The sequence below is a fragment of the Simochromis diagramma genome, unplaced genomic scaffold (genome assembly GCF_900408965.1).
Source record: "Simochromis diagramma unplaced genomic scaffold, fSimDia1.1 OVJJ01000501.1, whole genome shotgun sequence".
NCBI classification, from domain to species: domain Eukaryota; kingdom Metazoa; phylum Chordata; class Actinopteri; order Cichliformes; family Cichlidae; genus Simochromis; species Simochromis diagramma.
Genome location: NW_024387320.1, coordinates 2,178,669 through 2,294,337, shown reverse-complemented (window position 1 = coordinate 2,294,337; position 115,669 = coordinate 2,178,669). Strand labels below are relative to the sequence as shown.

General features: G+C 39.9%; 6 protein-coding genes across 14 annotated transcripts; 2 read left to right on the top strand and 4 right to left on the bottom strand.

The window, feature by feature from the left end:
• Positions 1-6,083: 6,083 nt before the first annotated feature.
• Positions 6,084-19,683, bottom strand: si:ch211-214p13.8 (B- and T-lymphocyte attenuator). 3 transcript variants are annotated; one of them, XM_040005751.1, is made up of 6 exons: positions 17,770-18,769; positions 15,966-16,295; positions 15,820-15,867; positions 15,603-15,731; positions 15,477-15,508; positions 11,839-14,697 (listed from the first exon to the last, which is right to left on the bottom strand). In XM_040005751.1, exons 1-6 carry the CDS (start codon positions 17,849-17,851, stop codon positions 14,221-14,223), a joined length of 1,098 nt encoding a protein of 365 aa, XP_039861685.1. In that variant the 5' UTR covers positions 17,852-18,769; the 3' UTR covers positions 11,839-14,220. The 3 variants fall into 3 exon arrangements, with proteins under 3 accessions (XP_039861686.1, XP_039861687.1, XP_039861685.1); XM_040005752.1 differs by lacking the exons at positions 11,839-14,697; positions 15,477-15,508; positions 15,603-15,731; positions 15,820-15,867; positions 15,966-16,295 and adding exons at positions 6,084-6,849; positions 6,947-7,069; positions 7,158-7,205; positions 7,304-7,633 and having other exon boundaries at positions 17,770-19,683; XM_040005753.1 differs by lacking the exons at positions 11,839-14,697; positions 15,477-15,508; positions 15,603-15,731; ... (1 more) ...; positions 15,966-16,295; positions 17,770-18,769 and adding exons at positions 6,084-6,849; positions 6,947-7,069; positions 7,158-7,205; positions 7,304-7,633; positions 8,667-8,796.
• Positions 19,684-27,528: 7,845 nt separating this feature from the next.
• si:ch211-214p13.9 (cell surface glycoprotein CD200 receptor 1-A) lies at positions 27,529-32,274 on the bottom strand. Of its 2 annotated transcripts, XM_040005667.1 has the most exons (7): positions 31,775-32,274; positions 30,702-30,749; positions 29,834-30,142; positions 28,640-28,903; positions 28,466-28,553; positions 28,328-28,370; positions 27,529-28,203 (listed from the first exon to the last, which is right to left on the bottom strand). In XM_040005667.1, exons 1-7 carry the CDS (start codon positions 31,839-31,841, stop codon positions 28,135-28,137), a joined length of 888 nt encoding a protein of 295 aa, XP_039861601.1. In that variant the 5' UTR covers positions 31,842-32,274; the 3' UTR covers positions 27,529-28,134. The 2 variants fall into 2 exon arrangements, with proteins under 2 accessions (XP_039861601.1, XP_039861602.1); XM_040005668.1 differs by lacking the exon at positions 30,702-30,749 and having other exon boundaries at positions 31,775-32,270.
• A 3,089-nt stretch (positions 32,275-35,363) lies between these two features.
• On the top strand, positions 35,364-44,493 carry cfap91 (cilia and flagella associated protein 91). Its single transcript, XM_040005666.1, has 17 exons — positions 35,364-35,550; positions 35,660-35,736; positions 36,003-36,151; positions 36,327-36,407; positions 36,546-36,602; positions 36,690-36,859; positions 41,137-41,314; positions 41,530-41,687; positions 41,787-41,948; positions 42,062-42,195; positions 42,662-42,775; positions 42,857-42,928; positions 43,020-43,166; positions 43,249-43,470; positions 43,701-43,849; positions 43,933-44,024; positions 44,195-44,493. Exons 1-17 carry the CDS (start codon positions 35,463-35,465, stop codon positions 44,398-44,400), a joined length of 2,256 nt encoding a protein of 751 aa, XP_039861600.1. The 5' UTR covers positions 35,364-35,462; the 3' UTR covers positions 44,401-44,493.
• Positions 44,494-45,158: 665 nt separating this feature from the next.
• nr1i2 (nuclear receptor subfamily 1, group I, member 2) lies at positions 45,159-53,843 on the top strand. 3 transcript variants are annotated; one of them, XM_040005837.1, is made up of 9 exons: positions 45,314-45,518; positions 46,356-46,587; positions 48,934-49,064; positions 49,309-49,478; positions 49,562-49,878; positions 49,956-50,101; positions 52,979-53,095; positions 53,291-53,396; positions 53,486-53,843. In XM_040005837.1, the coding sequence occupies exons 2-9, from the start codon at positions 46,409-46,411 to the stop codon at positions 53,640-53,642; spliced, it is 1,323 nt and encodes a 440-aa protein (XP_039861771.1). In that variant the 5' UTR covers positions 45,314-45,518; positions 46,356-46,408; the 3' UTR covers positions 53,643-53,843. The 3 variants fall into 3 exon arrangements, with proteins under 3 accessions (XP_039861773.1, XP_039861771.1, XP_039861770.1); XM_040005836.1 differs by having other exon boundaries at positions 45,317-45,518; positions 46,361-46,587; XM_040005839.1 differs by lacking the exon at positions 53,486-53,843 and having other exon boundaries at positions 45,159-45,518; positions 46,361-46,587; positions 52,979-53,162.
• A 2,290-nt stretch (positions 53,844-56,133) lies between these two features.
• Positions 56,134-92,725, bottom strand: gsk3ba (glycogen synthase kinase 3 beta, genome duplicate a). Of its 4 annotated transcripts, none has more exons than XM_040005460.1 (11): positions 91,800-92,725; positions 84,520-84,713; positions 74,888-74,971; positions 67,664-67,774; positions 65,967-66,097; positions 64,431-64,537; positions 62,557-62,654; positions 62,345-62,452; positions 60,590-60,776; positions 60,087-60,185; positions 56,134-59,430 (listed from the first exon to the last, which is right to left on the bottom strand). In XM_040005460.1, exons 1-11 carry the CDS (start codon positions 91,885-91,887, stop codon positions 59,201-59,203), a joined length of 1,437 nt encoding a protein of 478 aa, XP_039861394.1. In that variant the 5' UTR covers positions 91,888-92,725; the 3' UTR covers positions 56,134-59,200. The 4 variants fall into 4 exon arrangements, with proteins under 4 accessions (XP_039861394.1, XP_039861395.1, XP_039861396.1 ...); XM_040005461.1 differs by having other exon boundaries at positions 62,357-62,452; XM_040005463.1 differs by having other exon boundaries at positions 59,310-59,465.
• Positions 92,726-95,880: 3,155 nt separating this feature from the next.
• gpr156 (G protein-coupled receptor 156) lies at positions 95,881-112,102 on the bottom strand. The gene is made up of 10 exons (XM_040005588.1): positions 111,783-112,102; positions 107,681-107,833; positions 104,196-104,323; positions 103,994-104,114; positions 103,801-103,911; positions 101,485-101,610; positions 101,131-101,226; positions 100,470-100,706; positions 99,607-99,765; positions 95,881-98,159 (listed from the first exon to the last, which is right to left on the bottom strand). The coding sequence occupies exons 2-10, from the start codon at positions 107,819-107,821 to the stop codon at positions 96,846-96,848; spliced, it is 2,433 nt and encodes an 810-aa protein (XP_039861522.1). The 5' UTR covers positions 107,822-107,833; positions 111,783-112,102; the 3' UTR covers positions 95,881-96,845.
• Between the last annotated feature and the right edge of the window lie 3,567 nt (positions 112,103-115,669).

Below are 115,669 nucleotides of genomic sequence, written 5' to 3'. Positions count from 1 at the left end.
GAACATAATAATCCATAAATTTGGGAGTTTTTCTCGTGTGACATGTGTGTGTGTTGAGCAAGATCATGAGTGATCAGTAATTTAAGGTTTCATAGTTATCACTTCACAACAGCAGTGAATTCGCTTTAAAGGGTGGGGAAGCAGTTTCCTGTTTCCAGTCCTTCAACTGAAAAGTGGTGACCTTAGAGAAACTTGCTCTACAAATTGGGATTTTCTTCTTGATTTGTTGGTCAGAACCTGTTTTTCCATGTAAAATGTGACAGCAATGACAGTGTCGTTACACACTTTGATCAGTGTTCCAAAATGTAGGTTTTTGTTTTGAAGAAGTCTCCGCACATGTCACCAATTTTAGCAGACTTGTTTATTAGCACGTTAATAGCCTAAGTTTTAATTATAGAAGAAAACAGCTTCATATATCACACTTCTAACCAGGCTTAAGAAAATAAAAATATGAAGGCCTCTGTGAAAGAAAAAAAGAAACTATTTTATTGCAGGCTTTTTTTTTTAAAATATTTCTGTAAAAATTGATATATTGTTTTTTGGGTTTCTTTAAGAATTTTCCTTTTTTAGTAAAATGCTTCAACCTCACACACCCTCATAAAATGATCCCAAGTGGCAAAACCCCTCTTATGTGGAATTACTCCCGGTTAATGTCTTAAGAAAAGCCAAACCTGTGACAAAAGGAGATGAGTCACAATAGATGAGTCTACTATTACATATAATTGACATTCCTTAAATCTTAAGTTGGTTTCCTCTAATTTCTGAACTCTTTGTTGCTCTAAATAGCTAACTTTTATTTCACAATTTATAAGGCAAACGCCCAAACTGCTGTATTACGTAAACAATGTGATGTTGAGGTGGAGCAACTGTTACCACGAGGTGTCATTGTCAGAAATCTTTCTATCTTTGACTTCCTGCACACTTAAACTAAACCACACTGATGCGGTTGGCAGACAAAGTGCCCCGTTTCTGACGGTGGCAGTGACAAAAAGAATGAGCCCTGTGTGTGGGACAGATGTGAGATGACCTGGTAAAGGTGCTTGCTCATATCTCTCTTCACACTCACACCATGTCTGTCTGGTAGTTCTGTTTCACAACAAGTAATGAATGGACAGGTAAGTAAGTCAAATGATAAGCTCAAGTAAGAGGAATGCAAAAACGTGCAATAAAATCACTGCATTCATTAATGTTGCAAACAACATAATGGTTCCAAAGTCACAGATGAGCCAGTGATTACAGTGAAAAGCTGATTTCTCTTTTTCACATGATTGCTAGCCTTGACAAATCAACCCAATGACTGAACAACACATTTTCACTGAGTCTGTGCAGAACAAATCTATTTACCCACTGGATTTTCTACGAAATTATTGTTTTTAGTATGTTTTCCGTATTGCTCACTGCAAATGAAGAATATAAAGAAAGTAATATTAAAACATAATAAAAAGCAACATTGGAACGAATCTGAGCGTGAGAGTTGCTGCTTCTGGTCTACTCAGAATAACTTCAGATGTCCGAAAGCACACCTACACAACCACAAGCTTCCTCTGTTCACCTCTTCTGCAGCATGGTTGATCGCTTATCATCTGCTCAACAGCACAACACAGCCACACGCCAGTGCACTTTTTTTCATTTAACTTGTGCATTTTAAATTAAAAACATTTAGGAAATGTTATTTTGACAGCATATGCTGGGTTTTTAACTTGGTTAATAAACCTGCTGTTTTCCAGCAGGTTTACTGCAGTCTTGATGGTTGATGAAGTCATTCACAGCAGTCTTGATTTTTTTTTTTTTTTGTTTGTTTCTTTTTCAGTTTGGAGCAGAAGGCTGGTAACCACAGGGCAGGAAAGCTTGTGGCTTTGGTGATTATGCAGTTCCTTCCCATTCTTTTTGCTATACTAAACGATATTTGTTACCCAACTAAAAATAAAGCCAGTATGGAAGTGCAAAATACTTCCCTTTCTTTAATGGCTGCTACAGGCTCCTGTGTTAAAATACCCAGATTTACAGCATAAATACAACCAGACACAACAAATGGGATTTTGTTCTCTGGCTTCTTCTACCTCTGAGACAAAAGCACGTTTCGGGGTTTTTTTTCACTAAATTATTTTAAAATATTTAATTTAATTTTTTGTGTGTGCCTTTGTGATCTTGGGCAGATGCTCTTTGTTTTTGCTAGTAAAACTTGGCAACCCATTTATGATCAGAGTGAATTACAGATTTCCATTGCCAAGCTGGTATCCAGTGCCAATGTTGGCTGAGAGCTCTCTCCTCCAAATATGGTTGCATCAGGTGACAATAGAGGTAATTTTTGCTTTGGAGTTCTTTGATATTTAAGAATCCTTGTTTTGTGCCTGAAATAACCCACAATGCAAAATGCAAAATTATGTCATGAATTTTGAATTTTGCATATTTTGATATTGTGGGAGAATAAAATACCTGAAAATAAAGGAAAGCTTACCTGATACTGAGATCTTGATGGCATGGGCAATTATGCTATGATGGTATTCTATTAAACCAAATCTGTGCAGCTCATCATTATTAATGGAAATCTGCTTAAAACTTAAATATGAGATCAACTGGTCTTTAACATGTTTCTCTGTTATATCCACATTTTCTCTTTTACTAATCTGTTCACAGTTGTTTGAGTAGAAGATTTTAGACCAGATGACATCTAGTGATTCTCAATAGTGCCTGGGTGGTTTTCAATGACTTGCCTCTCCAGACCATAATCACATCTTCACATTAGGCATTTTCTAACAGTAGATTCCTTTACTATGTGCTGTGCCCTGATATTTTACAATCTTTCATAACAGATGTACGTTTTTTTAGTAGCCTTTACATCTCATTTTAAGTTTTCCAGGTACAACAACATGTATAATACTGAGAAAAATGCCATTTTTAAATGTATTGTTTTCATTGGGGCGATTGTGGATCAAGTGTTGGGACTTACCAATAAGTTTGATGTGTCACATGGCCCTCTTCCTATTGAAAAAACAAAAGTTGTATCCAAGATGGCTGACTTCTAAATGGCCACCATGGTCACCACCCATCTTGAGGAGTTTGCCCCCTCACATATAGTAATGTGCCACAAACAGGACTTTAATATTACCAACCATTCCCATTTTATTACAGTGTATCCATATAAATGGCCCACCCTGTATTTTAGAAAAGGGAATTAATCATGTTTTTGTGATATACTACTGGCCAACAGGCCAAACAGATTGCAGTTTTGGCTGTGGCTGAAGCTTCAAGGGGATTCTGTTCAACTCTCATGAGACTCAGTCGAGGATAGCATTTCCCTGCCCACAATATATATGTTGGGGATGGGGCACTGCTGACTTCAAGTGAGGGTATAGACAGGCAGACTTCCTGTCTGCCTTTCTATGCAGGCAGACTTCCTGCCTGCATAGAAAGGCAGGTCTATCACTTCATGACTGAACTGCTGGGGCTTCTAAGCATTTTCACTTTGCATTAATACTGTGGAATATCTGATTGTGGAAAATAGGAGGGAAGAAATTTCACAGACTTCGCTTATAGTGAGCTCTTTAGAGCGCCCCATTCTTTCATAAATGTTTATTTAAAGGCTACATTGTTGGTACTTGATTTTGTAGACCTATAATGGAACTAAAAACACCTGAATTCAAAAATTAAAAGGTGTGGCCCAATACTTTTGTCTATCTCAAACTCTTCTTCAAAGGTGAGGGAAGGTGGAGCAGGAGAGCGGCTGATGGATTAGTGGCAGCATCTGCATCTGTTTGGTAGAGCAGGTGGATATTGGTCAGTCTGTGTTCCTACTCTGAATTATGGCTAATCTGTGGGTGACACTTTCACACAATTGTTTGCAGTTGCAATTGTTTACAGAACTTAAATGTGTTTTTCACTGCTTAAAGTTTCATGTGGCACCATTAAAAAAAATTAACTTTTATCTGTTCTGAAAATTGGGTTAAATAATGTCTTTGTTTTGCTTTGTTTGCTTCTTTGTGAATGCCTCCAGCTTCAGACCCACACATACAATGACTCAGAGAAATCTGAGATACAAGGGAAAGAAGTCCATGATGTTAAGGACTTCAACCTCCAGCAGTTTTAAAACATGGAGTTTACGCTGGCAAATAATGGTATTTGTTTGTATCATAAGCTGGCGTTCTCTAATTCTTCCATTCTCATTTGCTTGTAGTTTCTGGTACCTTTAAATAGCTAATCATTGCTACCCTTACTTGAAAAGTGGCACCAACAGTAAGGTCATCACCCAAACTGCAGCACTAAGTATATAAACATGTGGTTGAGGTGGAGCACCACTTGCCACATGATCTCATTGAAACCTTAAATCTGTCCATCTTTAATTTCCTGCACATTTAAGTTAAACCCCACTGCTGCGGTCAACAGACAAGGCGTTGTATTTCTGACACTAGTGGCGACAAAAAAGAGGCCTGTTTGTAGGACAGAAAAAGGTATGAGATGAAATCATGGGCTTTTACAAATATTTGTTCATATCTTCAAGCATCTCTGGTGTTGTTACTGTATTCTACAACATGCCATGAGTGGACATGATCATTTTTTATCTGTTTAATCTCCTTAATATATGAACAATAACGAGCTCAATTAAGAGAAATATAAAAATCTGTAATTCAGTAAGTACAATCATTAACATTTCAAACAAAATCATCTTTCAAAAGTTGTACATGAGTCACTTATTAGTTTACATTACAGAACTTTTTTTTCACGTTTGGCATCCTGTAACAAATCAGAAGACTGCATTACAAATATCAGTAAGTCTGTACAGAACAAATCTATTCCATTAATGAAGTTTATGGCATTGTCAAAGTTTTGGCCATCAGAGTTGAATACGTTTATTTTATTTTTAAAAATTCCAACTCAATTACATGGATTTGAATGGGGGAACAAAGTCATATCAGAAAATAAAAAGAAATTCAAAATAAAATAAAAGCATTGTCTGGATTAAACCTGAGCGTGAGAGAATAAAGTTGCTGCTGCTTTTGGTCTGTTCATGATAGCTTAATAGGACACACAGTGCATCTACACAACCACAAGCTTCCTCCATTCACCTCGTTTGCAGTCTTTCTCATCACATTATGCCACTTCATACAGTCATGTGAAAGATAAAGTTTTCAAACACACCCATCAATTCATCAGACTGTGGAATCATAAATAGTAGCAATATTTTTTCAGTCCTTTGAGTTTTGAAGCTTTTGTTTTTGCACAGCTGTCTTGAGATTCAGCATTTATCAAATCTGGGTTGAAGTCTGTACTTCGACTAGGTTGTGGAAACACCCTGATTCTTTTCTCTTTCAGCCATTCTGTCATACATTTGCTATTGTAGCTGTGCTTGGGATCATTGTAGTGTTGCATGCCCCAGTTTTGGCCAAGTTTTAGCTATTGGACAGATGGCCTCACATTTTACCTCGAGAATATTTTGGTATACTGAGGAATTTGTGGTCGACTCGATGACTGTAAGGTCCCCAGCTGCATCACAAACCAAAAAGCATCCCCCTTCCACCACCTTGACTGGAAGTTGGTTTGAGCTGTTTGTGCTGATACACTTTGTTTGGTTTTTGCGAACATTTCAACTTTGGTCTCATCTGTCTAAAATATATTATTGCAGAAGTTTTGTTGTTGTTGTTTTTTCAGATGCAACTTTGCAAACTTAAACTATGGTAGAACACTTTGTTGGTTGGTTTTTTCTCCTGGAGTCTTTGTCCTGGTAACTCTTCCAAACAAGCCATATTGTCTAATGTTTTTTTAATTGTTCTGTCACAAACTTTAAAAGGCCTATATAACCTAATCTAGCCTCTGATCATTGCACTGTCAGACCTTAGAGTGAATATATGGTGTTTTGTTGCTCTAGATTGTTGCTCTAGATTGAAATAGCAATAACACTAAGTGCAATACTCTCTCTGGCATCATTGTATTATACTCATATTGTATATAGCATTTGTACTCTACTTTATTCTATTTTATTCAGTTGTTGATAGTATTTTATTTTATTCTATTCTATTGTGTACTGTATCTTATTGATATCTTATTCCAGTGTTTTTTCTTTAATTTTTCTATGCAACTTTGCACTGTCCACTGCTGTAACAAAACAAATTTCCCACATGTGGGACTAATAAAGGTTATCTTATCTTATCTTATCTTATCTTAGATCAGCCAACTTGGTGAAGATCTATTTAGATTTACTTAGTTTTTCACAGAATTATATAGTCAAACTTTTTTCTTTACATGACTGTACTGATTTACACTTTTACACAATTTCATCAACAAGTAGCCATTTCAAATGAAAAAAAGTGAGGGAATGCTGATGACAGCATATTCTGGATTTTTAACTTGATTGTGCCATGGTGTGCTGTTCTCCAGCAGGTTTTCTAGGTTGTCTGTGGTTGATGACAGCATGCGTTGCATGATCTACATTTCTTACTGCAGGATTTTAAGCTGAAATCTGGTACTCATGCGGCTGGTGAGCTGGTGATTCTGGTTTTTCAGCAGTAAAAGAAAACTCTGGGTTTTTAACTTGATTAGTCACTGCGTGATATTTTAAACCTTGTTTAGTAGTATGTCTGTGGTTGATGATACCATATACTGCACATTGTTGATATTTAAGTGCTGGATTTGAAGCTGAAATCTGATGCTCATGGGGCTGGCAAGTTAGTGATTCTGGTCTTTCAGCAGTAAAAGAAGACTCTGGGTTAGTCATGTTGTGATATTTTCCACCCTGTTTGGTAGCATGTCTATGGTTGATGATACCATATACTGCACATTGTTGATATTTAAGTGCTGGATTTGAAGCTGAAATCTGGTTTGAACAGGGCTGGGCTGCTGAGGAGGGCAGTGCTCCTGTAGAAAAAGTCAATAAATAAATTACCCATTTTTAGATGGTAAATTCAATAAATTTAGTTTCAACTATCCCCCAAAAAATAAATAATGCTCTTACGTTTCCAGTCATAAGAACTCCGGAAGATGAGGGTAGTCAGTATGAGAATCAGAAGCACTATGCCAAAATAAATGTAGAAGTATGGCCTCCAGTTTTCATTGTGATCAGGGCTCGGTGTTGTTCCTACAAAAGCAGAATCACCAGATCAGTCGTGCTAAACTGCATCCATGAAAATGTTGGCAGTGATTTTTTGACAAATAAAGCTTCTCACCTGCATTTTTATCATTATTATCGGGGGTTTCAATCCCCTGGTACATGTCTTTAGGGAATGATACATAGTAGACAGAATTAACACTTCATATTTTATTATTTTATATTTTAATGCCAAAGAAGAATAAAATATATCTGAAAGCATACCTGATACTGAGATGCTGATGGAATGGCTGATTGCGCTGACATTATATCCTAGTAAACCACATCTGTACATGCCATCATCATGAATGGAAATCTCCTTAAAATTTAAATATGAGATCAGCTTATCCTTATCAGGATCCTGTGTTATCTTCACATTTTTTGTTTCATGAATCCGTTCACAGTTGTTTGAGTCAAAGAGTTTACACCAGGTGACCTCCAGCGTTTCTCCACAGTGTATAACCGGACAGCTGACTGTCAGACTTCGTCGTGGAGGAGTCTTCCGAGTGCTGTCTCTTCGGACCATAATCGCAACATCACACGAAGCATGTAAACCTAAAAATAAGTAAAGAAGAGAGATTTAGAGGTGATAATGGTTTAAAACTGTTTTTCTGTGTTTTTTTTAATTGTTTTGAACATTATCTTATTTCTATCTGATTGTTGTATAATTAAATTATTGAGTTGATTAAAACAGTCACTGTATAGGAACTATTGCATTTTTTTGACACTACTCACAGTTCTTAGCTTGACTATGATGCTTGTTTTACAAGCTTAAGCATCAAAGTGTTATTGCTATCTTACACTACTGTTGTAACTACTAATAGCAAAACATATATTATTGGCATCAAATTCAAAATAAGCTAATACCATTTATAAATTACATTATTAATTTCAAGCATTTTACATGTTTTCTTTGTTCTACTGCGAATAAAATATGATTTCATAATATATGCAGATTTCTTGCATTGTATTTTCATTTACATTTTACAAAGCATCCCAATTACACAAATTGTCATTTTCATACTAAAATTGTCAACCTTTGTATGTTGAAGATTAAAGCTTAATTTATGTGGTTAACATATCATTTTGTGATTTAATATCAGTATCACACATCAAATTTGTATCAATTCTACATGCTATGTTTAAGCTCAGGATTCAGCAACACACATGAAAAAACAATAGAATAAAATAAAAAATTAAAGATCAAAACAAGATAGGAACCAAACGTATAGGGAATTTTTGGAAAGCACTCATTCTATGGCCGTGTTCATTTTGTGCACTCCTTGGAAGGAATACAAAGATTAAACTTAAACTTACTTAAGAGCTTTCGCTTTTTAAAATATATTTCAATACTTTTACTATCATGACACGGTGTCATGTTTCAGTGTACCCAATTATTATATCTATGTCTCTTATGTTCTACATTCCAGTCTTGTGCTCTCAGTCTTTACTTTTCAGTCTCAGCAAACAAATATCTCATTTGTTTAAGTTGTTCTTCCATCCATCCTTCCATTTTTACAATTAGTTTATATTAAATAACTTCTCATTAATAGAAGAGCTTTCAGAAAAAGCATTAATAAAGGTTTACCTTTACCGCTTCCATCTACAGAGACAAACACAAAGCAGCAAAAAATCATCAGAGAGTTAAATCTGTCCATCAGGCTCATCATACTCACAACCTTAAATTTTCAAATAATCTGTTGAAGGTACTGCAGAGGCTTCTTGTACTCACCACTTCCTTACTCCCTGCATGTGTGCTGCACACACATGTGCATTTCATGTTGTAACATGATAAAGTTTTTTAGTTTCAGTATTAAGGAAGAATGAAGTTACTCCATTTCCTCCTCGGTTTGTTTGTTGTTTATATTTGATTTTTATATTCCTTCTTAGCATCAAGGGCCTTTTGAAATTAGTTCTACGTCCTTTTTATTTCCATTAGCAGTCTGGTTAGGGTTTGAAGAGTTTAGTTCCTTGTGTTATTTTCCTTAGCCTTTACCTGTGTGCCTCTGTGTTAGGTTATATAGTGTTAGGGTCTTATCTCTGTTTTTGTGACTTCTTGTTTTACTTTGTTTTACTGTCATGTCTCTCTTGTGTCATGCCTCTGCTTTTATTTCCTGTCTGTCTTCATCTTCATTTTGTTCAGCTGGGTTTATTTTCCTTTCGGTTTTCACTTTACACATTAGTAAAGACAATTTAACATTATTAATAAGGTATTGGAAAATTTACCTTTAAACCATGAATGAACCAGTAGACTTGCTGCAGAGTGAGAGTCCCTGTCCTTCGTGGAGTCCATGCTGGGATGCTAGATAGTGCCCTATTTAGAGACTCCATTCTTCCTGCTGGGCAACATCAGCGCTTATGTGAACAATGACAGTGAACTCTGAAAGGCTTATGTAACGGACACCTAGTTCAAATATAGGGGTGTTCATGAGCGCACTAGGCGCCAGGACACCTTAAGTGCCAAGTCTAGGATTGATTTTCTAATAAGGCCATCAGACCTATGGCTCTATGTCTTGGACACTCGGGTGAACAGAGATGTTGAACCGTTAATAGATCACCACATGTAGTGAGGTTGGGCTGGGAATGTCTGGTGGAGGGCCCTGTCTGGGATATCTTCACTGTGGACACTGAGTCCACGTGGAGCATATTCCACTTTCCTGTCTGTCTTTACTGCTCCACTATCTAATAAAGGTAAAATGCCATAAATCTGTCTTTAAAAACAAATAAATAAAAGAGCAGCATCAGGGGAGAAGTAGGACAACTGATCCACCACTGTAGCTGAGGTCATAGGGTTAAAAAAATTCCACCCTTGGGAGGTGGATGAAAATTCCTCATGTCTTTATTGTTGTAGGGCTGTCTTCATTAAACTGGGATAGTGTTTTCCCTCTTTAACAAGGGAGCTCTCTGGGAAGGTTAGTGTCATCAGTCCACCCTTTAGTCAAACCTCAGATTGAAGAGGAACAGTGTAGCTTTCATTCTAGTTGTGGTTCAGGTGGATCAACTCTTTATTGTCTGAAGAATAATAAAGATTGTGTGAGTTTTTGTCCAATCTCACACAACTTTCTCTTTTAGAACAGCTTAAATTATGCTCTCCAATGGCCAGGCCACTTGGGCATGGGAATTGCTCCAAGTCTGGATACTTCTGGGTTTTCTTGGTTGACCTGCAATATCATGTGGAAGTGAACAGTAATTTTGAATTGGCAAACTGGGGTGAAAGTCCTCAGTAAGTTTTTGAAAAGGGGACTCTCTGGGAAGCTTTGTCCCAGCTCTATATAGTTTTTGTCCTATCCTACAAATCAGCATATGTTCTGTAGTCACAAAGGAGTCATTCATTGCTTTCCTTGATGTGTCCTTTGGAGGTTTGCCTCAGGAATATGGTGTATTAGGCCAAAGGTTACAGGCCATTTAGTCCCAGTAAAACTATAGAAAGAGATTGGTTCACATTGTAAGTGGATTGGACTCCACCAGTACTGAGCTTCTGTTCAGAACTTTTATGGATGGGTGGGTGGTGTAAGGTCAAAATCAGTTGATTTGTGGGCCTTACCATCTCATTTCTGATTTTTTTTTTTAACATAATGTAGTGTAAGTTTAAGGTGATCAGAGTGATAATCTCCAGGTTGTACTGGCCAAGTGTGAAACAACTGTGGACAACAATTAGCACCAAGTCTATGACCATGATTCTCAGTCGCAAAAAGTTAAAAGTACCCATTTCAGGTTGGGGATGAGCTGCTGCCCTTTGCTCATGCTTGAGGGACATACTAAGCAAGAAACTGACACATGGAGTTGTGCAGCATCTGCAGAGAATGTCTGAAAGACTGAAATTAGACAAGCAGGTGTTGGAAATGTGCTTGATCCGAAGGTTGTCTGATTTCTCCCTTAGAGATATGGTGAGGAACATGAAATGGGCTCACAGCAGAGTCACTCTTTCAAACTGAAAGGAGCCAGGTGTCAGGTTAAGGCTGTGTGCAGGCAGAAGTGGAAGTAGAAGGACCCAAAGTGCAGACACTCTGAGGCGGAAAGTAACTCAAAACTCAGCTTTTATTGCTGGATGGCAAAAAGTGGCAAAACGTAACAAAAATCCAAATAAACTTACATGACCAGGCAGACAGAACACACAGCATAAATGAGAGTAAATCACAACACAGACAAAGAAGAAACACAGGGCTTAAATACACAGAGGGAGCAATCAGGGAATGGGTAACAGGAGGGAAACACAGCTGGGGCAAATCAGGCCTAACGAGACAAGGGGAAGCAAAACCAGACACATTAACATCAGACATGGACTTTCAAAGTAAAACAGGAAACATTACACAGACTCACAGGCAGGCACTATAACAAAGGGAACAGAGACGTGGGACCAGGGCAGACACAGACACTGACTGGACGTGGGGATACAGCAGACAGGGGAGACAGCAACTATGGAACACAGACAGAAAACCAGAACACTAAAACTCTAACCAAACCCCACCCAGAGAACCTAAACTAAGAATAATCCTAAAACCCATAAAGCAAAGCTAGAATATAATGAAATAACAAAATCAAAGAACCAAAAACACAAAACACTGGGTCAACGACCCAGGGACCCTAACACCAGGTTGTTTCAGGTCTATTCAAGAGGCCCAAGAAACAGACATAATACACCTCTTCTTACCTCTGAAAACCTCCATAGACACTGTTATGGCCCGTCTAGGCGCGGCCAGACCACAACATAAAGGGTGATCCATCCCCGTCCAACCCCAAGCAGCACGTCACACACTTAATATTTTGTGACAGTGATTTATTTACAATAAGTGCAGTTAAACAAAGGAAGGGAGCATATCATAACTTCAGGGTGAACCCAAGGCCAAAACAACAAACAAAAAGTAACCTATCTCAGGAATAAACACAACTTACCTACTCAAAAGAACTAAACCAAACGACAATCACTTTCCTCCCTGCCTAACAAAAACAGGAGAAAACTGATCAAACAAAAAGGCGGTCCACCCCTACATGCTCTTACATTAACATAATATATTGACACAGTGAACGGTCTGCCGGTTGGGTCGGGCCGAGGATGAATGAATTGGCAGTCCCAGGCGGTCTCTTCTTATCCGCTGCCTCCCAGTCCTCAGCCAATCGGTGTGAGCCATCCACCAATCCCAGAGGAGCACCTGGACACTCAAATTCACACATGATTACGATCACAGTCGTAACAGACACAGATAGGCAGCATATAGCTATCTAAAAGACATATATATCCCATTATATTGATGCTCAAAGTTATGGGAAAAAAGCATATTGTAAATAAAGAAAGAATCTTGGCTGGAGTAGGTGAAAATTAGATTTGATTGGCCGTTTTTATAAGAGCTTAAATGTGTGTTTCTGTGTTTAAGATTTCATGTGGCTATTGTATTTCAGAAGTAATGAAGGTTAAAAAAAAACTTGAAATATTAAATAATAAACATATTAAAAGCACTCATTATTCCATGGTATGAGCCTGGGCACACTGCTCACCAGCTTATAAATCACAGCAAACCTTTCCACAAGCATAATGTAGTAAATGAGTGTTATTTTCTGCCGATTTCTGTTTGTGAGACTTGACAAGAAAATTATGATCATGCATTACTGCTTTATTGACCTGTTAGCTGATATCACACACTGCACATACAGTAAAAGATGGCCACAGCTCGAAATTATTAAAAGCGAAGGCAGTTCACAACTACCTTAAATCTGAATTCTTTCTAAGAACGAGGGGCAACTTCTGTGATTTCAAAAAGAAAAGTGTTTGGTCGTATAGATATGAAAAAACTTTCCCTGGTCCCCCCGCCATATATGCCTCAGTAAAAACATATGGGCAGAGTCAATGGTTTGAACTTATACTGAATGCAACATTTAAAAAAAATCATACGGTCTGTAGTCTATTGTCTATGTTTTTATTTTAAAAAACAAAACAAAAAATCAAACATGTATATATACAAATACATATATACTAATGTAGATAAACTGAGTGTAAGTATTAGAGAGCCAGGATTAAATACCCATTTATACTGACATTTTAAATTATACTAAACAGTTAAATTGCAGCTTTACCATAATTGGTTTAATATTTTTGATAAATGCCTCTTTTTTCCAGGAAGATGCTCTAACTTCAGACTCACTTATAAAATGATTCAGAGAAATTTTAAAGGTGAAAATCCCCCTTAAACAGAATTGCACACAGTGTATGTCCACAAAAAGGCCATAACATTTTACAAGGGGAGATTTCTTTAAGGTTTCCAACCTCAAATGGTTAACAAACATAGAGTCTACTATGACAACTACTGTGTTGTCTTTATTTAATATTTCCTCTAATTCCCCCATTCTCTGTTGCTTGTAGTTTCTGGTACCTTTTAAAAGCTAACCAATACTACTCTTTCTTGTTTTTCTTTTAGTTTAAGTATAGAATATGTGAAAAACAGGACCAATAATAAGGCCATCGCCCAAAGTGCAATATTAACAATGTGTACATGTGGTTGAAGCTGAGCGTCCCCTGTTCACAAAATGTCATTGTCAGAAATGTTTCCATCTTTAACTTCCTGCACATTTGAGCTAAACCACACTTCTGTGGTCAATAGGCAAGGTGTTGTCTCTGACAGTAGTGGTGACAAAAACAACAAGCGCTGTATGAGGCACAGGTATGAGAAACTGTTCATATCTCTTAAATCTCTCTAGTGCTGATTAACATGTCTTTTTTTAATGACTGCCATCTTTCTATAACAAATCAGTCAGAAAACTGCATTTAAGTGTTATTTGTCTGTCAAGAAGAAATCTGTTTATGACCTTTTTATGAAAGTACGACAGTTACTGCAGTCAAGTCAATGCAAGGACTGGAATCAGATGACATCAGAAGCACAATACAAAGTACAATAAATTATTAGTTGAAAAAGAAGTGCTGCTGCTGGGAACAAACCTGAGGGCTAGAGAATGAAGTCACTGCTGCTTCCGGTTTAGTCACGATAACTCTAGAAGACATGCAGTTCACTTAGAGAACCACAAGCTTCCTCCATTCATCTGTTCTGCAGTATGGCTGTACAGCTGTACGTTTCATCACATGACTCCACCACATATTGCAAAACATTTTTCGGTTTTTTCATCTGCAAGTGTCCATTTAAAATCAACAACACTCAGGAAAATTTGATGACAGCATACTCTGGGTTTTTAACTTGGTTAGTCTCGGTGTGCCGTTTTCCAGCAGGTTTGCCGTGGTTGATGACAGCATAAGTTGCATAGTCTTCATTTCTGACTGCTGGATTTGAAGCTGAAATCTGGTACTCATGCTGCTCGTGAGCTGGTGATCCTGGTCTTTCAGCAGTGAAAGAAGACTCTGGGTTTTTAACTTGGTTAGTCATGGTGTGATATTTTCCACCCTGTTTGGTAGCGTGTCTATGTTTGATGATACCATATACTTCACAGTCTTGATATTTAAGTGCTGGATTTGAAGCTGAAATCTGGTTCGAACTGGGCTGGGAAGCTGGTGATACTGATCTTTCTGGAGTATATGATGAATAGATGTCATTTAAAACAGACAAGTTGGTCAGTGGGACAGGAGTGGAAGGAGGGCTCCATTTAGGGAGGTCTGGTATCATAAGAGTCGGCATTTCCTATGGCACAAAACACCAAAATGAGAATATATTAAACATATATTAGAATATATTAGTAAAAAAAAATTCTCGACACTCCCATCCTACGTTAGTTGGAAGACCATTAGCTTAGAAAAAAAAAGTAAAATCAGCCTGCTAGGTTGTCAGAGGCTCATGTAATGTTCTATTAATAATAATAATAGATTGCATTTTATATAGCGCTTTGCAAGACCCTTAAAGCACTTTACAATTCCACTAGTCATTCACTCTCACATTCACACACTAGTGGAGGCAAGTTACAGTTGTAGCCACAGCTGCCCTGGGGCAGATTGACATCGGCCCCTCACTACAGGTGAAGTGTCTTGCCCAAGGACACAACGACTGAGACAGACAGAGTGGGGGCTCAAACCGGCAACCTTCCAGTTACAAGATGAGCTTCCCAACTCCCTGAACCACGGTGGCCCCTATTCTAAATTACTTGTTTTTTTCAGTAGCCTATAAAACATTCAAACTGAAACAAAAAGAAAGAAATTGTTCATCAGTGAGTTAAACTACGGGTTCTCCTATTTTCAAGCCTGTTGTTAGACCAAAAGTACCCTGAAAAAAAAGTCAAAAATTATACTACTTCAAGGTGCCATTAGATGCTGGCTCCAAAAGTGAATAAGTAAAATTTTACTTATGTAGCACCTTTCAAGACAAGGATAAAAAAAAAGTGCTTCACAACAAAATAACAGTGCATAAATAATACTTTTTGTCCCCCCAAATATCCCAAAAATATATTTTGATATGACCAACATTACCTCTCCCTTTACGTAGTTTAAGGTCAGCACTCCTGTAGAAAAGCCAATAAATAAATTACCCATTTTGAGATGGTAAATTCAATGAAATCAGTTTCAACCATCCAAAATAAAAATTAGTGTTCTTACGTTTCCGGTCACAAGAACTCAAGAAGATGAGCGCAGTCAGTATGAGAATCAGAAGCACTATGCCAAAACAAATGTAGAAGTATGGCCTCCAGTTCTTATCCTCATTGTGATCAGGGCTCGGTGTTGTTCCTACAAAAGCACAATAACCAGATCAGTCGTGCTAAACTGCATCCACGAAAATGTTGGCAGTGATTTTCTGACAAATAAAGCTTCTCACCTGCATTTTTATCATTATTATCGGGGTTTTCAATCCCCTGGTACATTTCTTCAGGGAATGATACATAGTAGACAGATTTATCACTTCACATTTTATTATTTTATATTTTAATGCTGATGAAGAATAAAATATATCTGAAAGCATACCTGATACTGAGATGTTGATGGAATGGCTGATTGCGCTGACATTATATCTTAGTAAACCACATCTGTACATGCCATCATCATGAATGGAAATCTCCTTGAAATTTAAATATGAGATCAGCTTATCCTTATAAGGATTCTGTGTTATCTTCACATTTTTTGTTTCATGAATCCGTTCACAGTTGACTGAGTCAAAGAGTTTACACCAGGTGACCTCCAGCGTTTCTCCACAGTGTTTGACCGGACAGCTGACTGTCAGACTTTGTCGTGGAGGAGTCTTCCAAGTGCTGTTTCTTCGGACCATAATCGCAACATCACACGATGCATGTAAACCTGCAATATTTATTTTTTTTAAGTAATGCGTAATTCTTATCATAAAAGAATTAAAGCCTGTTTACATGAAGCATATTTTCTTCTTTTGTGATTGCAGCAATGAAGTACATTTTTTATCTTAATACTGTGTAAATTGTTCCCATCCCACACATGTCTTCCATCTTATTTATTTGTCTATCTGTCATTTTACTAGTGGTTTTATTAGTCTAATTAAGTCCCCAAACTCTCTGGAGTGTTAATATTTCAAAGTTGGAGAGAATAAAGACATAATAGTAATTAGATGCTGTGTATTGAAAAACAACATGTTTTATGTTCATATGTATGTTTATACATAAGACAAATGATTTTATAATGTCTGTTTTTCATTCTATCAGTATTGTTTCCTCAGTAACTGGAGGACTTACTGGCCATTTACTTGTGCAAGATAAGATTAATATTCATGTTTGTAAAGATTTGTTTTAAGTTTTATCTTATCTGGTATGAATGTAATGTTTACATGATTGAATTAATGTTTAATTAATGTTTTTACAATAAACTTTATGATAAAATACATTGTATAAAGGAACTGTATTGTATTGTGTGGCTTCTGTGTGGCATGGTTGAGATTTAGTGCCGTGAGGCTGCATGCCACAGAGGGAAATGTATTTGCAGATTTTACCTTTACTCTGGTTTATGTTGACCGAGAACGCACCTCCTGATCTGAAGCAAAAGCCCTTTAGTCTTACTCACACATAATTCAGTAATCAGTCAAATAATAGACACCTCAGAAACCTAATATTAATGATGAGAGGTGTAACAAATCTACAGATAGACAAGAAGCCAATAATCCTTTGAGGGAGTGCCCATATGCCCTAGTCATAAAAGGTAATAAAAATATTCAAATATTTTCTACGATTTTCCCTCATCATCTATAATATTGACATGTAATTTCCATCATAGTGGCTGTAACACACAAATATGCCCAAATTTGTCATGCCATGTTCAAATAATTCATATCAGCACATTTTTCCAAGAACAACATCTGATTATTTGGTTAATTAGGTGTGCCTTTATGATTTGACGTTACATAAAATATCATCTCTCTATTTTTTTTAAACTCCATAGCGTGCCCAGAAGTATATCACTATTATAAAATGTATGTATTGTTAAATGGCTGTACATGCTCTTTTTATTTAGTCCAGCAACAACGCCATGTATACAACAGTAACAATAAAGTGCGCTACATTGTTTGTTTTTGGTACAACTTTAAAGAAAGTTGAATTAAGCATTTTAATCTCTGTTGTGTTTTTTTCACACTCATTATGTTAAATATTAAATAAATAGTTTTAAACTTCTATCTTTGTTCCTCAGTAATGATTACTCTATAGCTCTCTAGTCTATGTTCTAGCAGTGTGCTCTAAAGTGTTCCTACCCTCAAACAACCATGGCACATCTATAACAGCTAGTCCATCAATAAAATAAAATCTATGTTTACCTTTGCCGCTTCCATGGACAGAGACAAACACACAGCAGCAAAATATTATCAGATAATTCAGTTTATCCTTTAGGCTCAACATGCTCACAGCCTGAAAGTTTTCAAATAGTTGACTGTAGGTACGTCAGGGGCTTTTTTTCACATGTGACAGGCTCACCACTTCCTGACATCCCACACGCATGCCACGACCATTCGGCACATTTTGTGTAATTCAGTATGCTGTTACTTAACAAAGTTTCCAGCAATGTTAAGGAGGAGTGGACTTTATGTAATCAAAGAAGTACTTTTCCAGTATCTCGCTGGTAGTTCGGTACTTCGACTCAAGTAGTTCCATTAACTTTTTGGCTTGTTTGGTTTATGACTGGAGATTTATCAGCGGGGCTTTAGGGGACTAGGAAATGTTTTGTCATTGCTTCTCAACTATAATTAAACCCCTATTTTTAAAACCCCCATTGTGATCCTTAGTGCTGGAAGCATTATCCACAGTTGTTTAGTTATTTTACAGAAGTTGTTTCATTCACCTTTATATGGACCCTGAGTTTCTAAAGGTGGCTATTGGACCTGCTTGAAATTGTACACTTAACTAAAGCTAGCTTTCCAGTGCAGAGTAGAGACTGTTAGGGCCCTATGCAGAAATTCAACGGGGCCCCTCTAACCAGCGTTCTTCACCATTATCTCATAATTAATCTGGAACCAGTCGAACAACTGCTTGTCTGACTGGTGTACTTGTATTAGGCGTCTCTCCTCCACAGTTAAGATTATATTAACTGTGAATTATATTTAATGTGAGGATAGCTCCTTTTTATATTCATGAAGTAGCTTTCATTGTTGTCCATAGCTTTGTTTAAACAGGAGTTAGAGGAGGAAGGCTGGGCCCCCTTAGGGAGGTCAGGTGTCTTCTACTATTATGGTAAGCTTTAAGCATTGATTAAGAGTTTCAACGTTTTTCAGCCCACAGGGCACTCCACTTGCCTGCGGCCTGTTACGCCTCGAGGCAAGCAGCACTTCTGTGTAATTCTTTTTTTGTTTGCTAATTAATTTCTTGTTTGGTCGTTTTGTCATTTGTCAGTTTGGAAAATAAGTTATGTTAAAATTTGTTTTCCTTTATGGGTATGTAAAAACAAACCAAAAAAATCTAAAAAGTAGTATTAAATTTGTAAGAACATTCCACAATACAGTCCTAGAGCATTGCAATTTTTTTTAAATGAAGATGCAGCAGTTTTTTTTTAAACAAAACTTAAACATGCTGTTATTTTGTTTTATTTTGTTTTATTAACTGAGGGTCAAAGTGTTAACATGCACAAATTCACTATCTAAAAAAGAACACTTTAGCTTTGCCCCAGAAAATGAGGAATTTCTGATAGTTTTCTTCAGACTTAAACAGGAAAATTGGATCAATTATTACACAAAAAATAATCTTTTCTTCACATTCGGGTTACCAGTATACTTATATGAACAACTTATAATACCGATCATGCTTCAGGCTTCATTATGCTGCAACTTGTGTACATACATGTGCGTTAGAAATCTGAAGTATACACCAAGAATGACTTTTGTTTTTACTCTTTTTTGCTCTGTCTGTGCAGCCAGCAGGTGGTGTAAGTTCACATTCACCTTTCTATGTAGTTTGTAGACAATGCTTCTCAGGGTCATGTGAATCAGAGCATACTTTTCCAACAGCATCATCTGGTGGAAAATTGTGTGTTACTTCATGTGGATATGCCATTATGTGTGTGTCTCTGTACAAAAATAATATAATTATTTATTTCTCTTTTAGCTTTTGGTAGTTATCTATAGATAAACATTTTGGACCACAGTGACATGAGAGTATCACACAGCTTCCAGATATGTCAGTTGCACACCCATGATTAGTGATGTGACGTTCTGTATCGAGGCTTCGAGTAATGGAGGGGGCGTTTCCGCGATGCGCGTAACGAGGCGTGCTTCATTTATGGGAGGAGCTGAAAATGATGACGTCCGAAGCCTCGCTGACCGGCTGTACCACGTGACTGGTTCAGGAAGTGGTTCGAACTTTGCCGCGAGCTATGACAGCGATATAAACCCCTCAGACTTTATTCAAAATGTGGGTGTTTGATGGAGAGTTGCGGTTAGTGAGAGTTTGGAGACAGTTTGGAGGTTTATGAGAGTGAGGAGAGAAAGTCAGGAGAGAATGGAGCCAGCTAAGAAGAGGAGGATGTCCTCCCCTGTGTGGGAACATTTTGATCTTATTCCTCCCAACAAGGTATGTTAATTTCTACAGAAGATGTATTTTCATAATACTGATGGTGCAATACAATTTATGTTAAGCTGTCTTTACTTTTGTACAAGGTGAAGTGTTTGCTATGTGCCAGGGAGCTGGGATATAACAACAACACCTCATCTAGGCACTGCTGTAATGTTACTAAATGATATAACAATATTATACAACTGCAATAAGTTACGTGTGTGATATTTATATTTATGCTTTGTCTTTATTGTCTTTCCTCAGGAGAACAATCTCAAATAGATGAAGACCTGGTTAGCATGGTGATTGAGGACTCCCAGCCATTTAGCATTGTGGAGGACAAAGGATTTAAAAGATTTGTTAAATCATTAAATCCTAGCTATGTTCTCCCCACTAAAAAGGCCATAAAAGCAGTGAAAATTTAGTTTTTACTGAATAAAATGTGAACAGGCAGGACTGAGGCCTCAGTCTGTAGCTGTCCATACCTCAACGTTAAAAAAGCACAACCACTGTCCATACCCCAACCACACCTCACCTCACAGTAAATGATCATTTCCATTTTAAGCACTTCCAAATAATCATTTTCCATACTGCCAGTATAAATATACACAGTATACTGCCATCACTACAATATACATGTTTTACACACTCCTTTTGTTGTTGACATTTACAGGCTGTGTGCAAAATGCCACACTCTTCAAATTCATGCCAACTAATATTTTTACGTCCAGTAGATGTCCTACTAGAGCAAATGAAACTTCAAGACGCTTTGCACTGGGGTGAACCAATTGGATGAAAAGCTTCAGTGCTTCTTGAAGCTTCATCTGTCCATCACTACCCATGATACAAATCTCATGTTCCACCACATCCTAAAGCTCCTCTACTGGGTTGAGATCTGCTGTGGAGGTCATTTGAGTACAGTGAACTCACTGTCATGGTCAAAAACTGGCTGCAGATCCTTTTTAGATTTGTAACATTTTCTTATCGTGTTCAAAATGGCCTTCAAAATGTCATCATAATGGGATGGACATGGTCAGCAACATAATTCAGGTAGGCTGTGGTATTTAAAATATGCTACTAAAGGACCCAAAGTGTGCCATGAAAATATATCCTACACCATTCAACGGACAGAAGTAGTGTGAATCACTGATACAAAGTAGGATGGAGCCTTGCTTTTATTTTGTTTACACTGAATTCTGAATTTGCCATTTGAATCTTGCAGCAGAAGTTGAGACCGGGAAACATTTTCCAGTGTCCTAATGTGAACTGTAGATTCTGTTTTTTGTTCCGAGATGACAGGAGTGGCACCCAGTGTGCTCTTCTGTTGCTGTAGCCCATCTGCTTCAAGGTTCAATGCGTTGTGCATTCAGAGATGCTCTTCAGCATACACTGGTGCAAACAATTGGTTTTTTGAACTATTTGTTTTTTTACTATTATCATAAGAAGACTGAACATTCTCTTCTGACTTCTGGAATTAGCAAGACATTTTCAACCAGAGAACTGCTGCTCACTGGCTGTTTTCCCTTTTTCGGTTCATTCTCAGCAAACTCTGGAGATGAATATGGGGGAGGCAGTTCTTAAAATGCTCAGGCCACGTTCAAAGTTGTTTAAATCACCATCTTCCTCAGTCTGATGTTAGTTTGAAATTCAACAGGGTGTCTTGACCTTGCCTATCTATGTAGCTGGCTAGCTATCAAGCTAGCTATCTCGCTAACAATAGCTAGCTAGCTTGTATTTTGTTAAATACACAAACGTTCATAAGGCTGGCATTGTGAAGTGTACCGTTGTTGCAAACTAAGAAGTTAATGTTCAAACCCATCAGTATGGATTCTGTCCGGCTACTCCTGCTTCATCCCAACGACATGTTAGGTTCACTGTTTCTGCTAAATTGGTTTTAGGTGTGGATGTGAATGGTTGTCTGTCTCTCTCTGTGTCTGTTCAGGGAGAAACCACCTCACACCTGATGGAAACTAGTGTTCAGTGCGACCCATGGATAAGGTATATGACCCCTTTTAAGCAAACAGTATTGTGTAATTCAATAATAATTCTGAATACATTATCATACCATAAAAGATAAAGAATACTCACTATAGGATTTGTTCCTAAAAAGAACATATTGATGCGTCAGTATACCAGGGATTTTCTTAATATAAGAATGGTAAATGGCCTGTATTTGTACAGCGCTTTACTAGTCCCTAAGGACCCCAAAGCGCTTTACACATCCAGTCATCCACCCATTGGTGATGGCAAGCTACATTGTAGCCACAGCCATCCTGGGGCGCACTGACAGAGGCTAACCACCACGAGTAGGCAAAGGGTGAAGGGTCTTGCTGAAGGACACAACGACCAAGACTGTCCAAGCCGGGACTCGAACCGGCAATCTTCGGATTACAAGGTGAGCTCCCAACTCTTGAGCTACGAAGAAGGATTTCTTATCCTTTACGATCTACGGAGGGGGGCTAGAGCCTGTTCCAGCTGTCACAGGGCAAAAGGGTACAGCCTGGACTGGTTGCCAGTGTATTATAAGGCTGACACATAGAGCATTCACACTCAGATTCACAGTTAAAGTCAGTTTAGAATAATCAGTTAATCTAAACCCATGAATATATTTGAACTGTGGGGAAAAGCTGAAGCAGTGGATCCATGCAGGCACAGACAGAACATGCAAACATCATCCAGGCCCCAGACTGGATTCAAACCCAGGATCTTCTCAGTGTATAACAACAGTTCTAACTATCGTACTGTCACTAAATATATTTCGAGCAAAAGTAAAGTCAATCAAACACAAAATTTGCAATGTTTTTATTATATTTGAAAACATATCAGTAAAGATGATTATCTGGTGTGATTATCTGATCATTTATTTCATCATTAGAGAAAAGAAAATGATGTGATAAGTCTTCAGTTTGTCCACTCTGAACTCATTCTTTGAGCCTTTCCTGTACAGAGTGTTACTAGGTGGTGCATATCCAGACATTTCTCTGAATGAATATGAAGGTGTGGTTCTTTTTCCTGCTGACAATAAATAGTTTGTGAACCAAACCTGGACTTTCCATGTAGCAAAGATCACTGACTTCCTGTTGTTGCACATCAAAAATATTTACACAGACATGCAAATGACACCATACACTGACAACAAAATACATTACAGTAACTACTCACTTCTGTGTTATCTTGCGATGCAGATATTTCATGTTTGCTCAATGGCAAATATTTTAAACTACAGCAAATACAGTAGGTGATGATGATGATGATGATGATGATGACCTTTTATTTCTGACATAAAAAAACCCCAACAAACCAATATATCCACATACATACAAGTACATGCATATAGATATACACAATTTTATATGAATAGAGCGCTCAAAAAATTGAGTATTTTGTGTCAACAAAGTGTTACAGCATTTCCGTATTAATATCAATGTGTCACATTATATTTTGTATGCTGTTTGTTAGTACTGACCATTTTCCTCTACATCAGTACTGTTATTTTCCTATTGGTGTGATAGCACATTTGCTTCTCTCTCTCTCACTTGCTCTCTCTCTCTCCCTGATTCTCGCTCTGCCTCTCTTTTCTACCACTTCCTCACTACTGTGGCCTATATGCAGTTTGATGCAAGGAAGCGATCAGCTCATATCTACTACTACAGTGTCAGGCCGAGGGGCCCTTCTCCAGCAACCGGGCACTCTGTGGGATCGTCATGGGAAACTGTGCTTCAGGGTAAGTCATCATACACACTCATACATTCATTCACACATTCTTATAAGTGGGGACTTTCATATATTACAAAGTTATTCATCAGAATGTGATGTATTCTAAAACACTCCTTTAACTGCTGTAAATGCAGAAAATATATTTAAGGTATTTGTGAATTAACTACAGCGAAAATATTTATAAAAAAAAAAGACAAAGTTTAAATGAAATGATTGTGCAGTTTTTTTACAAGAAGTTTCTACATTTCCTCTAGCAAGGAAACCGTGGTTACGAGATAAAAATAGCCCTGGGTTCTGGTTGTCTTCTTACAAGAACTAAGTCAAATACAAAGAACATATTTTGCTGTTGCGTTACATATTCAATATATTACCGTCTAAAATGGCAAGTCTAGAAATATGCAAAGCGTGATGCCCTCGTTGGTTATTCACTGCCATATTCAGTTGGTTATAAACAGGTGTTGATTGTAGGTCTATGTAAAGTGTTTCCTGTTGCACCACAAGCGCTTATTTGTTAAAGATGTCAAGGAAACACTGCTGTTGGCTAAAGCCCACACCTGCTGCCACAGATAATATTTTATATGATTTATTGAGGTGAAAGACATATGACTCAATAAGCAGTATTATCCAAAGGCGTTATTCTCCTGTGTGTGCTAACATTGTGGTCCTTGGTAGCTTATCGTTTCAATTTGCTTTATTTTCAGAAAGAAGAAAGAGAAAGGTAAAAACTATTTTGTATTACTAATTTCTTATTGCTTTTGTGTTACTTTCCCCAGTATAAATGTGATAAATATCATAAACAAAAGAAAAAACTATTATAATTTTATGATTTTTCCACATTTCCTCTTTCAGGGGATTCTGAACCAGATGATAAGACCGCGAATGACAAGGTAGACATCCCCGCATTAATCTTGGTTCTATTTCTGTTGACCATAAATCTTCACCGTTATCAGCTCATGATTTTCATAAGACATGGGTGTGTTCCACTTTGGATTTACATACTTGGAGAAGATTAACATGAGGCTTCTGCCGTAAAACAAACTACACAGGAACCCGCGGCATGTAGGCACATTTCAAAATATGCCAGCTGCAGAAACACAGTGTAAAAAGTAGAATAAATTATTTGATGGGCACAATACGGGTAGATGATCACCCATCTCACTCTCTCTCTTCCAGCAACCCAACGAAGATGTAACGTATGCTTCTATTAACCACGACAAAGCCAAAGGAGCAAGACATAACAGACCACCGACAAACCAGATCACCGACGACGACTGCGACTATGCTACAGTGAATATTCCTGCAGCACTTCAACCTCAGTCTGAATCTGAGTGCTCATCTAAAGACGAATGTCCAGATGATTATGTACTTATGGGGTAAACAAACGGAAGTGGAAGCATTTGTTCGGTCAAGTGAGTTGCAGAAAATATCTGATGCCGGGTAAAGGCATGCAAGAACTTGTTTGCACTTGAATTGTCACTTTATTTTTTATATTCTTAGCTTAATCAAGAGCAGATCTTGATTATCAAAGAAACTGCAGAAATGAGAAGATTAACAGCCAACAGCAGCTGATTGCGGAAGTATGTACAGTAACCAGAAAGAAGTTTCTCTCCACAATTGAAGAAACGTTTTAACCAGAACATGGTGGTGGTGTTCCTTCCTCAAGAAGACTAACTCGCATTGCAGACGAACCTGCGAGAGACGACACGATGCTCGAGACATTGGGACTTTACTAAAAGATGTGAAAAATCAGAAGAAAGCCAACAAGCTTTCATCAATTCTGGACCTCTCTGAGAAGGGCAATGCATCCAAATCAGGAAATACAGAAGTTTGTGGCATGCAATTACTACTTACAAGTGAATCGATGAAGTCTGAAAGCCACCATGTGTGACATTTTAATGTGAATTTGAAAATGTTCTAAATAGAAGTTTTATTTTGTTGTGTTTCTTTAGCTCTGTGTGTGGTTATGTGATTTATGTTTTGGCCCCAAGTTCCTAAAACATCACAGCACAAATTCAAAACTTGCTCCTCTTTAAAGAGAAGTTTCCCTGAAGAAACTCAGACTTTTTGAGACTGTTTGACCTTTTTGAGACTGTTGCCACACCACAACTGAAAGTCAGAGAATGTCCACCACATTCTCAGACATACCTAACATTTTGTTTGCATAGGAAAGTCTAGAACTGGTATTTTGTGGTTTCATAGCGTGCATGTGCAACAATAATGGCAGAACTGTTTGGGGGTTTTTGAGAGACAAATTTGTTGATATGAATGCATCTGCTGTAAGGTGCTGTGCAGGAAGGTTTGATCATTATCTAGAGTCTGTTGCTGGTGGTTGGTGCTGAAACAATGCCAACTCTTGCTCCACCATTAATCAGTTTCACAACGCCCCATATTGAGTTCCCTCACAAACTTAATACTGCCCAAACCTAAAATGCAATCCAAATGTGCAACCAAATATGAAAACAGTTTGTGTAATTTGATCTGTTGCCACATTATAAAACGATAGTCCAGACCACACATAGTCAGAAGCATTTCACAGCATGTAAGAAGCACTCCACAGGCCCCAATATACTACAAACACACTGAAAGGCTGAGAAGTTGTTTGTTTTTTTAGTTGTTTGTTTGTTTTTTCTTTGAGAGATGATTTTTTTGTGCCTTTTAGTTTGAATCTGTCTAATCAACAGAATTATTTATACATTTAACTTCATGGCAGAGTACTGTTATTTACCCTATCTGTTCTTATTCTGCTGTATGAATAAACTGCATGTCTGAAAAACTGAAAGAAGAAGAAAAAAATCTTTTCAATTTAAAACGAAAACCAGTTTTGCTATTTGCTTCTGCTTTTAAGAGGAAATCATGTTAATGTGCTAAGTCACTGTAAGAGTTCAAATAGTCAGGCAGTGAAAACAGGGATATATTTGTGAGGCAAATTTTTAGTTCTCTCATTATAACGGAAATACAATTATAGTCACTGCAGCTCTTGCCTCTGATCTACCCTCTATTACTTACTAAAGCTACTGAAAAGAACAAGTGTGAAGCCACCGACATACATGTGTATATATATATATTTATGTATATGGAGAGAGAGAGACTTTGACTTTTGGTTTAGATCATTATTAGTGAGTATAGTGTCGGTGATCATGTCAGAATTGATGAATGAATGCAGAAATGTGCCATCAGCTTTTCAACCGCCATGCAAAAACATTTGGAATGAGGCTGAATGGGAACAGCTTCATTTTTCAGAATGACAATGATCCCAAACACACTGCCAATGGAAAACAGTCGTGGCTTGGCCTCGCCAGAGCCTGGACCTCAACAATATTGATAAATGTGTGGGATCATCTTGAAAGAGAACAGGCAGCCAACATCCAAATAAGGGCTTTCAATGTCCTTCAAGAAGTCCGGAGAACTATTCCCAAAGACCAAATAATGGCTTTCAAACTCGGAGGAATAGATTGACTTCTATCAGTGAAATTATTCAGACGCCTTGCATCATTTAATCCTGTAGCAACATTAATTCTATTATTCACCAGTAGAGGGCAGAATAGTTCCTTTTTCTAGTTTCTTTTCTCGGAACTGCATTAGTCACTGTTACTGTACTGAGGTGAGTCTTTACACATTCACTATGAAAAAAGTGACAATTAGTATTGATTGTATTTTTAGTGCATGCCCTCAAACAATGAAAAAGTCACCTTGGCAGATATCACTGTTAAAATGTTGAGAACAACTGTTTTGACTCTTTTTGGTGTATCTTGCTGAGTTGCTCTGATGCAGCGTTACTAATGTTGTTCCTAAGTCTGAAGAATGTAGCTAAAATGAAGTCAGCATTTATACATGTACTTTAATACAAAGAATCATATCATCTCACATTCATACATAACATAAATACTTCACATGGCATTGTCCACATTACCTTGAGACAGCTATGTGATTAAAATGCATGTTTTCGTTGCTTGGTGCTTGTACTGTAGCCACTACAGCATGATTCTATGTAAGAAATGATCATCTATTTAACTGTTAATGTTTAAATAAGTGTATTTGTACATAATTGTAGCCAATATATTTCATCAGCATTATCAAAAGTCTGTAGTTCTGTAGTCTTACATGCTGCATGTGGCTCAAGAGCCTCCTCGTTTCAGCAGTTCAGTGCATTTTTTAGTTAATGTTCTCCTTGAGACCCACACAAAGTGGTGGGCAGACATCAGGTACATCCCCCGTTCCATTAGTTAAGTGTTTATTAGGATACATTTAAAGCGAGAAACTTTCCTCTTTCAGAGAAAATCTTTGATCCCTCCCTCTCTTTACTATTTCACCCTTTCTCAGTTTCACAGCCCTCAGTTTCTCACAAAGACTTGTTGCATTTAGGCTGTGATGCATGTGCACGCTCTTTTTTCTTTTTCTTTTGTCATTGTGAACATATCTGCAGATCAGTTATAGATAGAGTTCACACGTTGAACATAGCTAGCATAGGGCTCCACTTCCTCCACATCCTCTATCTACAAAAAAAAAAGAAAAAAAAAGAAAAGACAAAAGAGATAGAACAGAGGGAGGTGTCTTTAACAAAACATGACAAAGTGCAGTCAACAACCAGAACTATAAAATACAGGCAGTTTTACCTACCGGTGGGGATTTGGAGGAGGAGGTATCTGACTGTTGGTGTTGCCTGGCAAAAGTTACACAAACATGTTCAGTAACCTGGACACTCTCAGAACACAAGTTATTATTTTGATTCAATTTCTGTTAAATTAAACCTGTTACCTCAGCTTCGTGACCACAAAAAATAAGACTCCCGCCATAAATGCAATTATTATCCCAGCTATGAGTGCATATAGCCAGATATAATAAACTGTAGGAAGACAAATTAAATGTTTGTTAATACCTTAAATGCACATGGTTGTGTAACTTTTGTGCCTCAGTTTGTAGAAGCCTGACCTTTAACTTTTTGAAATTCTGGAAACAGAATCTCAGTCAAGTTCTGGTGACTGATGGTGCAGCTCAGGTTTTTTGGCATGCCTTCAGGAAGCTCCAGACGACTTACTACTGTAAAACATCCATTTTTCCCAGGCAGTTGTTCCACAGAAGAATTTCGTGCATGACTCCAGCTGATGTTGGCTGCAGGATTTCCATTTTCAGCTATACATATTGCTACAGTTATGTTGTCTTTGTGCTCCAACCAGGCTTTCATTACAGGAGTAACTAAATCAGGAGAGACAAAAAAAGAAACAACAACAAAAACAAAACATTTAAGCTTGCTTTAAGCTTAACCACATCACAAAATGGGATTTGCATGACCTGGTGTGCTCTGTTTTTATTTTTATTTGTTTTTCTTTTTCAAATTAAATATCTAAACATGCTAAATGAAGAATGTTAACAATGACGTCAATGATCCATCTAGAGCAGAGTTGTCAAAGATGAGGCCTGTGAGCCAGAATCGGATGAGCAAATACTCGATTCCAGCCCACTAAACAGATGTTAGACTTGTTCATTCAAGTGTATTTTCATTCAATGCATTTTACAGTTTTTCCTACTGATAAGAGACCTCCTCTATTGTATTTCATACTACGCCAAAGTAATTAAGTGACAAGTAAACAATGAAAATTAAAAAGCAGAAAATCTACTATAGAAAGTTCTGTTTTTTACAATTGGTACATGGGTGGAGTTGAGCTCTTTCTGCAATTTTAGACATGCTGATAGATGTCTTTTATCTGCTGCAGCACCATTTGAATGTATCATGATGTGCTGCTGAAAGTGCACTTCTGTTTCTTAGATTAAATGGGATTAAATGTGCACTTAAAATTTTTTACACTGACAGAAAGAGGAATTTTCCTGGTTCAGATGACTTCAGATCAAAGTGGGCTGTATGTTGACTGCGATGTTAAATGAGCTTAACATCTCAGCTCTAGAGGAGGAGGAGTGTGTTTGTGTCTAAAAAAGCAAATTGGATTAAGGTTTTTAAAATGTGTCCTTTAAAAGACTTTGCAGAGCAACACAAATGCATATCCATTTTACTCCCTTATGAGGTATAAGCTGAATGGTAGAAGGCTGATACTTCAACTGTTTACATTCGTATATATCAGTGGAGGTACCATAAGTGATATGTGACTAATGTGACAACAGAAGTCTTACCTGTGATATTCACGTAGATTTTACAATTAGTAGCTCCTCCTCTGTAAGCAAACTCACACGTGTAGATTCCCACATCATTTTTTGAGAACTTTGGGATGTGTAGATATGGCTGAGCACTGGATGTGTTTCGGAGTGATTTTCCATCATTGCAGGTGTCTGTGTTTTGACCGTCGCTGTTAAATTTGATCGTGCAACGGTCTTTGTTAATCAATTCTATGGTCCAGATAACATAAAATGTCTCATTCCACATCTTATCGCTGCAAGTCAGATTAACATCTCTCCCATTATTGAAAATTGCATCTCTGCGTTCTGAAGAAAAAAAGGAAGTGTGAATGCATCTTACATATTGTTCAAATAAATTTCTTTGTGTTTTTTTTTCTTTCACAATACAACAGGCGTGCTAGTATACAAAGAAAAAATGCAAAGTATTTAACAAATATGTTTACTCAAAGCTTTAAACACTATAAAATAAATTGTAACATTGTTTATTTTTTTGTAATAATTCATGAGATTTGTCCAATTAGCAGAAAATTATTTTATATATTACTACAAAAAAATTTACTAAAAAAGAAAATGTAAAAAAAAAGGAAAAGGGGGTCTAGAAAACAAAAAGGAATAAAGAATCAGCTTGATAAATAAAACCTTTCTTTTTTTTTTAAGTATTGAAGTGCTTTAAAGCACTATTTCTTTCACTTTATTGTATTTCAAGTAAAGAAGATTGTGGAATGGCTGAAACACAATAAGCAGTAGAAAAGGAATTAAACATAATGTACTGACATTTTCACATTTTGCTAGTCACATTTTCTCACTTAATATTTTACTCATAGTGAACAGAAGCAGTATAGAAACACGGGGGAAAGACTGTTACCAGTGATAGGAGGAAAAGTGGTGTTCGCAGGGGTGCTTTCAGTAGTTCCTGAGAGAGACGAAGGTGAATTAAGGAAAAAGTTAGTAGAATGTTTCAGTAATTAAGTAGCAACAAAATATTCATTCTGAAGTGCTCAGTCAGCAGAGCAGCAGTGATGGTCGTCTGTTAGTTGAAGTTTAATCGGTTAAGATGTAACATGAATTGAATGGCCATGCAGGAGAGTTAAACAACAAAGAGCTGTGAGACAAACTGCACTTTTTTAAGCTTTTGAAAAAAACAAACAAACATGACAATCACCGAATGTGGGGCGATAAAATGTCACCATTAAAGTTCAGCTCCTTATAAAGCCGACAAAGGTTAATCACAATCTTCCACGTTACCCAGAAGCCAGAGACACAGTCGGTATTTCATATAAGTGAAACGGAAAATTCAAGGTGGATGTGTTCAGTGAGTTGTTTACATCTGACAGGTGTAAAACCAAGACCACGCAGAAAGTGAGTGAACAAAACCACAACTCTAAAACAGAGACCCCCTTACAATGCAGAAAGAGCTGCATCATAGTGTTACCCAGATGTGAAATCAAGATTTCCACTGCAGCTACAGGGTAGTACCAGGCAGTTTGATCATTCAGAAAAGACGGGGCTGACTTCTGTTATGGAACACCTTTTCCCCCTGCCAGTTTCTGCTCTGGCCCACTGTCATGCATAGTCTTTCCACACACTGTCTACGCTGTGAATCAGAATACAATCTCAGGAGGCCCACAACCACTTACAGTTTACAAACTCACCCACTTCATAGTAATGAGCCACAAATCTAACACTAATTACCTCTGTTATTATGCATGCTACACATATTTAACACTGAAATACATTCGCAGAGTATAATGACACAAAAAAGGTAAAAAAAAATACATTTTCAAGGTTTAAAAATGTCTCACTTGTGTCGTAAACCACATGAATCCGCATGGAGTTTGTCATTATGTATTACATTTGTGAAGGTTGCTCACTCTTAAGAAAATGTAAGTAGTGAAAGCTGAAAAACAAATGCAAGAAAAATGAGTTAACATGTCAAACCTGATTCCACGCTCTGTGTTTCAGACAAGAACAGGATCACGACATAAATCCACATAGTCTCTCTCATCGTTGCGTGTCTTCGAGTGCTCCTCTGTAAACTTGCTGCTCACACCGTAAAACCTCAAGTATGGCCTGACATAAACCGTCAGTGCTAGACTCTCTAAAGTAACATCAAACCAAGATGCATTTTCTTTCTCCTCCGTTATCTTGCCATTTCATTTCCTTACTATTCCCAACAAGCTCTGGATTTAAGTGAAGCATGTCCTCCAACAAAGACTTCAGACAAACCTGAAGTCTTTTGTGACACAGTAATATATACATCGTGTGACTAACAAATCCCTCCCTTCTTCTTTCTCATCCCCTCTCTCCAAACCGCTTTCCACTGAGACATCTTGCCTTTTTCTCCCACACAGGATGACGTTTGATAAGTCAAGACACCCATTTCCTCTCTTGCCAGACACATAGCTGTGCTCTCTAAAGTAGTATGTAGTAAAGCAGTGTGCGTGAAAACACACATAAAAAATAGAGCAACGTTATGAAATTCTTTCAACGTTCGTCTCCACGTTCGTAGTCACAGGTGATGATTCATCACGAGCTTACTGGTACTTTGTATGGTACACTCACATTTATCCTTTCTTGTGACATAAATGAAGCATTCTATGTATTTCTGCTTAGTTCAGCTTAGTTTAATCAGTATTTCGAAAGATTTGATGAGAGAAATGATTTCTGCTGAGTAGGACAAATGTTAGTCTTGCTGTGGTCTCATATTTGCTGGTGTAAGAACATTTTGCTGTATAAGACTCGTGCTATGCATGCTTGCCTACATGCAGCATTAATGTGGGTGCAGGTGTTATTACTGACTCCATCTCCAGTTTGCACATTGCACACATTAACTGAAAACAAATGGTGCAATCATTCTGCTTGTATGCGGTTAAGGTCTCCAAGCCGTATGCGGAGTTTGTGGTTCACAAATACATCTTGCAATGAAAAATCTTGATATTAGCTGTCCCATATAAGTTCAGATAGGGCAGATGAGCAACGATAGCTCGGCTTATCCTTCTCTTGTGGGTATTCTAAGTGTGACAAAAGGCAAAAACGGTGAAAAAAATGTCCTAGTATAAACTCATACATCGCATACCTTAACCAGCCAGAGTTTGATTCATCCTTTCCTAATTTCATCTTGGGCTGGGACCTTGAAAAAAGAGGGGTATTTAAATGAATAACTGCCGTTCTCCTTTTTCTTGGATCTAATATTAGACCATGTTTATTTCATGTATAGACAGAAATTCAGCTGACTATGAGTTGGCACACATGGGACAAGGAACTAGTTCTTCCAAAAAATAGCAATTCCTTCATCTGTGAACTATTGTTGCTTCGGTCAGCAGTACTGCACACATATCCCAAAAAAGGAGCGAAAAAAACAACAAGAGCTTATGTTTTGGGCTTTAACAATAAGAAGCACAGACTGTGCATGTGTCTATGCATGCGTGCATACACTGCTTCCCTTTGATAAGTGACTTCCTGTTGATGTCAAAATCATGCTTTTTGGCTACCCAAAAATATAACTCGGAGGGTAAGAAAAAAACACAGAAGTTGTCAGACAATTTTGGTCTGCTCCATGTAATTCTTTTTGTTTTGTTTTTTTCTTCTTCTTCAGTTATTTTTCTGAGGTTTCAGTTTAAGAAGTTTACGTCAGTATTAGCAAAATTGCCTGGAAAGTTTAGGGGTTCAGAAAAAAATAATTTTATATACAATGCCATGCTGTGTCATCCCTGAGAGCCTGAAGCCTTGTATCTACCCTAATAACGAAACCTTAGTGCAGTAACACGTGCCACTTGCTTGTTGTGAAGTCCCCCTGCCTTTAGTTTGGTCAGCTGAAAAGCTGCTGGTTGCTTTTATTACATTTTTCAGTTCAGTATGACACAAAGTAAAGAGATTTGAAACATTAAATTTAATAGAAGAGTACGGCATGCTGCTGATACTTCTGTGTTCACTGAATGGTCCAGTAAAATCCTGAGTGAAGGTCAGTGTGCCAGTGCCTCGTTCATATTTAAAAAGAAAGGCAACATGCTTCAAATTCCAGCATTTTTTAATTGTTTTTTTCTTCTTTTTACATGAAGTGAATCCTCTTGATCGCTGATACAGTACATGTGGTATCATAGAGCTTTTTCGATTTGCTGTGACTGTGTAGTCATACAGAGAATTTTCATCAGCATGGAAATAATATTCTGGTCATCCGGTATATGTAGATGGGGATCAGATCACTCTTGTTTTTCATTTTCTTGTGTGCTACTACTTCTTGCTACAAACACAGCTATTAAATCAGCTAAGTATTAACTATGTTGTTTATCTGACAGAACATAGAGGGTGTTTTTCTTTGGGTTTGTTTTAGCTATATTATTTCCACTTCTTGTAGGGTCACCTTTTTCAGTCTTCACACTGTCAGACAACTCCACCCTAGTCTAAATGGAAACTTTTATCATCTCTGACTCATACGTGAGGTCGTTTGTGCATGTAGATGTTAAAATGTCCTAAGTAACAAGCTGACACGTTACTTTTGAATTCTTGCATTTTTGCCGTTATGGAATAAAACCAGTTACATTTCATGACCAGTTATATTCTATATTCCTTTCACATTGATGTAACTCTGGCGCCGTACATATATATTTTTCTCTATGTTGTAGATATATTTTTATTAGATTACTAGGCTTTTGTGGTAGTTACATTTTTAGGAACTACGTTTTCACTCCTCCTTCCTTCTACTAATTCTTAAAGACTGTTGTCCTAAATTTTACAGTTGTTGCTGTCTTACTTAGGTTTTTTTTTTTTTTTTAATAAAAAGAGGTCAAATTCGTAACCTTTTATATCCTGCATTGTTTGTATATTGATGTACTGTTTGTGTATATGTATTTTTGCTTTATTGTATATTTTGATTATATTACTGCATTTTGTAGCATTTTTTTTTACTTTGTTTCTTTCTTTCTTTTAAAAATAGAATACAATTATTAATGTGCACACTTACTTGAATTTGATGATAAAGTTGATTCTTAAAGTCTTAAAGTATTTGCTGTCTTATATGAACTGATACTAGGAGGAAAAAATCCTGACCTACTTAAGGAGTTTAACTTCTGTGATGTGCCCACGGCCTAAGGCATAATCATTTTAGCAGATGCAGCAGATTTTGTATGTAGGTAGTTTATATGTAGGTTGTGACGTTTGTGGTACTGTAGGCTGGTAAAAAGTACAAAAATTCATTGTAGCAATTTTGAAAGTTATTCAACTATCCTGCTAATTAAAAATAATGATATAACCCTTCATCATTTATTATTACTAGGGATGAAAAAGAAGAGACATAAAAAACGATCACCGGTGGAAAAGTAGACCCTGAATCCTCTCCTAGATGAAATCACGAAGGAAGAAACGTCCTTTAAATCTTAAATGATGACATGTGGAGTTAAATTAATATTATACTATCACATTTTGATAAAAACCCAAAGTATGTTGTCCAAGAATTACTTCCAACTTCCACCCGGTGAGAGTAAACAGAAAGCTCGAGATTAATCCTCCCACTTCCGGACGGTCAGTTTATTGTCTCCATGACTACAGTGTCAAAACGACGTCGTTGAAGCGGCCGTCCGCATGTAAAATTAGCTGTAAAAATACTCAATTGTTTGACTAAATACAGAAAATGTGCGCATCTGTGACTAACACGTTTACCAAGAAGAATGATGCTGGTACAGCTGTTTTGCGTGAACGGGCTTATGACTACTTGTACGGTGAGTAAGCTTTGAACTAACTAGCACAGCTAACGAACACACCAATGAGCACGGCTAATAGCTGAACTTAGCTGCCTCGGTTGCCATCACCTGAACTGTTCCTTCACAGATCCGGTTCACACAGTGTCATCGGAGGCAGACCACACCAAGGCCAATTTCAAGGCCTTTGCGTCCAGGTCTCGAATAGTAAGTCGTATCTATACTTTATTTCAAATTTATTACATTTTAAATAAAAGATAAGTTGATTTAAAATGCTGTCATTATTATATAATAGTTTATTTTAATTTTAATTTAAACCTGTAGTATACAGAGCATTTATCTTGTATTGTAATAATGTATATTTTCTTCCACCTTTTGAATGTAATATAGAGGGGCTTTTTTGTCTCTTTTGTTTAACTAAAAATTAAATGTGAAATGCACTCTTTAACATTGTTTCTGTCTTCTTCGCTCAGAGGAGAATACCAGAGTTTGCATCCATGTTTAGTGACAACCCACGCTATACTGTTAAAGTAGACCCTGCAGTCCCGCAGCCGGCCTTTACTGATCTTCAGTGGCGAGGCCACACAGAACAGCGCAAAGAGGCCCTGCAGCAGCTGGCTGGGTAACACAACATGCACATGAAGCCTTAGTTACTAAGTTGCTTCATTTTAAGATGTAGTCTTTCTCTCATTACAGACAAAATAAATAAAACAAATAAAGTAATTTTTTAATGTCTCTATTATATATTATAAATGATAAAATATGTATATATTACATCTTGATTATCTTCTTGACAGGATTTCTCCAAACGCTCAAACATGGCTGAAAACCGAGGAGTGCCGTGTAACCGGAGCAGATTTCTGCAAATACTTTAAACGGTTTGACTAGCCAGTTGAGAATCTGATTGTTTGTTCTGTTTTTCCTAACACAACAAACTAAAGATAACTGCCATACTGCCCCACTTATGTAGATGTCAGTATAGTCTATGACATAGTATTTCACTTTGTTCCCTTTAGCCCTCTCATTCCCTTTGGGCAGCAGATACCTCCTAGTGTGATTTATGCTTTGCTGAGGTGAGGTTCTTTGCATTACTTTGTTGTGCAGCTGTTTATGCTGTGCTATTTTTTCTGGAAGTATGTCTGTTTTTTGTGTCACCTTAGAGAAGACTTTATAACGTCTGATGCTGAGCAACAACCCACCCACTTCACTGTTGGGGTCCAGACAGACTACAGGGAAAGTGAAACACAGACAGACCCATACAGCCCCGAGTATGTGATTCAGCCCGGGACTACTCCCTCAGAGCTCCTGCAGATGGCAGCTTTGACTTGGGGTATAGGCGTGTTTATTGTGTTCTTTATCTGTTATATGAACCGTGATGGTACACTCATAAGCAACTTTATTAGATCTTGGCAGTATAATTATCTTGCTCTCTTCTCTCCATCCTATTTTTTTTTTTTTTACTTACTAAACATAATTTATAATGCATCTGTGCTGGCTAACCTGTGCATAAGAAACTCACTGAGAAACAAATAGTTGCAAAAACAAATAGTTGACATCAACAGGTTCATCATCCACAAGTCACAGTTAGTACAGGAAGAAAGTACAAGTAAAATACATACAACCCACGCTGATCTTGAGTGGGAGGGATAACTGAAACTCCACTTTCTATTAGTGTAAAGATGTTTAACTGCACATTTAATCACTGAGATGTCTTAATATAAGATGAAGAAGTTCAATTTCAACAGCATGTCTCAGTTTTTCTAAATGATAAATGTGGAAATTACAGAAAGGAAAATTCTGGAAGCTCACTTCCCACACTGCCCTGTATTTATAAAACAAGATAAAGATTTTGTTCATTGATTAAAATCTATTTTTAAACTAAAATTTATATAGTGGACAGTAAAAAAAGAAACTTTTCTGTTATTTAATTGTTAATTTGATAGATTACTTGGTTACTTAATTACTTGGTTACTTGAATACTTAGGTGTAGTATAAATGGCTGTGAGGGAGGTATTTATCAGCAGGAAAAGCTCTAAAACATGAATGAAAATACCCTTAAAAGTCCCAAAATTGATGCACTCCTTCATATTTTCCAAAGCGGGCTGGATTGGATCTTTGCCAGGCCAATATCGGCCCCCGGGCCTTATATTTGACACCCCTATCATAAGGCAAATGCATAAATAAAGTTGAGCTTTGCTTCACAAGATAGAACCATGTCTTAAACATATTCGTGGAACCTTTTGTAGTCTGTCTGCTTTACCATAACACTGCTAACATTTGTCACTGCACAATTGATCAATATGCCTATAAGTGACTATATCATATTTTAAAACTGAGAAATTTTATTGTCTCAGTTCTCAAGTTTGTGCCTTGGGTCCAGAGTGCCTTATCCCCACAAATTCCCCCGACAAGTGTAATTGGTGCAGTTTGTTTGTCTGTCTGCTGTAAATGTTTGTTATCAAGCATCCACAGTTCATCACTGCTAGTGCCCAAGGTCAAAGCTGAGCTTGGAAAAAAATTATAGAAGCCGTATCTAGTAATATATCATGTAAAAGGGTTTGGAGAGAACTGTACAATGCACTTCTTCATTTTTCAATACGATGGCCTACGACATCACAACTAGTTTCACAAGATCTCACACTGCATGAATATATCTTAAATCTTAAGACATTTCTGCTACAATCATATGGGTAAAGATAATAAAATACACAAGTTTTGCATATAATGCTTCAAGGTCAAAGGTCAGGGTCACATAAATTAGATTATAAACATGCTCTTTAAAACATTATTTTTTCATTACATTATATGACTTCCCAATGTCACAAAAAGATGAACGTCCTACACTAGATTTCCATATTAACAATATTGACATCAGCATAAAGTATCAGTGTTAGTATAGCCCAGGGGTCGGCAACCTGTGGCAGAGGTTCGGGACCATAAGTCTTATTGTAAACATATCACGGCAGACCCGACGATGTTTCCATGAACATGCTTTTCAGCATCTCTTTATTGACCACTTTTCACACACAGTTGCTGTACGCATACAGCCGGCTGTAGCTTTTCAGCTCACAGCCCAACAACACAACAGCAGAGAGAGCACAGACTTTAAGGCGGCGAGGCGTGATTGCGGGTGCCGCTCAGGTGTGTCCGACTCCCCTGCAGCGGCGCTGCAGACCACGCCCCACCACACACATTAACCAGGTAAAATACATATTTAGGCAGAATTTTGCAAATATCTATTTTTTTTTTTAGCAGCATAGTGCGTATTTTTCCAATTACTTTTTAAAAGTCAGGTCAAGGCTTCAAAAGCCCAAGGGCGATATAACGGTGGCGGATCACAACAGTTTTTGTTTGCTACATGGATCATTTTAGTTCAGCTGGGTGTCTTTCCTTTTGTTATATTTCTTTAAGAGTTCAAAATGTGTTAATTACATAAATAAAATGTAACTTTCTCTGTAGCACTTCATGGATTTCATAAGCAACACACCTTAGTTGCTCTGTGGATTCTTTTAAAAAGCAGTTAAAAACTTTTCTGTTCAAACAAGCCTTTTGTTGATCTACGTATTTTATATTCTTTACATTATTTACATTTGATCTTTTACATTGTGTATAATGTCTATTGATTGTATTGTTTATTTTAATATTGTGTACAGCGCTTTGTGACTGCCTGTCTGTGAAAAGCGCTTAATAAATAAACTTTACTTACTAACTTTAGTTGTTCACACAAAGCATAAAGGTAAAAAAAAACAATATATACAGTGTTATCTTCATTTTAGATTTCAAAAAGTATTTGCGGCTCCCAGTGTTTTCTTTTGCGTGGAAACCGGGTCCAAGTGGCTCTTTGGGTGTAAAAGGTTGCTGACCCCTGGTATAGCCCTTGCCATGTTGGGGACGTTGCACTCTCTGACTCCTCTTATTCTTAAATTGTTGCTCGCACTGTTTATATAACCTGTCACGTTACTGATTAGCTCAGTTGTGTGATGGTACTAAAGGGATTTTTTAAATAATTTAAATCCTTTTTAAGTGTGTTAGTTGTCCCAGCTATTTTAAAATGTTTTTCTAGTATCAAGTTATAAAGTAAGATACTTTTTTTAAGTATGAAGCGTCTCAGTGTCAATGCTTGATATTTTATCTTTTACTACACTTAGCACAAATAGTACAAGTAGTTTGGTTGATTATTTCTTAGTTGTGGCAATGCTTCATGGCAATACCTCTTACACAGTTAAAGCCTGTTTATTTCCCTTAAATGTTGCCACGTTTGTAAGGAAAATGGATTTCTAGGTTAAGTAGCAGATTTGACTATGTGGGTTGCTCGCTTGAAAAACTTTCCAAATTGACTCTGCCTATGGCGAGCAGCTTATTCTGCTACTGACTCAGTAGCACATGGAAAAATGTGTCTGTGTGGGCTCTCAGGTCATGGTACTCCAAGGAGCTTGAAAGGAAAGCGACTAGACATCTTTCATGAAGACGTTTCACCTCTCATCCAAGAGGCTTCTTCAGTTCTAAAACTAAAAGGTTTCGTATTGTGTCACTTTGTACGTTCCTCACAATTTCCCATCATTACCCCCTCCCCTTCGCTGCACCCCTGCACTGTTCTGTTTTTAATGGCCCCCGTATGGCCACCCTTGTGAAAAAAATTCTTGAGGTGCCCCTGGTCACAGGTACTGAAAGCCTAGTGGGGATTGTCCCTTAAGAGCATAATGTGTGTCATCACATGAGCCCGAGGTGTGATAAAAGGCATGTGATGTTACCCCCAGAGGTTTCTGATGAAAACACCGTAAGAACTTGTCTCACCCTATCATGTGACCTATTGAGGTCAGCTGACGCAATATATGAGTGGGGGTTGAGGCGTCTGGGAAGCCACTCCCTCTGTTCAATGATGGTTGTTCACAGTAGATGGCCTCTTTTACTCCTCTTTCAAACAATCTATGTTCTCAGTCCAAAATGTGAACATTGGCATCCTTGAAAGAGTGACCTTTAACTTTTAGGTGCAGATGTACAGCCCAGTGTTGTCCTTTCGAGGTGGCTCTTCTATGTTGTTTCTTGCTTTTATTTATTGAGTAGCCTCCTAAGAACAGCTTTAACTTTTTTTTTGTCATTTCCTGCATCTTTGGCACTAGAAGAAGCCACCCAAACACATGAGATATCATGAGATATCATTGGAAAGACCAGGATGTCCTCTACTGAGCACATGAGGACTTCGTAGGGTAGCTCAAATTAGTCAAAAGACACAGACCACAAACAAATGTCGTGACAGAGAACATAAATGAATAGGGTGGGTCTCAGGAGACTAGAGGTCCACCTATTCCTCACTGCATTGCACAGCATACACTTTATTGCTTAGCTTGTGTTTACGAGTTTTGTCCTTGGGATGAACCAGTTTTTGTCTGAGGGTGTGTCTGGGTTTGCAGTTCACTGGGATGTCATGCTTGGAGAAGATTCTTCTTTGTTACAAAAAATGCAAATTTTCCTTACTTTTGCGTCAAGTTTATTTTTAGGCAAATATAGGCTATGATTGCAATCTGTATATATTTACATTTTAAGCTGTGTTGCTTTTTTGTGACAGGGTTGCATAATTAGTTTTTTTTCTGAATGAAAATTCCTCAGGTCACGGTCTGCCTGCAGGCCTTGCAGAAGTGGAAATGATACAGCGTGCCCGTGCCAAGCGAGCTTGGGAGGCCAGTCTTCCTCCACTGAGTGACCTGAGCCAGCTCGACAAGAGGAGGCGTTTAATGGAAGAGATGGAGGCCAAAGAGTGGGCTTTCAGAGAAGGCGAAATCGAGAAGTGAGTGATAGTGCACCTGAAATGCTAATCTAACTGGAAAACACACTAATAGGGATGCAACCTACTGCTTAAAGTGATGGTGATGCACTGTTTGGCACAGATTTAAACTTCATCATGTATTGATTGCTTCACACCTTCATTGTTTCAGTTCACTCCTGTCACTCTGATAAGGAGCAGTTGTGTTTTGTGTTTTTATCGTACATTTTCTCTGCTAGGTTGCAAGAGGCTCGTTTAGAGGTGCTAAAGGACCTTCTGAGGCAGAGAGATGAGGCTCAGAAAGATGTCACAAATGACAGACTGAACCAGATATATTCTAAGCACCAGGAAGACAGGGAGACCAAGCTAAACAAAATACACGCTGACTACAACAGGTGTAAGACGTCCAGCCCTCAAATGTTAAGTATATTATTTAATATCTTGTCTCACTCCTTGGCAACTGCCTCTGTTTTTCTTTTCTTATTTTTGTCTGCAGCACTGAGAAAATTAGAAGCTAAGAGGAAAAATGTGGAGGGGAAGCTAGAACGGTGTGTCATAGCCTCTCAGACGTATGTCCCCAGGATCCACATTGGCATTTTTCCCAACAGGAACATCAACAGCATGCTGTCAACAAGACGCTACTTAGACACATATGAAGGTTTGAACCTGAATGCTGTTGCAGAAGTAAAAATTTTGTATGTAATTTCCAGTATAACACACACAGATAATTTCATAAATTCATTGTTAAGATCATTTTTAATTCTTTGTTAGGTTTAGAAGAACTAGAGGCGCAACTCAGTGCTTCAGTACTGAAGTCAAAGAGAGAAAGAACAAAACCCAAAGTCTCCGAGGATGTGATGAAGCCTCCTGAGAGCAGAGCTGTGCAGTTGCTGAAGAAATACAAGGTAAGGCAGAACAGAAAGTATAGATGTTCATTAAAGTGGATCTACGTTGCTCAGGTCCAATGCAATATTTATTACTACTGGAGTAGTTTTGCATAATTGACAGTTTAAAATAACTCTTACTTATCATAAGCTGGGCTCTGGCGATTCACCCACTGAAACAAGCTTAAGTCAACACTTCTGATTGGCTATCTCATGGAGACACAAGGTTTGAACTGCAGGTCAATGGTGCTTCTGTGCACCTGTTATGACCACAGTAAAGATCTCTGCTCTCATTAACATCAGGCAGAGCCAAGAGCAGAAGAAATTGTGAGAAACCAGGCAGGAATCTGAAGCCTGAGCTTTTGGCTCATGTATATACAGCAACGTCATTATTTGACATTTTAGCCATTTTGTTTGATGCAAGATCCACTTGAAGTATATCTTTGAAGTTTTAGATGCATACATACTGGCACTTCTGGCTCCACAGAATCTGAAGCAGAAGCAGGATGACCACGCATCTTTGAGGACTTTACGTTTTCTTCTCAGAAAGGAGACGCCTGTTCCTCATCCTGTCACTCCCACAGTGGAAACACCACCTGAAGTCAGTTAATTATTCTGACTGTTACTGAGACTTCCTTTGTAAATATTACATTTATTGTATTAATATTTCTCTATTTTTTAGGGGGAAGAAGAGAAAGAACTTGCTGTAATCTTCTTGCAGAAACTATTGCGAGGACGAAGGATCCAGTATGAGGTCCACCTGTGTTTCATTCCTACATAAATGTTTCAGTCTTGCTCAGTTTTTGAGCACTTATCTTTTTACTTTTATCTCCGCTGTTCTAAAGATGTTTAAGGGCAAGGAGAAACATCAGGATCTCATCCAGGAACTGAGGACTGTCCATGCCCTGAAGAGGGAAGAGCAGGAGCTACAGAAGGCAGACAAAGAGCACGTCATGATGCTGAATAAACAAAGAGACAAACGCAGACTTGAGGTGAAACACACGGACCTGACCACGTGGACAAAAATGTACTAAATCCAAACAACCTTTATACCCGTTCTCTCCATCTTTTCAGATTTTTCAACAGGAAGCGCATCAAGCCGGAGTAGTAGGAGCGGAACTAGAACAAGTGTTTGACACATTGTCCAAGGAGCTGATTCGTCTCCAGGATGAGCGAAGGATCCACGCCTTTACACTGCTGGCTGAGAGAGACCGTCGGATGCGAGAGGCCGAGGAGAGTGGAAGGAGGCAGGTAGAGGAGCGAAGACGCAAAGAGGAAGACGAGATCTTCAGAGAAGTATGTGCACATGTCATTGTTCTGTTGTAAAAGGGTAACAGAGATCAGTAACAATGAGGTAACAAAGCATTTGCAGTCAGAGCACCAACTCTTTGGAACAAGCTGAGTCACTGAGCTCTAAATCGCTTCTTAAAACATACTTATTTTTCTATTTTTCAGTCAATTATTGTACTTATTATTACCATTTTAAGGTGTGTGAGTTTGTGGGTTCCCTTCACTTCTTGTCACAGGTGGTACAGGTACATCAGGAGACTGTGGACATGTATTTAGAAGACATCATCTTGGGGACCATTGAGCACATAGCCGACCAGCAGGCGCGGGAGGAGATCCACAAGAGAGCAAAGGAGGTCAACGACATCGCATATGCCGTTGAGGAAAGGTAACAAGCACCTTCGAATATCTGTCGCTGCTTGGTGTTAAGGAATTGTAACACTAACAAACATCGCTTTTGTGTGCGAGTAGCCAGGATAATCTTCAGTCGGAGGAGATTGTGTCTGAGCTGGTGTACAGCTTCCTTATCCCGGAGGTAAAGAAGATCGGTGTCAGGGAAAGAGGTTTGTAGCAAGAATTAGAAACACACGAAAATGCATTAAATGACTTAGTAGTAAAAGATAAATGCCCTTTGTTTTTAAAATAGAAATTAAAATGACTTATTGGAGTGTTGATGGAGTGATTAAGTTAAAGGTAAATCCTTTCCTAATTTTTTCTGACCTTGCATTTTCAGTGCACCAGAAGCAGCATAGACACTTACAGGCAGCTCGGAACATCATTCAAGGGACTTCAAATGCTCCTGAGCTCCTGAACAGTACTCTGGAAGCGTCAAAATTTACCTGTCCTGGTATAAAAGCGTCCTGTCAAGTCCTGGAAGAGACAATGAGCCAGCCGCTGCAGGGGAAGGAAGCAGAGCAGCACGATGCTCAAACTGAGTAAAAGAGAGGACTAGAATATTAAAAGTGTTCTGCATTGCAATCTATAATGTCTAAAAGTTGTTGTGATATTATTAAAGTGATGGTTTAATAATCATTCTGGGTTGTTGTTTTTTTTTACTCTAAGCAGTAATTAATTTAATTTAATTTGACATGAAATATTTGAAGAAGTCTTTCTGCTTTTACTCCACCACGTTTTGGGAACAAATGTTGTGTTTTATGCGGTAGATGATGTATTTGAACCCTTTGAAGCATAGGCATGAATTAATTGCCAGAAATTATATATTTTATTTATTTATTTTGAAAAAGGGAATTATTGAACCTTGTGATGAATTTTAAAAAAATCTTTATTATTGTAGGTGTTTTAATTTATGTCATATTTGCTGCATCTGTTTTTTAATTTATTTATATTTAGCTATGTATTTCTTTAAAATGCATTGTGCAATTTTTTTCAGGTTTTGATGGGAAAATCACTCTGATGATGATGAAGCCTCAAAAACGAATTCAAACGTGATAATCCAGGGTTTGTTTTTTGTTTGTTTTTGATTGATTGGATTATTACAGATTAAGATACCCAGCAACACACAAGCAATTAAAATAATCGCAGCTCAACATTAAATGGTGCCATTTTCCATAATGACTTTTGGTACTTATTATATATTTTGATTTTACAACGTGCAGCATGAAGACTCTTAAACAGGATTATAACTTGCATTAAAAGTTAATTTTTTTCACGTCTCCACAATTATTCAACGAAAAATTATGTTTCATCACTTTTGCAAGAAAATCGTGTCCTTTTTTTCTGTGCTGATTCCATTTCCGATTAAATATTTGGATTCGTCCTGTGCCACTCCATCCTGGAAACGCCCCTGCGTCCGTGATCCGCGTCTACGAAGTACGACATCAGTAGGCGGTGCTGGATTTTACACAGTTTCTTCGGCTGCAGCCGTTGTAGTTGTGGCAAACTGCCAGTATTAAACATTAAGCTGGTTGAAAGCTTGCACGACGACCTGTTAACGATTCTCTCCCCTGTTGGTCATGCTCAAAATTCCCCCTGATTAAGCGAAGTGAGGCGGGCACCTGTGGACCACGCACAGCTGTTTTGACATCTGGAATCATCAGGTGAGTGATTTGAATGACCTAAGTCAGACATTTAACCAGGTAAAGGAAGGAAAAGAGTTTACTTTATGACAACCTGTGTGGACATGTGCACACCTGTTAGACAGGTCAGGCTGCAGTTACAAATCTGCCTGCCTGCAGGGTGGGAGTAAAGTAGGAGCACTCCCAAACAAGCATGTTTTACACGCTGCTTCAGTGGAGTGTGTGGAGTTGTGTATGCTTTAAAGAAGCACAACCACTTACATTAAAGTTGTGATTTCAGTGTGTCAGTAATTCGGAGGGATTTGAGTGTTAAAATTAAAAAAGTTGCATTAAGCATTGTTTACTGGCAGAAAATACCTGAAATGTATGTTGCTAAATCATTAATCAACAGTAGCCTGAGAACCTTCACAGACAGTAGCCTGTGCTTGTTTTTTTTGTGCAACTTACCGTTTTTCCACTGGAAAGTATTTAAAAAAAATTGAAGAGTCCACATTGTTCATTGCACTTGAACATTGTGAGCTGTTCTGTGCACTTCAGAAAATTGCTCTTGCTCTTTGATGAAAATCAAGGTGATCTCCTACTGTGACCATTTAGCCACAATGAATAGGGGGTTGTAATAGACGTAAATGACTCCACAAGGAGCCTTTAGTCATATCCAGGTATGCGTCACTGCTGGAAGAAAATGGTTCAGCCACAGTATTGTGGTCATATCCTTTCATTTAAGAGTATCATAGCAGAATAGAATATACAGTGTGTATCCTGTACATTAACTGTGACGTAGTAGTGCTGATAGTAGTTAAACCTAAGCCTGATCTCACAGGGAACCTTTCCATTTCTTACTGAATCAATCTTGCCCAGAACAGATGTGAAGGCAGTGACGCCAGACTAATCTGATTATCTCTCTGGTGAGAATGAGCGAGAAGGAGAGAGTGCAGATCATCAGTGAAGTGCTCGCAAGGCAGAATAAAGAGGATGAGGAGGAGAAGCTGACAGATGATGAGGAGCCCAGAGTGTGTGGTGTCTGTGGAGATCTGGCTAATGGTTACCACTTCAATGCCTTGACCTGTGAAGGCTGCAAGGGCTTCTTCAGGTAAAGCTCTTCAACATTTAATAACATCATGAATCAAGCAATACATGGCTGTTTAAGGGCTTTTAGAAAACAAATAGTCCAGCTTTTATGTTTGCGGTATCTAGAGTTTCTCTCATGTTTTTAATTATATTTAGAAAATGTTTTGTCATGAAAAGAATCCCTTGTGAATGTCAAATGACAAATTAGTGATTTTCCTTCCGAGGAGCCAGACTTTCTTGTAATCTTTTAAAGTGGTCTTGAGTAATAGTTCTCCAGTCTTCCAGAAGGTCTTCCAAAAATTTTCTTTTGACATTTGCTGCTTTCTCAGTCATTTTCACTCACTCAGTTTTTGTACCTGATGAGCATAAAAGGCTCCTGGTTGAACTCAAACCAGTGTTTTGTCCATACATAGCTAATAACTTAGTTCATCTAATAAGAAATATTAGATGAAAATTTGGCATATCTCAGCAGTGTGTCAATGTTCACGTCATTTTGTTGGCTGCTTATATTGTACATTTTTAATATCATATAAAGTGAAACCACATTTCGGATCTTTTTTTTCATGCCCAAAAAGTACTTTTTAAGTAGTATTTATAAATTAATTTGAATTCAGTTCACCTGAATTCAGCACCTCTGTACTTTTAGCACCTTGTCAGCCAAATAAACAGACACGCGATAGTGAGGACCGGATATACACACATACACACAAGCACATTCTCTATACTACATTTATACATATACAACATCTTGCATAGTATCTATATACATAGATATATACATAGATACAGTGACTATCTTGCTTTCATAGGCTCAAAATGTGAAATAAGCTCGACACCGTCTGCTCTGCAATCTGAAGGCCACCTCAGTTCACTGTGATCTGAGTAACCATGAAGTTGTAGGAGGTTGTAGGATGTTGAATTGTATTCTTTCTGTGGCACATGCAGGTTTCAGAAGACTAGATTGTGACTTGTTGACCTAGTTAGGACTGGTGTAGTTGTGTTCTGAAAAAGTTGAACTCTTTTACTAGGAAGGCTCACAAACAGGAAATGACAGTGGTCTAGTCCGCTCGTGATAAATGAAAACATGATTTACTCTGAGTCAGAAGCTTGTTATGTTTGAAATGTGTTGTAACTACGTAACAGATATGACTATTAACTTTAACACTAATCACATTTTCAGTTTTCCTCACATTCAGCTGTAAAACGTTTAAAATTATCTGACCTTTTGATTAGAGAGTTTATACAACGAGAAGCTCAAGATGTCTGTCAGATAGGAAGCTGTGTGTCATCAATGTGTTATCATCATCATCAATCACTGGGAGCCCAAATACTAGAGTTTTGTAGTATTGAAGTTAACCATTTATTTTAATGGCTTTTATTTTGATTTTTAATTGAACATTATTATACTGTTCACCATATATGCTCTCTGAACTTTCTCATTTAGAAGTGTGCTCAGTTTTGTTTATTATTTGACTTCTTTAGGCCAAAGTATTCTTTATTTAAACCTCACTTTGCTGCCACCAAAGCTCTCTCTGTCCCTGTTATTCAGATGTGCTGCTGTCGGTGAGCTGAGTGGTCAGATAACATTCAATTTCTGGCATAAAAGGTGGTGTCAGTGTGATATTCTCATCTACTTTGGTTCTTAATTTGACCTTCTCTAATTTCAACACCTTCACAAATTAAATCCACACAGTGCACACAGTACAGACAGTTCATTAGGTACAGGTTGCTAGTACCAGGGTGGTCTCCTTTTGCCTTCAGAACTGATTTATTTCTTGGTGGTATAGATTTAACAAGGTGCTGGAAAAATTCCCCAGATATTTTGGTCCATTTTGACATGATAGCATCACACAGTTACTGCACATCCATGATCTCCCAGACCAGCTCATCCCAAAGGTGCTCTATTTTACTGAGAGCTTTTTATTGAGGGCATTTGATTACAGGGAACTTGTTGTCATGTTTAGGAAACCAGGTTGAGATGATTTGAGTTTTATGATATGGTGCATTGTCCTGTTGGAAGCAGCCATCAGAAGATGGGTGCACTGTGGACATGGTCAGGCACATTACTCAGGTAGGCTGTCATGTTTAAATGATGCTCAGTTGGTACTAAGGGCCCCAAAGTGTGCCAAGAATATATCTTCCACCCCATTACACCACCACTACCAGCCTAAATGGAGTGGAGATCCATGCATTCATGTTGTTTACACCAAATTCTGACCCTATCAAACAAATGTTGCGGCAGAACTTGAGACTGCACATGTGTTGTGCAATTTCAGTAAACTTGTGACTCATTAGATATTTGCATTAACAAGCAGTTAAACCTAAGGCATGAAGCTGTTATTTTGTGAGTGGATGTTTTTCATTTCAGACGTAACATAAAGAGGTCAAACCAGCTCCGCTGTCTATTCCTGAATAAATGTGTTATAACGAAAAACAGCCGCCGGTCTTGTCAAGCCTGCCGCATGCGCAAATGTCAGGCCATTGGCATGTGCAAAGACAGTAAGTAACATCTAAAGGCTTTTATACTTAATGTTTAAGTCACTGTAGAAAGTGTGTGGTATTATAAAAGGTGCACCCATCAGTTTCTAGAATGCTTGTTATCATTTTGCATGTTTACATCATGTCATACAATAAATTGATGCACATAATTTTCATGCCTTGAGAAGAAATTATGAATCAGATCAGGTTGTTTTATGCTGACATGCTTGACATAGTAAATGCTTGTATTTTTGTGCTTGTTCAGTGGTCATGTCTGATGAAAAGGTGCAGGAGAGGAGGGTCCAAATCAAGAAGAATAAGATGCTTAACTCCCCAGTGGAGCTTTCATTCCAACAAGAAAAACGTATTCAGGAACTGCTCTTTGGTCACCGCAGCACATTCGACTCAGCATTTTCCCGCTTCAGCAGCTTCAGGGTGTGTGAGTGAATGCATGCAGTTTCAGCTCTTCATCATCATCTTTGTTTTAACTTGTGTAATTGATCTTTGATTTTTTTCAGCCTATGGACCGAAACATCCTTCCTGTGAATACGCACAAGCAGACGGCAAGCAAGCTCTTTAACCCTCTGACCGAGTGCCCTAGAAACGGCTGCAGCACTGCGAGTAAATCTACCACCGAGCCCACATCATCGCCATCTGCCACCTCATGCTCTTCATCCTCCTCCTGTTTCCACAGTTCCATTAAAAAACAAGAACACCACATACGGAATGACGCTGAAAACAGATGTGTTTTCACTGCTCTTCCGCATGTGGCCGACCTCACGACTTACATGATCCAGAACGTCATTAGCTTTTCCAAAAGTCTCCAAGACTTCCGGTAAATGTGTACATTAACGAATATTTATATTCAGTCGGCACGTTTTCGACACTTGATGTCAAACTGGTTTCTTACAGGTCTCTTACCATGGGAGACCAAATATCTCTGCTGAAGGGAGCTACGTTTGAAATAATGCAGATCCGCTTCAACATGGTGTTCAACTCAAAAACGAGCACATGGGAATGTGGCCATATTACATACTGCATAGATGACGCTGTACGAGGTAAGACTTCTTACAGTTGGATGGATTAGATTAGATTAGATTAGATTAGATTAGATTAGATTAGATTAGATTAGATTAAATTAGATTAGATTAGATTAGGTGAAGTCAGACTGTCACTTAGAGTGGCCACTTTCCTGAACACTTGTGACAAAGCATCATTTAAAGAGAGATTTAAATTTTTTTTCTGAACAGCTCTTAAAACATGGATATTTTAACAAGTCAGTCAGTGGGACTTGACCTCCAGACCTGAAAAATGAGACCCATGCACAAGTGGCAAAAACTGCAGTTCCTCTAGGTGCCACTTGAGGCTGGCTCAAAAAGCAAGTCAGTTTCCAGACTCCCACGTTAAAACTGCCAACCAGTTTAGCAAGTTTACAACCTGGTACAAAAAAAGTTTTGGCTTCTGTGGATAGTTTCCTGCTTCATGTGTTCTGAGGTGAGAGGTTTTAACCACTCACTCACCTTAATAGTTGAGTTTGTTGAGTTGATTGATACCTGTCCTGGCAGTGGTAGGTGTCTGCTAGGCTTGATACTACTTGCAGTAGCTAATTGTGATGTTGTATCATCTGGAGCATTTTTAATAGTTTATCTGACAATTATTATGGCTTGCTGTGTGTTTCAAACCATCCCAGAAGAGAAGAGCATGTCCTGGATAATCCTCCTTTCTGACATGTAAATTAGAAAAGTTGAACTTCATGTTTTATACAATATGGCCTAAAATGAGCAACTGACTCTACACACTCAGGAAAATCCAATGTTAGGCTTATTGGTGAATCTAAATAGGTGTGAATGGTTGTTGCTCTCTGTCTGTTAGCCTTGCGATGTTTGGTGTAACCGTCCACTATTTCATTGGCACCTGGTATAGGCTGCAGCCCCGGGGTGAGCCTGAGTTGGATAAGCATGATGAATGAATGAAGCCTCAAGTGGTCATTAGAGGAACTGCAGTTTAGTTTTTGACACTTGTTTTCTTCATTTGTCTCTACATTTGACGCTGCTTACCAGAGGATAGTGGAGGATTAGGCCTAATTAGCTCCTTAATCATCCGCTGTGTTAGCAATCTCGAGGTGCTCTTTGGTGCTGGCAAAGACTGCAGCGCTGTATGAAAGCTTTTGCTGAAAAAAGTGTGACAGTGAGTGGCTGTGCAGTTTAAAATGCTGACGTACTCCAAAGAGTGTGAGAAACTGCAAATGTAGGTGCAAATTCTTAGAGTTCTCACTGTTCATAGAGATGGACTTAGTGCTTATAACCAAGTCAATATCCAAAAATACAAAGTGCATTCAGTAATGGAGACAATTATGGTCTGTTGTTGATTGAATTGGAGTAACTCTGAGGTGTGTGTTGTCTGAGGACTCAAAGTAACGTCCCTGATCACAAATTCTGCACACCTGATTAAATAACATGTAACGTGTACTGAATGACCTTTGCCCCCGCAAAATGTTTTTTCACTTGATGAACACGTTGAGTCATTATTCTCTGATCTCGCTAGTTTTTTTGCTTTTAAACTATATGTAACGTTGCAAACTGTTATTAAACAGGAGTAAAATGAACAAAGAGAAATTTGACGCTCCTAACCTGCATACACATGTTGCACTTTTATTTTTGAAGCAGTCAGACAACAGTCAGTCAGTAACATGTCCAGTCTGTTATCACTCTTGTCACATGTTCTCACACGGTGGTGTAATATGACTCCTTAAGAAACACTCACTGCAATGCTGTCAAACTGGTTTTTACTTCTTTCGATCCAAAGTGCTTCACAAACGCGCTGTCTGAAGGTTTCCTTTTACTATTAGACAAACAGCTCTTAGGAATAAGGAATTCACACTGAGCACTAGGTGAAAGTTGAGATTACAGGGAATACAGCTCTGTTTAATTTTCAAGGTGCTGACCTGCAGTTTTCACACTGGATAAGGTGTGCAGCTACAAATATCCATCACAAAGGTGTTTGCTCTTCATGCTACTTTACTTGCGAGTTAACTGCTTAGACTGACCTATAAGTAGGTCACACAGAGAACAAACACTAAAAATAGCACTTCCTTGTTTGTTTTTTTTTTGTTTTTTTTTAAAGGAATGAAAATACACATAAACCATAAATGACATTTGAACTACAGGGGTCTTTGGTATAAATGCTTTTATAAATACTTTGTATTTTGTTTATAATCTGTTAGATATTATTTTTTTGGGACTGGTGCAATCTGTCTGGCAAAGCCAAGTGGAATAATTGTACCTTTATTTCATCCACAACAACAGAAATCAGTATAAAATGATGTCTGACTCATTCCAGTCAACACACCAAGGATATCCCGACTATTCCGCTGGCTTTTAGTTGTCTTTATTGGTGCAAATTCCTTTCACCGTTTCAGTGCTCCTAGGCTAACAGCATGTCAGTTACATTTATAAGCCTTGTGTGTTGGAAAAACTGTAGGGAAGTTGTGGCAAATCACCACCCCTGCTTTTTTTAGAACTTGTGCAAAAATAGTTTTGCAAGAATGTCTGGAAAATCCTGCAGCATGTTCTTGGAGCGCATATCTGACTGGCATACGTGTTTTGTGTATTTGCTGAATATTTACTGTGTAGCTGGTAGTTTTGAGCTCATCATTCTCCCTGATTTTTTTTCCTTCCTAATTGTGGATAATTCTGCATGAATGAGCTTTTAGATTGTGGTTTGCCTGTACATGTGTTGCACATTTTCACACATAAATCCCTGCCAGAATCACCTTGATGGTAGCTCACTCGAAAGTGGGAACTAAACATATCCATTTGAATCCGTGTCTGGGAGTGTGGAGAAAAGTGGGAACAGATCAGACCTCAGTGGCCCTCAGACCGTCACTGTCCTTCCGTATCTGTCCTGCTCCTGACCCGTTTTCCTGTGTTTTCCAGCGGGATTTCAGCCATGTCTGCTGGAGCCTCTGTTCAGATTTCACCACACCCTGCGCACACTGGGCCTACAGGAGGAAGAATACGTTCTCATGCAAGCCATGTCTCTGTTTTCTCCAGGTGATGGTCGTTCTTCAGCAGTTCATCCCAGTCCTTGCCAGGACCAAATCAGTAATTAACCAACCCTGTAAATATTTAAACCCTACAAACAGTGTGCATTTGTACCCAGCCCAAAATAAAAATGCATTCTCAGATTTCCCTCAGGGCGAAGTGGCTTCAAATTAAAAGAAATTTGTTTTTTACTTGATTTGCCAGACCGTCCAGGCGTGCAGCAGCACAGCTTGATTGACAAAGTTCATGAAAACTTGGCGCTGACACTAAAAACCTGGATTGACTGCAAGAGAACAGGTCCAGAGAAACAGTGAGTGAAATGTCAAATTCTCGCCCCTTTCCAGTCAGTGTGAAATGTTTTTACATACTGCAGTTATTGACTTTTCTATTGTATTTCAGCCTGCTGTATCCCAAAGTGATAGCCTGCTTTACAGAGATGAGAACAATGACTGAGGAATACAGCAAACAGATTCTACAGATCCAGGACATCCAGCCTGACACCATCAGTCCTCTCATAATGGAGATGGTCAGTAAAGGCTCCTGTAATGACTTATGAAGAGTGTGCTGTACATGAGCAGCACAAGCACTGTTAATGGGGACGCTTAAATGAAAGTATCCTATTGTTATTTTACATGTGTCAAAAGAGTGAAGACTGGACTCGGGAGACAGACACTATCTCTACTTTTAAGATTAGGCTTAAAACTTTTGGTTTATATAGTTAGGGCTGGACCAGGTGACCCTGAATCCTCCCTTAGTTATGCTGCAATAGACGTAGGCTGCCAGGGATTCCCATGATGCATTGAGTTTTTCCTTTCCAGTCACCTTTCTCACTCACTATGTGTTAATAGACCTCTCTGCATCGAATCATATCTGTTATTAATCTCTGTCTCTCTTCCACATCATGTCTTTTATACTGTTTTCCTTCTCTCACCCCAACCGGTCGCAGCAGATGGCCCCGCCCCTCCCAGAGCCTGGTTCTGCCGGAGGTTTCTTCCTGTTAAAAGGGAGTTTTTCCTTCCCACTGTCGCCAAAGTGCTTGCTCATAGGGGGTCATATGATTGTTGGGTTTTTCTCTGTATCTATTATTGTGCGATCTACTGTACAATATAAAGTGCCTTGAGGCGATTTTTGTTGTGATTATATAAATAAAATTGAATGGAATTGAATTGAATTGTCTTAAATATTGACAGGACAAAAATATATAGGTGAGAGGGAGTGAACGAGTGTTGTCAGTGTTGTGACTCCGAAAAAGCTGCTTTTTAAATGTAGAATTTTGTTGTTGGTCTAGTTTTGTGCTTTTGGTGCCTTAATGTTCATTTATTGTAAACCGTGATGAATGTAGCGTTTCTGTTGGCATATAAAGACAAACACTGCCCCCCTCTGGCCACACACAGAAAAACAGATTCTCTTTGAGGCTGATCTGCACTGCAAACATCTGGACTGTCCTGAAGTTTTGTTGATCACTTTTGATCTAATGGATTAAATAAACACGCCCCAAGGGAGGAACTTTTTATTTTGTCAGTTCTTTGTCCACCTTAATTTGTGATGGCAGACTCGAGTCTTCTCTTTGCACTAAGGAGAACTTTTTTCATTATGTGACTTTGAGAGTTGAGTTTTGTTCTTCAAGATTTCTGTGTACAGTACCCGGCAGTTGTTCCATTTGATTCAGATTAAGCAAAAGGACACAGTTTTTTACTATTTTTCTTTCAAGAACTAAGAACATCCAAAGCGATTTTCAGCTATTGCCTTCAGATCATCATTAAAGGGCAACTTTTAATGGGTTTGGGTTGAACTTGAAACTGGCACTAACTGAAATCCTTGGATTTACCTGGCACAGAATACCTCCACATTTGTTTACTTTTATTTACTATAGACTTTGTGATTCACTGTTGACTGTTCACTGCTTCTGTTATCTCTGTGCATCATGTTGTAATAAAGATATTCTTTTTTCAAACACATTTATTTTAAGCCAGTGCATCATTGAACCATTAGCAAGGTTTCAGACTCTTAATATGTAAACATAAATCTGTGTGAATCTATATGATCATATGAGTTTTGCCATGCTGGTTTTGTAATATACACAAAAAGACACTCACTAAACACTTTAAGAGATATGTTGTGAAAGTATCAGGCTGGTCATGGTTTGTTCTTCAGAGTTGACCTAATTCTTTGTGGCACAGGCTGAAGTGCTGGAGACTTGATTGACATGACAGCATTACACATCTGGTGACTGTGGAGGCCAATTAGCTACAGTGACTTCATTGTCATGTTCAAAAAACCAGTTCGCAAAGAAAATATCCCTGAAAACTTTACACCACCAACAACCTGCACTGTTGATACAACGCAGGAGGGATCCACGCTTTTAAGTTGTTCACAAAAATTTTTAACCCTACAGTCCGAACACAGCAGCAGAACTTGAGACGTCAGGGCAGATGTGTTTTTCCAGTCCACTTTTGATAAGCCTGTGTAAACTGTAGCCTCAGTTTTCTGTTCTTAGCTGAAAGGAGTGACATCCAGTGTGGTCTTCTGTTGCAAGGTTCGATGCGCGTGCATTCAGAGATGGTCTTATGTATCCTGGTTATACCCACTGGATGTTTTCTCTCTCTCTTAATAATTCTAAGATAATTCTCTGTGAACTCTAGAGATGGTTGTGTGGTAGAAATCAGTTTCTGTAATATTCAGATAATCCAGTCTGGCACCAACAACCACACCACATTCAGAGTCCCCTTTTTGCCCCCATTCTGATGCTCTGTTTGAAGTTCATCAGGTCTCTCGACCATGTCTACACACCTAAATGCACTGAGTTAGAGCCATGTGATCAGCCGAATACACATTTGCATTAATGATTAGTTGAGCAGGTCTACCTAATAAATTGCCATTTACAATATATAATGTATGTCCCTGCCACTTCAGCAATGTACATAAATGTCAGATATATTTAAGCTGCCACTACTTTGGTTTGAATTTTCTTTAACAAAATCGATCCGATGTCTACAAAGTGACGGGAACAAACACAGTAAAAGAATCTCAAACAGACAAATTTCATGATCATTTCCAGGCTATCCTACTCTTTATTTAATGCAAATTACAGTACCAGGGAACTATTCCTCGGAGCACGCAGAGGGAATATTTACAGAGGCGCACATTTAGCATACCTTCACAGAACAAAAGGGAAAAAAAAAACAAAAAAAAAACAAACAAACAAAAAAAGAAATCGAAATTTCAGTCACAAACAGAGGCATTCAAGTAGTAGTACTGTTATACAGGATGTTTTTGTAGTATTTTCTTAAGATTCTTCTTTTCTATTACCCCAGTTTAACCCAGTCAGCATATGACACTAGTGTATATGTCAGTATAAGATATTATACTAGCTTATACACTTTTATTCTTTTTTTGGTAGCCATTGTGGTGCTTTAATTGAACTGGAGTAAGAGGGCAGGGGTGAAGTGGTCCAACCTTCTGGTGGAGGGTAGCAACACGTTCATGAATGCAAAATTACAGCAAGCGGAAGAGACAGGAGAAAGGCTACATGACTTGACCCCTTAGGTGCTACTGAATTTCACCCCCCTGAATACTCAAGAGCAGGAGGAGAAACAACGAAACATCCAAAGAGAAGAGAAGAAGAAGAGTTATTGCCTCTGAGGATGGCTCATCACAACATGATGGTTTGGCTTTGGTAACAGAACCAACACTGCGAGTAATACAGAAACTGCACTGTATCGTATATAATATGAGGCCTTTTTTTTGTTTGATTTTTTTTTTGTTTAAAACCCTGCTGCCGTCCACAGCACACCACCCACCCACTTCATACCCCAAATCTGTGCCAGGACTGCAGTACACGTGTATGTGTGCGTGTGTGTGTGTGTGTGTGCCCCCCAAGATAAAACATCTATTAAAATAAACACCTGTCTACTATATCTTCAGTTAAAGAAAAAAATATCCTTACAATTAACAATGTCTGTATATTACATTTAGTGTGCAATGAAAAGAGCAGGAGGGAGAGGATGTGCATCGGGTGGAAGAGGGGGCGCGTGAGTGAGCACGCGGACAGCAGGACATTCAACAGCACCAAAAGGGAGAGTCACAATATCAGAGGGGGGGCGGTGACAGTGGGGGTGGGGGGGTTGATGGCGTGGGCTGGGTGAGGGTGGAAACAAGGCGAAGGTGTATGAAAGCAAAGGCACTCCAAACTATAGTTACACTATACATGACTAGTTCTTGTTACAATAATACAGCTGTAATCTACTGTACTGTACAGGTAAGATTGAACATATGGCTGGATAAAGCTGATCATCGTCGTCGCCATCTACAATATCCATACACAACATCAGTTTTGCCCTGATTCTGTTTTGTTTTTTGTTTTTTGTTTCATTTTTTGTTTGTTTTTGAATCTTTTTCATCCGTTCCCTCACCCTTTGTCATCTTTGTTTTTGCTCATAAACAGTACATGGGTCTGCATATATACATACCTTGAACACAACATGGAAGAAAAAAAAAAAAAAATCAACATAACAACATAAAAAAAACAACATACAAGTCATACAAGTCAGAATTTTGGTGAGGAGCATTTATACTGTATGTACAAATTCAGTTTTTCTTTCTTGTGTGTGTGTGTGTGTGATTTTTTTTTTTTGTTTTCTGAATTTTTTTTGTTGGTTTTATCTTTTTAATTTTTTTGTTTAATTGTAGTGAGTATTCTCCGTAAATAAGACGATTCGTCAGACTGTACCGAGTGGCTCTATGTGCTGCGGGGGTGGAGGGGGACAGAAAGAAAGGGGCGCTCCGGTCGGTGGTCGCAGCGCACGAGGCAGCCGGTGGTGCGCCGAAGACCGCGGGCCGAGAGTTGAGCGTGAAAACGAATCTCGAATTCTTCACAGAAACGGCGAGAGAAAGAGAGAGGGAGAGAGGGAAAAGGGTGGGGGACACGTTTGTCTAGACGCTGCACTGTCACAGAAACACTGTTACAGACAGAGCCGGTACAAAGACGGGGAATAGAGCGATGCCCTAAATCCATCTACAGCCTTAATACAGACGACACAGGGAAGTGGCTGCTGGAATCTAACCACACTCCAGCAAAGAAGAGAACAACAACAAAAACAGAAATAAAATAATAACAAAACACCACCTTATCTAAATCTATTGTCTTTAGGCAGCGGCAAATATTGCCACTGCTCTGCCAGATATGAGCTCACCATAAATGATTTCTGAACCATTGTAGTTAATATACATATATCTATATATACTTTTTATACATAAGGAAAAGTAATATATAAACTGTGTGTGTATGCATGTTTGTTTTGTATTGTATGTATATATTATACAAGCACACAGGACCAGATACATGTCACATCCATCGCACATGGCAATCCAAAAGACGTCTGCCCAGGAGTACAAAAAAAAAAAAACAACAAAAAAGAAAATAATTAAAAACAAAGTTGAATAAAACAGATCGCTAACCATTTTTAAAAATAACCCCGGGCAAAGAAAAAAAACAAAAAAACAACACTGTCCAAACATGTCCTCCCAAAGAGGACTGTTTCTTCCCACATACACCAGGATCATCATGCATCCATGTGTGTGAGGATGTGTGTGTTTGAGGGTGTAGGTGTGTGTCTGTGTGTGTGTGTATACGCGTGCGTGAGCCTCATGCCTTGTCTGCGGAAGTGGATGTGAGAGGGCTTGGTGGCCCCCAGGTGATCCTACCATACTCAGGCCATGCACTACAGAAAGAACCAAAAGGGGGGTGGGGCTCGTTTTTGTTTTTTTCGAGGAGGAGGGGTTGGCCAGGGGACGGAGGGGTCAGAGGTCAAACGATGCAGAAAAATGGAACAATGGAGAGGGAGGCCAGATAGAGACAGGGCAAAAAAGGGGGAGAGCTCAGGACTTTTCTACAGATTGTCCTCTTAGCAGGCTAGCATTGTGTATACGTGTACAGTGTACTTTTTAAATCAACAGTACAGTCGATAACATCTTCGGCCCTGCACTTCACTTCCCTGTCGAGAGGGTACGGAGAGGCATCTTTGACGGAGGATGGAGAAGAGTTCAAACAGCTTTATGTTGAGGCCGGGTTTGGGGGTAAGAGAGGCAGACTGGGGATGCTAGGTTTGTGGTCAGTTAGCTGTCGAACCCGGCCTGCTTCAGCATCGCTCCGCTGCTGCCGGGGAAGAGGAGCAGGGCAGAGCTGAGCTGAGCAGAGCTCACCCCCTGGCCAGGGCAATGGAGAGGCTGAGGGCTGGGGCTGAGACTGGGGCGGGGCAGGTGCTCTGTGGGCTCAGGAGGTGGAGTTGGAAGCTGAGGCAGAGGCGGTGGTGGTGGTGGGACCCCTCGCTCTGTGCTGCTGCCATCTATGAACAGGAAGAGGAAGTGCTCAGTTGAACAGCTGGTTTAGAGATAAAGGTAGAAAAAGAGTTACAGAGACACAATGACAGCGAAGGATACAAATCTGTGTATACAAACTACACTGAACAATATAAGCAGCAAATGTGAATCGATAATGCTACGCAGGTTAAACATAAGCATACATGAGAAGAAAGGAATTTTAAATTCTGGAAAAACACACAATTTAAAAACAATTAGAAACCCCATGGATTGATGGGAAAAAACACTAAACTTTTTTTTAGCAGTTCTTTGAAGTGGAAACGCAATAATTAATAAATGTGAAGTAAGCTAAGCATGTCACATGACTGGGAGTGAGTTTGGGCTTATGGTGTCGGGCAAACATACTGCCAAACTGAGGTGGCATGTTAAGTAAAGTCAACCCTTCGACGAAAACAGCATGTGTTGTTGTTTGCAGCGTTTAGTGCTCGGAGACATGAGTGCAAAACAACTTCTGGCTTAAGTTAAATTGAACTTAAATTGAACTAAAGAGGCTGACCTTTAGGGGCTGAAATTGTTTTTCAAATTAGCAGTAAGCAAAGCCACAACCAGTACTTCAAAGTAATAAATATAGAGCAGCTAACCACATAAAACAAGGGTCTGACGGAGGTAGCGTGGCTCTAACCTGTGGTGGCAGATGCATTGGTTGGGGTAGAGGCGGCAGCCTGGCTGCGGGCGTGGGCAGGGATGAGTATGGAGGCCAAAGAAGGATTACTAGATAGTTCTAAAAGAAGAAGAACACACAATGCATTACCACATTATGCTGTTACAAAGTTACCTGCAGACCAGCGATAACATAAAAGTGGCGTTTTAAGATGTGCTTAGATTTCCTTACGGATAAATGCTACTGTGAATACGAGATAACCGATATGTCCCAGACAAAAAAATTATTTAAATGTACTTTATATTCTTCTAAAAAATCTGTTAGATTGGAGTATCTAAATAAAGTAAAGTGAATTATTCAAAACAGAAAAACTTTAAACCCTCAGGGCTTCGGATCCCCCTGAATTTGTTATTTTAATATTCGTGTTTAAACCGTATTTACAATGCAAATGGGACTTTGGGAGAGGTGTTAGTTTTTTAAATGAATGGTTTCTCTTCCGAGGAACGCTTTGTGAGTGTGCCTACCCTGGGTAGTGAAGTTGAAGAGCGAGGGCTTCTCTCGCCCGTTGGGCAGTTTGATGCTGGGGTCGCGCAGCTCGTCAAAGAATGAGTGTGCGCATGCCTCTAGGGGTGTTAGGCGGGCCGTGGGCGTGTACTCCAGCAGGCGGGAGCACAAGGCGATGGCCTCCGGAGGCGTACGTGGTCGGAACACCTGAACGTCAATTCGAATCAACAATGAGAACATCACGAGTTTCCAAAGAAAAGAGACATTTCAGTATTTTTAGCACAAACGCATATACAACACATACAACACACACACACACACACACACAGAGCATATGACCGGATGAAAAATGAATCTTTACTAATATCCTATGAAAGCTAATGCACTTTGACCAATGCATTTTTTATGGCGTGCTATGAATGAATCAGTGGAAGCATATGAATGCTGTAGCAGTGAGTAGCAAATGAAATGCAGCTGCAGAGAGCGACCACAGCGAGGCACGTCGGAGGTGAACAGGAGGGCCTGATAGCCCTGCTCCCTCCTGATTGGCTAATTGCTTTTTCAAATAGAAGAGCTGTGCTTAGCTAAGAAAGAGAGACTGTCCTTTAGATTTTAAAACCTGTTTAGTTCTCAAGATGAGTTAAAACAAGCAACGAGGCAACATCGTGATGTTGGGAGGTAGGGTGGCAGTTGATGAAGAAACTGACTGAAGTAGGATAGCGCAGGTTTAACATCAGTCCACTCTAAAACATCAGGCAGATCTTATATTTGCTTTGAGCCTGTGCCAAAGCTCTGATGCTGCTGATAATAGGCCCAGACGTTGTGCTACAGGTGGTCAAGAACAAAGAAAGTGGTTGTTTTCAGCTCGATGAACCAGTGCGTCATTATCAAACTCCTCCCTGAAGCAAGTCTTGCAACTCAGAAGTCGTGGTTAAATGCTTCAGTTGTTTTGAAGCATCAGGTAAGTCAACTTTCATTTCAGAGTTAACTGCTACTTTAAAACGGCATGTTCTGAATCACCAGTCAGATCCGGTAACAAGTGCTTAAAATGTAGAGTTCTACCAGCGATGGTGTTGCATCCTTCTCCCTTATTGCTCTTATAAAGTCTGATATTTTGTTCTTTGTTCAAATAATTATTGGGACTGAAAAAACTTAAAAATAAATAAAATATATAAATTTAATATAAAATTCAGGACTGACTTATTCAAAATTGGAGAAATAAAAAAAACCCCTTACTCTCAGTTAAGGATGCCAGTTGTCTGGCTGATGTGATTTGGTCAAGACTCTCACTTAACATTAAAACAAAAGCATCTTTGGCAGCATCAACACCAAGAAATCACACAACTGCATGGCACGTTCAGGAACACTGAGAAGGATTTCAAGGCCTTCATTCCACCCCCGAGTTTGAAACAGTTGATGCAAAAAAGTACACGGCGCCTCAGATTCATTGCCTGGTGCTCAATATTTGATTTGCACATCCGCACATTGCTGCTAGCTACCAGTCAGCACATCTGCTCTGAGCACGAGTGCTGCTGATTCCATAATCTCGATCTGAGGGAGATAAGTGTGAGCTGAGTTCAGTAAATTTTCAGTAAATGCAAATTCTTTGCATCTTTTATTTTTTAGAACTCTGTGCATTTATGGCATTAATTATTTCACATGCAGGTCTGTTAGATGAAGATGATGATGTTGGATGGTTGCGAAGCATGCAGGCAAAACAGGAATGGCAGAATGCTTTTGCGGTGGATCTTAAAGAAGTAAAAGGGCTCCTGTACCTGTTGACTCACCTTAGTCCATGGATGTGCCTTGATCTGGGGGAATTTGAATTCAGTGTAGTTGGGGTTCATCTCACGGATCTGCTCTCGGGTCGGGGTGCCGAGAACCTGAAACACACGGGTGGAACCATTAGCCCGAGTAATTTTACATCCAACTTGAAGCTGTATTTGTTTGGGAATATTGGAATACTCTCGGTTAGTACGGTCATTACCTTGATGATTTCCACCAACTGGTCCACTCCGCTGTCACCAGGGAAGATCGGCTGTCCCAGGAGCAGCTCTGCCAGTACACAGCCGGCTGACCACACATCTAAAGGACAAGGCAGGAGTCCGATTGTAAAAGCAGAAGAGGAGCAATGACGACTTGCTGTAAAGCTTATAAACTCCTTTGAGTGCTGAACCAGAGTAGAAAAGCACTATACAGGGAGTGCAGAATTATTAGGCAAATGAGTATTATGTCCACGTCATCCTCTTCATGCATGTTGTCTTACTCCAAGCTGTATAGGCTCGAAAGCCTACTACCAATTAAGCATATTAGGTGATGTGCATCTCTGTAATGAGAAGGGGTGTGGTCTAATGACATCAACACCCTATATCAGGTGTGCATAATTATTAGGCAACTTCCTTTCCTTTGGCAAAATGGGTCAAAAGAAGGACTTGACAGGCTCAGAAAAGTCAAAAATAGTGAGATATCTTGCAGAGGGATGCAGCAGTCTCAAAATTGCAAAGCTTCTGAAGCGTGATCATCGAACAATCAAGCGTTTCATTCAAAATAGTCAACAGGGTCGCAAGAAGCGTGTGGAAAAACCAAGGCGCAAAATAACTGCCCATGAACTGAGAAAAGTCAAGCGTGCAGCTGCCAAGATGCCACTTGCCACCAGTTTGGCCATATTTCAGAGCTGCAACATCACTGGAGTGCCCAAAAGCACAAGGTGTGCAATACTCAGAGACATGGCCAAGGTAAGAAAGGCTGAAAGACGACCACCACTGAACAAAACACACAAGCTGAAACGTCAAGACTGGGCCAAGAAATATCTCAAGACTGGTTTTTCTAAGGTTTTATGGACTGATGAAATGAGAGTGAGTCTTGATGGGCCAGATGGATGGGCCCTGGCTGGATTGGTAAAGGGCAGAGAGCTCCAGTCCGACTCAGACGCCAGCAAGGTGGAGGTGGAGTACTGGTTTGGGCTGGTATCATCAAAGATGAGCTTGTGGGGCCTTTTCGGGTTGAGGATGGAGTCAAGCTCAACTCCCAGTCCTACTGCCAGTTTCTGGAAGACACCTTCTTCAAGCAGTGGTACAGGAAGAAGTCTGCATCCTTCAAGAAAAACATGATTTTCATGCAGGACAATGCTCCATCACACGCGTCCAAGTACTCCACAGCGTGGCTGGCAAAAAAGGGTATAAAAGAAGAAAAACTAATGACATGGTCCTCCTTGTTCACCTGATCTGAACCCCATTGAGAACCTGTGGTCCATCATCAAATGTGAGATTTACAAGGAGGGAAAACAGTACACCTCTCTGAACAGTGTCTGGGAGGCTGTGGTTGCTGCTGCACGCAATGTTGATGGTGAACAGATCAAAACACTGACAGAATCCATGGATGGCAGGCTTTTGAGTGTCCTTGCAAAGAAAGGTGGCTATATTGGTCGCTGATTTGTTGTTGTTTTGTTTTTGAATGTCAGAAATGTATATTTGTGAATGTGGAGATGTTATATTGGTTTCACTGGTAAAAATAAATAATTGAAATGGGTATATATTTGTTTTTTGTTAAGTTGCCTAATAATTATGCACAGTAATAGTCACCTGCACACACAGATATCCCCCTAAAATAGCTAAAACTAAAAACAAACTAAAAACTACTTCCAAAAACATTCAGCTTTGATATTAATGAGTTTTTTGGGTTCATTGAGAACATGGTTGTTGTTCAATAATAAAATTATTCCTCAAAAATACAACTTGCCTAATAATTCTGCACTCCCTGTATAAGAACCAGTCCATTTATCATAAGTAACACACGATCTCATAATTTCCTGATGAATGTGCATGTGTCAGGCAGCGAGAGTTGTTGCTCGAGTTAGCCTACCTATGCTGGAAGTGTAGTCAGTGGCACCAAAGATCAGCTCAGGGGCTCGATAGTAGCGAGAGCAGATGTAGGACACGTTAGGCTCTCCACGGACCAGCTGCTTAGCGCTGCACACAAAATCATAGCAAATAATCATCATCACCACCATCTGCATACTTCAAAAAAAGGGAAAAAAATGAACCTGAAGAAACACCCAGTACTGAGGATTTACACGTGTGATAAAACCTCAGTGGACTTCATATCCAATCAAACACACAGCTAAAAGGGAGATTTCTACATTTCTGCTACAAATATAATCAGCATTTATGCTAATGAATGAAAAGTAAATAAATCATCTGTTTTCAACAACGCACGCTGACCTCAGTTTGACTTTTGCACACTTTATAGAGCCTGTATAATGTGCCTGGCTGAAAACAGCTCCCACATTATTATGTTGCTGGATTTAGCTTTAATGAAGGCGTTGCATTCTCCATGGCATTGTTTTGATACGTTTAAGCAACATTTATTACGACATTATCACTCCAGAGGTGGTTCACGTTTTTCCCCTAACAAATTGTACTGATGATGAAACAGTTGGTTGAAAGTCTTCTACAGCACACCCCAAAGCTTCTCAGTGGAGATAAAGTCTGGACTCTGTGTGAAAATGATGTCTTGTGCTCTCTCAACTACTCTTTTCACAATTTAAACCCAGTGAATCCTGACATTGTCATCTTGGAATGTGCCCGTTCCGTTAAACAAGGAAAAAACCTGATTATTCGGCACATTCAGGTAGCCGCTGTCCTCATGTTTGGGCAGATAATGTTGCTGAACCTAGACCTGAGACACTGACGCAACCCCAGATCATAACACTGCTTCTACAGGCTTGTAGGCCAGGTACAGGTATGATGACAATGATGGTGGCTGCATCACTTTTATCTACCTCTCTTCAGGGTACAGTGTGCTCATCTCCCAGGAACAGAGTAAACCTAGACTCATGGCACCACATGACTTTAACTATGGCCTCACCTATTTTCTCAGTTCAACCAGGCAGCCACACAGTGTGCATCAGCTTAAGGGTGAAACTCTTCAAAAGGAAGAGAGTAACATTTGGGGAAACAGACTGACTAGGTATGTTTAGAGCTGGAGACTGATTTCATTCTCATGCTCATAAATATAAAGTCATATGAGAAGAGATGTAAACAGGGGTCAGTCTCGTTTGCTTAATTCCAACATGATCTGCTGTAAGAATGATGTACAGCAGTGTTACAGGGCCTTTTTCTTGGTTGTGCATAGTTACAGTGTGTGATTTGCTGTCTTCAGGACACTGCTAAAGACTGAGGATGAGCAGCAATGTTACTTAGAAGCCGTCTGAAACCTTCACACAGATCCAGAAGACCCATTCCTTTATTTCCACTGTCCATGCTAAGCCAAGCTAACTGGTTGCTGGCGCTCACTTTTTATGTTATCGGACATCACAGCAGTACCAATGTGAACATCTTTTGTAAATGCCAAGAAAAGAAAAAACTCAGATCAGTGTAAAACATGACTGTCCCTCACCTGCCAAAGTCACAGAGCTTGAGAACAGCCGTCTCTGGATCCAGCAGCAGATTCTGGGGTTTGATGTCCCGATGGCAGATACCAAACGAGTGAATGTAGGCCAGGCTCCTGAAGAGCTGGTACATATACAACTACACAGGAAAACACACACACACACACACACACACACACACAGAGGTAAGACAAACAGCGAACCTCCATTACAGCATAAAAATATGGAAACTCTGGGCTGTATTTCAATGTTTAGACTCCAGTTTCACACACTGTTTCTTTTAACTCCTAAACATTGTCACCCAGCTTTTGTAGAGATAAAATTAAGTATATGAAGTGTTTTTATAGACACACACTTTTTAAAACTAAAGCAAATTTTTAAATCCAAATTCATTTCCTGTTTCAAATTTGCCGCCTCAGGTCAATCTATTCTTACAAATAAGATCAAAAAATGTTTTACTTGTTAACACAGTGAACTAGTTGTTTAATCCTAATTAATATTACAATGGTGGATTTACTTTCAAGGAGAACTGAGCAGAGAATTTGCTCAGTGGAACAGCAGGTGTAGTAAACAGTAGGTGTGCTTTATTTTTAATTGCTTCATTGATACAGGAAAGTCCTTCAGATGGAGGTTTTTTTGTGCCTCTGCTAATTATTCCCAATTTGTTTCGCACATCTGTCATCTACGGTAAGTAAGTCCTAAAAAGTAGCATCTCATGTGTGCACACACGATGCAAACCAACAAAGCAGTAAAGTTTCACATTGTGTAAAAGAAATCTGAAGACAGAGAGTGTTTCTGAGATTTTCTATGATTTTTAGCTAAATCTAAGATCTGTACAAAACACAACGTTAAAAAGTTAGTAAAAGTCATCTACGGGCAAAAATAGATGGGATATGCAAGGACAAAAATGTTCATTTGTTGAGCTGTTTATATTTAGTGTTTAGCAGTGAAGTTCTCAAAATATGATAAATTAGCTTTTATCAAAAACAAGCTGATAACACAGCTCAGTGATTTCTGGATCTTATGATGCTGGATGAAAACTGAGCCCCATAATCAACTAGAAGAGTTAAGCCACATTTTATACCAACACAGCTGTTTAATAAAAAAATGTTTTGATTTGATAATATTCTTTCTGTAGAAAAAAGAAAAATACGTACTTTAAGAAATGTGAAGATAAAGGACACATAGTGGGGTAGTGTGGTTAAAGTGGACCTACAAGCAGTGTGTCTCATATTAAAAGTATAACAATTCTCCAAGCCCAAATTTATCACGACTGATTCACACATAAAAAGCCCACACCCCATTTTACTGATATATCTACAGTCTTTATACTTGCAGCTTTCACCAGACTAACTCAGATTTAACTAAGTTGCTGTAACTACCGGTAAGAATTACCAGAGATATTCGATTAACTATTAAGTATTTCAGAATCGTTACATGGTCATCTCATAGTACATCCGCCCATGCTCCGTTTTTACCTTCTGTTTACAAAGAGATACCAATCAGAAGTAAGCAGGATTAAAGGAAGGCTTGCTAAAGTGAACTGTTTCAGTCAGTGGATAAACCAAGGAGCTCCACCAATGAGGATTGTTTTGAAAGTTACTATAGTAGACTCCAAGAATAAAAAATATGAGATTGGAAACATGTCCGTCAAGTTCACTTTAAACTGTGTTTTTCAGCCTTGTTAAACAGACAGAGCTTTTACCTTCACATAAACCATAGGCAGAGTCTGTTTGGCTCGGCTGTAGTGTCTGGCCACTCTGTAGACAGTCTCAGGCACGTAATCCAGAACCAAATTCAGATACACTTCATCTTTCTGTCGGTGAGAAGCAACAATAGAAAAGAAAAAAAAAACACATGGTTACACTGACAGAAATCATGTAAACTGTATAGAAAAGACACTTGTAATCTAAACATGTTAAGAAAAACAACACAATCTTGGAAAATACATGAATTTAACTCAAAACTTGTGATCTAAATATGTATCCCCATCCTATTACCCTGTCTCTCTCCTCTTAGCTGTGATGCATCTTCTCCTAAGAAAGAAGCCGTATTCATGCTGATGTAATTGATGCTTTCTTGCAGCCTAACTGGGAATCCATTGTATCTCTCCCTGTGGGCAGGAAGCACACAACCGTGCGTCATAACGGCCGTTGCCCCGACAGTGGCCGCAGACAGTGATATCATTTCCTTGTTTCCTGGTTGGACGAGACCAGTGCTGGAGGGCGGGGTTGTGTACATTGAACTCTGGAGCGCACTGACCATGAAAGGATGCTGTATCTGGGGGGTTCTCCACCCAATTATTCTTAGACTTCCCATTTCCTTTAAATATGGCCAGAATGAGCCCAAAGTAAGCCATTAGAGTGTCTTGAGGAACTCAAGCTTGGGAGGCTGTAAATCGTATAAGGCAAAAATGCAAGAGTTAAGAAATACTTTAAAAATTCAGGAGGAAGGTTACTCACAAACGCATACGTGACGCATTGACAACTAGCCTGCTCAGGCTCTGATTGCATGCTAGGAGGAACAGCAGAGGCCTCTGCATAAAACACTATGCCCATGTTGAGGGTGATGTGAATAAATCAGCACTGAGTGATCAGTGGTGTTTTTTGGAAAATGTCCATCATCAGAAGAAGTGTCTTCTTCTAAGCATTTAATGCTAACAATAAAACCGGTAACAGAATACCAGTAGTAGTAACAATGTAACAAACTGAGCACTTTTCTAGAAGACAAACCTGGAATTTATATATTTTTCATGCATTCTCTACAAAATATTAGCACAACCACAGTCCTGCTGTCTCTCTTAATACTTTGACTTCCCTCCCAACTGCATAAATCATTCAACAGCCACTTAATCACAAATTGTGGTCTTATGAAAAATGCCCAAACCACTGGACAGAGCAAATTTGATCTAATATTGCTCAAACTAGAGCAAGCTGAGCTTTAGTGGAGGGGACTTTTCTCACCAGGGTATTGGTACACATTTGATGCTCTAGTAAGTATTCATAGCACCAAAATGGTGAGGCGGGACTAACCCAAAATAAACTACACAGGCCATGTTGTAGTGAAGAAACATGGCAGCCATGCAACACTGCAGGCCACTGATGTGTTTTAAATACAGCTGAGGTATATGAAGCAGAGCGAGAAGCTAAACCTGGCCGTCACTTTATTGATGGTGTTGCTTTTCTTTCAAGGGATTTGCTGATGCAGTCTTTAATCTTTGCAACACAACCGACTCGCCTCCAAAATATAAGTTGTGTGCGTTCACTGTTTATCACTGGCAGAAGGCTCCTTCACTCGTTTCAAACATAAATGTAAGATAAAGTGTAAATGGACTTCACATGGGTGTGTCTTCTGTGTAGGCGCATGTAATACTGTGATAAACTGCATTTTTGATAACAGCGGCCCATCGCCCACACTGTAACTGCATCTGCAAAGCTATATACCTCATGTGTTCCCTCATCATGACATCTTTGAGAGGATCAGTGGGCGGTGAGCGCATACTGCTACATGTAATCATGTAGCACTGACTGGTATTGAACAGTATCTGCACAGACACCCATGAGACATCCCTCTTTGAGTAAAAAAATAAATAAATAAATCTGAGCTTTTAAATTACACTTTAATTAAATTATTCCTTGCTTTCTTCTCTCCCTCCTATCTAGTCTGGGACCTGAGTGTCTGGATTCCTTTTGCCTCCTCTCCCCCATCTGTTAGCAACGCTGCCCAACATGCAGCTTAGGCGCTGGCTCCCTGCAGGTCTGCAAAGCAAAATGAGTGAGCTGGGCCTGTGAAGAGCCTCCAGACAGACTGTGCGGTACACTTCTGTCAGCTCAGTGTCCTGCTTTGTCCTGACAGCTCTCTCCTGTTCACACTCAGATGACTGGACACATACACAGACAGCGAGCGAAGTACAGGGCCTTGACTCCTGGAAGACAGATGGACAGGCACGCACAGGGTTTCCGATACTGGTGAGTATAGCTTCATTTTACAAACTGATCCATCACCGGCATCGCGTTCACTCCTTAGCACGCGATCTCTGCGTGCCTTTCTCTTCTACCAATCATAGCACACAGCCATCCCTCGTTCACCAGCAAAACTCCCATTGATAAGAATTGTGACGTCTGGAGAGCCCATTACACCTCCTTCTGGTGCCACTAAAGCTATATTTAGCCTAGCAACAGCGATGACTCACTTCCTGCCTCACTACAAAGCCACTTCCTTGGCTTGTTCCCGGAGGTTAGCCAGGCAGGATCCGATTGGCTCCTTGTTCACTCCCAGCTAAGCAACCCAGCCTCTAATTTGGTGAGAAAACCTGGCTACGCTATCTGTCAGTAAGCTTAGCAGTCTTCAGTATGTAACGCACAGTTTGCATGTCAGTCTTCACAAGCAAAGATTTTATTAGCATGTGTGTTTGCGCTTCTGTGTTGACATTATGAAGCATATTTAAATGCATATTATGGGAGGAAATTATACAACTGTGAGCGCAAATGAGTCTGTGAAATCAAGGAAGGCAGACAGCGGCACAGACGGAGCTCAAGCAAGATGTGAGCGACGTTAACTGAGTCCTTATTTTGGCCCACGCTAATGAAGACTGCAACATGGCACTACGAATCTAAGAATAAGTCTTTAATATGTGCAGGAGCAATGCCAGATATGTCAGCCACAGCCATAAACTCTCACCTGTCTCTCACTGGCTCCTGGGAAATCCAGTGGCAGCTCTACCAGATTCATTATCTAGATGCAAGGCTATTCAACCACAGTGTCTCTATTAAAATCTGGAATCACTGATTTAATAGCTCAAAAAAAAAGCCAGAAAGAAGCAGAAAGCTACACTGGTATGTTATCAACAGTCGGATCAACCAGTCAGGAGGACCGGAGGCAGAAGAGGTGCCCCTGGGCCTATTCCTTTTGTATGTTTACACAACCATCCTTCAGCTGAACTCATAAATAGCCACACAGGCTCATTGTCAACCCATCAGTTCATAAGTTCACTGCACTTCATTTAAAAATATGCACCATCCAAGCGCAACATAATCTAACATAAAAAATAACTGAAAACTTTATGTAGATTTACTTCTCATACAGAAAATAGACATTTTTTTTATTTTGTCTTTTAAAAATCAGTTGTTAAAAGTCCTTTAAAGGCACCAGCAACAAATACCACAAAAAACCAGTGCAGTTCCCTTTTCCTTTCCAGGTAATTCACCAAGCACGCAAGGTTGTTGAGTCATTCACGTCACTTAAATCTGTTTGTGACGTGCACGTCTTTCTGCTTATCAGACAGCATCTGAAAGCGTCTGCTTCATATCTGAAGTAACTCGTTGCAGTATTAATGGAGAGGCACGCACTAGACTGTGGTTTCTCTGGTCGCCAGTTTCTGAGCCCACAAAAAAAGAAAAAGGAAAGACTGATGTGACGAATGCCCTCAACAAGAATCACAATAACAAGAAGAAGAAGAATGTATGCCTCCAACAACTAGTCAGGGTTACATTCTTAATCACCCAGACTGATTATAAATGTGGAGAAGAAATAGTGGACACCAAAGATTAGGGCCTCCAATTCAGTATCATTCAGTATAACAGATTAACAAAACTCAGTGGGAGCAATAAATATGATTTGGGTTTTTGACAAAACAATAACAGGGGGTGAAATTTAGTTTTAAGCTTTGTGTGTGCTGGAGTCGTTCCTCTGAGTTTATTATATATCTGCAACATCACAGAGCAGCAGGATTCATCCATCAGCGTCACTTATGCACGTGGCACAACAATAGCTTTATTAATTACGTACAATATATTTTCCCCAACATGGAAACGTTTTTCCGACATAAATCAAAATCTAATAGGATGTGACAGAGCGTACTTTGATTTGCTCACTTTGTAAGCTGCAGTATAAAAAAAGATGTATTAACTAAAGTCTAAAGTGGGTACAGATGAGTTCCATGTTAACAAAACTCATCATCGTTACACATCCCTCCTGAATCCTGTCTGAATCACATAATGATGTCAGTTTTAAGACACTGTTGAAGTCAGGAAAGTTACAATGCCCACAGTTAGAAAAGTGCATCTGTTGCACATCGTTAAATTAACTGGACATGATCAAAGTGATTTCCAACACTAATGTATGACATTAACCAAAGTCACAGCTCTATCATTAAGTTACCATTTCTTTACACCATTGTAATGTACAAGTCTATTCTTATGTTTAATTGGGGACATAATTGGGGGCTCGTCCGGGATTTGAACCCGGGACCTCTCGCACCCCAAGCGAGAATCATACGCCTAGACCAAATTGTCTGCATTTCATAGTCCTCAATAAACTCCTACACTTTTTAGAGTTACACCTTTTCAACTGTTTATTAATGCAAATATCTAATCAGTCAATCATATGGCACCAACTCAAACTGAGCATCAGAATGGGGAGAACACTGATTAAAGTGTCTTTCAATGTGGCGTTGCTGTTGGTGCCAGACAGGCTGAGTTTTTCAGAAACTGCTGATCTACTAGGATATTCCCGCACAGCCATCTCTAGGGTTTATAGAAAATGGTCTGAGGAAAAAAAAAAAAAAAGAGAATATTCTGTGAGCGGCAGTTCTCTGGGCGAAAATATCCTGATCCTCGCCAGAGGAGAATGGCCAGACTTCTTCGAGTTCATAGGAAGGCAACAGTAACTCAAATAAAACAAGCGGAAGAGCGTCTCTGAATGCACAACACATTAAATCGGGAAGGAAATGGGCTACAGCAGCAAAAGAGCACGCTGGGAGCTGCTCATGTCAGCTGAGAACAGAAAACGAAAGCTACAGCTGACAAAGGCTCAACAAAACTGGAAAACAGAAGATTGGGGAAAAAATACCGGATGGTCTAAGATTCCTCACTTTCTGTTGAGAGGTCTCAGTGGATTCTTCTGTGGATCCATCCTGCTTGCTATCAGTGGTTTTGGCTTGATGATGGTGTAAAGATGAGGGGGGTGTTTTCTTGGCACACTTTGGGCCCCTTAGTACCAGCTGAGCATTGTTAAAACACCACAGCATGTCAACATGGACCAAAGTCAATGAGGAATGTTTCAAGTGGCTTATTTATTCTAAGACACAGAGAATTAGGGTAGTTCTGAAGACCAAAGGTGGTCCTAGTGCTAGATGTGCCAGTGGAAGTTGCAAGTGAGAGTGCATTTTAATGCAGATTCGTCACCTATGAACAATTAATTAGCTGGTTTTTGAACTCTGCCTCTCATATTTCTAATCACCGTTCAGTCAGTAACCTGAAAATGAACTGAACTTTGTCTTCAAGTCTGTTACAACAGAAAAAAAAAAAAACCCTGTAGTGTCAATCTGCTGCCAAGAATGTTATCTTAATTTTTTTCATGTTACTGAAAGCAATCAGTGTGTAAATATATGTGATTTTAAGAAGAAATGCAGCACAGGGCAGCTACATGTCAGCAGAGTACGTTCCATGCACCCTCTGAGCGATTTCATAGTTAAAAGTCAAGCGACTATTTGCTTCCCTGCCTACGCTGTTTGGACCGGTGGCCTTCTGTTTAAACACAGCATTATACAAGTGGTTAAAGGGTAAAAGCAAAAGCACACTGTGTGCATCAGGCACGCCACATGCCAGCACTTACATAAGACTACCTGTGCACACACTGACAGCTACTGTAGCAACAGTTCCTGCCTGTCTCACAGCTGCACCCAACATGAACCCTCATTTCAGGACACCAGTGGCACCTACACACCTGACCTCTTCTCATGTCATCTCTTTGTCTATGTCTTTTTTCTTCCCGTACTTATTTTAAACCCATCTGCCATCAATCCATCAACATGCCTGAAACTCTCCATCCCTTTCACATTGCCTTTTGGCTACTTCACTACCTCTCAGCAGCTCTATGGGTGGTAAAATCCCCATACCATAATTAGACATGGTGAGGAGAGGGCGAAGAGAAGGGGTGGTGGGGGGGACTTATACAAGAAAGTGATGTAAAGGTGGATGCAATGGTACAGTCACATGAAACTTGTGCAATATAAAAAAAAGTTGGCAGCGTGTAAGGTGATTTGTGTAACATGTCGCCTCGGGTGTTGTGTCAGTATACCAAGAATTAGAGGTGATTCCCAGAGGTCAGTGGGTGTGTGACGAGAGCCTGGGACAGGCTTGGAGCTTGCACGGCGCGGAAGGGAGAGCTCGAGTGGATCTATAATTAGCCGATGCCCTCTGACCATCTCACCGTCCACTCCCCTCCCTTCAAACCTTAACAGCTTTCCTTGGTGTCGCTAGGTGAGCAACAGGAAAGCATTCCTAACTGCCGTGTCATGGGTATAGTCCCGACAGCATGTGAGCCAAGTCCACGTGGTTCTATATTTGACACACAGACCTTTGCCCGTTGTAAGCTAGCTGAATGACATAGCACAGCCGTGTAGTCTCCAGGGGACCTCTGATGTTCGGCGAAGACCGACAGCAGGGCACAGAGAGGGACTTTCCAGTCAAGATATGTACTATTGTATTTATTACAGCTAAGCTGGCCAGGAGAAAACATTAAAAAATAAAAAAATAAAAAAACAGGAAAACAACAGATTCCAAAATACAACAAAATGACCTGTGAATGGGGCTCAGTGAAATAAGCTATAAGCCCAGTCCCTTTAAACACACATTTTAGATCTTCTTTTATTTTGTTTAGAAGACCCCAAGATACCTTAAAAAGGCCCATAAAAAAGGAATCTAAGCAAGGACTTCTTTATGCATTACTTCACTCGTCCTTGAATACGCTTCCTTAGCCACAAGCTGCGATACTTTTCCAAGGATGGAAAAAATAGATTACGGTATGCTGAACAGTCAATTTAAACAGATGGTTGTTAATATTTTTTCCTGTATATTTGTGCAGAATTAAATATGCATCCTCCCACGGTCAGATGAAGAATTAGACGAAGCACACCGAGCCGACTCACCTTGTCTCCACTGGAATAGAAGAAGTAGCGCAGGCGGACTATGTTGCAGTGGTCCAGTTTCCTCATGATCTGCAGCTCACGATTCTGAACAAAAGAAGAAGAAAAAAAAACAAACAGAAAAAGCGTGAGAGATACTTCATGTTTATGCTTCAGACAGCTTTCATAACACAGTTGGTCTAAAGAGGGTCAGGAGATCATGAAAGCTTTCCACTGAACCTTTAGCACACTGTGGAGAGTTCCTTTTGAGCTTTTTTTAACCAACTAGATGTCAGAAGCGTTACATGTCAGCCTCAGTGGGTTCAACAGCAACGAGTGCACTTTGGACAAGCCAAACGTTTAACATAAACCATCAACCTTATATTGCTTATGACTGTCTTATGACAGAAAACGCATTCCGTTAGTCAACTGGTTTCACAATAACATCACTGTGACAGGTCAGTGTGTTACCAAGACAAACACTTCCACAGGGAGGGGAAGAAAGCAAACAAAAAAAAAGGTTGCATGCCATCCATTCCCATTTAAAGCACCAGCACCTACAGAAAATGGCCCCAGAAAAAGAGTTGTCCAAAAAGAAAGATGTTCAGAAGGGTTCGAGTAAAGCTCTGGGCCCTGTAGTCAGACAATCCAGAGGCCGAGAAAAAATGTCAGACCACTCCATCTGTATTCATATACAGTGTTTCCATACATAAAAAGGTTAGGCGTATGGATTTTCTCAAGGTTGGGCAGGAATTCAAGCATTACAAAAAGCTTTAACAGCTCCATTATAGTCCACATTTGCTCCCATTCTCCATTTTCCTTCCTCCTCTTTTCCACAGCGCTCGGTGTTGACTAAAGTGCTTGTGTAACATTGTGTGGCCCCGGTGTCGAGAAAGAAATGGAGGGTAACAAGCATATGGAGAACTAACACAGAGATCAGAGAAGAAAGCTCAGTACAGGGACAAAGTGGAAAAGAAACGCACCATCAGTGTGTAGCAGTGAAGCGGACTCCTTACGTAATATTCTGACTTTTGGTTAGAAGTCGTGCAATTTGAATGGCGTGTGCACCCCACTGAGTACATTTTTATATTTTCAATTAGAAACGTATTAGAGCAGCATATTCTATAGCTGTGATGTGGGTTTTCAGTGAAGCTGTCCACTTGTAGATGTACAAAAGAACTGCGGCCCACATTTACTTTCTTTTTGTATTCGATGAAGGCTAGCAGCTTCTGGGAAAAATATGATTACATTCAGAAACCAAGCGCTGTGACTTTGGTGACATAAAGATGGCAAATATAGCCACAATGATCAGTATGCAGCATGCTTTTAATGAAAAAAAAAAATCAGATGTACATTTCCACTCAAAGAAACTCAGCAGCTTCCTGTCTAATTCCCCTGTAACCAGACTAGTTACAGAGTTAATTCACAGACAAAGTTATTAAGGAAGCACAGAATTGCATGACTGTCCAGCTGACTAACAAGCTACCAGACCAAGTGTCAACCACTCAACATCTTGTCTGAACTTGTCTAAAGACAGGTTTCAGGATTGGCTTAGAAGCACCGCACGCAAATCATCTTTGTGTTGTTTAAATTGGATGCACATGTGATGTCAAAAGAAACTACTTTGTGAGCTTTGGACTTTAAACAGAGAGTGATCAATTGAAACTACGAAGTTAAGAGACTGTTGTGCTTTTAAGCAACTTATCCATCCACAAATTGTCTAGTATCATTGTGAGTAAAAACACATTATGTAGGAATACACAACTACTTATTGAAGGTTCTTCTCTTTGCTCTTCTGTAATAAAGAGGCTTAACATCAGTGCTACTATTTAGTATATAACACAGCAGCTAGAGATTTAATCTTCCTCTTTGACTAATCTAATGATTAACTGAAATTTATAGTATTATTTAACAGTGGCTTTGATAACTGTTTAACTCATTAAGTCCAAGTCAAGACGATCATTACAAAAGCCTCTAAAAGCCTCCAGACTGGCATCAACTGGTTTTGCAGCTCAGTGTAAGATAGCAGAATGGGTAAGTTTGTTCATTATATGCAACAACACACAAAAAAATGCCAATTCCTCAAACCAAAAGATTTTAAGCTCATAGTTTTGCCTGTAAATCAGTGGTTTTCTTAAAAAGAAATATGGATAAACGTGGTTGACAAAACACTGCGTGGTTTGAACTGTCTGTCTGAAGCTGTGACTCATGAAAAGTCCCTTACGTGGGTCGGGATGATGCTTGCAGCTGTCCTTGTCTTTATAAGGCTTTAAACCCATGTTAGCAGGGTTAGGTCCTCTCCACCTAAACAACAGCAGCACAACAGAGCATCTGGTAGCTCAATAGCCTCCTGCAGACAACCCCCCAGTCTAATTCACTTAAGCTGATGCAAATCATCCCCACAGTCTTCCCCCTGCTTTTTTACCCTTTACGCAGCCACGACAACCACAAACACACACACACACACACACACACAACCCCCCACATCACCGAGTGACATCACTGCACACGGGGTCAAAGACCGGCCGCAGGCAACGCCCTCGTCTTTTTTGTGCTGGAGTGTCCGAGGGTGTGTCTCTGTGTGAGAGACAGAGAGAGAGAGACAGGAGCATATGGAGGAGGAGTGGAAAGGCTGTCGAGTAAAGCCCAACCCAGCTCCAGTTATACTGCAGTCCATCCTGCTGACCTATCATCCCCCAGAGTGTGAGCGGCACAGACAGCAGAGACCGAGAGGAAAGAGAGAAAAATGACTTGATTTGCGGCGGCTGCAAGGACTACACCTGAGCGCCTCGCGCAGCTGATGCTGCCAAAACCAAACCGCATCCCAAAAAGATTAAGAACGCCAAAGCCACAGAACAATACAACCTTCGCAAACACGAGCCCTGTCCTACTCTAGTTATTCCCATCTCATACTTCCAGATGAGTCAACCAGCTCCTTGGTTTTGTCGTTTTAAATGGCTTCCTACAGCACCAATGTAGATTTTGGATTGTGTTTGGGAATTATACGGAGCTGTCATTGTGGGAGGACATAAGTTGATTATAAATACTGTAATGTACTTGTACAATCAAACAAATGAAAAAATGATCAATCTGATGTGGTTTAAATATAAATAATGAGAAGAAATGTTGTTTATAAGTTAAATGCAATTAAAATAGACCTGCGGTCCCTCTCAAGCCCACTCAAACTGTAAATCATCCAAAATAAAAGAACAAAGGGGTTTCTCTAAGTGTATTACTCAAAACTGTCAAACAGACACTTATGAATTTAAAAAAAACCTACGGGGTTAAATTGATCAGGTTTCAGCTACAGAGTATTTACAGGATTTGTTATTTTTCTTTATTCGTTAATAATATTTACAAGTATCTGCCATCAGGCGTGCTCTCGGTCTGTGTGACAGCGAGGTCTAATGTGAGCATCCATTTTCCGATAGGCTGATATGTGATCCCTCAGTTGGGAAGGGAGAAGGACCCATCCCATAATGGACAACAAGAACACTGTGAGCCCACCAAAGCTGCCTCACAGTTAAACCAGAAGCCTATTCACATGATTACCCTGTTTGACTTGAATTGGCTGTGTGTGTGTGTGTGTGTGTGTGTGTGTGTGTGTGTGTGTGTGTGTGTGTGTGTGTGTGTGTGTGTGTGTGTGTGTGTGTGTGTGTGTGCGTGCGCCAGTGAGAGAAAATATAACATTCACACATGTTGACTGGCATGGTTTACTCAACCCACGCTCACTTCACAGATGAGCACTAAATCAGACAGGAAAAAAGAAGAAGTGTGGACAAAAGGCTTTTGAAGTGGGGGAGAAGAAAATAGAACGCAGGTGTTTGTGTGTGTGTGTGTGTGTGTGTGCGCGCGCACGCGCTGCATGCTTGACAGTCATGTGAAGAGTCTTAGCCCTCATTTGCTTCATTTTTCCTAACAAGCTGTTCATGAGGAGGACGTGCAGATGAAGCAGCAAGAAAGACGAGGCGGAAAGAGCGACAGCCAGCTGAGGCAGAGGGTCTTCTCTAAAGAGGAAACTGAACAATCAAACCAGCGTGAGCTTCACTGAGCTGTTTAAAAGAGGAGGCCTGCTAGCACGTCATGCTAACCACAGGCTAACAGGAAGAGCAGGATGTGACTTCACCGGGGCCGGCACGCAGAGCCACAAAAAGACAGTGTGAGCGTCCGCAACGAGCACCGCGAATTTGGTGGCAGATGTCCGACCCCCTACACTATTAAGTGACATCATTCATCTTGTCTGGCTTCACAGAGCAAAGGACTAGCACATCCTGAGGAGAAAAAAAAAAAAAAAAAAAAACTGTGCTGAATCTCCAACAGGTTAAACCCAGGGTTTTGAGTTGCTCAAGCATTTAGCTGAACCAGTTGGGTGAAAACGCTACAGGCAAATAGATTTGACTGAACTTTGTGAGCAGTTCTCACAGTTATGGGTAAAAAGAAAAAGAGCAGCGGGATGGGAGTCTACAAGACAACAGTGAGCGTTCTCCTCCTGGGAATAACGGACATAAAATGATGAGCGAGAAGGGAATAGCTCTGCCTTCCAAGCTTAAATCAAATATTAACAGACTTAATTCCCATTAGACATTTATTTATTTATAACAGGGGCATGTATGTAGTATGACACATAACCTACCCATTTATCATTGTCAATACAGTTTTAGTTCGTTTTTTCCTCTTTTCTTCATGCCAGATTTCATTTTGTATTTTCAGTTTTACTTTAAATGCATGTAAATGTGAACTGCTTCTCCTGGTTTGCAGCCATTGTTTACTGGAACCATTGTCTGACGACATAGCCCCTGCTATTTTTAGTAACGTCTGTGCTTTTTCCCCCCCTTTCCCCTAGTCAAACGTCTACAATTAAAGCATCTCTTGTCACACAGTGAAATAAAAGCTTATGGGTAGAACGTACACAAACTTTACAGCATCACAAGGTCAGAGATGTAAGGTATAAATTGTTTTTTGCAGTAATTTTACAGTTGAAATGTATCTCCTATAATCATTGCAAAAACTTCTTATTTTTGCCTGTGAGGTTAGAAATTAAGTGTCTGAGTCCATTCAGAGCTGCAAAGTAATTGCTGTGCTTAGGCTGGAATAGCCCAGTCAAACCAACCCCAACTCAGCTGGTAGTTGTTACTGTATTGAGTGTCTGTGTGTATGACAAATATATAGTCTCACACGACAATAGTGCACTCGTTTTTTTAAGGTGTGACTTTCAGTTGTGGTTGGAATGGCAGCAACTCTAGAGGTCGGCTGGTGAGCCCCTGGTAACCTTCAGTTGCTGGGAAAAACGTGTATTCCGTACCTGGCTGACAAGTTGTTGGAGGTTGCTGGCTGTCGCTAGGGGTTGTCGATTGCGAAGACAGCGCTGCACCAAAAAACAAAACAAAAAAAATCCTCCTTGCGTGGCTAGCAGGCAGCCATGGTCACCCTTAGTTTGCATTGACACAAACACAAAGTTCAAGTTTAAGCCTAACATGTAAATTATACTCCTGCGTAGAGCTGGGCGATATGAGATTTTTTCATATCACGATATGTTTTTTTCATTTCAGGCGATAACGATATATATCACGATATAAGCCAAATAACTATATTTGTAAGATTTAAATGTGCCGTTGCTCACAAGTAAAATGTGAAATAATCAGCAGCTTGTTTTGATTTAAATATTTATTTCCCATAATAAGTTCAACAGGGTAGATGTACTTAAGGAACATGAGACTTTTTCAGATAAATAAAGGCAAATATTGCAAACTACACAAAAGGCAGCCGCTAAAGCGTTTAAGTTTCAAAATAGAACAAACAAAACAGGCTACTAAATTGTCAATTCCACTTAGAAACAAAATATTAATTCTAAAAATAAACCTTAGTTTGTTTTACAGAAGAACAGACAAAACTGACTAACTTTTGTCAATATCAAATAAACTGAGAACTAAAAGGAAATTCTCAATCTCTCCTTGTTGTATAGCTTAGACTTTCAAACAGTTTTAACAGTTACTTTAGTCTGACAAAAGCCGAATGACGAATTAGCGCTTCCAGTCAGAGACTGAGGCTACGTCCACACGTACACGGGTATTTTTGAAAACAGAGATTTTCCGTTTTAAAAAATAATCCCGTCCACACATAAAAGCAGAAATGAAGGAAAACGCTGCTATGAACATGCCAAAGCAGCAGGTGGCGCTAGATTCCTAACCGTGCAGAAATGTTGGCCAATCAGAAGTCTAGAAGCCTCGGTGGGGAAAAGTAAACAAAGCTGGGGCATAGAAGCAGAACAGAGTCGTATGTGTGGAGGGACAGTAACTGTGTGTATATGTAAGCATTTAAACACTGCAGAGAGTAGAATTAACAGTACTGTAGAAATGCATTTCACCGAAACAATAACGTGGCGCACAGTGTGACGCATGCACCAGTTCATTGTATTTCCAGACTTGCTTTCGGCACAATTTACAGTGCACGCTACTCTGTTTTTTGTCAGACTTGAAATAGCCGAAATACCTTCACACTACGGAACTTCTATGGCTCTTCCGTTCGACAATCTCTCCGGCATTGGAACCATCATCTGTTTTCTCTTCGGTCACGCTCGGTTGATTTTTCTAGTCGGCACACTCATTTCCTCCATTACCCGCTGGCTGCTTCCCAAACAAACACACGTGCGGCTTGGCACTTGTGCTGTACGTAACAAGTCACGCGACGTGACGCTGCGGCTGTGATTGGTTCGGCTCTGCGCTACTTAATTTGGATTGGCTGACCTTTTTAAAAAAAAAAAAAAAAAAAAAAAAGAGGACAAGAGCGGCGAGGTCTATCGCGATAGCTTAATTTCTCTATCGAGTAAAAGTTATATCACGATACATATCGTTATCGTTCTATCGCCCAGCTCTACTCCTGCGTCAGATCTACATTGTAACGTACGCAATAACCGGAATCCTATTTTAACTCTACGCCAGACAGGCACCTCCTGAGAAACGTAACTACACGTTGGGTCGACGACCACAACCACTGGAGTGGTGTGAAAGGTTGCAGTGTGGAGATAAAAGGAGTTACTATGTAAGTTAAGACGTAAATTTCCTGCAGAAGCCTAAATTAAGCTTTACTGCTGACATGTTTCATAAAGGTGTAGCTTCTACTTTCAAGGCTAAGCGTCTTTGTTTCCATTTGTATTGTACTTTTCACAGTTTCACCACCAGTCTGTGCACAGCGGCACTGTTTGTGGACACGTTTGCGTCTCCCTTGCAAACTACAAGCTGTCTTATTGTAACCAAGAAAATTCCAAGGAGGTAGCAACCACTCACCAGCATTTCCCGTAGCTTACAGTGGTTTCAGTTAATCAAAAAAAGGCTAGAAAGAGAGAGCATATTTCTCCCATATTGGCTTCCCTTCACTGGCTCCCTGCTAAATCCAGAATTGAATTCAAAACCCTGCTCCTCACATACAAGGTCTTAAATAATTAGGCCCCATCTTATTTTAATGACCTTATAGTACCATATCACCCTATTAGAGCACTTTATTTAAAAGTAGAATGGGAGGCAGAGCCTTCAGTTTTCAGGCCCCTCTTCTGTGGAACCAGCTTGCAGTTTGGATTCGGGAGACAGACACCATCTCTACTTTTAAGATTAGGCTTAAAACTTTCCTTTTTGCTAAAGCATATAGTTAGGGCTGGACCAGGTGACCTTGATTCTTCCTTTAGTTGTGCTGCAATAGGTGTAGACTGCTGAGGGATTCCCACGATGCATTGAGTAGTTCTTCTTCAGTCACCTTTCTCACTCACTATGTGTTAATAGACCTCTCTGCACTGAATCATACTTGTTATTAATCTCTGGCTCTCCTCCACAGCATGTCTTTTATCCTGTTTTCCTTCTCTTACCCCAACCGATCACAGTAGATGGCCGCCGCTCCCTGAGCCTGGTTCTGTTGGAGGTTTCTTCCTGTTAAAAGAGTTTTTCCCTTCTCACTGCCACTGTCAAAGTGCTTGCTCATAGAGGGTCATATAATTGTTGCGTTTCTCTGTATGTATTATTGTAGGGTCTACCTTACAAAATAAAGCGCCTTGAGGCCACTGTTGTTGTGATTTGGCGCTATATAAATAAAATGGAATTGAATTGAAGTTTGCATTTGGTTGCCGACCGATTTCTATCCTGTGTGACTGGAGCTTAAAGAAACTGAAACATGTGACTACTATAGATTTACATTTCAAGAACCAAGTTCCAGTTAAGATCCACTACTAAACTGTCCAGTACACCATAATCACACACCTGCAAGCTTAATAACTTCCTTTAGCATGTTGAGTACCTGAGTCTAACATAAGCTATTTTTATATTTTGTTGCTATACTGGCTGCTGAAAACAAGAATGGGCCTCCTTTTTTCAGAAAATTGATCAACAATCAATAAGAGAATCGATAAAGAATAAGGCCCTTTAAGCAGACTCAATAATAGTATTGGTATCACTAAATCCAATAACATCCCTAATTAGACTGCACTGGCTTCAGTGGTGAGGAAGAGAACCAGTGTAGGTGACCTGGGTAAAAATGTGGAGTCCAGCTAAGTTAACAGATATCATTTTTCTGGTGTTAGAGTTTATGGCTGCTTTTTAAGTGAAGCATCCCAGAAATAGGTTAAGAAGCGCTGGTTTGAATTTAAACCATTTAACAAACATTATACATATGTATAAAATAACCAACTGCAAGATTAACACTTTGAGCTGTTACCCAGTTTAACCCCAGCCTGATCACACACTTAAAATACTGTGGAAGCTCATTTTTTAAAGCCTTTAAACTTGATGAAACTCTAAACAGCTCTTCTGCAAGCGTTGCTTTCTGAGGTCTAGTGGCAGGGACAATGAGTTTGTTTATATGAACATGAGTTTTTGAAGCATCCCATTTTGTCTTTGCCACATAAACATCATATCCTGATTTCTGAAACAAGGACAAACCCTTAACCAGTCAGAGAGACCCAAATATGCTATCCTAAGCACTCAAAAATAATCCCAGCTAATGTTGCTTATATACATCTTATTATCAAGTTTGTGTGTTTCATGTAAACATCCTATCCGCATGATCCTCGGGACACTTATTTCCACCCATATACACTCAGCGGAGGCCATGAACCAGTGGAGCAAAGACAATGTTGCCCAAATGAAGGAACAACAAGCCATCAGTCAAATCTATTCAAAGCACAGGAGGAGATTTCCAGCAGAGCTCTACTTGGAAAGAAACATGACATTTGCAAGCTGACGGATGACGGAGTATTTATGTGTTTGAGTTTGTCGGTGTGAGAAAAGACCTCTGCTCCACTACTACACAAACACGCACATTCTCTGCAAGAAGAAGAAAAGACACGCTTTAAAGTGGGAATGTGTTGAATGACAAACTTTCCCGCTCTTCTTTTGTTTTCTTTTGTTTCACAGCTTCTCTGATCTCCCCGTTCGTGTGAAAGATCTCTCCATTCATGTCTCTTTCACGGTTACCCCGTAACATTCATTACTGCCACACATCTCGATTCTGATATCATTGATTTTTTGTTTAAAAAAAAAAAAAAAAAAAAAAAGAAAGAAAGAAAAGAAAAGAAAAAAAAAAAAGGGTGATTTGGAGGGTAAACACTGAGTTTGCGTTTATATGCACACTCATCAATTACGCCTGCAGCTGTTCTCAGTCATAACAAGTTTTACCTTAAACCTCTTGTCTTGCAGGACCTTCTTGATGGCCACCAGCTCTCCAGAGTCGCAAAGTTTAGCTTGGTAGACGACGCCAAAAGAGCCATTGCCGATGACCTTGGTGTCCGTGTAGCTGACTTCCTGTGGCCGGTCGGGGCCTTGGCCTGGGGTGGCCACAACTGTCGTTACCTTGCTGCCATCTTTGTCCCCTGCAGATAGAGACAAAGACACGAGCAACACACAAGTGTTCAGATCCGAGTAGATTAGATCAAAACATTGATTTTCCCATTTATTATATTCTTTCCTAATCATTTTGTCTGAAATACATGAAAGAAGAGTAAAAATGCTCATGATCCTGAGAGTTTCAGGTGAGTCTCAGAGCTCCCTGTCTGAAAATCCAAAGATATTTCACAGAAAACCAGACCACTGTGTGACCACTGCAGCAGTGCTTCCAAGCATTTAAAAAATAAAAGAATTTAAAAAAAAAATCTTCAAACTGAACTTTATTCAGAACGACAGTTGACTGGTGTATTGATTCATTTGTGATGGACTGGCTTTTAAATGTGGGTCACACTGTGAGAACTCGTTCTCTGACACCGTTTCTGAATTCTGCTGCAGGCTGTCTTTGGTCATCAAAGCGTCAAATTGGTCCTCGATTCACAAGTCATACAACGCAGGCTAGGACCGTGTATTACTGATGAACATTTGAACCGTGTTACTGTCATGCCTATCAGCTTTAGCCTCAGACAGACAAAAAAAAGCACAAGTGGAAAGAGCTGTAAAATTGAGGAAACTCTACATTAGCTGGCACTAAAAAGGATGACTGGGCAGGTCTGAACTTAACCCAGACTTCAGAGGAGGAGCCTAAACAAGTCAAAAATATCAAATGCATTCTTCTTTGAATTTCTCACAGCGGTAGGCAGCAAACACAACTGGTTGGATGGACTCTGGAAGGCCACTGCGTCCACCCATATTGAGTGGGTGTGCATGTCATGCTGATTTCTAGTAAAGTACCAGGTCATGGGTTGTTTGCATGTGTGTTTTGAATCAACAATTTCCTCGGGCTGATTAACCCCGCACTGCTAATCCACAAATCAACATTTGACCTCAAACTATAACCGAGGGTGTGGAGGTTAACCAGTCCTATTTCTTACTTTCACTGGTTTGCTGAGTTTATTTTCCAACACCACCATTGATTTCGATGCGAATAGTCCCCCCACGGACGCCGGCACACACACGGGCTCAATCCAGACATAAAATTATTAATGTGCGTTTGCAAGCCTTATTCTGCTGCTGTGTGGCCAGCGAGAGGCTCCATTACCAAAGATGCAATTACAATCAAAGAATAGGGAAGGAATGGGAGAAACCAAAAAAAGAAAAAGAGACAGCTTCTCTCTCCAGGACCAAGTCTAGAAAGGGAAACTAAAGATGGATTCTGTACCAACAGAAATAGACTTTCCAGAACTGTGGACAGAGAGAGGAATATGACTCTGCCTACATATATTCCAACAGGGCCATTTCTATGACGCCTCTGCACTTCCTCAAACCGTGAGAAAAGTCTGTGCCTGCTCACAAACACATACTGGGAACCCACACTGCCGTAAGGAAGGAATGACCAAGCGATCAAATGTCATTTGAGTGACTAACTGGACGCCGCATGAAGCAGGACTTTTCACACAGACTAGAGAAACTATTACAATTGCACACAATTAGGAATTACCTTCAGTTCACATGTGAGAAGAAATGTAACTTCCTATAAAGCAAAGGGCACCTATTTATTCTAATAAGTAAACAATAAACCAGGAAAACAAGCAAATCTTTACTGCAATAAATTAAAAAAAATCCTAAAAGCTTTAACTGCATTTTAGTTCTTAATCACTTTGTCATTTAACTTTTAGAAAACTAAAAAACATTGGGAAGACAAAAAAATGGATCCAGGCATTGATAAACAATCATTTCTACCAATATTTCTACAGTAAAAAAGGCCAATATTGGTTTAACCAATAATCTGTCCATCCCTATAATAAACTATCCCCAACAAACAAAAGTATTTGGTAAAAACTTCTATTACATGTAAAGAGTTCTTTAAATATAACCAAACATGAATTTTGCACCAATAACAGAGAAATCAGTGCAACAACAAACATCTTCAAGCACGCGCGGGAATTGTTAACTTATCAGTCAGCCTGCGACAAGTACACTAGTTAATACATAAATCGCAGTGCATCACTCCATGTACGTATGCTGTATTACATATCTACAAAGTGACAGAGCAGAGACGGTTGTTGCAATGCGACGTTTAGCCAGCGGCATCAATATTCGATTCAGGTCAGCAGACTAGTTCAGGCCACGGCTGAATATGGCTAACGCGTGCGCACAACAACACTGCTGCTGAGCAGTCACAGGACACGTGTGCGGCTGCTGCTGATAAAAACGTGTAACCCTGTATTTCTATCAAAGCTGCTGAAAAACTACCTGAGCAAATGTCATAAATTCATCTGTGTTCATCTAAATCAAATCAAGTCAAGGGGGGAAAAAAAACAACTTTTTAACTTACAGACTTGTGGATCATCTTAATTTTCCTGACATGAATAATAAATAAGGACTTGCAGTTATTTGAAGCTTATTATGGGATAAGATTAAGTTTGTAAAGTGTTGCCTAAAAGCAACACTTTTATTCTGTCTTTTTGTCATTTATTTTTCTCTAGTGGAGGGCAATGAAGTACTTTTAAGGGGCATCCACAAAGGAAGCAACCAGCAGCATCTTGGCAACAAGAGACCATAAATAGTCAACAATATTCAGCAACTTCAGGTGATGTGGAGCAGAATAACTGCTGGCAATGCAAGGTGGGCGGATCCTGAGTTAAACTTTCATCAACCCGAGGTGAGAAAATGAAGCAGCTACCAATGAGAGGGAAGGACGTGTTGATTGACAGGGTAGCCCTTTCAGGTTAGGTTGCATCCGCACAGGGAAGCGATCACTGGTCTGATGCTGACAGTTGGTCGACAGAAGATATTCTAGGTTCCAGTTGCCGAGGTTACCCTTTAAGGCATTTCCTACCAGGTCATGTCAACCACCGGTATCCTGTCCTCTCACTGGCAGTCGCTTCAACGCGTCACCAGTGGGATCTTTTTTGCCCGTAGTCACATTGAGTGTCACTGACTTTCTACGGCCTCTAAACGCCTCGTGACAACAAATTGCTCCCTGTGTGGACGTCTCCCCACAGTCACAGTCAGTAAAGGAACTTTGAGTTCTGACTCTCAAGTCTTCCTGTGGCTGGCAAATATTAATCACATCTTTATTGTTTCGTTAAACTCTCTTTTAATCACAGCCCAACAGAATTTTACCCCTAAAAAAGAAGATTATATTGCCACTGAAATTATCTGTCAGTCCCTCCTCAAAACAGAACATTAGCCACAAAATAGCCACAAAATGACCACACTCACATTGTGGCATGTACACGATAATTCAATAAGTTATTAGCTATTAATATACAGCAGTGCCTTGGCACTGATAATGAACAGAATAACATGGCATAATTCTAAAGACAAATCCTCCACGCTCACTATTCCATGGTCCAAGTTCTGGACAAGATGCTTCTTTTTATTAATGCAATAGCAGTTTTACCCCTTCTAAAGTTAATGCATTAGTATTTTGTCTGACACGGAAGTCTAAACAAAGAAATTTTCTTTGTAGTTTTACACTCGACTCCCACAGCATGATCAGCCACATTCTTTCCAAGTACTACAGGGGTATAAATATGCAACAGTAATCAAGCTGCAGTCATAAAATTAGTCATGTATTTACTGCAGTGCGAATAATAATTTTCACACCATTCATGTTGCATCACTACAAGTGAATGTCAAAGAATGCAAAGCCTGCCAAACAGCCCATGTGTCCATCGCTTTCTGAATTTTGGCAAAGAATTGCACACAATAACTTGCTCACACACCAATCAGCTACGCAAGGGAACTACTGACAGGGAATTTGTGGACGACTCGTTACAAGGCAGTGTTCTGCTGGGAAACCTTAGGTCCAAGCATCAACACCCAACTAAACATAGGTGCAAGCCCTGAAGAGTGCACGCAGAGATATTTTTATAACCTTTAGGGTAACTAAAACCTGACGGGCTTATCACTAAGCTTAGATTTTAAACCTAGCTCAAGATATGTGTGCCATATTTTACGCTGCCGAGTCAGGAGAACATTTAGGCCTCGTCATGCCTGAACCTAGCAAGCAGAAGCATCCACGCATTGGATCAAACAGTTCTAAGGAGTTGCTACTACTTTTCAATACCTTTTTTTTTGTTTGCATTTACACAGGTAACAGGAAGTGGCAGTGACAGCTCTTGCATTTTCTTCTACACCTCTCCAGCCTCCTCTTTTTCAGTCTACATTGCTTTAAAGTGTAGTGGCTGCCTAGAAGCAAGTTGAAAGCAATTAAGATACAAAATTTTGGCATTCTGGCTCAGTTCCGGTATATACCGTATATATTTCACTGTCATTTTTCCCTTGCTATGCTTCATTTTTTTTATTAATATTAATAGATTTCTCTTTATTTTTTTCCCCACTGATGCTGCATTCACATGTCTTTCATGACAGACGCGCATCTGCCGCTTCGCAGTCCTCAGCTCCTGTAATGCAGACACAGGTACAAACAAATTTTGCAGAATCCCCCCCCGTTGTAAAGCTGACACGATAATTTAGTGCATTACTGGAACGAGTGTTACAGCTAATGCAAAGCAAACTTGGCCAAGAATCACTGAGATGGAGACATAATATTGGTGCATGGATTGTAGATGTCAGGGTAGCGTGCAGCCTGCAGAGCCATTGCTGCACTACTACACTCATCTTATTTAGCTTTCTCGCTCTCTGTCTTTCTCTCACTCACTCACAAAAAAAAAAAAAAAAAAAAAAAAAAAAAAATAGATCTCATCTTTCTTCTAAACCCTGAGCGATTCCGGTGGTCCTCATCTCGTCTGTAAGCCCTGCTGTTTCGTTTGGAATCAAAGAGTATAATTAGTTCATTTTGTTCTCGTCATCACTTGTAAAACGTGAGAGGGGGACAGACAGGAAAAAGGAGAAAAGAGGAAGAGAGAGCTGCTGCTTTGAGATGCTAAACAAGCTGCTCATTGTTCCTGGCCAGCTGCCTCACCCCCCAAAAAACAAAACCTGAGGGTGCTCGAGTGGGTGTGTGAATGTACTGTATGTATGTATATGCATGTGTGTTTCCGTCTGCCTGTGTAGGAGGGGTAAGAGCATTCTCTCCAGGATCATACGCAGTGGCTACAGCTGTTTAGGACCATCAGCCAAGTTATTACACACACATTTGAGTGCATATATCTATCCAAGTGTGTGTGTGTTATAGGATGGTGGAGGAAAGGATAATAGTGGATGACATCCTGGACCGGATGAAAAAACAAGTCTAGGTAGATTCCAGCTAAGTGACACAGTCCAAAGTACAGTTTTTATACAACTGAAACTGCGTACCACATACCTCTGTGTGACAGAGCCTACCTTAGATTAAAACAATAACTAAAAAGAAAGTTAAATTATATGTAGCTGCTTGTTACAAGAAAAAATAAAACTCAGTGATTTAGATTTGCTATCATCCTTGATCGTTAAAGATTGGGAACTAGAGCAGGGCGATATGACCAAAAATATTTATCACGTTATACATTTGAAAATTTGCGATAACGATATAACTGACACTAGACAAAATACTGAAAAATTTTACAACAGGGGACATCTGAGCAATCAGCCACTCTACTTTCCTCCATGGAGATGAACACCACCTGCTGTTAGACATCAGATTATCAAACACCTATTTAATTGAGCAACTAGAGGTTCAGCTTATTATTTTAGTTGATAAAAAAGTACTGAGTCACCAGACGAGTCTCTCTGAGAGAAAAAGAAATCAAGTTGAGGATCCAAAACTTTTGTCTGAAAAAATTAATTCTCACATTTAGCAGACCTGACCCATACATGCACCTGGGGCGAGACAAGAATTAGGCTTGGGTTTGGAGAGTGAGAGTGTGTGTGTGTGTGTGTGTGTGTGTGTGTGTGTGTGTGTGTGTGTGTGTGTGTGTCACAGTGCACTAATCGGTTTCCAGCACCAAGGCCCAGACATGAGCCTGAGCTCAGGCCTCACCCGCCTGAGATACATCATGCTCACATCACAGCCTTAAGGCTCCATCAGCATTCCTTAACAGGTACGTGCCCTCACACCCCACCCCACTCCACCCCACCCATCTGTGTGTCAGATAAGACAGGGGTGTAACTAGGAACTGTGCAAGTGTCCATCTATGACAGTCGATACTCATTAATAATAAAGATGCTATACTTATAAATTAATTTCAATGAAAAGACTTTTAGATATGTAAAGTGTTAATTTGATGTTATTTAAACCGACTGAGCTCTAACTGGGCCATTAAATATAACCAGCACAGCAGTAGTATCTTCAGCATGGGAGCGAGTGCGCCTTGCCTTGAGATCGCCGTGGTGATGGATAGACTAGACGAAAGAGAGGCGTCTAGCACCCACATTGCCAGCCCCCCACCCCGCCACTTGCTCAGCTGACAGGCCTAGTCAGTCGCATGGCTTCCTCTCTGCAGCCAGTCTATAAGCGGTCTCCGGCACCGTGCCACCGTGGCTTCATGAACAGGATACTCGATGTCACACTCCCTCCGGTCGTCGCGACACGGCCCGTGGAAATAGTGGAAACAGGGCTAATAAACCACCCCCCGTAGGATCGCGTCAGTTTTGCCCGACTCAACTACGGGCGCACCTTCCGTTCTGACAGTTGCGTAATAGACCGGACCTATCGCTTTAACTCCATTACGCATGTGATTGGTGCTGTGTGGCAATATCTCTACGCGATCTAATCTACATTCAAATGGACAATAATCAGGCCGGATCTGCGGTGGAAGAAGGAGGCTTGGTTTTGACCTGGGCCTGTGCCAACACTACCTTCCTATGGCACGGCCCGGCCCTTCCCGGCGCGGCCTGCTAACCCTGCTCCGGCTGACCGGCCCCGGGGCGGCGCGACAGAGCGCGTAACGCTGTGTGCCAACATCGGGGCGAGCAGCAGTGTGTGCCGCTCAGCACCATCCACTGTCTCGCTCTGTGACACACATATATGACAGAGATAAGCTTCCCGGAGCTAACCGTATGCTAACTTGACACATTTCCAGTCTAGTTAGTGAGAGGACACTTAAGCGAGCATATGCAGCCCACGGTGGGCCTGGTGCGTGCAGGAAAAGTCTGCCACTCTAGAATTACACGGGTGTACTTACTGCTGACTTTCATGCTGCCGAAAGCTGAAGGCTGCGGCACTGGCTTGCAGCTCTCGGCGAAAGATGTGGTCCTGGGCCGACCCGACATGATCCGACGATCCCCTTGATTCTCTCGACTGTGACTTGCTTAAACGGCGGAGCTGATCGATTCGCCGAACCTTCTCATCAAAAATAAAAAATAATAAAAAAAAATCCAAAAAGGAGGGGGGGATGACAGTAAATTAATATCACTGTAATTCACGGGGAGGTCAGCTAGAAAGAGATCCCCTTATCCCAGGAATCCTTCACACTACTTCGTATCGCCACTAAATGACCCTTTTCTTTTCCACCGACGGTCTATCAGAGCATCGTTTCCTCCTTGTGCTCCAGGATTTCTTTCAGCGGGCCTTTGAAGACACGTATCCGACTAAAATAGTCATGAATCTGGCCTCTCCCTGTGGCCCCACGGTTAAAAACCAGCGGTAATTTCTTTCGGGGTGCGGAATCGATTTCACGGAGATGAAGAAGGGTTAGTTCAGATGCTGATCCGGTGCGGATCGGTGACAAATGCGGCGTTTTCTTAACGATTCGGGACACATGCAGTTCCACTTCATATCCCGATGTGGAGGCTCAATGATCCGACTGCCATGGCGGCTCCCTCGCTACCCTAGCCTACAGACGGTCCAACGGAAAATCTGCCAGCTGCTACAGTCTTCTTCAGCGAATTCACTAGCCGTACGCCGACTCTAAATCCAGCCTTGCCTCGGTTAAATTTCGGTGTCTTTACCGAGACCCCAGGCCGGCGAGCTCCTCAGAAAATACTGGTCTTTAAGCACAGAGTGCGACGATACGAAATTTCTTTTTTTTATTCCTTCCCCATAGGTTTCAGGCTCGCAGTCTTTGTCGCTGCGCATGGTAGGTACGCCGTTTCCGCAAATTGTTCGAGGGATTGCTCCGGCGTCACGGAAAGACGTTCACGCTGCTGACGTAACTCGCGAGGGAGAATAGGAAAACTGTGAACGCGCGCACGGCGAATCTGGGGTGGCCGATTGAGCCAATCAGAGAGGGTATCCTTCAAAAATGGGCGGCGACCATTTCACCGCCGTCCAATGAAAACCCCGCTCTCGAGCACCACATGGCATAATTTGCTCGGCACCGCCCTCGCGACTTCAAAGGCTTTTTTTCCTGTGCCGCGTCGGGGACAAGGGGCGGGCCCGTTCCCGGGATGGATGACTTCTTCCACCAATGGAGAGCCGAAGCCGGGCTGTCAGTTCAAATGGACCCAGCTGTCACGGACACGGAGCACCGGTGGTCATGCAGCACTGTTGCTATGTTAGTTACAAAAGCCTCTCCTTTATCGCTCCCCAACACTTTTTACCACACGCGGCCCTCGGGCACATCCTTTTAATTAGTGTCATCGTGCTTAGTAATGTAATAATGTGCGCGTGCACGCGTCTCATCCTTCTATTATAACCTTATCTTACATGTTTAGCATCGTACGTCCTGATTTCACATTTAAACTGCTGTCTCTTTGTGTGTTTTAAAGATGCAAGATAAACAAAGCTTTTGCTATTATTTATTTAATAAAGGTACCTAATGGATCAGTTGGTTCTGAAGATTCCTTTGACTGATGTTTGTTTTGTTTTTTTTTCGCTTAATTTTTGGTGATATTTTGATGTATATAGTTTCTAAAAGGAGAATAACAGGCAAAACCTTCAGCTAGCAATCTCCCCTGTGGACTCAGCTCCCAGTTTGAGGAGACAGATACCCTCTTTACTCTTGGCTTAAAACTCTCCTTTTTTCTTTTAAGCTTATAGGTAGGGCTAGATCAGGTGACCCCGAACCATGTCTTGATTATGATGCAATATTGCTGGGGGACTTGCTAAGATGCAATGAGCATTTCTTCTCCTCTTATGGCTTTATGCTACAGCTGCATTTACATACCACTCCAGCATGGCATTAACTTTTTTCTTCTCTCTGCCATTGTGTTTTGTCCTTGTCTCTCCATGATCTTTTTTGTCTGTTCTCTTTCCTCTTACCCTTGAGAGGGCTGTTGATTTCCACTGACATAATATTTATGAACGATTTTAATTAATAATAGTGAAGCTGCAAGGAGCAGAGGTAGTGAAGGTGGATGAGTTTAACTACACTGAGTCAAAAATCCAAAGCAACGGACAGTGAAGAAGAGAGGTGAAGAAGAGAGTGCAGGCAGGGTGGACTGGGTGGAGACGAGTGTCAGGGGTGATTTGTGACAAAAGCAGCATGAGTGAAAGGGAAGGTTTACAAGATGATAGCTGATGGTAGGTTTGGAGACAAAGTCAGAGAGACAAGGATGAGAGGACTTGCAGAGGAGGGATAATAGATATATTTTAAAAATGGAGCTGCGAGGCTGGAGGAAAAAGAGGAAGATCACAGAGAAGGTTCATGGCTGTGGTGACAGAGGACATGTAGATGGCTGATGTGACAGAGGAGGATTTAGGGATAGTGTGAGAATGAGGCAGATGATCCATCGTGGTGACCCCTAAAGGGAGCATGCAAAAGAAGAAGAAGAAACCATTAATATAAATTTTAAATGAGGTGTTAATAATTGAATGTTGTATCACTGAGTCAAAAATATTCTAAATAATCTAGAACTGTAATTTATTACTGATCTATAAAGCAGTTATCGTTAACAAACCACCAAAAAGGTTGGAATTTGTGCAGTTTATGTTTGTCTGGTGATCTAAAATCGCTGAAGGTGTATCTTGTTCTTTTCTGCAAATGCATGTGAGTGTCACTAACTGTACTGAACTCTAATTATATGTGTGCTGCATTTCATGAAATGGCAATAAAGTCTATCATATGCAGAATGCAGAAAGGGCAGGAAAGTCTTTCCCTGTTCACAGTGATACAGTTGCTAGTGTATCTTTTATGCAGGTGTGTGTGTGTATGCGTGTGGGTTTTATTCTCCGTATCAAAGGGAGTTTCTCCCAGGCTGGCCTTCAATGCTGAACAGAGAGCAGCAGCATCTTAAAAGCAGGCAGCTGAGCAGAAGTAACGCAAGACACTGTTTTGCCTTCATAGCAACACCTCCCCCGGCAAACATACATTTTCCCATTAGTGGAGGGATAAAATACGAGAAAGACAGAGAGTAGATAGCAGAAGGGAGTGGAAGTGAAGGGCAAGCCATAAAAGAGACATGAAAGATACGAGGGAGAAAAGGCTTTTGTCTGTGTTTCAGGAAAACCCATGAAAATGTGGTGAAATCATGGTGGAGATTTAAGTGATGGGAAGCCTGGCAAATATTTTAACTCAGGGAAAATGTTGCATTTAACATGGAAATCATATAAAGGTGAGGTTTAGTATTTAACATCAAGTCAGCACTCACATTCACAGAATGCACATTGTAAATTCAAACTCAGAGTCAGCAAAGGAACATAACAACATTTTAAGGAATGTTTATAATAAAAGAAACATAAAGTAATTCTGGGCACCAAAACATCAACAAATAAATACAGAAATAAATACAGAATTGCACAATTGATAATAGAGCGCACATTTGTTCTGTGAAAACCTTTTATGTTGCATCTGTTTATGTCATTTTTCATTATTGTGTCTCTTCTGTCAGTATATTTTGAGAACTTACATGAGTTAACTAACAAAGCACCTGTCTACAGTGCTGTGCAAAAGTCCTGATTTCCTCAGTTCACAATATTTTGCCAGGAAAATATGAAATAGATGCAAACATAAATAGAAATACAGTATATAAGGAAAGAAACAGAGTTTGTACAAGTATGACCACCTTTATTCTTTAACACATGCTGAACTCTCTTAGGCAAGCTTTCTTGTAATTTCTTTAAGTAGTCTTCAGTAATAGTTCTCCAGGCTTCTTGAAGGACAAAAAAACTCTTCTTTGGATGTTTTTTAATAATAATAATAGAGTGCATTTATATAGCGCTTTTTGGGGCCCTCAAAGCGCTTTACAATTCCACTATTCATTCACTCTCACACACTGGTGGAGGCAAGCTACAGTTGTAGCCACAGCTGACCTGGGACAGACTGACAGAAGCGAGGCTGCCATATTGCGCCATCGGCCCCTCTGGCCATCACCAGTAGGCGGCAGGTGAAGTGTCTTGCCCAAGGACACAACAAGGACACAACAACCAAGACTGTCCGAGCCGGGGCTCTGCATTTATAATTCCATCAATTTTGACAAGATCTCCAAAACCACTACTTGAAAGGAAATCCCAAACCATGACAGAGCCTCCACGGTGTTTTACAGATGGCTGTAGGCACTCATTGTTGCACCTCTCTCCTGGTCTCCCACATATATGTTGAGGAAAACTGAAACTATAATTCATAAGAAATATCGTGGGCTGATAGCACCTTGAGAATCAATTCGTGGTGCAAAAACTGTGTTTTATATCTGTGAAAATGTGTTATCTTCGGCATTTATTTTTATGGATTAAAGGAGTGGAAACAAATTATGCATTTTGGAACGGCTGCTAGTAACAAAGTGCCTAAACATACAATTTAAAAATTTTTTTTGATAAGTTGTCTGTTATCATTGTCATCAAACACTTTTTATGTTTGAATTATTCAAAGGTAAGTGTTAAAAAGATTAACAAAAAACAAACACAGAAAAAAACATGTGTCTCATGTGAAAAAGAATGAAAAAGCAGCCAATGTCCAAAGACAAATGTCCTTCAGAACCACTCAAAGAATTAAAAGAAACTAAATATAAATAAATGAGTAACTCAAGGCTTTTGCACAGTACTGTAAGTGTCAAAGGTTTTCATCAGACAGTAGAAATAGTAATCCAAATAATACAAATAATGCCACAAGTAACTATAAAAAGTAAACAGCATTATGTGTTTTTAAGCTACAAAAGTTTTAGTCTCATAAATCAGTCACTGTGACCTATGGTGCAACACAGAAAAACAACAATCTCTGGGATGTAAAGTTCCTATACTGTAAGCTACTGTCAAATGTCCCCCATCACAGAAGTACATCCGTTTTAGCAACCTTTCTGAGAATATTCATTCAAGTTTTGGAACTGGATAAATGTGTAAAGTGCAGTAAACGTGTTCATACGAAGGTGGGTTTGAGGTCTTCTTTGAATACCACAGGGCGTGGTGAGCGGTAGAGGCTCAAGTAGTCATCATACTCGCTGTCAGAGGAGTCTGAGGAGCTGTCTGAGTACAGGAGGGAGCCTCGCTGCAGGCAGGAGTCACAGTAAGGACGGTGGTAGTAGCAGTAATCGGTTGAGCTGCTGGAGTCTGAGTCCGAGTACCCACATGAGTCTCGAATGTGTCTGCGGTGCTGCTCGTTATCACCGCCTGCTCCCACATCCTCTGGAGCTTTACGGTTTTGTTCTTCACAATGCACGACCGAACATCTCGGGAGCCTTGAAACACACCTCTGACATGTTCTCACTACTTCACGCACTTTCGTGTCCTCCTCCTCCTTTCCCTCTTCAGGGTCACTGTTGTGATGTGGGATACAGTTATCATCCACAGTAATATCTTCTGGACTTGGGAGCGCACATGTGTCTCTTGCTCTTGCACAGCCAGGAACCTCAGAGCCTGTGTAGAACCAGGGAGGAGCTAAACCTCCTCTGGAGGAGTGAAAGGGCCGCCGCCTTTTTCTCATGGTATAAGGCGAGATGCTAGGGTAGCGAAAGAGTGCAGGAGAGGGAAGGGAGCAGGGTGTCCGTGGGGAGAGAGGGGAGAGTGTAGAGTCTCTGGTCAGTTTTTGCTGAGAAGGTATCCTGGGCGCCTGATTGGGAGATCGAAGCGTGGTTTCCGTGATTGCATCCACGCTGAGTTCCTGTAGGATCTCCTGCAACTGTTCGCTACTAACAAAACCAGCTGGTTTAGTATTTGGTCCCACCTGAAGATTTAGGCCACTATAACTACCAAAGGTTTCAGCCATAGAGGGGTTCAACCCTCGTCGGTACTGTAGAGAGGTCACAAACTGAACTGTCTCCTCTGGTGTCCTGAGTAAACCCATAAACGGGAGGGATGCGTCCCGTTTGAGAGCAGATGCATTGTTTTGAGTTTCACAAGCAGGGATTTTGGTGGGAAGAGGGGAGGAAACAGAAATGGGAGCGGAGTAGTTTGAAATAGAGGAAGGAGCAGAGGACGGTGTAACAGCAGATAATGAACCATGAGCAGCAGTGAGGTGAGGCGAGAGTGTTGATTTAGTGTCTTTCTGAGATTGAGAACAAGTAGAGGGGCCTTCCGACTGGAGCTCGGTCGTCTGAGTGGAGGACGAGTTGAGGTTAGTGGCAGAGGAGTCCATGTCTTGGTCCTCAGGGTGCTGGCTCGCTGACATGAGTCTCAGGAGTTTATCCTTGGCGTTGTTCACCTGCTCCTGGAGACTGTCGATCACGGCGTTCTTCTGAAAATTGTGGTGATACAGAGAAGTGAAAACATTTTGACACATACTGAGAAAATGTTGCTAGAAAAATCTGCCACTATGAAAACTTGGCACGCATCAGTTTCCTGCCTTTTGAATCAATATAAACCGAACAGTCAAGCAGTGACAGAAAGTCGTAAACATATGGTTAAGCAGCTGGTGCCACTTTGATTCAGCACTGACTCAGCCCTGTTTCATCTACACCACTAATGAAGTAATATGAAGGTGTCAGTTTTATATGTTGTACTGAATGTGTTTGTCACCTAATTTTGACAGTAAACTAGTCTGTTAAGAGGACTACCTGCAGCTTCAGGATGTAAACTCTTGAAATTTGTTTTTGTGTTTAATATAGAGACCAGTACTTGGACAGTGCATCACACACATTATTATAGATGAGGAACAAAGATGTGTCCAATACAGAAGCTGGGGGGACATTATAAGTGCCTTGTACGCTATCAGAACTGTGCTCTGCTGCTCCATTTCCATGTAAGTTTATTAGGTATAAAATAGAAACTAAAATAAAACAAAAAAAGACTAGACACACTTAGTTTGAAATAACACAATCCATTACCTACTTTATTTACAAAAACCTTTGTCTCAGATAACAAGAGCCTTTATTAAAATCTGACTCTCTCTCCCACACTTTGCCTTTTTCCCTGTCCTCCTGCGTTTGCTCATAGGGGATCATATGATTGTTAGGGTTTCTTTCTAATACCCAAGTCTTTACCTTACTGTATAAAGCACACTGAGTGGACTATTGATGCTGTATAAATAAAATTGACCGAAATTGAAATTTTTGTTACGTGTTAAACAGCCTGGAATCCTGATATGTCAAGTTTTTTCACATCCATACCCACAATATAGAGAGATGTGAAGCATATAGTCGAGGACGATTTGAGTACAGCAAAGTGTCTGCATCAGTTTGCAACGCTTTAAAAAAGGCCACTAAATTGCAATATGTGCTACCGCAATACTCAAAAAATGACAAATTGTTTAAAATCCTAATTGAGTTTAGCGACGTGATATATTTGCAGCCACGCCCCGAAGCATACTCTACTTTGGTGTTGATTTTACTCTAAATGTTACAATTCTTTACTACATAAACCTTATGCTCTATTTAAAAAAAGACAGTGATTGATACCATAAACTAATCAAGGAAGTTTCTACTGAGATCATAAATAAGAGAAGTGGTGTCAGTTCCCCATATTCTTGCAACCAGAGGAGTCACCCCCTACTGGCCTTTATAAAGAAAGCACATTTCGTCTACAGGAGAGGAATGGAAAACCTAAATCATCTGCAAAAAAATAAAGATTACGTGTCTTATAATTAAATGAGAAAGTTCTACTGCAGCTTTATATGAAATTCTAACATGAAACAAAGATGATTTCTTACCGAGTGGCTAATTCTGAGAAGAAAACAGTAACGTTACCTCATTAAGGAGTTTCTTCATTGAGCTGTTTTCCCCCAGCAGGTAGAAGATTTCATCCTGACTGTACACAGATGGCTGACTCTTACTGGGGCTGCTGAAATACTTGGCCATCTGACTCGGGTTGTTCTGATCTTCTTCAAACTGTCGCCACTGGGTCAGCTGTATGGGGCAAGTGAGATATTTTAGAGATATGAAAAAAATGTAGTTTTTTTTTTTAACAAAAAAAGAAGATATATTATCAGGGTCATTTGATCTGGAATATTCACCAGGTGTATTTGCACAAACTGCTCACTGTTCAGCTATTTCCTTCCGTTCCAGAGGAGATGCATTCTTTTACCATAACAAAAGTCCTCTGCTAGACTCTTAGAGAGTCATAAACCTGTTTGCGACAGCCTACGTAGTTTTGACTCATAAACACCTTGTGTGTGAGTCACCCTCCACTGACAGACATGGAAACCTGGCACACATAAAACTGCATGTGTGAGCACTGCAATCACTCACAGATTTACTACTTTATTCAAATGAAAAAGAAAAAGTCATAACCAAAGCTACCATTTGCGTGTCTATTTGTCATCTGTCTGTATTTAGTTTCTGTCTGTCTGATTGAGTCTGTTTATTTACTGCTGGTTTCTAAACATAGTATTCTATTATTATACAATCAGTTTATCCTTCACTTTAAGTAAATACGTTTGCCATATTTGAAAAAAACAAACAAACCTCTGTACACTGAAGCATCATTGTGTTCGCAAAAGTGAAATGGACAATCAGTAAACATAATACTTCTAGACACGATAAAGTTTATTTTCCAAGTAGTTTTCTGTTACGCAGATGCTAAAAAATGGAAAATGACATCAGTGTCTGACCTGAGGCACAAACAGCATGCAGTTTGTAGCCAGCGTGCAGATGAAGATGGCTCCAGCCACAGTACTGTAGACCAGGTTGGGCCAAGTCTGCAGGAAGATGGACACGGGGGTGGCAACGGCGGAGGAGCAGGTGACCAAAGTGACGCATGTAATGATTGTAGGAGACTGGTTGACTGGGGGATGGCTGACATTACTTGTCAGTCCAGCTAGATAAGTGCCATAGAGGAGAAGACAACCCTAAAGAGAAACAAAGTAAAGACAAAGGGCATTAAAAGAAAAAAAGGAGAAAAAAAAAGAAACATGGTGGATAAATAACCATTATTATTGTTTAAAAATTATTCATATTATACAAAAATGAATGACCAAAGTCTTTCAGATGTTAGGTTCTTTAACACTTGACGTCTGAAACTATAATTTTGATTTGATTTCTCAAATTCAGCAGTTTTATTCACATATATTCACTTCAGTAAAGCACTTGCAATGGTGTGTTTACATAATGCAAACTGGAGAAAACTGTACAGCATACAGAATACAGCATACAAAATACACAGAAAACACCACGTGAAAGATAAATGATGCCATCAAAATAATGCAAAACTTTAAAATGTGCATTTAAACACTGATACAAATGTATAATAAAGTTTGAATAGAGACTAGTTACCTTTTGGACAGCAACAATAATGATCCACAGATTTGAGTACAAAGAAGAACAAGAAACCAGCTGCGACAACGAGTAGGAAACATCTCTTTCCATCACCTACATCATCAAAGAAAACAATACACCATCAGAGAGTTGATTTATTTAGCTGTCATCCTTATGTATGAGTTTGTCATTTTCCAGTCACAAATTCAATTTTTCCTGCAATCTCATTCAATTTCACTTTCCATAATTTGACAGCAAAAAGCATTCAGGTGAACATTTAAGTCCCATGCATTTCAGTTTTCATCATTCTTAATGAAACCAAGTCATTTTACAACTTTTTGCTCAGCTTCAGGAAATCACCAATAATCCTACCTTGACAACAGCTCCCACAGATCGTGAGCACCTGATGGGGTCGGTGAGGTTCCAAGTGGTGAGAATCAGCAAGTCCACCAGGATCAACAGAGCCACCATACCCATCAACTGGATGTCCCTGATTATCTGACACATAGAGCATAGTCCCCAGTTGTTATTTCACCAGTGGAGCATTTTCATTCATGTAGCGACACCTTGATTAAGTGGCACAGTTATCAGATACCAGATTGGATATGCACAGTAAAGAAATTTATATTAAGCAAAACAAGCTTTGTCTCTTATCCATGGCCTAACCTGCTAGTTAATGCTTCAGAAACATCTCTGAATATCTCCTAAGCAATATAAATACCTGGGGCAGAACATGCTTGATGAATCTGGTAAATAGAGGAGGAAAAATACATAATACATACTGACTATGTAAAAAGCAGCAAAGCGCAAAAATAAAATCACTTATATTGTTGCTTTCTGCAACAAATGTAATTGGACATGAAATTTTTATTAAAGAAATTTTTATCAACAAGGTTCGAAAGTGAGATGAAGCCAAGAGGTGGCCATGGCGACTAAAGATGAAAGGCGATAATCCCACAAACCGGTGGTAAAGACCACTGAGGGTGTTACATGCTTCTCTGTGCACCAGCACATGTGCCAGGCCATTATTGTTTTTTCTGTCATCCTTTATTAACCTGTTCCCCCCTTTCTTGATCTATTCTTTATCCCTAGTGCTGCACACCTATTAAAGATGTTCTCTCTGCTCTTCCTCACCAGCACCAGCATTATTGCTCAGTTGTTCTTTTTTGCTGTTTTTGTTTGTTTGTTTGTTTGTTTTTAATTTATTCCTAGTTGAGTTGGGAGTTATTGACAATCATGTTTTCAGTCTTGGTTTTATTAGTTTAGTTTACGACTATTAGTTTAACCTGGAATCTGATTGCTCATTGTGTAGTTGTTCATGTTCTTCTTTCTCTCTTGTTTGTTTATGGTTGGGCTCCTTCCTTGTTATATCTATTTGTTTTATTTTTTAAAAGAACTATTTTTGCAATATTAAACATTTGTTGAACTGCAGCAGTGTTGTGGCATCTCATATGTTAGGTTTCTTTGAGCCATGGGTTTAGGGACCCTAACATGAGAGGCCCTGAGTCCAAATCCCAGACCAGCCCCCAAATTTTGTATCTTATCCCAGAATCAAACTGTTATCTGAACATAAACTACTATACCAACATATTACAGTGGTTATATTGTTATATGTTGGCCTTGGCTGTGTCTAATCTGGCATGGCTCAATTGCCTCAGCACGTAAGAAACCAGATTGTGAGATGTCATAAAGATAGAGAGGGTCCAAGAGTGTAAGTAGGCTACTTGGCATAAGTTAAAACAAAGAGCCAGGAGTGACTAAAAAAGGTAAATGAAGATCCATGTTAACACAAACAGGCACAGTGGACGGCCTTAAATACAGGACAAATACACAATTTGCTATTTTTTGCTACATATAATTTGACTGAAAAGCAGATGGCGTGTTTGATGGTGGACAGAGTATCAGCAGAAACGAATGCATCCATAAAAAAAGACCCTGAATGAATTAAGCCTCTGCAGATAGAAAGAAAAGAAGGAAACAGCAGCTTAAAAACAGAACAGTGCTGCACGATTCGCCAAAGATCATGAAAAGAAGCATTGTGACCATTAGTGAAAGCACTTTTAGTTAGAGCTACAACCAAATAAAAGCAAGAATAATACTTCAAGTAAGAGGAGGTCAACAGTGCTGGCTGTGAAACACGAGTGCAAACAATGTTGGGGAGATAGCAAGTTTGTGCCCAGAAACTGAAGGAAGGTTGCCCTGAGGTCTTAACAAAGTGGACACAGGAGGAAAGAGTGAAAACTATGTCCCCAAATTCAAAGAGACTACATCTGGAGTGTTTTAAAGTAGAAGGTCAAGCAACAAAATTCCTCCAGCAAGGAGCAGCTGAAAAGAATCATCTGTGAAAAGCACTTCCTCCAAGTCCAGGAGGATCAAATTTATCACCAAACCTACAGGCAAATATACAAATATATACATATATATATATATATATATATATATATATATATATATATATATATATATTTAAAAAAGGATGGAGTCACTAATGTGACATTGAGGCTGGACGCCTATATTTTTTATGGACTGTAGACTATGTAATGTGTTTGTTTTTAATCGTTCACATCTCAAAGTATCTACTCATATTTGTGTACTATATAAGATACTTCATGTATCCTAAAGTCCAAATCTTTAGATGCTGACAACAAACCCTAGGAAACCACCAGGAAAACTGAAGAGCATGCCTACCACTCTCTTGTCCGGCACGCGCTGCGTGAACACCCTGTACAGTCTCCATGTCTTCCCCAAAATTGGGCCAAACACCAGGGTACTGCCTACACAAAGCATCCACATGCGAGTCTACGGGAGAGAGCATGGTATGATTACTTCAATCTAACAACGTCAACGCTAATACAGAGCGGTGAAGGGAAGTTGGACTCACTTGTAGAACAGCTATAGATGCTCCACTTTCCTCGACGGCAAACAGGAACCCGCTGCTATAGGTGAGGACACTTCCACAGAGAGTCAGGGCATTGAGGTTGGGGCTGGACATCTTTACTATCCTAATGACATGACACACATTATGTTAAATGACTTCTGTAAGCCTCTCTTTGTGTTTATATACTGCGTATGTTTCACTGTACCTGTTGTTTTTGAAGCGCAGGGTGAAAAGGAGGAAGCAAAATGCCAACAGGATTCCACAGGAGAGGAGCGTCCACACCACAGCAATTAGCACCGATGAGAGAGAGCGCCTCGGGAGCTCTGCTGCCATCTGCAAACGCATACATGCAACATGCAAACATGCATCCAAATTATTTCAGATGCTGCTCTTGTGCATCTGAAACTCTCATTTTTTGAAATCACGGACACAAAACAATAATAATAAAAAAAGAAACACGATTCATTTGGACAAACACTATTTTATTAAACAACAAGAATTACCCTACAGACTTGGAACTTTTTTTGGCACAGTTGAAACGTTAAATTGAAAACTAAACGAAGCATTCAAGTAGAGATCGCACGTTACGAAGTTTTAGTTAACAGGCACGATGATGAGAGGTGCTGAGTTAACCCCGCCGTGATTCCTCCGTGGGTTAAAGTAGGGGAGAAGTCTGCCACTGAAGGTGCACCCAGTGAAGGAGTAGATGTGAGAATGAGAGTCCACGTTGTAAAATGAAACCTGTCCCCAGCCCATATCCACATACACCCCAATTCTCTGGGGCTTCTCAATCAGCGGGACACACACAGGGCTGTTGCTGAGAGCCCAGTAGCTCTCATCCTTTCTCATCCCCAGCGACCAGTAGCCCCTGTCGGGGTTTAGCACATTCCCTCCTTTTCTGGTCACCGTTTCAAGCGCAACTCCAATATCCCATTCTGTCTTTCCTTTCACCTCGACTTCATAGTAGAACCTTCCAGCAGAGAAGCCCTCCTTTCCCAAAACGCTCACACAAGGGTAAAATCGCTCTGGGTTGTCAGGGAGGCCGAGGGATACGTCACCGTGATAGACCTGCTTCTTGTTTTCAGACAGCACCAGCTTGGGATGAGCGGTATCGGGATCCAAATGCACATCCACAGCATATCGTTGAGCTTTCTGAAATTCGGATTCGCAGAGCCTCTTCACCTCAGCTTTTACTGTCTCCTCCAGCTGACACATTACTCTCCTCACCGCTCTCCTCACTATGCCCACATATTCAGTACTCTCTAAGCAGGTGTCGGACCAGTCTTTGGTGGCTGGCACTGTGGCAAAAGCTGGAAAGTATTGGAGAAGATAGAGATCATCGTCGGTGAACGAGAGCTGCTCCAGTTCATCTCTCCTGCAGCTCAGCTGATCAATCTCCTGCTCCAGCTCCAAGATAAGCCTGCTGGCCATGCTTTCTACTTGCTTCTGCTTTGCGCCAATCACCTCGGCCACTTCAGCCTGGCCTCTCTGGACAAGCTGGAACAGCTTGCTGAAGACGCGCAGACTCTCTTCAGTCTCCCTTTCTGTGTTTCTCCTGCTGATTTGAATGATTTTGTTGATGTCACAGATTTTCTGCAGTCGGCGATGGATCATTTCTCCCACCTCTTTTTTTGTGCTCCCGATCTGAGCCCTTCTGTTCCGGCTCTCATCCTCTATACGAACAGTCTGATGAGCCGTGTGGTCTTTCGTAATGCAGATCTGGCACACGTACACCTGGTCAGTGTTACAGAACAGGTCGAGCAGCTTTTCGTGCTGCTTACAAACCCTGTCTTGCATGTTTATCATGGGCTTAATCAAGCGGTGTTTCTTGAAGGTGCCTAGAACGTGATGGGGCTCCAGATGAGTCTCACAAAATGAGGCCAAACAGTCCAGACAGGATTTAAAAGCCTTGACTGTTTTTCCAATGCATACATCACATGAAACCTCTCCTTTGTGGCCCTCTGACTGATCCATAGCACTGCTCTCATTTTCATTTTTCTTTTCCACCAACTCCTTGAAATGAGAAGCCACCTCCGATATGAAGGTGTTAACTTTGAGGTCAGGCCGCATGTACAGCTTGTGCTTGCACATGGGACACTGAGGCATGTTAGAGGTCTGCCAATATCTTTGTAAACACTCCCTGCAGAAGTTGTGCCCACAAGGAGTGGACACTGGCTGGTTGAACAAATCCAGACAAATGGGGCAAAGGAGCTGCTCCTTGGACAGCACACTGCCAGCTGTGGCCATATCTAGAAGCACAGAGAGAGAGAAAACAGGTGGTGTTTTATGCAATAAGTTGGCTCAGCTCCTTGTATTTTTGTCTTTCCACTATAGCGTTAGGGATAGGAACACTTGGTGCCTGGTGGGCTGTCCACATCCACAAATAGCAACAAATGCATGGTGTTAGATTTCATCAAAGAGTATTTCACTTTAGCTGAGCAGTTTTTATGTCAGTTGAGGTCATTAGAAAATAATAAAGAGAGCCCATAAAGACACTGAACTAAAGGATAATACTATATTTCAATACTATTTTGTCATGTTAAAAATTACCATAACAAAGAAAACCGCAGTTCGCTGTTCTTCCCTCCCCTGGGTGAGGATGCTATACACTCTGAGACACACCCATGCATAAATTAACACCAGAAAGTGAAAGAAATCAAAGCGATAACTCACCTCAACTCGTTGTGGCACGGCACGAAGAGAAAAGCTTGTTTGTGTTCCTTTGACACAGCGTCTCGGCTACTTTAGCTTCTATTTGAAAAGTCTTATTAGACTTTCTTTGCCTGCCTCACGGTGCTGATCTCCGCTGACTCGTCTCTTAAGGGCACCAGTGACTGAGACGATGCTAAACATAGCTTCGGTAGTCCACCCCTATTACCTTTCGGGATATGTACCATTCAAATAGCTTCTCGAGTAAGATAGTAGCACACTCCTAGCTTGCTTGGTGTGTTTATTTACACGGCTCACTTGTTCCACTGACCAACCGACCAACATTTAAAATCTGCTTTTAAAAGTAATTTGAAAAAACAGTTTTTTTTAGGCTTTGAGTGAACGTCTCTCGATTAAAAGTAATTTGCTAATCGAATTAATCAGAAGTAGTTTCACCCTTTTTACCCTTTCACAAGGTCAACTGCACAAGACACGCCAGTGTGCCAGCACTTTGTGATGTAAAAAGAATCTGTTTACTGTGTAAATGCAGGAACATGTGCATGTGACATCTGGATAGTCTAGATACACAGATGTGTGACAAATTAAAGGAAAAACGAACTTGGCCAGCTGAGCTGACCATAAGAAAAATCCTGTCGATTTATTGTGCTGTAAGAGTAATTTACTGGCATTGTAAGAGTAATTGTAAATCTGGACAAAGTTGTTCACCCTCACCTTTATACTCTGGTGAAACATTGAGGGTTTGCTGAGTGGCTGCATGTATATTAAAACAACATGAATCATATTCTATGGCCTTCCTGTCAAGAGCTCTCAACCAGCTGAACACCTATGGGAGATTTTAGACTCTCTCAATCATCTATCATCAAAACCAAGAATGAAGGGATATCTTTTGGAAGTATAGCGTTCTGAGTTTCTTTTCCTTTAATTTCTCACCCATGAGTATACAGTATGTGCTTGGCATTGTTATATTTTTCATTATAAGTATATATATATTAACATGAGAGAGTGACAGAGAGAGGTTACCGTGCTGAGACTGCATAGCCTCTGCAGAACGTCGAGGCTGTCCTGCCTGCTGACTCCAGATTGGATGAAGCAAAATGGGGACTCACACTGGGAGCTGCAGTTCAGCTCAGGCTCCATGATTGGCACCAGTCCGTCCACCATCACAAAAACATCCTGTTAAGCAATCAATAGATTTCACAGATGTGATGAAATGGAAAGAAGAAACACACTGCTCTTTGTGAAAAAAAAACAACGAAAACACTAAAATCACTTAGTCCTGTTTTGTGATAACATTTTTACTGTATAATTATTTATCTTACTAATGGACCAATGTACTAAATTCCACAAGATACTAGAGACCAAGAAAACACATGTAGTGGCATTTTGTTTCTGTTTCCAGGTTTATGATTCACCTGACAGTTGTAGGACCTGAAGCCACCACAGTGTGGTGCTCTGACAGAAACCTCTGAGACGAGGAGTGACAGGGACAGAGACAGTGATTGTGCATTGCATAGATAGCAGCCCAAACAGAAACAGGCATTTTAAACAGACAAGAATATTAGAATTACTAGAATATAAATAAGAGAAGTTATTAGGCATTAGTGGTATTTCCAACTTTAAAACAATAAACATGTACAGGAACAGTACATTGTTTGTTACTATGTAACAGGAACTCTGTTTCTGCTTTTCCTCAATTTTTACCATCACCTTGTGATCCCAGAGGTAAACTAGCAAACAGTGGACCACAGCCTGTGACAACACACATTTTCACATTGACCAGGCAAAAGAAAAAGGACCAGCAGAGCTAATTTAGCATATCAAAGTTAACATTTCAGGGTTAAGATTTCCCCGACAGCCAAACAATCCACAATTATACCTTTAATTTAAAGCATCTGCAACTGAAGAGGTAAACTTTAATGCCAAACAACAGTTTGTCACTCTTGCCGCAGGAATTTTTATGAGGCTGCTCTGGGCTGCACTGACATGTTGCACGTTTAATTATGCGGCATGGTCTCACATGATACTGTGAGCTGTAACTAGGACAGACGAGAGTCTGATCGTTGTAATCGCTGCTGTGACTCAGCCACATGTTGCTAAGGCGATGTAAGACTACTTGTATCGATACAAATTGGCAGACCAGTGGGTGTTTATGTGAGTAGAGTGCTATTAGGCATCACACGTCTCGCCTTTGTAGAATGACTAAGGTAACCTGAAAGGCTCTGGGGCTGTTCAGTTATGGGATCAATCAAAATGAAAGGGGGAATTGTGCAGAAATAGTGTAGTGTAGCAGTGTGGCATAAAAACATCCCATTTGCAAGCTCCTTAGTGAAAATGATTAAGCAGGGCTGACAGTAATGTAAAGTATAAGGCATTTCCAAATATTAAGGCTGTTTTCTGAACAAAGAAGCCATCTTTTCAATATATCTAGGAAATGTCTGGAGTTCCTGTTCATATCCTTTTGTCACTTTCCAAGTTTAGATCACAGTTCTTCTGCTTCCTGCAGGAAAAGCCGTCAGCGAGAGGCATTTCCGCAAGTTTTTTCTCAGAATCCTGCCTCTGTAGCTTTCAGCTTAGGCCAAAACCCACCCCCCTGCAGAGGTCAACATCCAACTGTGAGGGGGGTCACAGTGTAAGCAGGGAGAGCAGTGCTAGACTCCAAGCTGAGCTTGGTTTTATGGACATGTTTTGACAGTTCAGAATAATCATGAGGAGTGTCTTTTGAAGTCCTGAAGGCTAAACCGCAAGTAATACCTGAGCTACCTGTAGCCTTGATTGTCTTACTTTAAACATGGGATGGGCCTAATGGGCTTAATGTGCCTGCAGCGGGGCTTTCACTTTTGTACTTATAAGTTTGTCTTAAAAAAAATAAAATAAAATAAAAAACTGTATGCAGTGATTTGCAAATCATTTGAACCCTGCGTTTAACTCGCTTCATAGACAACGTATCAGATATTGAGAAACATTGCTTTGTGGAAAATAACAGCACATTTTGGGACGTGACAGTTTGAAATGGATGCCAAAAACACATTTCAAAGACGTTGGAACAGGGATATGTTTCCCACTGTGTTGTGTCACCTCTTCTTTTCATAACATTCTCACCTTTGGGAACTACAGAGACAAATTGCTCTTGTGAATGGCATTTCCCCCCCCAGGTGTGCTCGATATGCCAGCAGATTGAAATTTCAGAGCCAATTTCATGACAAAAATGTTTTCAGAGATTGACAGCACTGGACTCCAGGCAGGCCAGCACCCAGATTCTTACAGGGTCTGTGGTTGAAAGGGTTTAGCTGGAAAATATTGCTCAGAACCTAAAAACTGTATATGCTGTTTAGTATTAATGGTTCCTTCATGGCAAGTTTCACAGACTGTGGCTTGTATCTGTGCAATGATAGTCTCTGCACCTGCCTGTTTTAGATGACTGAGACCCAGAGAGGCATATAGTGTTTATGGTATTGTCTTTGCATAATAAAACTTTCACTTGTATTTCTGAATGCAGCAAAAACTGTTCTCACTCTCAGTGGTTGTTAGCAGTGTTTCTGAGCTGTGAAGTGATTTCCACCATATTTCTTTTTCTTGTTTAATGCAAATGTCCAAAAGCCCAATCATCACTTTTGGCTTTTTCCTTTATGTGAAAAGATTTCTCTCTATTCTCTGAATTGTTTCATAGTTTTATGCACCACAGAAAATGAAATTCAAAAATTATTCCTCACTTTATGTTGAGGACTATTTCTAAGTCTTTTGTTGTTACAGGATAATCCTTTTTAAATGTATTTTATGACATCTCCATTTAAAAAAAGCAACAAGTTTGAAAATTATATTTATTACAATTATATTTATTCTTCTTGCATTTTAAACTAAATAGAAAACCACAGCCAGTAGTTTCACATGTTTAATTTGGCAGATTTCTTTTTACAACAGATTCCCTTCCTGATACAACCCCAAAGGGATTTATATCTCCTTCCTGGATCGACTCGGGAGTGTTTAATTTGTAAGCTTAATCTGTAAATGACACTATAGAGCCGTAGGTTAAATAATTTAAGAATCATCGCAGTTTCGCTGCCTTAAAATAAATAAACAAATAAAATAAAGTGAGTGTCTTTAAATGTTGGTAACAGGGGTGTACCACTGTGCCTCCCTTTGGGACACATTTTCTTAAATTCAGGAATATTCTCATTACTTTCATTACAGATAGATAGAATCAACAAGTCCTTTAAAACTTTTATTAAAAATTGGAGTAAAGCCCATTCATTGTTCTGTCAATCACTCTGTTCATCTTTTAAGATTAGAGTGTTGTAACCATCAGATGTAAAGCCTGGTTCAGGGGCCATTATTGAAACATTCCTTCATAGCCAGTAATCCGTTTATAAATTTATTCCCTAAGCTGATTTAGAACGCAATTACTGGCACTAAAATCCCACCTCAGGCCATTTCTGGGCACATCATCCATTTTTTTTTGTAGGTTCTGGATTATATATTTTATAGAGACATCAATTCATCAAAATGTATATTTTCTCTGAGAACGGAAACAATTTGACTATACAAGCAGAAAATCTGATGAGTTCTCAGCGTATCAGTTTAAAGTTTACCAAGGAAAAACTATAGAGAAACCTTGTGTTATTAGCCTAATTATTTAATCATTATCATGAGAGTAGATACTGTAGATATAACATACAAGGATTGCATGTGGATCCATGCAAGCATCACATTAAAATATTATGTCATTAGTATGGGTCCAGATAAATTTCATCTGATTTTAGCCATACCGTCCAGACTTTGCAAAGAGCATAAACTGAATGAAACGTGCGTGTCATCACTGCTTTGTAATGAAGCACCAATAAAAAGAGAAACAGATAACATTAAAATAAAGTGAAGAAGAAAGCAATGATTTATGAGCTATAAAAATTTGAATATTGGATAAAACACCTGTACGAGATCGCTTAAAGAAAATAAGCCTTCCTCCGGGTTCGGTAGCATAATCAGCTGTGAAGTGCGATCCTATCCGGTAAAAGAGGCGACCGCTCATGGCTGTAAATAGTAGGCTGTACAGTAAAGCAGCCAATTTGTCAGCTAAACCCGCTGAGAAGAAGAAGAAGAAGAAAATAATGACTTCAAAAGAACAAACCTCGGTCTTCAAACCCCACGCAGGATCCCATTGCTTCGTCCCGTCTCGGACTCCATGTCGCCAGACTCAGAAACCTTATGATAATAAAAACTGAAAATAAATTAAAATATAGTTCCTTATCTAACATTGCTACATGGCTTTCGTGGCCGCACACTTGGAACGATTCCCGCCCGTCACTCCGGAAAGAGCCCGTCACTCTGGAGAAGTTCAGCAGAACTCTGGAGTCCTCCTTTGCGCACGGAGGAAGGGGAGGGCGCGAGTGTGAGCGAGTGTGTGTGGGAGATACTGTCTCTCTCTCTTTTTCTCTCTCTCTGTTTCTCTCTCCAAAAAAGCGAATTCAAAGCGTGATGCGGTGCACGATTGTGACAATGTGGGTCCAGTACGGTACAGGGGGCCCCTCGGGGACCTGCGTGTGGCAGATGGGACAGGGCGGCGCTCTAACTATCACCAGTACAAATAAATAGAGTGAAAACAGCGCTCGTTTTAATGGAAAGAGAAACACACATCATCACTGTTTATATTATTGTTATTTTTCTTCCAAAGCAGACGTTTATGACGGATGGACATGAGGCCGCCGTGCAGCCTGATGAGGACAGATTGAGTTTCTCAGATTGCTCAGCGAGCCTCTGCAGAGGTATGTCAGCATTTATTCAGCCGGCTATATGAGACATAAAGGTGTTATTAAGACGTCACTGTAGGCTTACAGTGTGAGCCTACACGGCGGGTCATTCCTGATAAGGGAGTGCCACCACTGAGAGCTGTAAGTGGGGAAACAGAGACAAACACAGATTATCAGAAAAGAAGAATATGCGGATATCCACTCATGCGTCCATCTGCCCCCATTAGTCCCATTCACACGATATAAAATTTTTCTCCCATGGCTGTATTAATCTATAGGTTCACTGCTTTTAAATTTTAAAGTCACTTAATCTATATTAAAACTCTGAACAGACGCACAGCTCCCTGATATTTCAAATAGGCCACAGTACGTGTTTACAGTGCACCATTGTTTCATGTTTGAAAAAGCTTTGTGCTCCTGTGGCCTTTCCCCGGAATTAAACTTATAAATTATTCTGGCATCGAAACTATGACAAACCAGATTTTCCAAAACCGGAAAGCTTACAACAGGGGCCCTGTAGCAGTTATCCCAAAAGTTGGGTTTCATTTTTCAGACTTCTCAGGTGGGAACCAGGTGAAACGCAGACGCAAACATATTTACGTAAACAGGATGGAATGACTGCGTTGTGGTTAATGAACGCCCAAACAGCTTCCGGCACATTGAGTGTATTCTTCAGTAACAGCATTGTTTGTTACTTTCAACAAGTAAATATTTCAAAGCGGAATTAAATTCAGTGCAGGCTTGTAGTCATGAGAAGAAGAAAAAGATAGTAGTTGTTTTTATTTGTTATTTTTAAAATTGCACTTAAAAAATACAAGAAATTCTCTAATTTGTTGAGTAAAAAGACATAAAACACGATGTAGGCACTTGACATCCAGCTGAGTCAATGCAAAAGACCCATTGTTTATTTGTGTCTTTTTTGGACCTATATTACATTGCAATATGCATTATTTGGAAGATGGTTTTCATGTCAGTGGCTGTGGCCAAACTGTTGGTTTTAAATATGATAAAGTGCCGGGAGAACAGATTATTATGAAGTTAGCATGTTAAAATATGTAATTCAACATCATGTATTTCATTAAGGACAATTAGGTCTTCATTGGAGGCTGGCAATAGGACCTTCTGAAAAATGCACTGACTACAGTACTAATCACTCATCAGTGTAAGAAAGTTTTAAAAGAATGCACAAAGAGCTGGAGTGGAATATGGGACGAGTGTTTTTAAACTCATAATTTTTCTTGTGAGCTAAGCTCAAATGACATGATGTCAGTACTCCACTGAAAGGCTGAAATGCTGTCACCAGCTCAGTTACACCCAAAGTGTGTCGATCACTCTCGGGTTTCCTTCAAGATCAGGTTCAAAATAACTGCAGCAGCAGGTGGACTGCAATGATGCTCAGGTTACTAGGAGCTTGAATAATTGATGTGAGGACAGGGAGGGGGCTGTCACCCATAAAGCAGGAGTCAAACAGACGAGGCTGAATGGGAAGGCGAACTGGATGAAACAGGACACATGTTGTTCCACTGAGCTTAACATTGAGATGTTATAATTACCAAATTAAGGTATCAGTGAGAGCCTCTATCTTTCTCTGCCGTGTTGTGCACATGGAGCAGCTGGAAGTCCACCAAACCAAACAAAAAACAAGCAAAGCTTATAAGCTCCTGACACACCATTTCCTGTTGAACCACTCCTGAATGCACCGCTGTTTCCTGACATGGAAGCATCTGCATTTGTGGTCCAACATGTGACCGCAGCACCAACAGCGTACTGTGTGGGTGGAAGCACATTGTTCTACGTTTGAAGCATCACAATCTTTTTTTTTTTTCCAGTTCCAAGCTGTCCTTGCCTGAGCCCGGACGCTCCTCCGTGACATGCCCAGGTTTGCCCACTGACATACCGGGAGACAAAGCCCTCTCTGGAACACCGCAGATCCTCCTGCAGTGTTGCTATGGACCTGGATTAGAAACTTTGAATCAAAGCTCCCAAGCAGGTTCCAATCATGGTGTTTCTAAAGCAGCGGATTATGATAATGATTAATGTGGTAGCTGTAAAGCATCAGCCTACACGCTTGTTAAAAAAATAAACAGGTAACAAGTGATTATGCAATAACTGACAGCTCAAGTTAAACAGTTTTAAAGACTCCTGACGCATTAGGGGTTTGTTTACTCAAATAACTATTATTTAATCAAATTCTCATTTTAGCTCCATTTATGGTCTCCATCTAATCATTCTCATTTTCATTGTTAGCTCTATTTAATTGGATTTAATGCTTTCTGTTATATAATTTGATTGATTACATTGTTTACATTGATGTAAAAAATTGTCAAAATTGTATGATTTCAGTTTTGAAAGTCATTTACAGCTTACAACTTTTTACAGAATGTGAAACTGTAGATCCAAAAAAAGGAGTTTGCCGTGTCACCTTTATGCAGTCTTTAAGCTATTTGATCTGTCGTATACACTTCTGGCACTCAAGCAAAGACATGCAACAGTTTTAGCAAACGCTGAAGCAGACTGCTGTTAAATGCTTTGGAAAGACTGAAAAAGTGATGCTTTTTTTGCAGCCATTCTTTTCTACTACACATCATCAATGAAAGCTGCAGTCACATGTTCCTTATTGTGTGTGATTAGCTGCTGCACATGGTTTCTTTCAATGTTCCCGAGCATTTCTGTGACCGTGTTGGCTGCTGCAAACATTTGCCTGAGATGAATGAATAAGAGATACGTGATAAAAGAAGACTGAATGGCTTAAGGAAAACAAAGGAAGGGAAGAAGCTATAAACCAAAAAAACAAAAACAAAACACAGTTGCTCAGCTCTGGATGGTTATTTACCTGCCACTTCTTCTTACGCCCTTCTTGCTTCTCCGAACTCCAGCCTGATTTTCACTGTCGGCGGGATTAGCGGTATGACTTTGAAGACAAGGCTTGTTTATTGACAGGGTGCCTGCAGTGTGCGGCTGTCATAAGTAATAAGTGTAAATTCAAAAGCGATCGTGTGAGGTCTGGCACGCATGTGTAAAACATACTGGCTTTACTACGAGCTGATATGGGCTGGTATGCCTCAGACTGTGGGGCATTAAGAGGATTAAAGTATATTTAAAAAAAAACACGTAGAAGTGCTTTGATTTTTGGATCACCTGCAATGCTGTACTGTAACCACCAAAGAGAGCTGTGCTGCATGAAATTCAGCAAACAAACAAAAATTATATATGTTTGCATTAATTCTCAGATGTGACAAGGACTACACAGACGCTACCTTTCGAGAAG

Coding starts and splice junctions, on each gene's coding strand:
- si:ch211-214p13.8 (XM_040005751.1), bottom strand. CDS start 17,851: ATGTTGAGCCTAAAGGATAAACTGAATTATCTGATAATATTTTGCTGC. Junction 15,509..15,602: donor GAGTTCTTGTGACCGGAAAC/GTAAGAACACTA, acceptor GCTTTTCTACAG/GAGTGCTGACCTTAAACTAC. Junction 14,698..15,476: donor TAAACTACGTAAAGGGAGAG/GTAATGTTGGTC, acceptor TTTGTGCCATAG/GAAATGCCGACTCTTATGAT.
- si:ch211-214p13.9 (XM_040005667.1), bottom strand. CDS start 31,841: ATGAGAGAGACTATGTGGATTTATGTCGTGATCCTGTTCTTGTCTGAA. Junction 30,750..31,774: donor AACACAGAGCGTGGAATCAG/GTTTGACATGTT, acceptor CGTCTCTCTCAG/GAACTACTGAAAGCACCCCT. Junction 28,204..28,327: donor CCTCCTCCAAATCCCCACCG/GTAGGTAAAACT, acceptor TTTTTTTTGTAG/ATAGAGGATGTGGAGGAAGT.
- cfap91 (XM_040005666.1), top strand. CDS start 35,463: ATGTGCGCATCTGTGACTAACACGTTTACCAAGAAGAATGATGCTGGT. Junction 36,860..41,136: donor GATGGCAGCTTTGACTTGGG/GTATAGGCGTGT, acceptor AAAATTCCTCAG/GTCACGGTCTGCCTGCAGGC. Junction 42,196..42,661: donor AGTTGCTGAAGAAATACAAG/GTAAGGCAGAAC, acceptor CTGGCTCCACAG/AATCTGAAGCAGAAGCAGGA.
- nr1i2 (XM_040005837.1), top strand. CDS start 46,409: ATGAGCGAGAAGGAGAGAGTGCAGATCATCAGTGAAGTGCTCGCAAGG. Junction 50,102..52,978: donor CATAGATGACGCTGTACGAG/GTAAGACTTCTT, acceptor TGTGTTTTCCAG/CGGGATTTCAGCCATGTCTG. Junction 53,096..53,290: donor CATGTCTCTGTTTTCTCCAG/GTGATGGTCGTT, acceptor TTGATTTGCCAG/ACCGTCCAGGCGTGCAGCAG.
- gsk3ba (XM_040005460.1), bottom strand. CDS start 91,887: ATGTCGGGTCGGCCCAGGACCACATCTTTCGCCGAGAGCTGCAAGCCA. Junction 67,775..74,887: donor TCTATTCCAGTGGAGACAAG/GTGAGTCGGCTC, acceptor TCTCACCGACAG/AAAGATGAAGTGTATCTGAA. Junction 62,655..64,430: donor TGACTACACTTCCAGCATAG/GTAGGCTAACTC, acceptor CTTGTCCTTTAG/ATGTGTGGTCAGCCGGCTGT.
- gpr156 (XM_040005588.1), bottom strand. CDS start 107,821: ATGGTGGACGGACTGGTGCCAATCATGGAGCCTGAGCTGAACTGCAGC. Junction 99,766..100,469: donor GCATGCTGTTTGTGCCTCAG/GTCAGACACTGA, acceptor TGCCCCATACAG/CTGACCCAGTGGCGACAGTT. Junction 98,160..99,606: donor TGAAGAAACTCCTTAATGAG/GTAACGTTACTG, acceptor CACAATTTTCAG/AAGAACGCCGTGATCGACAG.